The 143724-nt window shown below is 48.5% G+C and overlaps 1 protein-coding gene, 1 long non-coding RNA gene and 1 pseudogene across 2 annotated transcripts; 1 reads left to right on the top strand and 2 right to left on the bottom strand.

The window, feature by feature from the left end:
- Positions 1-23721: 23721 nt before the first annotated feature.
- On the bottom strand, positions 23722-141783 carry STK10 (serine/threonine kinase 10). Its single transcript, XM_077757325.1, has 19 exons — positions 141504-141783; positions 115871-116035; positions 88932-88980; positions 83105-83254; positions 67983-68055; positions 66539-66733; positions 65862-65943; positions 58920-59054; positions 56298-56843; positions 53871-54001; positions 48703-48826; positions 48104-48283; positions 43723-43815; positions 40930-41059; positions 39212-39336; positions 38026-38214; positions 37426-37551; positions 34580-34693; positions 23722-25204 (listed from the first exon to the last, which is right to left on the bottom strand). The coding sequence occupies exons 1-19, from the start codon at positions 141657-141659 to the stop codon at positions 25064-25066; spliced, it is 2904 nt and encodes a 967-aa protein (XP_077613451.1). The 5' UTR covers positions 141660-141783; the 3' UTR covers positions 23722-25063.
- LOC144225995 (uncharacterized) lies at positions 34632-40936 on the top strand. Its single transcript, XR_013333495.1, has 3 exons — positions 34632-34718; positions 36004-36074; positions 39748-40936. It is a non-coding gene; the product is annotated as an uncharacterized LOC144225995 (long non-coding RNA).
- On the bottom strand, positions 68412-68535 carry LOC144226034 (U4 spliceosomal RNA; annotated as a pseudogene).
- Positions 141784-143724: the final 1941 nt, after the last annotated feature.

Raw genomic sequence — 143724 nt, 5'->3', positions numbered from 1 at the left:
CATGACCTGAGTCAAAATCAAGAGTCAGATGCTCAAATGACTGAGCCACCCAGGCAGCCCTAACTTTTGATACTTTACTCATAATGGGTCTTGGTATGGGTCCCTTTGGATTCATCCTCTTTGGTACTCTTTGGGTTTTCTTGATCTTAATGTCTATTTCATTATCCAGATTAGGGAAGTTTTCTGCCATTATTTCTTTAAGTAAATCTTCTGCCTCTTTTTCTCTTTTCCTTCTGAGAAGGAAAGTGTGGGTGTGTTGAGCTATCTTTACTTTTTTTCTTTTTTCATTTTTGCTACTCTGGTTGAGTGAGTTCTAAGACCCTATCTTCCAGTTCCTTGATCCTTTCTTCTGCTTCAGCTAGTCTGAGGGTGAACTTTTCTATCATATTTTTCATTTAAGTTATTGTATTTGTCAGCTCTGTGACTTCTTTTTTGGTACCTTCTTATATTTTCTCTTATTGAAATTCTTACTTTTTTCATTCATTCCTCTTCTGAGATTGATGAACATCTTTATGACCATTATTTTGAACTCTTTGTCAAGTAAAACACTTACCTCTGTTTCATGAACATCTTTTTATGAAGTTTTATCTTTTTTTGGAACACATTCATCTCTGTGTCTTTATTTTTCTTGGTTCTCTGTGTCGGTTTGTATATATTACATAAAACAGCCACATCTCCCAGTCTTAAGGAGGGGCCTCGTGTAGATGAAGCTTATTGTCTAACCTTGCCCTAGCTCTTGCTTATTTCTCAAACATTTATGATTGTCCAAACAGCCTACTTTATTTTTAGTGGCTCTTGGTAGCAGAGGGTGTCCTAACAATTGTCAGCATCCCAAAAGGGAGGATGTCAGTTAGCACCTAGATTCAGATTGATTGAAAGTAAGACCCATGGGTAGCACCTTTGAAAGTATACAAATAACTATAGTCCTATGGGACTGTAAGCATAAGCTTCACTGGCCACAGAGCCAATATGATCCAGAGGTGCCCCTTGGGCAGCAGCTGCAAAATTCAGGCTGCTAGATGAATGTACAAGCTCTTTTCTGGGAGATACTGGCAACCTATAACAAAGAAGAGGCAGAGCGCCAAGATAGCATCCACTGGCCTCTGTCCCTGGAGAACACCTCAGTAGGTCCCTAGATGTGTGCCAAACCTGAAGCCTGCCTCTCAGTCTGAAACTCCAGGACAAGCAAGTAGGCCTTGTTCACAGAGACCATGGGTGTGTTTCACTCTGCTCTCTGTGCTGTACCCTAGGGATAGTGGACCTCCAAGAACTGTCTCTGATTGTTGCAGACACATGGACCCAAGGAACACAAGCCCTTCTGCCCACCAGATGCAAGGGATCAAGGGGCACTGGGCAGTAGCCTCAAAAACCAGGTGCTCGGCATAATTAACCAGGGCACCAGAGGCATGTACAAGCTCCCCTTTGGGAGATAGTGACCTCTAGAGAGTGGTAGAGGAAAGCACGAAGACAGCACCTGCCCTCCAAGGTCTCTGGAGAGGATGACATTCAGCTCTTAGATGTGTGTGTAATTAGAAGCCTGCCCCTCAGGCATAGCTCTGAACATAAGCTAATAGGCCTGAAAGATTGGGTGTCTTAGCCTGTTGCCTCTTTACCATGCCCTTGGGTAACTGGTTATGAACTTCTTTTTTTTTTTAGTAGGCTTTACACCCAATGTGGGGTTTGAACTCACAACCCTGAGATCAGGAGTCATACACCTCTACCACCTGAGCCAGACAAGCATCCCTAGGAACTCTCTTTTCATTTGTTACAGACCTATGGGACCCACAAGTATAAGTCCCATTGGCCACCAGGGCCAAGCAAACTAGGGGTGTCCCCTGGGCAATAGGTGCAAAAATCAGGGGGCCAAATGAGGGTCCAGACCCCTTTCCAGGAGATACCAGTGCACTCGAGCAAGGCAGAGAACACAAGGATGGTGCCTACTGGCCTCCGTCTTGGGACAGTATTTTAGTAGACTCCTAGATGTGTGTCACACTAAGCTAATGCTTCAAGATAAGCAAATAAGCCTCTTTCAGTCCTGGGGCTTTTCAGTTGATTATCTCTGCACTGGTCTTTCAGGGCAGGTGAGCCTGTGTACACATCCCTTTTAGAGTTGTTTCTCAGTTATCTATAGCCTTGTGGTTCTCATGGACTGAAGCCCTGTTAGCTTTTTTTTTTTTTTTAGTTTATTTTTGTATTTATTTTGAGAGAGACAGAGACTGTGCAAGTGGGGCAGGGGCAGAGAGAGAGAGGGAGAATCCCAAGCAGGCCCTGCACTGTCAGTGCTAGGCTCAAACTCACAAAACTGCAAGATCACGATAAAAGCCAAAACCAAGAGTCACTCAGCCGACTGAGCCATCCAGGTGCCACCCCCATTAGCTTCCCCCCTCCCGCATTAGCTTTTTAAGATAGATGTTTGGGGGCTCATTTCTCAAGTGCATGTCTTAAAAGTTGGGGTGCAAGAGGTGGAGTTCAAACCATTCACCCCTCAGTGAAACGCTTGGGGTTTTGTGTTCCCTTGTGATTATGGGCCACCACACTAAGGGTAGGCTTCTTGGGAAGATTGTGTCTCACTTTCTTCTGTCTTTCACGTGAGTTTTCTCTTTTGCACCCAATGCATAGGCATCATTCAAGCTGGTTTAGGTGTTTTTTGTTTTGTTTTTTTGTTTTTCAGAGGAAATTGTTCCATCTGTAGCTATAGATTCAGTGAGTCCATGGAAGGAGGTGAGTTCAGGATCCTCCTACATCGTCAACTTGCACTGGAACAGATCTATCTTTTGGAGGTCTACAATTCAGTCCTCTCCATCTATCTTCTAGCCTCCATTCTCTGAAAGAAAGTAGTCATTCAAGTTGTTCTCCAATATGTAACTTGTCATTTTTCTTTGGTGCTTTCAAGATTTTCTTTTTGGTTTCAGTGGTTTTATTACGATGTGCCTGAGTATGATTTTCTTCACATTTTTCCTACTTAAGATCTGCCCACCATGAATTTGTAAATTTTTATATCTTTCACCAGATTTTATATCTTTCAACCAGGCAATACCAGTCATTTCTACAAATATTTTTCTGCCCTGTCTCTATCTCCTCCTTCTTGATATTATCCCATGAGTCTCTGTTCATTTTTTTAACCGATTTTTTTCTCTCTTCTGTAGATCAAGTAATTTCTTCTACTAACTCTTTATCACCTCCACTGTGCTGGTAGTCCTATCTAGTGAATTTTCTATTTTGGATATTATTTTTTCAATTCTATAATTTCTCTTTTTTTATGTTTATTTTGAGAGAGAGAGAGCATGAGTAGAAGAGAGACAGAAAGAGAGAGAGAGGAAGAGAGAGAACCCTGAGCAGGTTCCAGCCTTTGAGCTGTCAGCACTGAGCCTGACGTAGGGCTCGAACCCACGAACCATGAGATCATGATCTGAGCCAAAGTCGGACGCTTAGCCAACTGAGCCAGTCAGGCTCCCATCAATTTTTTAAAATATATATAGCTTCTGTTTTTCTGCTATGATCTCCTTTTCATTATTGGAAATCAATTTTCCTTGATACCACTGAGTAGAGTTACAGTAAACTATAAAATCCTTGTCTATAAATTTCAACATCTGAGTCTTCTCAAAATTGGTTCCATGGACTATCTTCTCTCTGGAGAGCAGGTTTCATTTTTCAGTTTCTTTGTAAAGTAATTTTGTATAGTATCATGAGCGTTCTGAAGGTCATGCTGTAGAGACTGGATTCTGTTGTATTTCTCTGAAGAGTGGTTTTGTTTTCACTGTTCTTTTTTTTTTTGTATGTTTGTTTATTTTTGAGAGAGAGTGCAAGTAGGGGGAGGGACAGAGAGAGGGAGACACAGAATCTGAAGCAGGCCCCAGGCTCTTAGCTGTCAGCACAGAATCCGATGTGAGGCTCGAACTCACAAACTGAAATCATGACCTGAGCCAAAGTCAGAGGCTTTACCAACTTAGCCACCCAGGCGCCCCTTGTTGTTTCTAAGCACACAGTTAATTTGGTGGTTTTCAAACTGTAAAGTCTGTCTCCTGGGCATCAGCTCAAATCTAGGTTCTGTTCTTTTATATTTAGCTGGGCTGCTTTCAGTTAGCCCTGTGTGTGCATAGTTCAGGAGTGAACTAGAGTTTAGGCATTGTTTACACACAATCTGGAGTTTCTCCTCTCTGTCTCCTTTCTGGGATCTCCCTCTTCACTTTGTAGCAGCACAGTTGTCCTGAAGTTTGTTCTCTCATTTTTAAGGCCAGAGAGACTGAGAATTTTCTTTGCAAGCTTTAGCTGCCTTGCACAACACCAGCTGCCCTGTACCCTTAGGCTAAAAACCACAAAAATTGGAAACACCTCATGCTCTTCTCTTCTTTCAAGTTTTAACTCCCCTCCGGTATATACTTGCCTTTATTTACTCTCTAGTATCTTCAGGTTATTGTAGTCATTGCTGGTGTTGTATTTTTGTTTTTGTTTTGCATTTGGTCTAGAGTTTGTAGTTGTTACCTGTGGGAACATCAGATTTACTCATGACTCAGCCATACCATAGTATACCCAAGTTTTTTCCTTCTCCATCAGTTTATTGTAGACAACCTCTTCCACCGAAGCCATAAGTATCTGCCAAAGTTGAGGCATCAGTGGAGCTCAGACCTGGAAGACTAGTAAGTCACCCAATAAATCGTTCGGAATCATATTTTCTTTTCTTTTTTTATTTAATGTTTGTTTATTTTTGAGAGAGAGAGAAAGCACATGAACGAGGGAGGGGCAGAAAGTGAGAGGCAGACATCAGAATCTGAAGCAGGCTCCAGGCTCTGAGCTGTCAGCACAGAGCCCAATGCGGGGCTCGAACTCAAGAACCATGAGATCATGGCCTGAGAGAGCTAAGTCAGATGCTTAACCAACTGAGCCACCCAGGCATCCCCGGAATCATATTTTCAAATGCAGAATGTGCTGTCTCTAAAGCCAAAAGAGGTCTGCAAAATATGATGCTGCTTTCTTAGTATTCGGAGTGCCAAGGTGCAATAATAATTTCTGTACTCTAACAGGGATGTCCTGGCATGACATGGCCCAAGTCCTTGAGCACTTCAGAACTATCCTAGCATAACAAGATATTTACCTTCCAGGCTCTGGAGCACATGGTCTTACCAGGCACCTAGAGTAGGTGCCACTTATTGCTCATCAAGTGCAATTAATATTTTACATTAGCCATTTAATAGGCCAATGTAATGGTCCATGGAAGATCCAGAAAATCAGGGTCCATTGGGCTGTGCTTTGACAGAGAACAGGAGAGTTAACAGAAGAGCCCTGAGGCAAGACTGTGAATGTACGCTGTTGACCACACGACGAAGGGGAAATTGTTTCTCATTTTCTTTTCTGATGGATATTGAAAGAAATACCTTCATTAGATCAGTAACTACGTGCTATATAAGAGAGGCTAAGTTGCTTCATTCTCGTGTAGATACCACATCATAGGGAGCAGTTGCAGTGGGACTACCACTCAGTTAAGTTTGCAGTACTCCACTGTCCTCTGCTTTTCATATGGACCAGACTGGTAAATACAGGGTCATACTACCCTTGAATCCTTTACATTTTTAGTGTTAGCACAGCATTCTACCCAAGAGGCAGTATTGTTTGTTGTTTGTGAATTACTATCTCAACCAGGCTTGGAGTGGATTGTAGTTCAGGAGCTCTCATTTGGCCTTACCTACTATAATAGTCCTTGTTACATAGATCAAGGAAGTAATGTAAGGGCTCTCCCAGACACTAAGTGTATGCAACCTGATTATGCATTTGGGTCCCAAGGAAATGAACACTAGGTACATCTGTGAAGATTTGGACCCAATGTAAGAAAGAACTGGGTCAGGACTGCATATATTGTCTGGCCTCCAGAACCCTTCCTCTAATGATGGGTCTCTGATGTGCTTTAGTTTTGGAACTTTTTTTTCTTTTTTTTGAAAGAGAGAGAGAGTAAGCAAGCGCATGAGTGCGGAGGGAGGGCAGAGAGAGAGAAAGGGAGAGAGAAAATCTCAAGCAGGCTCCACTCTTGTCAGCACAGAGTCTGACATTGGGCTCAATCTCGCAAACTGTGACACCATGACCTGAGCTGAAATTAAGAGTCAGATGCTTAACTGATTGAGCTGCACTGGCACCTCTAGTTTTGGAACTTTTAATCCCTTCCTCAGCACTCTTGAGCCTGTCATTTTCTCTCTTCCATGCATCAATAGCATCCAGCAACAATAAACTAATTCCATAGCCCTTTAAATGATTGTTCCCTCTGTATTGCACAAACCCATGTAACTCCTGTCAGCTGTATCTGGTTCTAGTTGAACAAAGACACATGTGTTAGTAATGGCAGCGCCACAGCATCGCAGGTGCATTTCCATCAGTAAGAATGTCCTTAGTGCCGCCTGGGCAGCAAGTAATCAGATTACAAAATCCCATCCTTAGAGTCTGTTTTTTCCTAGGACCAGTACCAGTTTCAAATATCTTTGGTCTATTTCCTCAGAAGCAGACTATGAAGTGGGAATTTGGGAGCAAGGACTCTATTAAGAAAATGCTCCCAGGAAAAACTGGAAAATGACTAGAAGTGGGATAGGAAAGGGGAAAAGAGCAGAGCAAGACTGAGATTTCAAAGTCCCATGGAGAAGGCCTTCAGCCTGATCCCACAAGAGAGCTTTGGAATATAAGTTATGCCTCAGATTTGCCCTGACTTGTTACAAAGGAACCTGGGCTTCCATACTCCTACTTTCATACTCCAGGCAATCACTGGCTATGATCCACCTTATGGTGGGTGGATGTGAATGCCCGGGCTCTTCTGACTCTGTGTCTGTAGACACAGTGGCTCCAGCAGCCTGGGAGCAGGCCTTTGAAGAGAGTCTCAGGTGTGGATGGTGAGAAGCAAAAGACACACAAGCTGGAGGATGGGATGGGGGGTTGAGAGGTTGGGAAACAGAGATTATAAAGGAGACTTGGGTGGAGCACCAAATGTACCCATTACAAACCTGTTACCTTTCCTTCCCTCCATAACTCCATAATCACTTCAACCCTGGAGGAGCCAGATGCACTCTACTAAGTGAGGAAGAAGAGGAAGAGAGCAAAGTGACAGAAAAGATGAAGTAGACTATATTGGTATAGTTAACAAGTAGCCCTAAAAATCTCAACAGCTGATACAGTAAAGTTTATGTTTTGCATATGCCTCGTGTCCTACAGGAATTGGCAGAGAGAGGACTGTGCTGCACATGGTCACTAGGGACTTAAGTTGTTAGAGGAGTCACCATCTCATTCTGCCCCATCTTGAACACATAGCTCCCCCCGTTTTCTTCTTGGCAGGATAATGCACGGGCTTTTCAGTGTGCTTTAGCCCAGGTGTGACAGTCACATGTCTCTGGGCAGCACAAGCCCTGTCTGACTGCACAGGAACAAGATACGTGAGGGTCAAACGGTGCAGTTGGTGATTGTCATCCCAGCCATGCCTGTCTTTTTTACTACAAGCTTCTAAGTCTAGTTCAGACTTCAGCCAAATGAGAAAAAGTTATAAATCAAATGAGAAAGTAAAACTTGATAACTAGAAGTAATCAAATAATTTTGGAAAACATACGAGATTTGCCAGAGATTTTATCACTGAGGCGGGGGAAAAGATTTTACCTAGCAGAGAGGATAGGTTCATTATAAATGGGTAAGGTTCCTAATAAACAACTGAAAATAGCCAAAATGCCTAATTGTGTTGCGGTGGTTAAATAGATTAGATTATGTACGTTTACAGGTGGGTCGGTTATTTAGTCATTTAAAACTATGTTTCCAGAGAGCTTTTAGTGACATTGTTAAATGCTCGTGTTTTTGTTTTAAAGTATTTTTTTAAAATGTGTATTTATTTTGAGAGAAAGAGCCCGAGCTGGAGAGGGGCAACAAGAGAGGGAGGGAGTTCCAAGCAGGCTCTGCGCTGACAATGCAAGAGCCCAACGCAGGGCTCCATCTCGTGAACCGTGATCGCACCATTTGAGCCGAAACCAAGAGTAGTATACTCAACCAACTGAGCCACCCAGGTGCACCATTGGTTGTTTTTTTTTAATGTTTATTTATTTTTGAGAGAGAGCAATCACACATGCTCGCAAGCAGGGGAGACAGAACCCCAAGTAGGCTCCACACCATCAGTGCAGAGCTCCACTCTGGGCCCAAAAGACAAACCATGAGATCACGACCTGAGCCGAAATCAAATGTCAGACACTTAACCGACAGAGCCACGCAGGCATCCCTAAATGCTCATGTTACAAGTCAAAAAAGTCAGGATATAAAACTATATGAGGGGCACCTGGCTGGCTCAGTCAGCCAAGTGTCTGACTTTGGCTCAGGTCATGGTCTTTTGGTTCCTGAGGTCTCAGCACAAAGCCTGCTCCAGATTCTGTCTCCCTCTCTCTGCCCCTCCTCTGCACTGGCACGCGTGCGCGCGCGCACGCACACACACACACTCTCTCTCTCTTTTTTTTTTTTTCCAAAAATAAATAAGTAGGGGCACCTGGGTGGCTCAGTTATCAAGCATCTGAGTTCGGCTCAGGCCATCATCTTGCAGTTCGTGAGTTCAAGCCCTGCATCAGGCTCTGTGCTGACAGCTTGAACCCTGGAGCCTGTTTTGGATTCTGTGTCTCCCTCTCTCTCTGTCCCTCCCCCTCACGCTCTGTGTATGTCTCTCTCTCAAAAATAAATATTAAAAAAAAACTGTATATGAGAATTCCTATCTCTTACCTGGATTACTGTAAAGGCCCTAATTATTTACACCCCCTCTCCCCCTCAACACAGTATATTCCTTACACTGCAGCTAGTTACCTGTCTGCAGTATAAAGCTGATGTTGCATGTGGCCTTCAGGATAAAATCCAAATTTCTTTCTGTGATGTATGTATATCTCTTTGGTCATGCTTATATCTTCTGCTTTGTTTTTCTCAAATACCCACTTCATACCTTCTCAAATTTATATTTCCATCCCAGGTATTTCCTGGGTTCCAGATGTGTATACACAAGTGACATACCTCTTTGAATGTCCCATACTCATCTCAAATTTGATATATGCACAACTAAGCCTTTTTTTTTTTTTTTAAGAGCTCTTTAAAATTGAACTTCTGGGGCGCCTGGGTGGCTTAGTCGGTTAAGCGTCCGACTTACGCTTGGGTCATGATCTCGCGGTTCGTGGGTTCGAGCCCCGCGTCGGGCTCTGTGCTGACTGCCAGCTCAGAGCCTGGAGCCTGTTTCAGTCTGTGACTCCCTCTCTCTCTGACACTCCCCTGCTCACGCTGTCTCTCTCTCTCTCTCCTAGAAATAAATAAAACATTAAAAAATATTTTTTAAAAAATTAACATTTTTTTAAAAGTGTCAAAAGATTTAAGACACTTGATATTCAGATAGGATAACAGTTTCACTGTTAAACTGTACTTAATTATCCATTCAAAGTAACAAAAAATTTCAAAGCCAAATACAGAAAGTTGTATATTTGTAAAAAAACAAAAAACAAAAATACCTTAGCTCTTTTAATGCAGAAGACTCAGGTTTTTGACCAAGTAATCAAAAGCATGATAAAGACAGCATGAGCCACAGGAAATTAGTTTGATAAAATATAGAATCTTTGTTTTCTAAGCAAATTACTTAAAAGTCAGAGGAAACCCTTCCATAATCTTTTTAAGAGCAGACCAATAGTCTACAAAAACTGTCCTTTTGGCAAATGAAAGAAAATTAAGTTACAGTTTTATATAAATACACTATATGTTAAAACTTACTTTTAAAAAACCCTTATGGTAAATCTTCACTTTTACTCAGCTTTGACCTTAAAACATAAAATTGCTTTTCCACAAACCTTCTGCAGCTTTCTATATCCATTTAGACTCTTTCCCATTCTTTTTACTTTCTTATTCTGGAACAACCATTTTAGTTCAGGCAACAATACCCTCTTTTTCCATAATGAAAAACCATCCTATCTTCTTTGCTATCTTCTTTGCATACTCTGCACATAAACACACCTGATTTTCTTCCCGCATTTTGTATACAAAATTAGATCCTTTTAACTTTTACTGTCTCTAATAGATTTATTTTTACATATTGATTACAAATTTTAATATTAGTAATCCTTACCTTCCCTTGAAAACTAAGGCACAGATAATTGTGAACTATCTTTCATATATTAGCATCCCATAGATTAGCAAACTTATAAATACATAGATATAAAATTTACAATTTTTAGAGACATGTTTTTCATAGTATAATTTTTCTTTTTTTTAAGTTTATTTATTTATTTTGAGAGAGACAGAGACAGCATGAGTAGGGAAAGGGCAGAGAGAGGGAAAGAGAGAGGGAATCCCAAGCAGACTCCACGCTGCCAGCACAGAACCTAATGTAAGGCTCAAACCCATGAAGCTTGAGAACATGACCTGAGCCAAAACCAAGAGTCGGATGCTTAGCTGACTGAGCCGCCCAAGAGTCCCTTGTGGTACAATTTTTCAATCTGGCAAAATCATTTACTAATATACCCAAATATCTTTTGTCTCTGTCCAAATATCTTTTGTCTCTGTAAAAATTAAAATGCCGGGGCACATGGGTGGCTCAGTCGGTTGAGCATCTGACTTCAGCTCAGGTCATTATCTTACAGTTCATGGGTTCAAGACCCACATCAGGCTCTCTGCTGTCAGCCCAGAGCCCGCTTTGGATCCTCTGTTCCCCCTCTTTCTCTGCCTCCCCTGGTCTCACTCTCTCTCTCAAAAATAAATAAACATTAAAAAAATTAAAATGCCAAAACTAGATAAGCATATTAAGCAATCCATTTCTCAGTATGTTATCTTATTTGAGAATGACATATATTCAGTGAATATTCATTGTATAATTTAATGTAAACTTTTATTTAAATTTATTTGTTACTTCTTTTAACAATTATGCTTAGACACGAAACAGTTAACCATCATTTTAAGTTATTTTTCTTGTTGATAAATTTTGCAACATAAATATAGCATGAGCTTATTTGCCTAGTAAACCCAGGTAGAAAAAGTTGTATGTTTGCATTACATTTAGTTGACAATTCTGAATACATGCCTGTATTTACTAAACCAACAAATTTAAACCACTTTCTGTTTATCAGAGATTATCCCAGAGCCCCTGGCTGGCTCAGTTAGTGGAGCGTACGACTCTTGATCTTGGGGTTGTGAGTTTGAGCCCCACATTGATTGTAGAAATTACTTTAAAAAAAAAGAAAAAACGGATTATCCCATATCATGTGAACTTGGAAAACATTCAGGTTAGAGTATGTATTTCTGAGAGTTTTAGGAATAATTCATTTATACAAAGTGTTTCTTTTGCTTTCAGCCAATTAAATAGAACTCTTTTTTGAGACTTTTTAAGTGTTTGTTTATTTATGGGGGCAGTAGGAGCAGAGAGACAGGGAGATGGAGAATCCCAAGCAGCCTCCACACTTTTGGCACAGAGCATGACGTGGGGCTTGATCCCATGAAACGTGAAGTCATGACCTGAGCCAAAATCAAGAGTCAGATGCTTAACCGACTGAGCCACCCAGGTGCCCCTAAATAGAACTCTTTTAAAAATATCACATATACATAATATCCATAAATAGACAGACATAAACATACACACACACACACAGAGACCTTCTATTTTTATCTTAAAATTTTTACTATGTTTCAGGTACAATAATGTAAAACTCAAAAGAATAGTTGGATCCAAATTGTATTTGGCAGAGGGACTAAGTTAATGTTGCCTGGTTAGATGCCTATAGTTTTTACAAAACATTTTTTATTTGCATGCTATAAAGATTCTTCTGCAGAAGCTATTTTTGGAGTCAGCTTGTCATTTAGAAACTTCTGCATACCAGTCAAGGGATGCATTCCATTATCTGTGAGAGTTTTGCTCCTCTCTTTTGAAGGGTGCTGTTTAAGCTGGATTTATCTAAGTTAAATGGCCTCCAAATGGGTCGCTGCAATTCCAAATTATCTGAAAGTTCACACAGTTTCCAAAAATACGTAAGATCCTCATCCATAATAGCTATGCATACAAGAAGGAGGAGTCTTTATAGGACATACAGAAAGAATTTTAGACCAGGTAGAACCCACCTTTGCCTTTAGATTCCCTAACACAAATAATCTATGGGAGCCTTGGTAATTCTCCCATGGCCTAAAATCCAGAGAATCATGTGTTTTTCCCCTTAGATACAGAAGGTGACTTACCAAGAAGCTTCAACAGAAAGCATATGTACCAGTGAAATTGGAGAGCCCAGAACATACATACTGGAGCTCAGATCAAAAGAGATATACCCTGAAATACCAGGGCCAGTGAGAAATCAGTGAGTGCAGTGTACTGTGTGAGTATAGCACCTGGTTGCTCACCAGTGTTGAAGTCATTGGGTAATTACTTTGGATCTCACTTCTGACACCACAGTGTCAAAAGTTCAGGAAGAAACAAAAAACAGATGTAAAACCAATGAATCCCCAAAGTACTATTAGTAAGAATTATTGTGCTTACACCAAAAAGACAGTTTTCAAGCCAGGGGCCCTCAAACCAAAACATAAAACGAGCCTCAGAGGTGTATTGTTATAAACCAATTTATGTGGTATAAAGGCAGTGACTGGTTACAGTATTAGAATTTCTTAAATGAAAGGGATTGGTTAGTGGTTACCTCCTATCAGTTTTGGGATCCGTTTAAGTTTCATTTATGATTTTCAGAGGCATAAGCAAGAAGTGTCCCAGGTCAAGTTAACCTCACTTGCCTTACAAAATAAGCTAAGTTAAGCTTTGTATGATTCAACTGGTTTTGTCTACCCAAAGAATTTTCAAGTCTGGTCTTTATTTTTTGTTTGATTTTAACAAGAACTAGAAAAAAATTATCTCTTGTGATAAGGACTTTTAAGAGCTACTCCCTTTGCAGTTTTTGTTTGTTTGTTTTTATTTTTTAGTTTATTTATTTTGAGAGAGTGAAAGCAAGCAAGGGAGGGGCGGGGGGGTGGGGATAGAATCCCAAGCAGCCTCTTCACTATCAGAGCAGAGCCCAATGCAGGGCTCAAACTCGAGAAATGTGAGATCATGACCTGAGCCAAAATCAAGAGTTGGATGCTTAACCAACTGAGCCACCCAGGTGCCCTACCCCCTACTTTGCAACTTTAATATACACCATACAGTATTATTAACTATAGTTCTCATGCTGTACATTATATCTCCATGACTTATTTATTTTATGGTGGGAAGTTTGTATCTTTTGACCACCTTCACCCATTTCACCTGCCCCTGATCCCTGTCATTGGCAACTACCAATCTGTTCTCTGTATCTATGCAGAGACCTCAAGGTCCATCTCTCCTGTTGCAAATAGTAAGATTTTATTCCTTTCTATGAATGAATAGTATTTCATTGTGTGTGTACACACACCACATATTCTTTATTCATTGATAGATGCAGATTGTTTTCCTGTATTGATTATTATAAATAATGCTGCAATGAACATGGTAGTGCATATCTTTTTAAGTTAATATTTTCATCTCCTTTGGATAAGTACCCAAAAATGGAATTGCTGGATCATATGATAGTTATATTTTTAATTTTTAGAAGAACCTTCATACTGTTCTCCACTGTGGGGCTGCATCAATTTACATTTCCACAAAGAGTGTGTGAGGGTTCCTTTTTCTCCTTATCCTCACCAACACATGCTGTTTCTTGTCTTTTAATAATAGCCATTCTAACAGGTGTGAGTGATAGCTCATCATGGTTTTGATTTGCATTTCCCTGATGATCAGTGATGTTGGTCATATTTTCATATACTTTTTGGCCATCTGTCTTTGAGAAATGTCTGGGGCACCAGTGTGGCTCAGTCAGTTAAGCATCTGACTCTTGATTTGGGCTCAGGTCGTGATCTCATGATTCATGGGATCAAGCCCCACATCGGGCTCTGCACTGACAGTGTGGAGCCTGCTTGGGATTCTGTCTCTCCCTCTCTCTCTGCCTGTGTCCTGCTTGCTCACTCTCTCTCAAAAGTAAATAAATAAACTTAAGAAAGAAAAAAAGAAAAAAAATGTCTGGTGAGGTCTTCTGCTCATTTTTTAATCAGATTGATTTTTGCTATTGAGTTGTAGGAGGTTTTTTTTAAAATAATTTAACCCCTTATTATATATAATTTGCAAATAATATTCTCCCTATTCAATAGGTTGCCTTTTTTTTTTTTTTTGAGAATTTCCTTTGCTGTACCAAAGGTTTTCAGTTTCATATAGTCCTGCTTGTTTGTTCATTTATTTATTTTTACTTTTCTTGCCTTTGCTTTTGGTGTCAGATCCCAAAAGATCTTCACCAAGACCAATGTCTTATAGCTGACTGCCTATGTTTTCCTCTAGAAATTTAATGGTTTCAGGTCTTACCTTCAAGCCTTTTTATCCATTTTGAATTAATTTTGTATATAATGTAAGATAGTTACCTAGTTTTCTTTTTTTTAAATGTTTATTTTTGAGAGAGAGAGACAGAGCATGAACGGGGAGGGGCAGAGAGAGAGGGAGACATAGAATCTACAGCAGGCTCCAGGATTCGAGCTGTCAGCACAGACCTTGATTTGGGGCTCAAATTCACAAGATGTGAGATCATGACCTGAGGCAAAGTGAGATACTTAACTGAATGAGCCACCCAGGTGCCCTGATAGTTTATCTAGTTTTCATTCTTTTCCTTGTGGCTATTCAGTTTTCCCAGCAGCATTTACTGAAGAGATTTGTCCTTCCCATTTTAAAACCTTTGGGTCCCTTATTATGATTTAATTGGCCATATACGTGTGGGCTCTCTGTTCTCTTCCATTGGCTTTTGTGGCTGTTTTTATGCCAACACCATACCGTTTTGATTATTTTAGCGCTGTAATATAATTAGAAGTCCAGGATTGTGATGTCTCCAGCTTTGTTCTTTTTTCTGAAGATTGCTGTTGCTATTTGAGGTCTTTTGTGGTCCCGTACAAATCTTAGGGTTGTTGGTTCTATATCTGTAAGAAACTATATTAGAATTTTGATAGGGATTATATTAAATGTGTAGATTGCTTTGGGTAGTACGGACATTTTAACAATATTCTAAGCCATGAGCATGGAATATCTTTCCATTTAATTGTGTCATCTTCATTTTCTTTCATCAGTGTCTTGTAGATTTTAGTGTATGGATGTTTCAGCTCCTTGGTTAAATTTATTCCTAGGTATTTTATTCTTTTTCATACAATTGTAAATGGAATTGTGTTCTTAATTTCTCTTTCTGATAGTTTGTTAATAGTGTGTAGAAACTTTTTTGCATATTTTGTATCTTGCAACTTTCCTTAATTTGTTCATTAGTTCTAACAGGCTTTTTGTGTTTGTGTGTGGCATCTTCAGGGTTTTCTACATTTAGTTAGTGTCATGTCATCTCCAAATAGTGGTCATTTTCTCCTTGCTTTCCAATTTAGATGCCTTTTTTTTCTTGCCTAATTGCTCTGGCCAGGACTTCCAGGACTGTGTGGGGGAAAACCCGGCAAGAATGGGCATCCTTGTTTTACTTCTTATCTTAAAGGCACTGTTAAGTGTGATATTAATGGGCTTGTCATATTATGACCTTTGTATGTTGAGGGATGTCCCCTCTATGCCCATTTTGTTGAGAGCTGTTTTTTTTTTTTTATCATGAGTGGATGTTGAATTTTGCCAAATGCTTCTTCTGCATCTGTTCAATCATATGACTTTTATCCCTCGCTCTGTTGATGTTGTGGGTCATGATTTGTGGGTGTTGCACCATCTTTCCACCCGTTGATCATCGGCATATGGTCCTTTTCGTATATCATTGAATTTGGTTTGCTAATGTTTTGCTGAGGATTTTTACATCTCTGTTCATCAGTGATACTGACCTGGAATTTTCTTTTATTGTGGAATCTTCATCCAGTTCTGCCATTAGGGTAATACTGGCCTTATAACATGAGTTTGGAAGTATTCTCTCCTCTTGAGTTTTTCAGAAGGGTTTGAGAAGGTTGGTATTATTTCTTACGATGGTGGAATTCACCTGTGAAGCCATCTGGTCCTGGACTTTTATTTCTTGGGTGGTTTTTTGTTTTGTTGTTGTTGTTGTTGTTGTTGTTCAGAGGTTTTTGATTACTGATCAGTCACCTTACTAGCAATTGGTACATTCGTATTTTCTTCATGATTCAGTCTTCTAAGGTTGTGTGTTTCTAGGAACTTTTTCTTTTCTACCAGGTGGTCCAATTTGTTTGTGTTCCTATTTCTGTGGTATCAGTAATGTCTCCTCTTTCATATTTTATTTGAACCTTTTCTTTTTTCTTGGTGAGGCTGAGTCTAGTTAATGGTTTGCCATTTTAATCTTTCTTAGTTTCATTGATTCTTTCTATTGTCTTTTTAGTTGTTGTTTTTTAAAGTTTTATTTATTTATTTTGAGAGAGACAGAAACAGTGTGAGGAAGGGAGAGGCAGAGAGAGTAGGAGAGAGTGAATCCCAAGCAGGCTTCTCACAGCTCGCACAGAGCCAAACACAAGGCTCAAACCCACAAAACTGCAAGATTATGACGTGGACAGAAACCAAGAGTCATACATTCAAATGACTGAGCTATCTAGGCGCCCCGTCTTTTTAGTTTCTATTTCATTTATTTGTACTCTGATCTTTGTTATATCCTACCTTCTACTAACTTTCGATTTTGTTCTTTTTCTAGTTCCCTGAACTTTCAAGTTCGGTCATTTATTTGAAATATTTATTGTTTCTTTCTTTATAGGCCTTTATCAGTATGAGCTTCCCTCTTAGAACTACTTTTATTGTATCCCATAAATTTGGGGATATTGTATTTCCATTTTAATTAGTTTCCGCAAATTTTTTAATTTCTCTTGATTTTTTTATTTGACTCATTGGTTGTTCCGTAGCATGTGGTTTAATCTCCACATAGTTGTGAATTTTCCAGTTATCTTGTTTTTTTACAATGTTTACTTATTATTTTGAAAGAGAGAAAGATCACGAGCAGGGGAAGGGCAGAGAGAGAGGGAGATATAGAATACAACATAGGCTCAGGCCCTGAGCTTTTGGCCTAGAGCCTAATGTGGGGCTTGAAGTCATGGACTGCGGATCATGACCTGAGCCGAAGTCGGATGCTCAGCTGACTGAGCCACCCAGGCACCCCTCCAGTTTTCTTCTTGTATTTGACTTCTAGTTCCATACCATTGTGGTTGGAAAAGATGCTTAAGATGATCTCAGTTTCCTTAATTTATTGACTTATTTTGTGGACTAAACTATGATCTGTTCTGGAGAGCATTCCATGTGTGTTATGCTGCTGCTTTTGGATGGAATGTTCCATATGTATCTGTTAAATATACATGGTCTAAGGTATTATTTAAGCTGATGTTTCCTTTATTGAGTTTTTCTCCAGATGATCTATCCATTTATATAAGTGGTATATTAACACTCCCTACTGTTATTGTGTTGCTGTTTCTCCCTTGAGGTAAGTTAATATTTCTTTTACATGCTTAGGTGCTTCTGCATTGGGTCTGTAAATATGTATAAAAGTTACACCTTTTTATTGAACTGAGTCCTTTACCATTACGCAATGTGCCCTTGTTTCTTATGTTTTTGTTTTAAAGGGGGGTTTTTAAAATATAATTATAGCTACCCCAATTTTATTTTGGTTTCCATTTGTGTGGAACAGCCTTTTCATTCCTTTACTTTCAGTCTGTGTGTATCCTTACATATGAAGTGAATCTCTTGTAGGCATCCTGTAGATGGGTTTTATTTATTTATTTTATCCATTCAGCCACTCTCTGTCTTTTGATTGGAGAATTTAGTCCTTTTACATTTAAAGTAGTTATTGATAGGCTTGTACCTATTGTTATCTTGTTCATTGTTTTCAGTTGTTTTGTAGTTTCTGTCTCTTCCTTTCTTCTCTTGCTCTCTTCCTTTGTGGCTTAATGACGTTCTTTAGTGATGCTCAGGTTCCTCACTCATGATCTTTTGTGTATCTCCTATAGGTATTTGCTTTGTGGTTACCATGAGGCTTACGTATAACAACCTATATTCATAGCACTCTATTTTAAGTTGATAACACCTTACATTTGAATGCATTTTAAAGCTGTATGTTTTTAGTCTCCCCTGGCCTGTTTTATGTTTTTGTTGTCACAATTTTACACTTATCTTATGTATCACTTGACTAATTATTTTAGTTACTTGACTAATTATTGTAGTATTTTACTGCTTATTCTTTAACGTTCCTACTAGCTTTATAAATGATTGATCCACTACCTTTACTGTTTATTTACCTTTCTGGTAAGATTTACTCTTTCATATGGTTTCTTGTTACTAACTGGAACCCTTTCTTTTCAGCCTATAATGTATATTTAGCATTTCTTCTAAGGTCAGGTTAATGATAATGAATTCCTTTAGCCTTGCTCACCTGGAAAACTCTCTCTCTCCTTCAATTCTGAATGATGACTCTACCAGATAGAGTATTCTTGGTTGGAAGGGTTTTTTTCTTTCTGCACTTTGAATGTATCCTGCCACTCCCTGTGGCCTGCAATGTTTCTGCTGAAAAAATCTGCTGATAGTCTACTGGAGGTTCCTTTGTATATAACAAGTTGGTTTTCTTCTTGTTGCTTTTAAGATTTCTCTCCTTGCTTAAACTTCTGACATTTTAGTTAAAATATGTCTTGGTGTGGGGCCTTTTGAGTTTATCTCTTTGGAATTCTCCGGGCTTCCTGGATCTGGGTGTTTATTTCTTTCCCCAGCTTAGGGAAGTTTTCAGCCTTAATTTCTTCAAGTAAAATTTCTGCCCCTTTCTTCTCTTTCTGCAACCTCTATAATGCAAATGTTAGTCTACTTGATGTTGCCCTATAAATCCCTTATGCTGTCTTCACTGTTTAAAATTGTTTGTTTTCTTTTTGCTGCTCTGACTGGGGAGTTCCACTGTCCTGTGTTTGAGTTCGCTGATCTTCTGCTTCATCGAGTCTGCTGTTGAACACCTCTACTGTATTTTTCAGTTCAGTTATTGTATTCTTCAGCTCTGTGTGTCTTATTTGGTACTTTCTTATGCTTTCTATCCATTTGTTAAAGTTCTTATTGTGCTCATCCATTCTTCTCCCAAGTTGGGTGAGCACCATCCTTTTCCCAAATTGGGTGAGCATCTTGCTGACCATTACTTTGAACTCTTTATGAGGTAAATTACTTACACATTTCATTAAGGTTTTCTCTAAGGTTTTATCTTGTTCTTTGGTTGAGAACATATCCCTATATCCTGATTTTGCTTGACTCTGTTTGTTTCTCTGTATTAAGTGAAACAACCGCCTCTTCTAGTCTTGAAAGAGTGGCCTTGTGTAAGAGATGAATGTTATTGTTCAACCTTGTCTAACTCTTGGTAGTCTCTTGAACCTCTATGATTTTCCATGCAGCCTTTATTTTTAATATAAAGCTCTCATTGTTGAGGCTGTGCCAAGCTCTGTCCATCCTAAGTTGGGGATCTCAGCCTCTAGATTCAGGCTGATTGGAAGCCAGACCTTCAGGTAGCAGCTCTTGAGTATACAGATATATACAATGCTGTGAGACCACAAGCATGAACCCTGCTGGCCACCAGACAAGGTAATCTGGAGGTGTTCCGTGGATGACATTGGCAAAAATCAGGGCTCCAGACAAGTGTGTATGCTCGTTTCTGAGAGATACGGGAGAGCTGGAGCAAGGCAGAAGCAGAGCACAAAGATGGTGTTCCCCCCAGCCTACATAGGCACCTCCATAGGCCTCTAGATGTGTGCTCAACCTGAAGCCCCACAGGCCAGAGCTCCAGCACAAGCATTTAGACCTCTTTCACAGAAAGACTAGGCTGTGTTTTAGTTTACTGTTTGTGCAGCGGTGTTCTGGGGGTGATAGTCTAGTCTGCCGTCAACTGTCTCCAGTTGTTACAGTCCTGTGGGACCCTGAAACACAACACCCGCCCCTCGCCACTTCAGTCCCCACATCAGGCAATCAAGAGATATCCTGGAGTAGCAGCTCCCCAAAACTGGGACACCAGAAGTGACTAGTGCACTGACTACATGTACAAGCTGTCCTTGCAGAGATCCTGGCACTCTGGTCGGGTCTGCATTTCTGTCCTCTCTAGGATCAGCAAATGTTCTCAGGGTAAAATACCAGAATCCTCTCTGGCCTTCTATCCTTGTTTCAACCCTGGCTTTAAGTTCACTGCCTTGTGCCTTCAAGGAGACATGTTGAATATTTCTGCCCTGCTTTTCTAATTGTCCTGAGCTTTAGAGGGACTGGTTTGAACCACCTAGTCTGCCATCACTGGAAGTGGAAGTTCTCTTGGTTTTGTTTTTAACTGGCAACACATGGGTTGGTCAGACCTAGTGAACCTCTCTGGTACCACGGTAGGTTAATACACACCCAGTCTCCAGCCCCCAGACCTCCGCTGCTCCCTTTTCAGATCCTTTATGGCACAAGCCGCTCAGATGGGGTATTTTGCTGTGGCAGCAGGCTGGGTCTAAGTGTTGAGGGGTAAGCTAGAGTCTTACTCCCTGCCCTTGCGTAGCCTACAGCCTGCCCTTTCCTTCCTAAAGCCTCCAGCCTTTGTGGGCCATCATCCCCATTCAGCGCCAGTGTTATCTCTTTTTTTTTAAATTTTGTTTTATGTTTTTTTATTTATTTTTGAGAGTCAGAGAGAGACAACGAGCAGGGGAGGGTCAGAGAGGGAGATACAGAATCTGAAGACAGGCTCCAGACGCTGAACTAGCTGTCAGCACAAAGCCCAACGCGGGGCTCGAACCCACGAACCGTGAGATCATGACCTGAGCCGAAGTCAGACGCTTAACCTACTGAGCCACCCAGACGCCCCACATCAGTGTTAATCTCTGTCCTCAGCTGGTCTCCTTAGTTGCTGTGGTCATGATTTCAACTGTCCTTCCCCTAAGTAAACTCTTTCCCAGACTTCTTACTGCCCTTGGGATAGTAAGGGTTAGCCTGGGCCCAGGCACATGGGTCTGGCCTTGTTCTCTCCAGCCTCATGGCTTGTAAACCATTGAGAGCCCAATCCCCAAAGGCATTCTGCCCAGAGGAGTTAGTCGGCCCAGATTCTGCATCACCGCCTCTGGGAGCTCTTCCCTCATTCTCCGAGGCTCTGTCAGCCTGAACTGACACTGCTTCTCCAGGTCTGTTTCCTCAGCAGGACAAGGATTTTGAAGACCATGCCCATGTCTTACTCATTTCAGCACCTCAAGCACTTAGTGAATAAGAGGGCTTCGTTAATGCAGAACGATCTCATTTCTCAAGTTCCATGTGTGCCTTGATGCATTATCTCTTCATCGGTCTCATGAATCCTTTCTCCGGGAACCTCAGTCATTTTTCTGTCCCTTCATGGCGGCATGCCAGCTGCTGTTTGCTTGCACTGCACCCCTTGCCCCAACACACCAAGTCACAGACATATGAGACACCCTGAGAGTGGACCACCGCCTGCTGCTTGGTAGGTTTCTAGGACAGTGACAGCTCAGGGTGGCAGACAGCATAGAATTTCTTAATTTTAAGGCATTCCACCAAGAATGCAAACCCCTTCTCAGAATACTTTCAGATGCCCAATGTAAAGGACATAGATTACAAGTGAAACCTAACATATGAAATATGTTATAGGTATCAAAGTATTAGAAAACCTACATATATATTGGCTTATAGATGTGATCTATATATGTAATGTGATATGCACATCTCATTTTTTTTTTTTAATGTTTATTTATTTTGAGAGAGAGAGAGTGCATGAGCAGGGGAGAAACAGAGAGGGAGAGAGAGGATCCCAAGCAGGCCTACGTGGTCAGTGCAGGGCTCCACACGGAACTCCATCTCACAAATTGTGAGATCATGATCTGAGCCGAAATCAAGAGTTGGACACTTAACTGAGTCACGCAGGCGCCCCTGGATGTCTCAATCTTAAATAACAGAAGCTGGCAATTAGTCCAATAACTACTGTTACTTCACAATGATGAACAAAATTTTGAGGTGTTTGCACAGCAGTAACAGGAGATGAAATCTCTGAATTCTATTGCTGATACAGTCTCAGGTACTAACTTATATAATACAGCTGGTTACCTGCATCCACACAGAAAGGAAATACTGAATGTCAGTTAAGACTCAAACTAAAAACCAAATCTTTTCCCATCCAGGAACAAAGACACCCTGAATTCTACCCTCAGACCCCTTGCTGGTGATAGGGAAGGTCTTTGGATCCCAGGCTAAGAACCCCTGAATGGGGTTTTAGAAGCTTGGCAGGAAAATGCTTTTAAATACAACAGCTAGTGGTTAAGTGTCTGTGTGCCTCTTACTGAGCATAATGGGGCAGCTGCGAGTGGGAGAGGAGGTGTGTTGGAGACAGCACCTCTAGAAGGTCTAATCTGAATTTCATAGGCATCATTTACCAGTGTGGTGCAGTTTGGCCTGACCTTACCCCTGCCTCGTCTATTTGCTCATCTATAAAATGGGAATGACAATGTCTTCCTCACAGGTTATTAAAAGGATTCAGTAAGTTAATATGTGAAAACTCCTGGGGGTCAAATGTTTATTGTTAAACGAGAATGTTGTTAAATGTCTGTAGAGAAACACACACACACACACACACACACACACAACTCCTCTCAAAACAGACACCCACCCCAGGGTCTGACTGGCTGTGTGACCTGGAAAGCACCAGTGCACTGAGAAGATAATAAACCCTTTCTTGCCTGGCAAATGTGGCTCAGTCTGCCCTGCTGTTTCCACCCCGCCCAAGAGAACCACCACAAATGCAAATAGAGTTTCTTCCCTTTTGCTATTTTATTAGAAGCATATTTACATTCTTGCAGTTAAACTTTGCAGAGAACATTTTACAAAAGTTTTGTATAAAGTTTTGAAACTACATAAAAATAACTTCTATCCTTTATAAAGGGAAAATATAAGTTAGTTTTATATTTACTCTGCCAAAAATGGACTGAAAACAAGAAACAGTTCCATCTGTGCCTTACAGAGGAAACATTAGCACGGGGCATGAGGAATACTGCGTGGGCCTTCTTCTCACTGCTGGGCATGCATGTTGGCTCAGTCATGAGGCTGGAGGACCCAACCGGCCCCCATCCAGAAAGGAGAGCTATCAAGACCTGGGCAGCACTGAACAGGAAAGCAGCACCTCTTGAACAAGATTCAAATGTGAATAAAAAGCCAAATAAGGGGAATGATCCAAGACTTTCGTGTGAACCACGAAACTGTCATTTTTACCTAACTGCTCCTCCTCACACCCCAGGCAGTAGTGTAAACGAAACCCAATCAGCCCTGCCTGACCATGTGCCGGTGCTGGCCTTGTCTGGGGGAACTCGGTCAGGGTTCTGTAATTACACTGCCGCTTGGTCACATTTTCCCAGCACCTGCACACCAAAAAGAATAAAAGGGGACAGTCATTTCACCAGTCTCATTTGTGTGAGGCCAGAAGACTGATGCATCTGAGTCAAATGCTGAACCTGGCAAGCTGCATGTTCACCAGCTTAAGAGGACCGCTGCCTTCCCACAGCCCGCAGAGCATCTCAAGGCATGTGTAAGCCTTGAGACCCTAAGTCCCTTCTTACTGAATGGCTGCCCTCGCTCCCCAAGATCCACTTCCAAACAGTGCCAAGAAAACGTGCAGAGAAATGCTTTAGGACAAAGTGTCAAACCTTAGCATGTAGGAGTGAAGGAGGAAGAAGTCCTCTGGGGAGGTCAGCCACTCCACCACGACAAAGCAGTACCCAGACAATACGTCATCCATAGGATTCCTCAAAAATCACCTTCAGTTTTGTTTTGTTTTATTTAAAGCAGGTTATCTTCCTATAGAAGCCATTTGTTCCAAGTTAGAAATCAAGGTGAAAAAAGCTTTCTTTGTAGGTATACTGGATGCCTGTTGGAGCATTACTCTTACTGGGTTATCTACATCCTGCAGCCTGTGGGACCAGAATCTGCGGGAGGCCAGCTGAATAACCCAAAGGCCCCAGATTCCATCTGAGAAAAAGCAGCTTTGCATCTGCTCTGTTGCTGGGGGCAGGAAGCATTACATTTCTCCCTGATGCTGTTTCTTCCTGAACACAAATCCCAGCGACTGCCAGCCTCTGCCTCAAGTGTGGGGCCAGACTCCTGCCAGGAAGGGCAGAGGGAAACAGCCTTCCCGTATCACCTGCAGACAGGAAGGGCAGGGGTGAGACGGGGACAGCCTGGGTTGTGAAAGTCTTGCGTGCTGAGGAATTTATCCCTGAACATAGGGCCCAGCATCGGGGCCAAAGGGAACCCCAGGCCAGCAGTTCAGCCTATCCCATCCTGCGCCTGTACCTAGCACACTTCAAACCAGTGGCTTCACCTAAACATGCTCAGTGGCACAGGCTCAGGCAGTGAATATGTTTCAACCCACCTGGCACAAGAGGCCCAGGGCAGAGGCAAGCCTGGGTAAATGCCAGAGGGCCAAGCCCTGTGTGCGTGTGCGCTTGCACACAAAGGGCCACGAGATGGCAGGAAACCCCCAAGGCCAGCGGAATGAATGATTCAGGCTCTCCTCCATCCCACTACTGTAGACACAGCCTTGTCTCAAGAGGAAAGCAAACTGGGGGCTACTGGAAGAATGAGCCCCCCCCGCCCCCCCAGCAGCTGGCTGCAGGATGGGCTTTGCTAAGAACTGAAATGGCGTTAGGAGTCATTCTTATCTGACACTACACCAAGAATCATGATATGGACAGACTCCTGGTGACTAGCAGGAGAGCTTCGTGCCCACAGATAGCAAAAATGGCATTTTGGCAGGCGGAAGGGTCTCAAGGCTGCAGAACGCCGCTCCTCCTGGACCGTGGCCCCACTAGCAGCCCAAATCACTGACACCTTGAAGGGATGTGGGGCTCGCAGGGAACATACATGAGGCTCAGGCAACACATAATAAAACCTCGCCCTCCACGAGTGAGCGAGAATTAAGGAACACTGGGGTGGGTCTGTTGGGCACAGCTAGGGCAGCACAAGGCAAGGGGCTAGATTCAAGTTGGCCTGGAAGCAAGAGGGCAGGGGGGTCCTGAGTTACTTGTTCACAGAGAATGGGAGGGCCTCGGAGGCCAGCCTGCCAGCCACAGCCCCAGGTGGCTGTTAAGAAGCATCCCCAGAGCTATAGGGGAAGAACTTGGTGGCCTTGTTTGGGGTGGTAGGGTTCAGGCATTCTGTCTCCTCGTTCATTTTGAAGAACATCTCCTGCTCTCGCTTCTTCTGGTTCAGATCTTCTTCCAGAGCCTAGAACAAAGAGAGAGCTCAGTCAGATCCCATTGGCACAGGTCTCCAAAACACAGGACCCCCACCAAAGTGGCCTTCTCTGGAAATGTCCCTCCCAGGCCTTTGCTACATGGGTAACTCAGTCTTCTATCTTTCCTTTCCCAGAGTGCATCACCCAGAAGACAGGAACCACCTCTAGCTTCCTTCTGCCACAACCACGCAGGTGTTTGCTGTGGATCAAGGGCCACCGTTTGGTGAAATGCCATCTTGATGAGAGCAAGTGGGGGACGGCGGGAGGCAGATGCCAGTTTCCTGGCAGGAAAACAATCAAGGTAGAAAATGGACAGATTTTAACAGTGGGTGATTTTGGGGAGGAGGAGGGGAGGACCAGAAATGTCCAAGTACATAGTGTTCATAATGAGGGCACTGCCCCACAGAAAACACCCAGGGAGTTGTCTTCAAAAATCATTTGCCTTCCCACCATCCCGAGACTGTGATTCTGAAAATCTGCATTACGAGGGGTTCTTTGTGGTGTAAACGCCCATTCAGTAACTCAGAGCAGAGTGTCTAGTGTCTTGGCTCAAGTTCTCCTTTGCTAGATGTGTTAGCATTGTTTTAATATTTTTTTTTAAGTTTTTATTTTTTTTTTTAATTTTCAGAGACAGACAGAACCAGCAGGGGGCGACAGAGGTGGGGGCAGAGGATCTGAAGGGGGCTCTGTGCTGACAGCAGAGAGCCCGATACGGGGCTCAAACTCATGAGCCATGAGATTATGACCTGAAATGAAGTCAGACACTTAACGGAGCCACTCAGGCATCCCTGGATATATTAGTATTAAAGTGTTTGTGGTAAGCAAACATTATATATATACAAGATAAAGTGGTAGTATTTAAGCTTTTGTAACGAGTTACAAACTCGAGTGAGTGTGGGAGCCAGCCGGGTGAAGGGAATGAGTAAAGCGAGCTGGGTGTGAGGCGCTGGGGAGTGGGGGGCTACGGTGAGGTGAAGAGGTGAGGTGAAGAGCACAGGCTGGATCTGAAGAGGGCGGCTTCTTCTCAGCTGCAGCTGATGCCTGTCATGTGACAGGATGAGCCCAGGGTGGCCCGAGCTCCTGGATTCTCAAAAAGAAACGAGAAACCCAGATTCTTAGGAAGAATTTCCCTACACAGGCATTCCCTTGGAGATGCTGTGGGCTTGGTACCGAACTACTGCAATAAAGTAAGTATCATAATAAAGTCAAACGGATCTTCTGATTTCCTAGTACATATGACAGTTATGTTTATAGTATGCTGGGGTCTAAGTGTGCAGCAGCCGTGTCTAAAAAAAACAAATGTATGCACATAATTAACAAATAGTTTCTTGCTGGAAAATGCTAAACGTCCTCTGCGATTCATGTTTTTGCTTGTGGAGTGTCTTGCCTCAGTGTTGATGGCTGCTGACTGAACATGGTGACTGGTGACAGTTGGTGTGGCTGTGGCAATTTTTTATTATGAATGGCATATAATTGACATACAACGTTATGTTAGATTTGGGTATGCAACGTAGTGACTCGGCACTTCTGTACATTATGCTGTGCTCACCAGGGAAATTGTAGTTATTAATTTTTATTACTGAGGTATAGTTCACATACAAGTCAAGTCCTTAAACTAAGACAGCAATGAAGTTTGCCACACTGACGGACTCTTCCTTTCACGATTCATCTGTAGCATGTGATGCTCTTTGACAGCATTTTAGCCACAGTAGAACTTCTTCCAAAACTTGAGTCAGCCCTCTCAAACCCTGCCTCTGCCTATCCACTAACTTCAGGAGATATTCTGAATCCATTCTTGTCATTTCAACAGTCTTCACCAGGAGTAGATGCCATGTCAAGAAACCATTTTCTTTGCTCATCCATAATAAGCAGTTCCTCATCTCGTCCAGGTTAATCCTGAACTTGCAGCAATTCAATCACATCTTCAGGTCCCGCTTCTCATTCCAGTTTTCTTCCTATTTCCACCCCATCGCTGTTACTTCCTTCATGAAGTCCTAAACCCCTCAAAGTCATCCACTTCTTCCAAAGTCGTGTCCACATTGATATTCCTTCTGACTTCTTCCATGAATCACGAATGTACTTAATGACATCTAGAATGGTACATCTCTTCCAGAAGGTTTTTAGCTAACTTTGCCCAGATCCATGAGAGGAATCACAATCTATGACACCTATAGCCTCACGGAATTGTATTTCTTAAATAATGACACTTGAAAGTCAAAATTACTCCTTGACCCAGGAGCTGCAGAATGGATATTGTGTTATCAAGCATGAAAACAACATTGGTCTCATTGTACATCTCCATCAGAGCTGTTGGTTGACCAGGCACATTGCCAATGAGCAGTCGATCTCAACAGTGGGCTTGAAATACTCAGTAAACCACGCCATAAACAGATGTGCTGTCATCAAGGCTTTGCTGTTCCATTTATACAACACAGGCAGGATAGATATAGCATAATTCTACAAGGTCCTGTGATTTTCAGAATGGTAAAGGAGCATTGGCTTCAACTTAAAATCACCAGGTATACTAGCCCCTGACAAGAGAGTCGCCTGTCCTTTGAAGCTCTGAAGCCAGGCGCTAACCACTCTCCAGCTCTACAGTCTTGTAATACAAGGCTGTTTCATCTACATTGAAAATCTGTTTCGTGTAGCCACCCGCATGAATTCCCCTAGCTGTATCTTCTGGATAACTTGCTGCAGCTTCTACATCAGCACTAGACGCTCACCTTGCACTTTTACATTCTGGAGATGGCCTCTTTCATTAAACCTCGTGAACCAACCTCAGCTAGCGTCAAGCTTTTATTCTGCATCTCCCTCACCTCTCAGCCTTTATAGCCCTGAAGCCAGGTTAGGGCCTCGCTCTGGATTAGGCCTAGGCTTAAGGGAATGTGTGGCTGGTTTGATCTTCTACCTAGGTCATAAAAATGTTCTCCCTTTCAGCAATAAGGCTGCTTAGTTTTCTTACCCATGTATTCATTGAAGTAGCACTTTTAATTCAAAAATTCTCCTTTGCATTCACAACTTGACTATAACTGTTTGGTATAAAAGGACAGTATCTCAAGTCTCAACATGCCTTCTTCACAAAGCTTAATCATGTCTGGCTTTTGATTTAAAGTGAGAGACATGCAACTCTTCATTTGATCACTTTGAGGCCACTGTAGGGTTACTAATTGGCCTAATTAATGTCATGATTACTGTGTCTCATGGAATGAGGCCTGAGGAGAAAGGAAGAGAGCTGGGGGAATAGTCGGAATGTACAACAGTTCACTATCTTTTTCCCCCCCTAAAATGCATTTTTATCATTTTTATTGAAACAGTTTACACACAATATTACATCAGTGTGAGGTGTACAACACAGTGATTTGACAAGTCTATACATGATGCTCTGCTCACAAGTGTAGCTGCCATCTGTCACCAAATAATGCTGTTACTGTTGACTATACTCCCAATGCTGTAATTTTTGTCCCTGGGACTTATTCATTCTACACCTATGAGTGTGTATCTCCCACTGCCCTTCACCCATTTTTGCCCATCCCGTCACCCCTCTTTGGCAACCATCAGTTCTCTGTATTTATGGGTTTGTTCCTGCTTTTTGTTTACTCTGTTTTGTTTAGATTCCACATATAAATGAAACATGGCATTTGTCTTTCTGTGTCTGGCTTATTTCACTAAGCCTCTAGATCCATCCATGTTGTCCAAAATGAGAAAATCTTGTTTTTTTAATACTAATATTCCATTGTGTGTATGCGTTATATATCCCTCCATCTTGTGATGGACACTTGGGTTACTTCCCTATCTTGATCATTATATATAATGCAGTAAACAGGAGTGCATATAGCTTTTCAAATTAATGTTTTTGTTTTGTTTTCTAAATAATCCAGTAGTGGAATTACTGGATCACATGGTACTTCTGTTTTTAATTTTTTGAGGAAAGTCCATACTGTTTCCCATAGTGCGTGCACCAATTTACATTCCCACAGCAGTGCACAAAAGTTCCTTTTCCTCTGCATCCTTGTCAACACTTGTTATTTCTAGCCATTCTGACAGGTATAAGGTGATATCTGTTTGTGGTTTTGATTTGCATTTCCCTGAGGATTAGTGATGTTAAGCATCTCTTTGTGTATCAGTTGGTCAAATGTAGGTCTTTGGAAAAATGTCTATTCAGGTCCTCTGTCCATTTTTAATCAGATTATTTGGGGGAGGGGTGTTAGGTTCTTTATGTATTTTGGATATCAACCCCCTATTGGAGATATTATTTGCAAACATTTTTTTTTCCCATTCAGAAGGTTGCTTTTTCATCTCGTTGATGGTTTCCTTCGCTATGCAAAAAACTTTTTTGAGTTTGGTGTAGCCTCAGTAGTTTATTTTTGCTTTCATTTCCCTTGCCTTAGAAGATATAGCTAGAAAAATGTTGCTATGCTTGATATCAAAGAAATTATTGCCTGTGTTCTCTTCTATGATTTTTATGGTTTCAGGTCTCATAATTAGGTCTTTAGTCCATTTTGAGTTTATTTTTATGTATAGCATAAGAAAGTGGTTCAGTTTTTTTTTTTTTTTTAATGTTTATTTTTGAGAGAGAGACAGAGTGTGAGCAGGGGAGCGTCAGAGAGAGAGGGAGACACAGAATCTGAAGCAGGCTCCAGGCTGTGAGCTAGCTGTCAGCACAGAGCCTGATACAGGGCTTGAACCCATGAACCGTGAGATCACAACCTGAGCTGAAGTCACCCAGGCACCTCGAAAGTGGTTCAGTTTTATTCTTTTGCATGTAGCTGTCCATTTTTCTCTGCACCATTTACTGAAGAGACTGTCTTTTCCCCATTGTATATTCTTGCTTCCTTTGTCATAGATCAATTGACCATATAAGTGTGGGTTCTATTATGTTCCACTGATCTATGTGTCTATTTTTGTGCCAGTACCAAACTGTTTTCTTTATTCCAGCTTCGTAGTATATCTTGAAATCTGAGATTCTGATACCTCCAGCTCTGTTCTTTGTCAAAACAGCTTTGGCTATTTAGGGCCTTTGTGGTTCCATATAAATTTTATTATTATTATAGTTCTGTGAAAAATGCTGTTGGTATTTTTAGGGATTCCACTGAATCTGTAGTTTGCTTTGAGCAATATGGACATTTCAACCGTTTTAATTCTTCCACTCCATGCGCATGAAATATCTTTCCATTTGTTTTCATCATCTTCAATTTCTTTCATCAGTGTCTTATAGTTTGGTTAAGTTGATTCCTAAGTATTTTATTCTTTTTGGTGCAACTGTAAACAAGATTGCTTTCTTAATTTACCTTTATGCTACTTTGTTATTAGTATATAGAAATATAACCAATTTCTGTATTAATTTTGCATCCTGCAACGTTACTGAATTCATTTAGTACTTCTAATAGTTTTGTGGTGGGAGTATTTAGGGTTTTCTTTTTTTTTTTATGTTTATTTAAAATACTCTTAACCAACTGAGTCAACCAGGTGCCCCCATAGAGTTTTCTATGTATAGACATCTGCAGATAGTGACAGTTTACTGCTTTCTTACCAATTCAGATGCCTTTTCTTTCTTTTTCTTACCCAGTTGCCATGGCTAAGATCCTCACTACGATGTCCAGTAAAAGTGCTGAGAGTGGGCATCCTGGTCTTACTCCTGATTTAGAGGCAAAGTTCTGTTTTTTACCACTGAGTTATGTTAGGTGTGGATTTTTCACATATGGCCTTTATTATGGTGAGGTGTGTTCCCTCTAAACCTACTTTGTTGAGAGTTTTTGTCATGAACAGATGTTGAATTTTGCCAAATGCTTTTTCTGCATCTGTTGAGATGATCATATGATTTTTATCCTTCATTTGGTTGATGTGTATCGTGTTGATTGATTTGCAAATAGTGAACCATCCTTGAATCTCCAGGAAAAAAAATCCTACTTGATGGTGGTGAATGATCCTTTTAATGTATTGTTGAATGTGGTCTGCTAATATTCTGTTCAGAATTTTGTTATCTATGTTCATCAGGATATGGGCCTGTAGTGTTGTTTTCTTTAATTTTTTTTAATGTTTTATTTATTTCTGAGAGAGAGAGACAGACAGTGTGAGCAGGGGAGGGTCAGAGAGAGAGGGAGTCACAGACTCTGAAACAGGCTCCAGGCCCTGAGCTGGCAGTCAGCACAGAGCCCGATGCGGGGCTCGAACCCACGAACCGTGAGATCATGACCTGAGCCGAAGTCGGACGCCAAACCGACTGAGCCACCCAGGCGCCCCAAGAGCCTGTAGTTTTCTTTTTTTGTATTGTCTTTGGTTTTAGTATCAGGGTTAATTCTGGCTTCTGAGAATGTACTTGGAGCTTTCCTTCCCCCTCCTATTTTTTTGGAACAGACTAAGGAAAATAGATATTAACTCATCTTTAAATGTTTGGTAGAATTCACCTGTGAATCCATCTAGTCCTGGGCTTTTTTTTGTTGGCAATTTTTTGATTACCAGTTTTGTTGCTACTAATTGATCTATTCAGATTTTCTATTTCTTCCTGATTCAGTTTTAGAAGACTGTTTCTAGGAATTTATCCATTTTTTTTCTAGGTTGTCCAATTTGTTGGCATATAGTGTCTTAGACTTTTATCCTTTATATTTCTGTAGTGCTGGATTGTTCTTTTTCATTTCTGATTTTTTAAGTTTATTTTTGAGAGAGAAAGAAAACGAGTAGGGGGGAGAGAGAGGGAGAGAGAGAATCCCAAGCAGGCTCCATATGGATGTCGACTCACAAACCATGAGATCATGACCTGAGCTGAAATCAAGAGTCAGATACTTAACTGGCTGAGCCACCCAGGCACTCCTTTCATTTCTGACTTTATTTGGGCCCTCTCTCTTTTTTCTTGACTTTGGCTAAAGGTTTAACTATTTTGTTTATCTTTTCAAAGAAGTGGCTCTTTTATTTAAATTTTTTTCTACGGGCTTTTTTTGTTATTCTCCATTTCATTTAAAGCTCTAATCCTTATTATTTCCTACCTTCTACTAACCTTAAGCTTTGTTCTTTTTCTAATTCTTTTTGGTGTAAGGTTAAATTGTTTACATGAGATTTTTTTTTGTTTCTTGAGATAAGCCTGTATTGCTATAAATTTCCCTCTTAGAACTGATTTCACTATGTCCCAAAGATTTGGCACCATTGTGTATTCATTTTCATTTGTCCCCATGTATTTTTTTTATTTCCTCTTTGATTTCTTCATTGACCTACTACTTATTTAGTAGCATATTGTCTAGCCTTCAGATGTTTGTGTTTTTTCAGGGTTTTTTTCTTATGATTAATTTCTAGTTTCATACATTTATTGAGAGTTGTTTTTAACATCAAAGGTCACTGTTCACAGATTACCACAACAAAAAATAATGAAAAAGTTTAAAATGTTGCAAGAATTACCAAAATGTGACACAGAGACATGAAGTGAACAAACACTGTTGGAGAAATGACCCCGGTAGATTTATTCACCATGGGCCGCCACAGACCTTCATTTTGGAGGGGGAAAATGCAATTATCTGTGAAGCACAGTAAAAGCATGCCTGTACTTAACTTAAAGGTTGGTAACTTTCAAAAAAATTTGAAATTCCTGTATGTTGGCCAAACCTAATGCCCGTAAGCCAATTTCAGCCCATGGATAATCAGTTTGTGACCTCTGCTATAGGAATAACAATTTAATTATAATGGCTACCACTTTATGAACAGAGGTTTAGTAACTTGCCCAGCATTTCATAGCTAGTAATAGGGGCACCAGAACTTCATCCAAAGCCTGTGCTCTTAAGCACTACTCTCTTCTACCTACCATATATATTCATCTATATAACCGAAGGCAGGAGTCTGTCATCTTTTTTCTGTAAAGGGCCAGATTATAAATATTTTCAGCTTTGTAGGCTGTGAGGTCTCTCTCACAGCTACTCAACTGCCATTATAGTTCAAAATCAGCCATTGAGGCAATGTGTAAATGAATGAGCATGGCTGTGTTCCAATAAAACTTTATTTACAAATACAGATAGTAGGCTAGATTTGTCCCATGGACCATAGTTTACTAACACATGCTTTAAGGGAAGAAATGTTATCTCCATTTTACAGTCCTAAAAAGCAAGGTTGAGAAGGAAGGTCTTGTCTGAGGCCACATTCTGTGTTAACTGTGACCCAAGCAACACTTTCTTGATGCTACCAGATAGTCTATACTTACTTGAAAGAATGAAGTCTGAATTTTTCTAAAAATATTCCACAGTGTACAGTCATCTCCCTTCCCCTGTGTAGCTCAAGACTGCTGACTGAACACAAGAGTGCAAAAGAGCATTTCTATCACCTCTGGTTAACTGCTCCAACACTAAGTAATCCGGGTGGTTAATGATAGACAGTTCTACAAAGAATTGCCCACAGGCAAAATCCAATGCCATCTCCCCAGACATATACCATGGCACCTCCCCTAAATCCAGGCACTCCTGAAATATGAGGCACTTGCTAGAGGCAGTGTGATCATTCATCTTCAGACTCTCTCTCAGGACATGCCAAGGGTATAGAACACCCAGGTAAGAGAACCAGGTGAACATTTATTTCCCAATACCAGAGTCAGGCTGTGTCAGCAGGAGCATTATTGATTTGAGTGTCAAGTATCAAAAGTCCCAACAGGCCATGATAACAGAAAATGATGAATGTGGGCCTGCTGACAGAAAGGTCTAGGACCCTGGCCAGCTGCCAGCCATAAAGCCCCATTAGCACAGCTTAGGGAAGCTTCAGTTCAAGGACTTCCAAGGCCACTATTTAGCTGAGGTGGGCCACTGCCTCTTGTCCAGACCACAGTTAAAGCGAGCAGAGCTGATGTATGATGGCAGAACAAACCTCAGGGCTTCAAGACATGTGATCATGGGCAATTAAGGCAGCTTCCTTCTCAGAGAGTGGGCGGAAATGAGTATGTCCTTGGTCTGTACTATGGGCTGATGACTTTTCTGCATCATACTCTACATACTGTACAACATTCACATCTCCACTTTGCAAATGACCATACTGAGGCCCTGTGATGGTTAATTTTCTGTGTCAACCTGGCAAGGCATGGGCACCAAGTAATGGGTCAAACACCCATTGAGATGGCACTGTGAAAGAACTTTTAGATGTGATTAATATTTCATCAGTAGACTTTGAGTAAAGCAGATTGCCCTCCCTAGCGTAGGTGGGCCTTGAAACTGCAACATCAACTCTTCCCTGGAACTCCAGCCTACAACCTGCCCTGTGGACTTCAGACTTACTAGCCCACCACAGTCATATGAACCAATTTCCTAAAGTAAAAGTAAATCTGTATCTTATCTATATTTACATTCTAGGCAGACACCTGTGGCTCAGCATGGAGAAAAGCCCATGAGCCCTGACGTGGTTACCTTTTTGCGTGGCCGCAGCTTGTCCCGCCATTCCTTCAGGTTCTGATTATGGCTCTCATCTAGGGCCTTCAGCTTCTGGGTTTCATGTTCTACCAGGAGGTGACACTTTTCATTCTGGAACAAATCCCAGGCAGAACAGGTAAGAAAACTTAGAAGGCAGAGGTGCAGAAGGCTGAAACATACTTCATGCTACAGCCAGGATGGCACCAGTAGTAGTATTTCTTCTCCTTGATTATAATTTATGTGAAACTCTATGAATATAAATACATACCTACCAAGAGCTGCCTGGAGGAATATTTCAGAATATTCATGTTAATAGTTCTTATTGTGTAGTGGGATCTGCAGTAATTTGAAGCTTTCTTCTTTGTGCTGTATTTTGCATTGTTTGAATTTTTCAACATGAACATATATGTCATTTTAACAAAACAATAAAACTATTAATAATAAAAATGTGTCCTAATCCCACCACTAGAGATAACCACTGCAAAAATTTGATCTATATCCTGTCAAGCTCTGTCCTAAATGTTTAGCTCACCCAACTGAAACCTGCTTTCCCACCACCCTTAACATTATAATGTAATTTACATTAACTAATTACATTATAATGTAAACATTAGTTAACTTCTAAAGAATTAACATTTTTTCATTGTTTTTAATGAAAATTTTAATGGCTACAGAATATCCCACAGTATAGATTCATCAAATCCACTTAAATACTCTATTTTTGGTCACTGAGGTTGGTTTTAATTTTCACTATTTTAAATAGCATTGTGTTAACCATCTGTGCTATGGACTGAATTGTGTCCCCACCAAGAGTCATATGATGAGGCCCTAACCCCCAATATAATGGTATTTGGAGGTGGGACCTTTAGGAGATAATTACGTTTGTGGGTTTTTTTTTTTAATGTTTATTCATTTTTGAGAGAGAGCATGAATGGGGCAGAGAGAGAAGGGGATAGAGGATCTGAAGAGGGCTCTGAGCTGATAGCCATGAGGCTGATGTGGGGCTCGAACTCACGAACTGTGAGATCATGACCTGAGGTGGAGATGTTCAACCAACTAAGCCACCCAGGTGCTCCAGGGATAATTAAATTTAAATAAGGTCCTGGAGTGGGGTCCTCATCATGGGGATTAGTGTCCTCAGAAGAGGCACTAGGAAGGTGGTTTTCTCTTTCTCTCTGCCATGTAAGGACCCAGCAAGAAGGCAGCCATCCACTAGCCAGGAAGAGAGGCTTTGCCAGGACCCAGCCACACCGACAAGCTGATTTTAGATTTCCATGCTCCAAAATTATGAGAAACTAAACTGCTGTTTAAGCCACCAGACTGGTATTTTGTTATGGCAGCCAGAGCTAAGATAATCTATGTGTGTAAATATTCATATAAATTATGTATGTAATTTTCTGTATTATATATCACTTCCTCAGGAGAGATTTGTGTAAAGATGAGGACACGGACCTGACAGAGACATTCCCAACTTTATTATTCTCTCTCTGAGGTAAGCTATCTGCCTCACAAAATTCACCTGGAATTTCTCCTAGGCAGAAGTGATAAGTCCCTGTTGATTCCTCAAGAGAGTCAATCTTGTGGTTTATAAGGTGTTTATAAAGCAAGAAGAAAGGGTCTCCATCCAGATACCTCAATCCTTTTGGGTTGGAAGAGTGGAACACCTTGGGGGATTTTCATTTGGGGTTTCAAGCTCAAAGCTCCTGAGAGTTTAGAAATCAGTTTAGTCAGAAATACTACTGCAGCATGGACAGCGCTTGACCTGCCAGAAGCTGGGCCCCTGGCACTTTACATGGGTTCTCAGGTAATCCTGCCCGTGAGGCAGAGAAGGGAAAACAGATGTGGACGGTGAGGGACTTGGCTAAGATGTACACAGTGACAAATGACAGAGACCCTACCTAGGCTTCAAGGCCTGTCAGGTTTCCTCCATGCCTCCTTGCCTCTCCAGAAGTTGCCAAATGGGTACAGCAGCAGTTTCCGGAAGTCACAGAGTCTGCCCTTCCCTCAGGTATGACAGTGCCTTGCTCCACCACAAGGAGGCTCCCAAGTACCAACTCCTGGGTGGTGCCCTTCAGGCAGGGGCAAGCGTGGGAGGCAGGTAACTCGAAGAGGGCAGGCTCTCCCTAGGGAAAGGGGCCCCTAAGAGGTTGGCAACGCCAAGCTGCCCATCCCTGATCTCAGTGGGAAAGCTATGAGCTCCTCACTGTGAAGGATAATACTAGCTGTAGGTTTTTCTCAAGTTAAGGAAGTTCCCCTCTATTCCTACTTTTACTGAGAGGATCGTCATGAATGAGTGCTGGGCTTTTGCAAAATGCTTTTTCTGCATCTGTTGCTGTGATCATGTGATTTTTCTTTAGCCTGTTGATGTTATGGATTATACCGATGTTTGAATGTTGAGCCAGCCTGGGATAAAGCCTGCTTGGTCATGGTGTATGATTCTCTTTAGACATTGTTGGAGTCAATTTGCTAATATATTATTAAGGATTTGCACGTCTGTGTTCATAAGAACAAACACAAACCACGGTTTGCCGCTTCCCTTACTTGTGATGTCTGCTTTGGGTATTAGGGTCATTGGGATGCCTCGTCCCAACACACAGTGATGAATAAGAAAGCCAGTAGGCAGGCCACTGTCAGGCCCTTTCAGCTCAGTCATCTCCTTTACAAAGCCTCCCAAACAGGGATTCTCACCCCCATCCCCACGTTATGGATACAGGAACTACAGCTTGAGGACGATGGCATCTGGCCAACAGTACACAGTAGGATTGGAACCGTTTTAGCCTGGGCTTGTGGGACCAGAGTCCCTCTACTTGTAGAGGCGAGCCGAGAAGGGGGGAGGGCGGTACCTGCAGCTGCTGCAGCTCGCTCATGTTGCTCTCACACTGTGCCGCCATGTCCCGCATCTGGTTCTCGTGTTTTTGCTGCTGCTGTAGCCGCTCCGACTTCTGCCTCTTCTCCTCTTGCTGGGAGAACTGGAACAGAGAGAGGGTGGGGGCCTCAGAGGGCCACGGGCCTGGCTGGTGGCTGCGGGGTCTACCCCCCACGCCGTTCCAGAAAGCCCGGTTGGAGGGGCTGGTCTGTGCCCACTTCCTAAGCACTGTGCTGGACCATGTGCTTAAGGCAGTGCGCGTCACCGCACAGGAGCCCAGGGCCACCAACGCCACATCCCCAAGACAGAGGGGTGACATGCAAGGGGGGTCCTGGTGGGTGAGAGGAAGGGGTTTGCCAGCAGAGGAAGCGGCAGGACAGAGTGTGAAAGGGAAGCGGTGTGAGAAGGCAACACCAAGCTTCCTCCTCTGACCGCCAGGAAGGCGTTCGCCGGGCGGCCTCTAGGCTGTGACCGGCACCCTCATTCCCCGACCCCGTGCTGCAGCTTCTATCTTCTCCTCCCCAAGCACATACAGTCCAGGCCCCCCCGCTCCGCAGCACACACACAGAGCCCGCACCTGCTTGATCTTCTCGCGCTGCTCGGAGGCGCTACCCGCACCGTTGATGTGGAGGCTCTTCTTGTACATGGCCATGCGCGTCTTGCCCTCGCTCCTCTGGATCTTGGGCAGCCGCGCCTTCTCCTGTTGCTGCCGCACCTTCAGCTGCTCCAGCATGCGCTGGTTGTAGCGCTGCATCTGCTCCCGCTCCTGTGGGGGGGGGATGGCTGCGGGTGTGACCAGACGCCAAAGGCTGCCACACTCCACCAGGGAGCCCGGGACCTGCAGGGCCCTGAATGCTCAGCAGAGCAAGGCTGCTATCGTTTTATTTCCACCGCTAATTTTTAAAGTGACAACAGAAAGTGTTACTTTTTGTTAATACCATTTTGGACTCTTACCTTCTAAATGCCTTCTTATCTCATCATTGGTTGGCGTGCCATGAAAGCTAACACCTCAGAGCTAAGTGTACACTACTTATGGCAGATGTCAATTCATACTTTAAAAAAGTCGTGATAAATTTGACTTTTTCCTTCACCAGACACCTACTTGTACTTCAAAACCTCGCATGGGTATCACCTCCTCCAAGCAGCCTTCTCCTGACTTCCTAGCCAAGCTGAGCACCCTTATTTGGAGCCACCACAGCCCAAAGCTGGCGTCCATCATCACATTTTTAGATTAGGAATTGTAATTACCCATTAATTGTGCATCCAGATCTCAGTTTGTCTGTTCCTACTAAGGGGACCAAATCAAGGCAGACAATTACACAATTAGACAATTAGAAATAAAGAGTGCTCTGGCCACACACAGCTGGGGCCCTTGCCTGGTCTGAGGGAGGTAAGGAAGGCTTCCTGGCAGAGGTGGTGTTTAAGTTGAGACTTACAAGTATTCTGAGGGAAATGTACGCAAAAGAGAGAGAGGAGGGGAAAATGGAAAGGTCATGGAGAAGAGGAAACAAGTGAAAGACGCACACTAAGGTGTCTAAGTCAGCAAGGGAGCTGCCATCTGCCTCCCTGCATGGCTTCCCCGATTCCCGGCCCCTTGATCTGAGGAAGGACACCCCCAGAACCTCCCAGGGCCTTACCGTGACCGACACCTGCCTCCTCTTGGGAGCACGGATGGTACCCAAGCGGTGCCCCATCACGGAACAGCCTCAGCCCTCCGAGGGCTGTGGCAGCAGCCCCCATGCGTCGCCCAGTCGGGACCTCACCTTCTCGTGCTTGCGCACCAGCTCGTGCCGCTGGAGGAAGTACTGGTCTTTGAGCTGCTGCTTCACCAGCTGGTGCCTCTCCTGCAGGTGATGCTCCTCCATTTCCCACAGGGCGGCCTCCCGGTCTGTGGGCGACAGGAGGCCTGTGAGATGGCAGCCCTGCCCTCTCCAGCATCAGATGTTCGCTCCCGGGAGCATGGTACACCAGGAAGTGAATGGAGTCAGGAGGCAGAGGAACAGAGACCCAGGCTGGCACCCAGCCCCTTCACTGTGGTTTGGGATGGGTAACAAATCCTCTCCAGGCCTCCGCTTCCGCCTCTACCAAATGTGTGCAATGTTCTTGGGAGACACGTTTATGTTCAGCTCACAGTGCACTTCTGCCTTCCTAATGGCCAGGGGGGAGGGGTCACAAAACCCCATGAAAAATGGCTGACACCCTCCTTGGCCACTCTGTACCCCTTACATATACATTATTATTAAGACAGCAGTATCTGGCATCGTATCACTGCAAGTCTATTAATTGACCTTCTGCTCAGCCACAGGCACAGAGCTGGTGTCAGATGAAGACTTCATGACCTGCGAGGCACAGAGCGGACTGCGCTCAACCCACATGAGTGTTCACTTCACTGCATTCCTGATCTATGGAAACTGGTAACTCCCCACCCAGTATATCAGCACAGTGATCTGCCTTCCTCGTCAAAATCAGAGCCACTGTCCCACAAGTAAGGTGGTTCTTACCAACATCATGGGACCAAAAAAGAAAACAAAGGCTTTCCTGAAACCTCAGTGGCTCGTCAGAACCTCAAGGACCCCATTTTGCTGCCCCACATCAGTGCTGAGGGGTGTACGATACTTGCCTGTACTGGCCGTCACAGCCCTGCCCGTAGCACCTGCTGTGTAAATACACCAGAGGCGGCACTTGTACACGGCCATGTGGTTTTACTTTACCGCAGGCTGGACTGTTGGCTCTCAAAACTTCTCCCACCCAACTGTCTTAGAAGTAGCTCAAACAACAGACTTTTGGCCATTTAGAGCCCACTTGCTTTGCATGCCCCACAAAACTGTACCCGGCATCTGCTAGGCACAGAGAAGGTAAGCCTGGGGCCACAGAAAGACCCTAAGCCCTTCACAGCTCGGCCCCAGAGACTCCCCTGCTAGTGACCCCATCCAGATACAGGAGCCCTCTGTCCCCGGGAGCTCCCCTGCTCCTCCTCCCTCTGGGAGTGGCCCGTGCCGTGAAGCTGTCGGCGCACCAGCACACCAGGGCACTTAGGAGCTCGGCTGAGAGGAGACCCACGTTCACAGCCCAGTCTGCCACTCATTAGCCAAGCAGCCCCCGCCAAAGCACAGTGGCTCTGCCAGCCTTTGTTCCTCATCTACAGAAACTACTTATCGGGTGAAAGTGAAGACTCGGGGAGAGCAAGCCATGCAGTGTGGCCCACGGCCTGGCAGAGCCGTCACTCCATGTGCAATGAATGTTAGAAGGGGCTCGATACTGGTCCCCACCCCCTGCCACCTGTTACAAGCTCTACGGCTCCATATGGCTGGCCTGCTTGCTCTCCTCAACATCAGGGAAAATGTCAAATAATGTCGGCTCCGTGCCTCCGTCCTGACTTCACTGGGGTCTCTCCCTATGTGTCTCCCTGAAGGGAGCTGCTCGGTTTCAGGATGGAAGAGAACCTAGCAGCTCCTGGCACAGCCCACTCTCTGACACCCACCTCGAAGGAGCTCCTGCTTCCGAGTAAGACACTCCCGCTCCTTGTCGCAGATCTCCCGCCTGTTGTCCGTGGTGATCTTCCTCATGGCCAACTCCAGGTCCTCCTTCTGCTTGGCCAGGAAGTCCCGGTCCTGGGCGGGAGAGAGGAGGACAGACCTTTAGCACCGGGTCCAGCGTCTCAACATCCACTTATATTACAGAAGAAAAGTCCTCATGATCAGCGAAGAAAACATACGCAGGGGAAATCTAAGACTTAGAGACCCGGCAACCATTTGTGGCGATCATGCTTTATTACATGGACCCTGACTTAAAAAACAGATTAAAAAAAAAAAACACACTCATGAGACAAGTGGAAATGTGACTGATGACCCAACTGCAAATATGATGTCATTAAGCAGTTCTGATATTTAAATTCCTAGGTGACTTCACAGGACTGTGGATCCCTAGAGACACTCACAGGTGTGGGCAGGATATGTGGGAAGTGAGGAGACATGAGCTCCCAATTACACCAAGTGACGGGTATGCGGGGGTTCCTACTGTGCCTATTTCTGTCTATGTTTTTAACTTTCCATAGTAAGATTTAAAAAACTTAAATTTAAAAACCTTAGGAACACATAAGCAGAAGCTAGAGATCCTCACTCATCCTGTCGCCCAGGAGGAGCAACGGGCTTCGGTGTATCTATGCACATATTTACATCTCTTATTCCACAAAGAGAACTTAAAAGGACTTAGAGATTTGTACACCCACATTCACAACAGCCACGGGATGGAAACCACTCAGGTGCGTGCAGACGGAAGAGTGGAAAAACAAATGTGGTATATGTGCACGATGGAATCTTCCGGTCCTGAAAATTCTGGCATTCGCCGCAACATGGATGAATCTCAAGGACGTGTTAAGTACAGCAGACACAAAAGGACGAATACCGTATGATCCCACCGTCAGGAGGTCAGATTTGTGGGGACACAAAGTAGAATAGTGATTGCCAGGGACTGGGGAAGGGCATGGGGTGTTACTGAACGGGGAGAGTTTCAGTTTTGCAAGACGGAGTGTTCCGGACAGGGACGGTGGTGGTGGTTTGTGCAGCGGTGTGAATGCACTTAATGCTACTGAACTGGATGCTTAAAAATGTGTATGGTGCTAAATTTGTTCTGTCTTATCTTACTATCATTTTTAAAAATGAATAATGCCTTTCCATGTAATCTTCTAATCAAATGAGTCTTGATGGCCAAATGTATTTTATGACACAGATCTACCCTAACCTTATTCATCCAATACCTAAAAATTTGTTTCCAAGTTGTCTCTATTTATTTATTTTGAGAGAGTAAGAGAGTGGGGAAGGGCCAGAGAGAGAGGGAGAGAGGAATCCCAATTAGGCTCTGCACTGTCCACACAGAGCCTGATGCGGGGCTCAAACTCATGAACTGGGAGATTGTGCCCTGGGCCAAAATCAAGAACTGGACGCTTAACAGACTAAGCCCCCCCGGGCTCCATCTATTTTAGATGGTGCTGCTCTTCACACTCTGGTAGCTAATTATTTGTGAACCTCTGTGATGATTAATCCTCAGGATTAGTCTCTAGAAGCAGAAAAATCCAGGCCAAGAATGTGTACATTTTTGAGGCTCTTGATGCCACTGTGAGAATGCCCCCCCTTAAAGGGTCAATCTGCTCTCTCTCTCTGAGGATAGGGGCCTGTCTCCCCCACCCTCCCCAGCCCTGCATTTTTTTTCTGATCATAGCATCAAAGGACAGGTTGTAGGCAAGTATGATGGCATCCTGGGGAGAACATCAAGTCTGGAGTCAGACTGAGTTTGAGGCCTTGGCCCCTAACATTAACTGTACAAAGTCACCTCTATAAGCCTTGTTTTCCTTCTCTGCAAAGGGAAAAACAAACGGCACCTACCCTGGTAAGCCATGAATGCTAAGCCAGGTGATATACAAAAGCATTTTAAGAGTCGACTCTAATTTTCTGTACGTTTGGGGGCAGAGGCAGCAAAATGCACAGACTCCATAGTGGGAGAAAAACAAGCACACGGTCCGACAAGGGCCAAGGAGACGGCCGGTGAGGCTGGGGCGGAGGGGACTCAGTTGAGTGGGGAGAGGCTGGCAGGCGCCAGACCCACAGAGCCTTGTAAGCACATGCGGAGGCTGGTCTGGTCTTATGGACACAGTGGAAGCCCCTGAAGGTTTTCAGGACACAAGGCTGTAGGGGAGGGTGACATGATCAGATCTGGAGTTCATACTGATTACACCGGCTGGTGGGAGAGCAAGAGAGGAAGCAGGGAGGCCAGCTGGGAGGCTACTGCAGCAGTCCAGGCAAAAGATGCCAATGGCTAGGGAGTCACAGACATACGGACAGAGTTGGCAGATCCAGAGACAGTCTGGAGCTTAAAAACAAACAAAATCCATGTTCAGGAGGCGATAAAGGGTTGGAGGGAAAGGAAGTGTCAGAAATGACAAGGTTTCTGGCCTGAGAGCAGGATGGAGGACAGTGCCCCCTCAGAATACAAGAACAGGACCAGGTCTGGGAGGTCATGGTTTGGATGTCAAAGATTCCAAAAGGTGCCAAGTGGGCAGGTGGATGTACTGGGTTATTCAAAGAGACACGACCTACAAACAGCCCTCAGACCCAGATATGAAGGGCTGGAGTGTCCACAGGGAGCTCCCTTCTAGCTGGAGTGAGAGCAATCAAGGAAGGCTGGATTTAAGACAGAGGAGGAACCTGATCATCACTCAGATTCTCACACCTGGGACTACCCAACCCCTCTATTCCCCAGCTCAGGGTCAAGGACTCACGAGAAGCTGCTTTTTTTGTGCATACTCCTCCATCTTCTGCTTCATGCTCTCCTTCCGCTGCTGCCTGGGGAGCTTCTCCACCTCGTTCTTCACCTGTACCAGAAATAGCAGAGGGTGCGTCAGGCCAGGGTCCGCGTCCCACCTCACACTTCCTGGAAGTAAGTCCGTGACACCAGGACTCCTGAGCCAGGGAGGCCAAAGACAAGGCTCAGCTTTCTAGACACTGGCCCCCCACCCTGCTCTCCATCAAGCCCCTCTGACAGGGGGTCCCCACTGCCTACTCCTGTCTGCTGCCGCCTCGGGTTTCAGACTCCCCCAGAGCGAAGAGGTCACCACTTTCTGCTGGCAGCACCTTCCTTTCCTTTAGGGCGGCCCTTCCTAGCCTTTTTTCACTATTGTGCCCCCAGAAACCTCTATAGACAGTTTCTTCCTAATCACCCACCACCATGAAATATTAGCCCCACAAACCGTCAATCTGTTAAACCCTTACAATAACCGAAGCTTTTTCTCAGCCCTCAAAGGTGGTATCTCCCTGCGTAGGAATACACGTGTTAGGAACCCCCCTCTGTTCCTGAGGGTTCAGGTGGCGCTGACACCCTCCACCTCCATCTGGCTCTGGGCCAGGCATACATACGACGCAGGCTGTTGGGCCACATGTTCCAGGCCCAGGCCTCAGGGACTGGGTCAGAGATGAGCCTGTGACCCTTGCTGGGCCAGTGAGAGCTTTAGGATGTGCACTGGAACTATCAAAGAAGGCAGCTCTCTGCCCTCCGGGGTTGCTAAACTAGGAGCATGTAGGCCGCGGTGGGCCACCCTGGAGGGGCCCACCAGCAACAAAAAAATCAGTGCAAGGAAGCAATGCCAAGACATGAAAAAAGAAGCGTTCCCAATGACACTTGTGGCCTCCTGGTCAGAGGCCTGTAAGTGTTCTCAAGCCAGCTGGAAGTGGATTTCTGCTTTTATATTATTACTCATTTTTTATTTTTAAGTAATCTCTACACCCAATGTGGGGCTCTAACTCATAACCCCGAGATCAAGAGTTGCACACACTACCGAATGAGCCAGCTGGGTGCCCCCAGCTTCTGTCTTTTAGAAAAAGAAGAGAGGGGCGTCTGGGTGGCTCAGTCGGTTAAGCATCCCACTTCGGCTCAGGTCATGATCTCACAGTCCGTGGGTTCAAGCCCCGCGTCGGGCTCTGTGCTGACAGCTCAAAGCCTGGAGCCTGCTTCAGAATCTGGGTCTCCCTCTCTCTCTGTGCCTCCCCCGCTCACTCTCTGTCTCTCTCAAAATAAAATAAAGACATTAAAAATTTTTAAAAAAAGAAGAGGGAGAAGAGATTCATGACATTTCTCTCTGAGGCACCCGGAGTTCCTCAGACAGTTCTAAGGAACCCACACCTCTATAGGAGCCTGACACCCTAAATTCACTGACAGAGGGCTCTTAGGAGCACAGCTGGTGGAAAAATACTGGCCATGATCAAAAGAATATTCCAAGGGAGTTCTTCTGGCATGGTCAGTGTAAGCCTCTCTCTCTCCTGCCAATCACAATGCAAAGCCCTGGAGAAAATACCACTACCTGAAAACAACTACCTGAGGACTCAAAAGTAAACAGAAGTGGGTGACTATCAGAGGAGTCAAAGCCTGTAGGAGGGGCCGATACAGGAGCGAGTTTCCTCGTTTGTTTTCCCTTTTGCAGTCCTGCCTTTGCGCCACTCCCAGACCTGCACGGCGGTGCAGTGCGAACGGCAGGTAAGACTCTGTAAGAAACCTCGTGCTTCTGGCCAGAGAACCGGGAAAGGGGCCTGCGAATCAGGGTGTAGGAAGAACCCCAGAAAGAAGACAGCCGGAGGGAAACCCTGATTCTGTGCATGAGCCCATGCACGTCTCCGCTCCCTCGAGCCGAGCAGGAGCAAGACAGACCCGAAGCGGGCCGGCAGGGGCTTTGAAAACTACACTGCCGTCAGAGCCACCGCCCACAGAAGGCAGAACAGAACCTGTGGTCTGAACCTAACTGATCAACTGCCTGCTAAACCAAAAAAGTCAGCGTTTTCCAGACTATAACAGGACCCAGAGTCTACAGACTAGAACATTCACAAAATATCAGTGATAGAATCCAAAATTACTCTACGTACAATCAGGAAATGTGACCTGTTTGCAAAAAAAAAAAAATCATCACATGTCAATTCCAAGGTGGCACAGATGTTGGAATGATCAGACAAAAACTGGAAAGCAGCTCTTATAACCACACTCCGTCACGTAAAGGCAAACATATTTGAACTTAATGGAGAGAGAGAATGTTGCCACAGAGAAATACAAACTCTACAACAGAGACAATTAGAAAGCTTAGGACCAAACAATAAAGCATCTAACATTAAAAACACAGAAAGCGCTGGATGGACCCAGGGTGGAGTGGAGGCGACAGAAAAGCCCGTGAATTCGAAGACTAATAAAAATTATACCACATGAACAACAGAGAGAAAGAAAATAATGAAAACTAAAGGTTTAGGGACTCACAGGAAAATACCAAAAAATACCAAGGGTCTGATATTTGTGTTTTGCTGAGAGTCAGAAGGAAAGGAGAAAGAGACTGGTATGGAAAACGCACATCAGGGGTGCCCGGCTGGCTCAGCTGGTTGAGCATCCGACTCTTGGCTTTGGCTCAGCTCATGATCCCAGGGTCATGGGATCAAGCCCCATGTTGGACTCTGTGCTGAGCATGGACCTGCTTAGGATTCCGTCTCTCTTCTGCCTCTCCTTCCTCCCTCGTGCTCTCTCGCTCTCAAAAATAATTTTTTTTAAATGAACACTGGAAATGGCCAAAAACTTCTGGATTCCATGGCAATTAACAGCTTCTTGAGGATAGAGACCCTATCTATTTTGGTGAGTGCCCCGAGTGCCTAGCACAGGGCCATACGTGTAGACAGTCAAGAAAAGAGGTGCTAAATAGCTCTCGTTTTGATAGGAGGTAACTATAACTCAGGAAGGTCGCTTGTCCAAAGCTCAATACAGTTAGTGACCCAGAGCCAAGACTCCGAACCGGACCTGACTCCCAAGCCTGTGCTCCCGCACTTGCACGAGAGCTGGGGGTATGTTTAGGTCAGTGCCGTACCCCAGCACGAGATCTGGGGCCAGGGTAAGGCCAGTGAGGCACCAAGCACCAATGCCAAAACTCTCAGTAATCAAGATAAATTACATTTTCTATAAAAATAAAAATTCGGGGGCCCCTGGGTGGCTCAGTCGGTTAAGCGTCCGACTCTGGCTTAGGTCATGATCTCACGGTTCGTGGGTTTAAGCCCCACATCAGGCTCTCTACTGTCAGCTCAGAGTTGGCCTCAGATCCTCGCCCTCCTGCCCCTCCCCTGCATGCACATGCGCTTTTTCTCTCAAAAATACTTTAAAAATAAAAATTTTTAAATCAACATCCATGCCAAAACAAAGAATCGTGAACATAATATCCAAGTTGTAAATACAGACAGGATCCAGCCCAGTACTTGTCGAACCCATCCTCACCGGCTTACCCTAAACGTGGCCCTGTTGATTCCTGACTTTAAATAGCGGACAGTGCATTCATCATGAGTACTTTATAATAACTTTGATTTTAAAACACTACACTACTATATTATTTGTCTTGATTACCAAGGTTTTTGGCACCCCCGCTTAGGTTTTGTGCTCCCGCTCCAGCGCAGCCGCTGCAGCTGCCCGGGGCCCCTGGGATACAACAAATGTCACCCCCATACAATGCAGCCTGGGAGCTGGGCTCTGAAGCCTGCAGCACCACGGACCACCCTTAGAAGCTGTTCGTCTGGAGACTGGGAATGAGCCAGCAAGTATGTCTCAGCCTGCCGGCAGCAGGCTCCACACAGGGCAGTGTGCGCTCTTCTTTGAGACCCAGGTGCCCTTCCTCAGGGCAGGCTGGGAGATTCGCCTCCCTCCCCTGGCCTCAGGACCATCTACCTCTTTGTCACTTCCCCCCGGAGAGGAAAGAGAAGAGCCATGTAGGTCCCAACTAGGGGACTGTTGTTTTGGGAGGAGAGAAGGCAGGGCACAAAAGATGTACTGTGTTTGCCACCCAGCACCAGCTCCCCCATTCTGGTGGGAGCATCTCAGACTCCCCCGCCGTGGGCTGCCAGCCCTTTCTCCTCCCCTACTCTCTTGGAGCTGGGGTGGCTGAGCTGGGATTTCAACACAGGAAAGGAGGGCCCAAATGACAGAGAAGTAGCTCCTCATACTGCAGCTGGAGCACAGAACTCCGGACCCATGGCCATGAGCCTTTCGGGTTATATGAGCTCCCCAAAGTCTCCTCTGTTGCTGAAGTGTGACGGAGCTGGGGTTTCGATCACCTGCAACCTAGACGCCCTGGCCTCCGCCCAGCACATGTTCACCTCCTTCTTCATCACTTTGAGCTGCTCCTGGAACTTGGCGTAGTCCCGATCCTGCTCCAGGCGGATCCGCCGGGCCTCCTCCCGGCGGCGTACGGCATGGTCTTGCTCCATCTTCTCCACCTGCTGCTTCTGCTGGCGTTCCAGGTTCTCCAGCTCTGTGTCAAAGAACTTCTTCTTGGCCTGGAAGGAGTGGAAGGAGAAACTGAGCAAAGTCACTTTCTACCTGGGAGGAAGATGGGAAGCAAGATGGGGAGAGCCCAGAGCTTCTCTTCAGACTTGGGCTTGAATCCCAGCTCTACCACCTCTTTGCTGTGTGACCCGGGACAAGTCACTTAACCTGAGTCTCTGTCGTCTCATGTATGAAAGGGAGACCAGAAGATCTACCTTGCAGAGTTCTTGCAAGGGGCCCAGCAAAGGTCAGTCTCCCTCTGGAGACCCTCCTACACGACTCAGAGGAGCATGTGACCTTCATGAGATTCTGTGTTTACAAGTCAATAGCCAATGAGACCAAGCAACCAAAGGAACTGGGCTCTCTATTGCCCCCAAGGAAAGCATGGAGGGAAGAAGCCCTACAGGGTCCCGTGTGTTCTCACACTCACGTTGATTTCTTGCTCAAAACGCTTATGCATCTGCTCCAGCTGCAGCTCATGCTTGCTGCTCAGCTGGGTCTGATTCCGATGTTCTTCTTTCTGGAGCAGCCGAAGCTCTCGGAGCTCCTGGCGCCTGCAGGGTTAAAGGATGCAGACATGCCAGTGAGAAAGTGGCCCGCCTCAGAGACCACATAATTCATAGCCAGAGACACTGAATGCTGGAGCATAGAACGGCATCACAAAAGTCTGGGGGCAGAGGCAGAACTAGAACTCAGGCTTAATTTGACATTTATTGACAGACAAAACATTAATAATCTTAATGTATAAAGAGTACTTACAAATCAATAAGAAAAACAGGAGTAGCCTACTTTTAAAAAAAGGACACAAGGAGCACCTGAATGGCTCAGTCGGTTGAGCATCCAACTTTGGCTCAGGTCATGATCTCAGGGTTTGTGGGTTCAAGCCCTGTGCCAGGCTCTGTGCTAACTAAGAGCTCAGAGCTTAGAGCCTGCTTAGGATTCTGTGTCTCCCTCTTTCTCTCTCTCTCCCCGCCCTCTCTCAATCTGTCTCTCCCCACTCTCAAAAATGGATAGATGTTAAAACAATTTTTTTTTAATTTAAAAAGGGACAGAAAACAAAGACATGAACCAAAAATTTTTTTTTAATTTACCTAATATGGATATGAAATGCAAATTAAAAATTCCATTTTCATTAAAAAGGCAAGACTATAGGGGAAAGTTAATACTTTCATAACCTGCTCATAAGTTTAAATTCGCACATTTCTGGAGGACAATTTGGTAATAAGTTCATGCCTTTTAACATGCATTTCCATTTCTGGATATTGATTCTAAAGAAATATTCAGGGGCGCCTGGGTGGCTCAGTCGGTTAAGCATCTAACTTCAGCTCAGATCATGATCTCACGGTTCATGAGTTTGAGCCCTGTGTTGGGCTCTGTGCTGACAGCTAGCTCAGAGCCACGTTCAGATTCTGTGTCTCCCTCTCTCTCTCTGCCCCTCCCCTGCTCACGCTGCCTCTGTCTCTCTCTCAGAAATAAATAAAACATTAAAAAATAAAGAAATATTCATAGATGCACAGCACCACTGAATAAGGATATCCATAACAAAATTATTTATAATACCACAAAATTGGAAATGACGTAAATGTCTATTTTCTAGGTCTAATTAAATAAATTAAAATGTATCCACCTGGTATCCATATGTTAGTTTTGTATACACAACCATGAAAAGAATCAAGTTTTATAAAATATTTAATTACATGGAAAAACATCTATTAAAAATGTGACTTTTTTTTTTTTGAGAGAGAGAGAATCTCAAATGTTTTTATTCACACTCTGCATGTTGTCAGACGCAGGGCTCATTCTCACAACCTTGGGATCACGACGTTGGCCAAAATCAAGAGTCAGACGCTCAACTGACTGAGCCACCAGGCGCCCCAGAATTGTGACAATTCTTTATGAACAGATATGGAATAATCTCTAAGTGAAAAAAGCAAGGTGTCGACGAGTGGGTATATTATGTTACCCTACCCTCTGGGTGAAAAATTAAAGACAAGATAGTGTGTGTGTTCACTTTCTTTCTTAAACATTACTACAAGAAGGACTATACCATGAAATACTAACACAGAGAGGAGAACTGGATGCCTGATGGAAAAGGGAGGGAGAGAGTTTTTGCACATTTACCCTTTCCTTTTATTTTTGTTTATTTTGAACCATGATATTACATTACTTATTCAAAATATAATACAATAAAAACCTGACCTAAACCACATAATAGATCTTAATTTTATAACACATATATTGTGGATGTGTATAGGTGTTTACTCACAGAAAAAAATAATTGCAGGATAAACTCCGAACTGTTCATGGTGTTTCTGGACAAATCCATTAAAGATTGATATAAATCATTTATATCATCAAAAAAAAATGATGGGGTGCCTGGGTGGCCTAGTCGGTTAAGCATCTGACTTCAGCTCAGGTCATGATCTCACAGTCTATGGGTTCGAGCCCGTTGGGCTCTATGCTGACAGCTCAGAGCCTAAAGCCTGTTTCAGATTCTGTGTCTCCCTCCCTCTCTGACCCTCCCCTGGCACTCTGTCTCTCCTCTTTGCAAAAATAAACAAACATTTTAAAAAATTACAAAGAACAAGAAAGAAAAGAAAATGACGCAGAAAGAACTTGGGCCTCCTGACTATGAATCAGGTGGCCCCTCAGGAGCGACCTTGTTTGAATCGTAGCTCTGCTAACTTTCAGCTGGGCACCCCAGGCAGTCGCTCAAACTCTAGGCCTCTGTTCCTTCATCTGTAAAATGCACAGATCATGTCTACTTCTCAGGTTCTTTTAAGGGTAAAATGCGGTGATGCCCATTGTGCCTGCCTGGTGTGAGGCTGACATGGTAACTAAGTGGTAAAGCTTGCTAAGTCTGTTACTAACAGGAAGTGGTGGCTGCTGGAGTGCGCATGAGAAAGAAGAGGCAGAGGCTGCCCAGGCTCGGGAAAACTAGAGACACTCTCCGCGGCCACATAAGAAAGCTTCCATCTGAGCCTCTGCTCTTGGGGCAGTGAAAGGGTCGAGAATGTTAACAAAGAAATAGAAATCCTAACTCCAGAAAAACTACGGCTCAAAGAACACCTGACCAAAAAGCAAAAGCATACCAAAGAAGGTAGGCAGCCAGGTTCTAACATTACCTCCCTGCCCTACCTGGGTTCTTACCAGGGAAGGCAGGACAAGAGCCAGGCTGATTCTTAAGATTCTTAAGAAGGCGGGCACTGGCACCAGCAATCTTAGGGAAAAACAGGAAGAACTCTGACCTAGGAGCCTCAATCTGGGAGAGCGAATATCCGATCTCATGGTTCAAAAGCCTGTGTGTGACCCAATCCTCTGGAAATCCTAGCATCCAGGTATGACAGGGACAAGGGGGGAGGGGAAGGAGGCGGGGACGGCCAGCCAGGAAACAATGGGAGCCTGGCGCACCCCTGCAGAGCATGGCAGCGGGTATATAGGACACTCAGCCCTCTGGACCATGACAGGCAAATAAGAAAAGCTTCTCCACCTCTGTGAAGTCTCACCTTTCAAACCTGAGCAGCACACAGCTGGCCAGGGCCAGAGAGCATCCATTCTAGATGGGGTATGGTGGATCTAGGATTTCAACCCAGAAGCCTGAACCACCCGGAGAGATGACGGAAAGGAAACTCAGCCCATGAGGCCTGCACTTAGGAGACAGGTTGCCTCCCAGGTGACCATGAAAATGGAAGGTGGTGTCATCCTCCAAAAGCAACCATCCCCCCACCCCCCCGCCTGAGCTTCCCCAGCCCACATGATGAGGACAGGTGTGTGTGTGTGTGTGTGTGTGTGTGTACACATGTGTATGTGTATTCATGAAGAAAACCACTAATGAAAAGGCAGTGTCTCATCTCTGGGGTCCCTAGAGGGGGGAAATACCCCAGCATCCAAAACCACTTCCACTTGGCTTTGGAATGCCTGTGCTAAAAGTATCGATGTGTTTGATGTTCTAGAAATGTTCTCCAAAATAATCATGAATTTACCCTGCAAAGGCCTGGCCCCAAAGGGAGCTCCAGGGGGAGCTCGGCCTACCCCTGGCAGCCCCAGGAAGCTTCCAGACTGGTGGAATCTTCACACGGGTCTAGTTAGAATCTTAGCTCTACCTTTGCACCTGGGTGACCCGGGGCAAGTACTTACCTGCCAAGAAAAACAGTCTCGTCATTTACAAAATAGTGGAAATAGGGTCTCCCCGTGGAGGGCTGTTAGGGGCCTGAGCACCTCCAAAGTGCAAAGATGGTTCACAGAAGACAGCTCTGCCTCACACTCTCCCCGCCTCACCAGTCTCCATGCTGTTGCCTCCAAAACGCAAGTGGAACTGACCACTTCTTCCCTCTTCCCAGTCACTGCCCCAGCCCGAGCCTGCAGCCCAGCTGTCCTGGACGGGGTCTCCCTGTCATCCTGCGTCCACCTTGCCCTTCTACAGCCCACACTCATACAGCAGCCAGAGCCATCTTCCAAGAGGGACATGAGAGCTGGTCACTCTCCAGCTGTTTCACTCTGGCTATACCTGGGATAGAATCCACACTCCTCCACCCTGGCCCACAGGCCCACGTGACCTCTGCCCCACGCTCTGCACTCCAGCCCTACCCTCTCAGCTCCCTAAACAAGCCCAGTAGTCACTGCTTTGGCCTTAGCCTCGCAGCACATCTGGGCTCCCCCAGCCACTCCACTCAGGGAGTTTCCCACACACAGAGGAGCCTCCCCCAGCCCTGGGGCTTGCTATCCTATCACCCACTACTTCCTTCACGGCGTGTACCACTACTGAGGATTATCTTGTGTATCCTGTGTTGTTGGCCCATTAGGTTCAAGTTCTACAACGGCAACACCCTCAGCTATCTGGATCACCACCATACACCCCACCCTGGTGGATGGGCAACTACATGGGTAGGTGGATTGATGGATGGGTAGGTAGATAAGTGGAGGGATGGGTGAGTGGGTGAATAGGTGGACAGATAGATGCGTGGGTGGATGACTGGATGGATGGGTAAATGAGTGGATGGACAGGTAGGTGAGTAGATGGATGGGTAGGCGAGTGGGGAGATGGATGAGTTGGNTGGGTGGGTGGGTGGATGGATGGATGAGTGGGTGAATGGGTGGACAGATAGGTGGGTGGGTGGATGAGTGGATGGATGGGTAAATGAGTAGATGGACAGGTAGGTGAGTAGATGGATGGGTAGGTGAGTGGGGAGATGGATGAGTTGGTGGGTGGGTGAGTAGATGGATGGATGGGTAGGTAGATGAGTGGATGGGTGGGTGGGTGAATGGATGGATGGTTGGTAGATGAGTAGGTGGATAGACGGATGGATGGGTGAGTGGATGGTGGGTAGATAAATGGTGGATGGGTGGATGTGTGGTGGGCAGATGAGTAGGTGGACAGACAGGTAAATATACAGGGAGGTGGGTGAATGAATGGATAGGTAGGTGGGTAGATGGATGGTTGGGTGGACCGGGAAGTGCAGGAACAAAACCAATTTCTTTTTATGTCCTTGATCCCTCACTCCACAGCTGTAGACAGCTCCCTGACCAATGGAACCTACACCCTTCCCTCTCACCACACCCCCACACTGTTACAGCGTCAGTGGCCCTTCCCAGGCTTGCCTGAGAAATCGCATCTCCTCATCCTTCTTCTCATCCTCGCTGATGATCTTGGAGGTGGTGATGCTCACCTCTACGCCATCCACCACAAACTTGCGTGTCCTCTTGAGGGTTTTATTGTGCAGCCTTGAGTCCTGGGCAGGGTAGAATCATTAGGTAAAGTTCAGGATTTCAGTTAGGCATCTGTGGATGACACAGGAGTGTGGCGCAGAGCCTTCCTGGCCCCACAGCCTCGACTTCCAGATACGACATAGCTGTCCATCGTCCCCCTCTTGCCTCAAGCTTCTCAACTTGGGGTCCTGAGTGTCTGGGCTTACCCCACCCCTCTCATCCCCCTGATCTTGGCCTTCGACACTATTCACTGGCCCCACACCTGGCTGCCAGCACACTCACACATAGGACATGGCACCAGAACAGCCTGGGTTCTAACACTCCTTCTACCCACTACTGACTCTGTGATCCTGAGCATGTCCCTTGTCCCGTCCAAGCCTCAGCTTCCTCAACTTGTCAGAGGAAGAGAACAGCAGTACTTGCCTTGCCCAAGATGGTTACAAAGGTAACAGGGAGAGAATGCGTGGGGGACACAGCACAGAGCCCAGCTCATGGCACCTGTGCAGTGTCTGGTATTTATAGCTCAGCTATTACTGCAGACCACACTCTCTTACCCACTGGGCCAAAATCCAAAGAAAGAGCCCAGCAAACTGAAGTTCAGAACTGATTTGGAAGCACAGGAGGCCATGCCCATCTGAGCCACCATGAAATTATTCATGATCTTTCCCTGCGAATAACCATGCATTTCAGATGCAAGCGCTCACAGAACGCTTCTGGGACTCCCAGGGTGTCCTGATTCACCTAAGAACCCGTGGGCCTACACTGGAGTCATCATAGCATCTCCCCGTCTCACCTCCACTGGCTTCCAAAGCCCTTCCTGCTGGAGCCCAGCCCTACTTTCCCATCACTGCTCCCAGGGGCCCTCCAGCCAGAAAAGGGCGGGCAGGCCAGGGTGGCATCCTTAAAGTGTGCATTGAACCCCCATTCCTGCTCAGCCAGGACCAGCAGACAGTCTGTGCTCCCTGAGGGCTCGGCTTCTCCCACCCCCCACCCCAAGGCCTCCACCACTTCCCAGCAACCACACCTGACTCCCATCTTCCTGATGTGACCTGACACCCAGTCACATGTCCTAGGGCCAACTCAAGACTAGTGGTTAGAAACAGGGAGTGGCTGGGGAGAAAGGCGGCCTGGGGCTGCCACCCTCACCCTAGAACCCTGATCCCAGGGCCTCCTGCCCCCGAGGTAACAAGCCCTTCATCTCACCAAGGTGTGCTGACCCAGCCCGTGGACAGAGCGTTCCCTGCCTATCAGACAGCAAAGGAATGTTCTCAACACCCTTGACAACAGGCAGGGGGAGACCCTGCTCTGGCCTTTTTTTTTTTTTTTTCTTCCCAGTAGAGAAGAGACAGGACATCCGTCTGAAGGAAGATGATGGGCCCCGATGCTACATGTACAGAAGAGCTGTGTGTGTCTGTGCCTGTCCTGGTGACGTGTTAGAACCGGGCTGTCTTTCTGTTCCTGAGGCTAATTGTTGGATTGGCTGGCTGCTTTTCATTCTTTCACTTCCTTTCATTTAGCAAATATGTTTGAGTCTCTACTGTGTGGTTTCCACCAAGTAAACAACAGGAGAAAAAACAAAATGATACAGTATCTTCCCTACGATCAGCCTTGGTTGGGGAAGACCCTCAGTGTGACCTAGTCAAGTGGCCAACAGTGACAAGAACACCCTGAGATGTATCAGAGTGGGCAGGGGAGGGGTCAGTCCACCCTGGGAAGACGGCCACCCCTGCACTGGAAAAGCAGAATGGCATGTGGGGTTCAGAGCACAGAGTCCATGGGTCTGAGCAGCCCTCCACTCCCCACCTAAGCATCCGTTTGCTCATCATTGAGAAACGGCCCCTCCCTTTTCTTTAAAGTGCTTCACAGTGTTGGCCTCCATGCTGAGGCCCAAGCACAGTGGCTGCTGTCATTCACAATGTTACCCACCTCCAGAAAGGCCACTGACCCCACTCCCTATAACCGAATCTACCCGTCAGCAGCCGGACCACATGGCGGACCCCAGAATAAGAAAACTTCATTCCTAGCCTTGTCTTCCAAATTTCACCCGGGCCTTTAACCAAACCCAATTTAAATGGCTACACAAACTGAAACTTAAACCTGACTCAACTGCTTGGCACAACTAAATCCCACACTGAACCCAGATATTCCGGAGATTAAACTATGAACTGAGCCCAAAGCTCTCTCAAGAAGAGCCATCGTCACGAACCGCTCACGATGGAAGGCACCCACTAACTAGATGCTTTCAAAACCCAAACCCGGGCAGCAGTAACCTCCCGCAACACTCCGGTTCCAAACCCGAGGTACAAGAAGTGGCATTACCTTGACGGACAGAGAGCCTGTTTCTCGGTTCAGGGACAGGTCGGCTGAGAGGGAGGTGCTGTAGTCCATGCTCTCGGAAGTGGACAGGCTGCCACAGTCTGAGTCCCGCTTGGAAGGGCCCGGAGCTGCCTGGGCGGGGAGCTCCAGGCTGCCGTTGGCCAGCTTCTCGGCAACCAAGGTCTCCAGGGCGCTGCTGTTGGGACGGCTCTGGCTGGCCTTTTGGGACCTGTTGGCTGCTGGACTGAGGTCCCCACCCTGGTCAGCACCTTGCTTCTCCTCGGCTACCTGAATTCTGGCATCCATGGACACTGGCCGGGACTTCCGGAGGGGGGCTGGCACGGTCAGGCCATTCTCATCTCCGGGAGCTACATCCGGGGGGCTGGCAGTTTGGAGGCATCTGTCCCCAGAGGGCTGGCTGGGCCCATTCACACCGTCCTGAGGCTGGCTGGGTGGCAGTGGGGTGAAAGAGGATTCTTTGGGAAGCTTGTCAGTACTGAGACTCAGCTGACTCACCTCAGAAGAGTCTCGAGTATGGTCTCCCAGAGGCTAGGGGGAAAAAAAACCAAGAGTCAAGGCCATGCTATTTCATGTCTAAGGCAAGAGTCCAAGATGCAGTAGGGCTGGAGAGTCAGGCAGCCACAGGGTCGAGTAGGCCAGAACCAAGGACAAGAGCGGCAATCCCTCTCCAGCGAGCCACAGTCCTCAACCTTCCCTACTGCCCAGCCCACAATAAAATCACCACTTGTTGTGAGTTAAGGCCTGCTATTCCTTCTAGGACTGTGGCCAGCCGGACAGCTGCTGCCCAGTCTGAAAGTGGCGGTGGCTACTCTGCTCCACTAACTGTGACAATATAAGAAAATGGGTCCCCTGTAGACAGACCTTCCAATTTGTTTTAAGACAAGCTAGAGTCTGAATTTTTATCTGACACCTTCTGATTTTTTAGAGGGCAACTAATTCCAGCTCTTTGGTTTGGTTTGTTTAGCTGCATGAAAACCCAACCCAAACTATCCAGGGGGCTAGTTTCAGCCTATAAGCCACTGAGTTTTTAAAGTTTTGTTTTGTTTTGTNGGTTTTGGGGGGGGGGGGATGTGGAAAGTACTAGAAATGTTGCTGTTGTGAAATACAACACCCATGTCTGTGAATAAACTATAAATGTCCAATGAATGGATAAAAGTGAGCACCCACGTAGCCACCCTCGTCAGGAATGAAACCCTGCTCACCAGAGAGGCCCCCACCTATGTCTGTCCCTCCCCTGAACCTAATAGTTGTCCTGACATTGATCTCAAAGCGTTATAAGTGAGTTTGCCGGTTTTTAAATTTGATATTAATGGAATAGCACCACAGCACCCCCTTGGGTCCTAATGGCCATGGGTTTTTAACCTTGGATATGGAAGCTTCCAGAAACAACTCTCATCCACCTCCTACTCAACACCCCTTAGGTGATGGTTCAGAAATTCAGATCTGATCCTATCAGCCCCACACCAATGCCCAGCCCTTGCCTGAAACCCTCATTAGCCACCACTGCCCTCATGACAAGGATCAGCCTCCCACCTGCAGAGAACCAGGCCGGTGTGACTGCTGGCTGCGTCCCTCCCTAGCCTCGATGCCTGCTGTCACCTCCTGGAGCCAGGCCCCAGGCCCACCACCTCCCTCTCCCACCATGGCTCTCCTACACCTGCCTCCTATCAGCTCAACGAGCCACTTCCTTGCTCGGACCTCAGTTTTCCTATCTATTAGATGGAGCCGTGGTTCTCCTATCAGAGTAGCAGAGTACCCAGCACCCAGCGAGGGCTCAGGAAGAGGCTGTGGCTACTGTGCTGCTCTGTCCATCCTCCTTGGCACTTCCCTCCTTCAGCCTGGTAAGGGTGCACACCAGCCTTCGGCTCCGCTAGCATTCCATGAACATGGAGACAGCGTCGTCTTGTCCATTCCCTACGGGCAAGGCCGGCCCCTGCCTCATGTGGTCCATAGCACCCTCTGCACAGCAGGGTTCCCTCTTGGAAGAGACCCTTCCCAAACGGCTTAGAGTAGGGATCCAAAAGCGGCAGCTCAGGGCAGAATCCAGCCCACGGACATGTTTTGCTTGGCTCAAATGTTTTCAAAAATTTAAATTAGCTTTAATTTAAACTTAAATTCAGCCAAGTGCTGAAGATGCAGATGGGCTGCAAATGTGCCAAGACCTGAGTCCCCTGGGCACTTGGCAAAGCAAAACAGGGTCTGGGGTGCCCGGAGGCCCTTGGCTTGTAGCCTCTGGTCACAAGCAGCTTTTATCTGCATTTGCCCCATGGTGTGCTAAACCATTTTCATTTTGTATATGAGCCACAAGAGGAAAAAAGCTGGGAAGCAATGACTCAGCGGCCAACTTTTAAAACCTGGAAGATCCTGCATGAAAATCTAGATTACTGCTCTTTCCCGAAAAGTACAGAATCTGGCCAGCACACCCTCACGCTGGCCCACAAGCTGACTTACAGTGCCTGTGACTCGGGAGCCTATAGCCCCTCAGCCGTGGGAGGAATAGGAGTCCTTCCTGCACACACACACACACACCCAGGTTCCCTCTCCTACCAGCCAAGGCCTGCTGGGATCCCATGCTTCCCTGGCGCCCGTTTTTCCAGGCCTTACCGATGCAGCATCCGGGGTGTCCTCCTCTTCCCCCTCCTCTCGGCCATCTTCGATCTCCTCCATCACTTCAGCCTTGGCCTCAGCCACCAGCTCCCGCAGAGCCTTGTTGCTGGTGACACTGCTGACGAACGGGTGCTGGGGGACCAAGACACACCCGGATTAGGACCACTTTGGGCTGGAGGGTCCAGGAGAGGGAGGCAAAGGCTGGGGGGAGAGACGATCTCCCAGGCAGAGAAGGCCAGAAGCATCCCTGAGCGAAATGTGAACACGCACTCGGTCAAGGGAGGGCCAGAGGCAGCTCAGAAAGTCCCGTGGGTATGGGAGAGGGTGACTCCTGGCTCTGTCACTCACCAGCTTTGTGACACTGAGCATGTCACTGTCCCTCCATGAGCCACAGATCCATCTCCAAAGTGGAGACAGTAATGCCAAACCCACAGGGAGGCCGTAAGGATTAAACAAAATAACGAGCAAGGAAGCATTTAGCCCAAACAGGTGCCCCGTGTGTTTGCAAACTCTTAAAGCAAAGACGTATATGTCCTGTTCCTAGGCATTTGCAGAAACGTCACCTCTTTAAAAAACAAAGGCTCTGGGTGCCTGGGTGGATCAGTCAGTTAAGCATTTGCCTCTTGGTTTCGGCTCTGGTCATGATCTCGTGGCTCTTGAGTTCAAGCCCTGCATCAGCGCAGAGCCTGCTTGGGATTCTCTCTCTTTCCCCTCCTCTTTCTGCCCCCCCTCCCGGCTCACTGGAAGGAAAGGAAGGGGAGGGAAGGGGAGAAAGGAGAGGGGAAGGGGAGGGGAGGAGAAGGGAGGGAGGGAGGAAGGAAGGAAGACAGAGGAAGAGAGAGAAGAAGGAAGGACAGAAAGAAGGAAAGAGAGAAAAAAAGGTTCTTTCACACATCTTGCAAAACATCAAAGTTTTCAAGGCCTCAGCAGGCGTTAAATCAGCACAAGCAGCTCCGTGGTAGAAGTCTGTCCTCGAGCCCCCAGCCCCAGGAGTGGGCAGTCATTCAAGTGGCATTTGCTCATTTGAAATGTAGATGAGGCTCTGATGACATCCACAACCTTGATCATCAGAAAACTTATCAGCGGGAGGAACAGTGTCAACAGGATTGCAGGAAAGCATGTAAATGACGAAGAAGAACTTTTCTAGCGCCCTGTACCCACGGTCACAACCGACAGGTCCGTTATGAATCACTTTTATCTACTTGTTCGTTTACAAGGTCACGAGGCAATACCCCCTTCCACTTGGTCACCTAACTCTGCACACGTGAAAGGAGCAAACCTCACTCCTTTTAAAGAGCCCTGAACCAGCCAGGCTTTCTTTGGTTAGTCCAAACTAGCGAAGATGTTAAGTATTTCGACTCTTTCCTTTCTCTCCCATGCCCCCGTTCACTATCTGGTTTGTGCCACTCACGCGCTGCTGAGATAAGGCTCAACAACAGGACAGACAAGGTCCTTGCCCCTGGGGGCTTGCAGCTGACTGGGAGAGACAACAGGCGTGTGGCCAACCCACAAACAAGATCATGTCAGATCAGGTAATGGGCAGGAGGCCGGAACCCCACGGGCCTGGCCTGAGCACTGGAGGCTATTTAGTCACAGGGGCCCCCCGTGAGGAGGTGATGGTCGAGCTGAGACCCGAGGGAGGGGTCCCTGGCCAGGGAAAGCTCAGGGCACTGAGAATTCCAGGCAGGGGGAGTGCAAGGGCCCTGGGGCAGGACTGAGCCTGTGTGCTGGAGGCATGGCTGGAAGGCCAAGGAGATAGGGCTTACAGAAGAGGAGAGAGAAGGGACCAGAGGAGGAAGGACCCGGTAGTGAGTGCAGGGTCCCCACATCGTAGCTGAGACTTTCTTCCTGGAAGCTGCTGGAGGGTGTAGCAGAGCAGTGGTATTAACTGTTACCCTTGAAAGGTAGCAGTCTGGCCGCTGTGTGGTTTCAGAAGGTCTTGAGCGGAGCACTCATAAGGGCTTACTAAGCATGGGAGGCCTAGAGTACTGGCTTTACGTTCTACAGCCAGGCTGCCCAGCATGAAATCCTGCTTCCACCCCCACCTTGGGCAAGTCACTCAAGCCCTCTAGGCCTCAGTTTGCTCATCTGTATACTGGGAATAACAGCATGGTTGTTTGAAGCATTACAGTAAGTGCTCCAAGTGTGGCAGCTATCATCCACATGGTTATTAACATCACTTCCAACACCATGCACCGCCACGGTCACTGACACCATCACCGCCGCCGCCACCAGCACCAGCACAGTTAGAGAAGCCTTGATGGCTCTTTGCGCCCCAGCCACCCCAATTCCCTCCTGCATCCCCACAGGGCACGACTTCTGGGACAGAGGGTGAGAATCAGATCCCAAAGGTCCCTAAGCCTCACACCGCACAACCTCACACAGGAATTGGAGCAAGAAGACACAGGACCCTTCCTTGCAGTTGCTGAAGCAGATGTGGCAGAAGTAAGGAATGCACAGGAAATACCAGGTTTTCGTCAGGGCACGCTACATGTTGACCAAATTAGTGGCTTTTCAGCATGGCTGGCGTCGTTCTTGAGGCTGGACAATCCACCCCACTGCCTCCCATGAGTGTCCCGGGTCCTCAGGACATAGAGGGGAAGCAAGCCCTTTGACAGAGGAGCGGGTGAGCTGGGCAGTTCCCCTGAATGGAACCCCGGGACCCCCAGGCATGCAGGGCTGACAGGCCAGGCCCTCCAGGGGCTGATGAGGCCCAGATCACTGTTCAGTAAACAGCCCTGGCGGGGAAGGCACAGACCACCTCCCTCACTGCCTCAGCTCCGCTACCTGCAAGGATGGCTCTAAAAAGGACAACAGCCACCCCCAAAGTGCCAAGGCTCAGCAGAGAGACAAAGCTCTCCCTGCAAGGAGGGCTGGGGCCTTCCCAGGGGACAGGCCCATCTGGGCATACGGGTCCCCGAAAAGATGCTCGCGCACCCCTGCGGGAGGAGGCCCACATCAGAGGGACACGCAGCTGTCTGCTGCTTCAGGAAGAGGCCCAGCTGCTCAGTCCCATCTCTGCAGGGAGTCCGCGATGCCACAGCTCACCAACTGGCCCCTGCCGTCTGGCCAGGACCCCTCTGCCATCTGCGCAGGCATCCTTTCCAGGACCGGGAGCCTCGCCTTCCTCTGTGTGCTGAGACACCACTGGCCCGGGGTCCTACACTCCAAGGCTGGCTTCAGTCAGTGCCGGACGCCACTTTCCAGGTTTTGGTTGTCGGCATCTACCCCTCAATTCACCCCCAGCTAACCTTTTCTCTTGTTCTCTTTCGTTCCCTCTTTCTCTCCTTCATTCATTCAGAGAGGAGGCTTACCAGAGCGGTCAAGAGAGCAGGCTTTGGAAGGAGACACCCAGGATCAGAATCCTAGCTCCGTCTTTTACAAGCTGTGTGACCTCGTGCAGGCTACCTAACCTCTCTGTGTCTCGGTTTTATCATCTATCTGTTTGATGGAAATCTGAAGAGTACTTCATAGGATTGTCAAAAGAATTAAATCAGTTAACATTTGCTAAGCATTCAGAATACTACCTGGCGTGGAGAAAGGGTTACACAATAGTCTGTTAAGTAAAAATAAGTAACTGTGTTTAATGAATACTTGCTGAGGGCCCTCTACATACCAGACACTCCCCTGGATACTTGGGACACACCAGTGAACAAAACAGACTGCTGTCCTCAGAGAGCTGACATGCTAGTCAGGGAGATTAACAATATACTTAATAAACAAGGAAGCCATGGAAACAATCAAAAGGTGGGCAGGGCAAGGTGAATTAGGAATATGTTGGGGGTGGGGTGGCAGGTTTGCAGTATGAAATAGGATGGTGGGTGGAAGCCTCACTGAGAAGCTAATATTTGAGGCAATGACTTAAAAAGAGAGTCAACCATGGAAGTGTCAGAAAAACACATTACAGGCAATGTGAAGAGCGTGCAAAGGCCCTGAGGTAGTTGTATGCCTGGAGTGTCTGAAATACAGCAAGGAGGCCAGAGGGGCTGGCATCGAGTGAGGGGACAAGAAGAAGACAGAAGATCTGAGGGGTCAAGACGGGGTGGGTAGATCACGCAGGACCCTGCAGGGCACTGAGGCTGGCGACTACAGCCTGAGTGAGAGGGGAGCAGAGGAGGAGGGGCAGGAGGTTTCCCTCTGGCTGCTGTGCTGAGAAGAGACTGAGAAGAGATGGTGAGGAAGCAATAATCCAAGTGAGACACTGATGGCAGCTCAGACCCGTGGTGGCAATGGAAGTGGTGAGAAGTGATGGGATCACTTCTGGACATCACAGAACTGGGGACACAGGCAGGGACCACAGGACTTCCTGACTGAATGGTCACAGAGCATGCAAGAGAGAGAGGCATCAAGGGCGCTTCCAAGGTTTGGGGCCCGATGGCTGAGAGGAGGGGCTGCCACTGACTGAGGCAGGACAGCCATCGGTGGAAACCAAGGGCACTCGGGTGTGGATGTCGGCGTGGGGGTGCAGCATAAACAGCTGGACGCAGATGTGGGGCAGGTGGGGCTGCAGGGGAAACATGGCCGCTGCTGTAATCGGGGTGGGACCCCGGAGGTGATTGGGGACGGGGGACGAGGCTCTGGTGTGCTCCCACGGTGATCGGTCACAGGAAAGAGGCACAGGTGAAGGGCATGGAGGAGTGACCCGTGAGAAGGAAAGACACCAAGCAGAGTGCGGGGACCCGGAAGCCCAGCGCTCACAGCGATGAGGGGCAGGGTCGGCTGTGGCCACCGAGGCTGGGTCCCCGGGGGCCGAACGCTGAGGCCGGAGCCCGCCACCGAGTCCAGCAACGTGAGAGTCACTGACGGCCCCGACAAGAATGCCCGCAGATTCAACAAGTGTACACTGAGCACCTGACGTGACAACCATAATGCTAAAAATGGTGCGTACAGAATCCCGTTCACTCACACAATTCCATGAATCCAGCACTGTCCACACTGCACAGATGAGGAAACCGAGGCACGGAGTGGACACTATTCATACTCTGGATGGTCAGACCCAATCTCAAAGCCTGGGTTACTAACTGCCGCGTGATGGGACCCCAGGAATCTCTGTGCAAGTGAGCGAGTGGATCAGAAACCAGTGGGGGCTGGGGCAGAACAGGGGGTTGGGTGTGGAAGGGGAGGGACCAGGAGGAACCTCCCAGCAGCAGGCAGATACTAGGGGCGCTGGGAAGCCAAAGACCTGGCGGGCTACCTGTCACTCAAAGCCGGGTGACCCCGGGAAGTCCTGCGGCCCCTCCCACACCCAGAGACAAGGAGGCACACGGAGAAGGCGGACAGCGGCCCCCCAGGCAGCTCTCCTTCCTCCCGCAGCCCTCTCTGTCCTGAACTGCAAGTCCTCTGGCGGGACACTGTTTCCAACTGTGGAGTAAGAATTCCTGGCTCAGCCTGAGGCTCCAGGCCGCCATGTGGGAACGGGGGACAGCTGTCTCTTCCCTGCGGAATGTCCTGAATGTCCAAGGGGCCGGATGTATCAGGCCAGGAGGTGCCTGCTTACAGGAAAAAATCGGCCCCAAGAGACTCGGAGCTTTTGCATCTGACCGTAAGGCCCCCCACACCCCCATTCCCCACCCACCAGCACAACACCCAGAAAAGGAGGCCCCGACACTCGTTTGGAATCCGACGCATCATTCACTGGGCACAGCCCATAGCTAAGCACTTCACGGTATGGGCACACTGAACCCTCACAGCTACCCTGCCAGGGGGACACTGCGATCACCCCATTCCAGAGCAAGAACAGAGCCACAGATAAGCTAGACCGACCTCCTAGGGTCTCACAGCCAGGAAGCGGCAGCGGTGGGATGGGAACCCAGGACTTTACAACTACAGTCCACACACTTAACCACTGTGCTGCACACCCCAGAGAGATGCACTGTCGCCCCCCACGCCAGCCAGGGGCCCAGCGTTTGGCACACAGTGGGTACTCGGGGAAAGCGGCTGACCGGGAACAAAGCCTCGGGGCTTGGCGTGGCCTCTACGTCCCTTGCCCCCAGCACACGTCGGAGGCGGAGTCACATACGTGGGAGAAGCAGGGTGGGCGAGGTGAGGGGAGCGGCCCCTCCTCAGAACCCAGGCCCACTTTCTCTCCATCTCCCATCAGCACTGATGGCCCGGGGACAGCGACCCGCCGACCAGAGGACGGCTGGGCAGGCGATGTGAGCACCAGCCCAGGCGGAGGGCAGCTCCTAGGTTCCCCCCAGTATTTCTAAAAGCTTCTAGGAAACCACCACCACCTCCTCCATGCTAAGGCCAGGCATTAGCAGGCCGCTGGAAGCCTGGGTCTGGGGAGGGGCCCACCACGGACCGACAGGCGTGGCTCGCTCTGCCAGACAGACGCTTCACGCCAGCACCCGCTCTCCTTCTGCAGTCTGCGTCCCACTGCAAAGCATCGGCGCGGTGAGCGTACCACGGGGCGACGCGCCCACTCTCAGCAAACCATCCAAATCAGGAGTGAATAGGCCGCACACCTCTCTGTTCTCTGCCCTCACCCCAGGCTCGGCGCCTTGGCCTTCCAGCCCTCCCCTGACAGGCTCACAGCCCGGCCTTTGCCTCCACTCCCCACGGCCACTCACCTAGTCCCCTCGCCCCTTCTGGTGTCTGCTCAGAGCCCCTCTGCGCCCTCCTTTTCTGGGAGAGCGACCCCCCCCCCAGGCCCCCATCCTCCTGAGCAGTTTTATTTTTCTCCCCACCCCGCCCTGTGTGCCTGCGCGCTGTCCGCGGCAGGTCTTCCCCACCTGAACATCAGCTGTATGAGGACAGGCTCTGGGGTGCGTCCCCCCCACCCTGCCCCGGCAGAAGCAGCTGATGAATAAACGGTGTTCCTGTGGCCGCCTGAGCTGAGGAGAAGCACCCCCAGCTTCCAGGCCGTGTCCTGCCTCCAAAGCGGGGACAGGGCCAAGGCAGCGGGGGGCCACGCCCCCAGAGCGGGGAACCGCTTACCTCCAGGAGCTGCGCAGCACTGGGCCGGGTCTCTGGGTTCTTATCTAGGGCCACCTTCAGGAAGTCTCGGAACTCCACAGACCTGAGGAGTGAGGGTGGGGACAGGTAGCAGCAGTCAGCTCCAAGCATGGCAAGAACTGAGAAAATGCTCCCCGTCACACACTTGACTCCCCTGTGATGTGTGCGCTTCCCAGACACAGCCCTCAAACGACAAAGGCTCCTTCGTGAGCTAAAAGCGGTGAAGGCAAGGGGGCTTTCAAGATGACCTTCTCATGGTGAACATCACCATACAGATGGGGACATGGCGATCAGAGAGCAGGGACTTGCCCAGGGCCCAGCGGTAACACAGAGACGTGCAGGGATTTGTGCCCACGCCTGGGTTTCCAGCCCAGGGTTGCGCCACCGGGCTGCAGGGGCTCATTTAGGCACCTGCTCCCATAGTGGGATCCAGCTTCTGGGATCGCCCAGTCCGCTTTGATAGACAACCCATGTCCAGAGCACAGAGGACAGAAAAAAACACGGAGGGCCTAGGGAGCTCAGAAAGGCCCTGAGACCCCCTCAGGCCCTGACTGCTCCCCGACTCCGGGCACTCCACCTGCCCAGTCCCACCTGCCCTGTGTCCCAGGCCCACTGGCCATGCACCAAACACCCTCAGGCACACAGGCCTCGCTGCTTACCACTTAGAAGGCGTGAGCAGGGTGGGGGGGTCCGACTTGGCAATCTTGAGCAGGACCCGCATGGGGTTGAGCTCATGGTGTGGGGGCTCAATCTGGGCCATCTCAATCAGAGTGATGCCCAGGGACCAGATGTCGGCTTTGTAGTCATACGGGGTGTCCTTCATGGTCTCACACATCACCACCTCAGGGGCCATCCTGAACCAACCAAGGGACAACAGAGGGCTAAGAAGCTGGCCTCCACAGGCCCTTCTCAGAGACTCGGGGTCCAGGACCACCAGAAGCCAATGTCAGAGGGTTGGCAGCACTCCTGAGTCACGATTTGCATCATTGTCTTCCTTATGATGGTCTTCACTCAGTAAGATGCCTTCAATGGGCTCCACTGCCATGTCCTGCTGCAGTTCCTGACGCCTACCACAAGATGGCAGCAACAATCCAGAACACAGAGTCCTGGGGAAGGGGTGGGTAGAGGCGGAGGGGGGAGGTGCCCAGAAAAAACTGGGGGCACAAGAGGGTGGGTAGGTGGCGAGAATACAACAGCACAGAGAGAAGGGATGGGAGAGAATAGGAGAAAGAGGAATGAAAGGGCAGAGAGAGAGAAAGAAAGAGTGAGTAATAAGCAAGCAAGAAGGGAGCCTAACTCCACAATGAGAAGTAATGCATGTGAAAAAACAGAAAGCAGTTAGGTGTGAAACTGAGAGAGGTTTTTTGTCTTCTTTTTTTTTTTTTTTTTAAGTAATAGTTTGGGGAAAGAAGGAAACACAGTGGCCTAGAGAAGTCCAGAGAAACTTCACGGGAGGGTAGGAATTGAACTTGTTCTTCCTCACAGTCCCAGCCCAGGGCCTCACATTCGATCTGTACTTGTTGAATTAAGAATTAAAGCATTTTCAGGGCACCTGGGTGGCTCCGTCGGTTAAGCACCCAACTCTTGATTTCAGCTCAGGGCATAAGCTCACAGTTCATGGCTTCAAGCCCTGCATCGAGCTTTGTGCTGACAGCACAGAGCCTTCTTGGAAGTCTCTCTCTCCTCCCTCTCTCTCTCTCTCTCTGCCCCTCCTCCACTCACACATGTGCTTCTCTCTCTCTCAAAATAAATAAACTTAAAAAAAAAAAAGGATTGAACTATTTATTTTCTAGGGGTTCCCGTTGAGGCATCCCTAATGAAGTATTTTCTATTGCATTATCCCATTTCATTGTCTCAACAACCTGTGAAACAGGTGCTGTTCTATCCCTGATTTCGTGGAGAAGGAAACCAAGGTACAGGGAAGCTAAGCAACTTGGCCAAGGTCACAGCGCTTGTTGGTGGTGATCAGGCTCAGACCCAGCAGGCTGACTCAGGAGCCCTTGACACTGTTCTCTCTCCTCTATGGCGGCCAGGGGTCACCTTGGGGAGTCTGAGGTTGAACCTTCAGTCTGTCATTCCCTTTCCAGAAACTGCACAACTCACCAGTAAGGCGTTCCTATGAAGGAATCTCGTTTCTGCAGAGTTTTCAGATTCTTGGCAGACACACCAAAGTCAGCTGCAAGACAAAAATCAGATACAGTATTCAATGGACATTCCTCCACCCACACCACTGGGGTGTGAACTCAAGAGACAGACTTTCCAAATCCATTAACAGACACCATTTCCTACCTAGCAAATTTCTGAATATTAAAAATATACGTACTTCTGGAAGGATGCACTGAGACATGCACTTTCCTTCTTGCTAATGACGCTATAAATTGAAGAGCCGTTCAGAAAAGTAAATGGGCAATAAATCACAAGAACCTTTAAAATACCTATACTCTTCTGATGCACTAATTCCAAATCTAGATATTTACCCTAATAACCTTAAACATGAAAAAAAAATTAGGCAGAACAATGTTCATCAAAGTGCTATTGTAATAGTGACAAATTAAAAAGAACCATAATTGTTTAGCTTTCGGAGAGTGATTTTAATCAGCAATAATTGTGCCTTGGATAAAGCTCACTGGCTAGGATACTGTCTCTGCACGAAGCTGAGCGAGTGATTTTAAAACTTCTTATGTAAGAAATAAAATAAAACTTCTTACATACAATATATATGGTCTTTTCCAAAAAGGATTTAAGATGGCATATCAAACACACACATATCAAACACACACACACACACACACACACACAGAAACAGAGAGAGGTGAGAAAGATAAGATAAAGGGTAAACAACTAGAACAGATTAAGGAGAGTGTGATGGGGTGGGTGGGTGGCTCAGGTGGTTAATCATCGACTCCTGATTTCAGCTCAGGTCGTGATCTCACGTTCAGGAGATGGAGCCTCGCATCAGGCTCTGTGCTGACAGTGCCCTCTCTCCCTCTGCCTCTGGCCCTCCTCTGCTCTCGCTCTCTCTCTCTCTCTCTCTCAAAAAAGAAAAAAAGTGTGATATACTGACATATGGCGGAGTATTTTATAGGCATTAAAGTTAGTTTTGAAGTATTTTTGTTCAATATATTAACACTGAATTATACATAGTAATACATATCAATATTAAATGTTTGGTATGTATTTAACATTTGATTTTAATATTTAACATGTATTTAAATATGTTAATATTTAACACAATATTAAGATACTGTATTTATAGACTTAGAAGGTTGAGTAGGAAAGGGGAGGATGCACTGCTGAATACAGTGTATGGTCAGCATGATGCTCCCTCCCCCACAAAAAGGGCAAAATACACATGAACGGACTTGGGCCAACTTGCTAAAACGGTTGTGTAAGGATCATGAGACCAGGCTAGGTTTCTTCTAGTTTTCTGAATTCTTAAAGTCTGCCACGATGAACATACCCGACTTTCAGGACTAACAAACACAGACAAAGTGTATCTTTAAGCCGTGTAACACTACCAGCCAGTCTGCCTTCACAAGCCCACTACTAAGTGAAGAATCCAGTGCCACAAAGAGACATCTTCTCCAGTTTTCCTGTCTCCAAGGGTAAAGTTTCATCTTTTGTTTTCATTTTTTAAATAGAAGTAAGCATGTTTATTGTTCCATTTTTAAAAAGCATTCCAATGAGGAGTGCCTGGCTGGCTCAGTCAGAGCATGTGACTCTTGATCTTGGGGTTGTGAGTTCAAGCCCCATGTTGGGTATAGACAGTATGTAAAAATAAAATCTATTTTGGGGTGCCTGGGTGCCTCAGTCTGTTAAGCGTCCAACCTCGGCTCAGGTCACGATCTCATGGTTGATGGGTTCGAGCCCCAAGTCGGGCTCTGTGCTGACAGCCAGCTCAGAGCCTGGAGCCTGCTTCTGATTCTGTGTGTCTCTCTCTCTGCCCCTCCCCCACTTGCACTCTGCTCTTTCTCTCTCAAAAATAAATAAACATTAAAAATTTTTTAAATAAAGTAAATTCTTAAAAACATGTTTTTTAAAAAGTACTGCAACTGGTAAGTTAACATAAACTTCTGTACGTAGAAAAAACAGAGAAGTTTCATCTTGATTAAAAAATAAAGTCAAGAGGAAGCAACACCTTGAGCAGACAGCTGATGCTTCATTCAAAGCAAGAGAAGTTGCAAAGCTGTTACAACTGCCAGTCGCCCCAGAAGCCTCTGTCTAGGTCTTGAAATGCGCTGGCCCGCACCACAGTCACATAACCGCTGTCCTGGAGAGCCTGAACCAGACCCACAATTTCAAACCAGGAAGGCACACAATGCTAAGAGCACCGGCCTGAATGCCAGAAAGCTGGTCCCTGCCTCGGCTCTTCTGTTTCCCTGGTTCGTTCACCTATTCATCAGGGTGCCTTCCGGAGGCGGACATCAGCCAGGAGCAGACTGAGTCCTTGCCCTTGGCAGCTCAGAGTTCAGTGGTGGAAGGAGAGAGCAATCAGACAAACACCAGGAAGTACACATTCCTAACTGGGTGAAGGGTGGGAAGACGGGACCCCGGGGATAGCAGAGTCTACAGTCAGGGGAGAGAGAGAGAGAGAGAGAGAGAGAGAGAGAGAGAGCGCACTACCAGGAAAGGAGGAAGCACAGCTGAGTGCCTCCAGGCTATTCATTCAATGCATATTAATTAAACATCATTATGTGCCAGGCATTCATTCATTCACTCAACACATATTAATTGAACATCTATTATGTTCTAGGTGCAGAGGTGAACCAAAATCTTCACCCTAGTGTGGCTTATTACTCTAGCAATAAAAACAGGCCCTCCACAAGCCCCATGACAGGTGCAAGGTGGATGGGCGGTTCTTTTAGACAGGAAGTCAAGATCTGGGGGAAGACGGAGAACCTGGGTGGCTCAGTTGGTTGAGCACCCGACTTCAGCTCAGGTCATGATCTCATGGTTTGTGAGTTCAAGCCCCACATCAGGCTCACTGCTGTCAGCCTGTCAGTGTAGAGCCTGCTTCAGATCCTCTGTACCCCTCTCTCTGCCCCGCCCCGACTTGCACTCTTCCCGACAAAAAAATAAAAATTAAAAAAAAAAAGATCTGGGGGAAGAGATTTCCAAACAGGGGTAATAAACTGGCTAAAGGGCCTGGGAGGGGCAGGGCAGAGTGGCTGGAGGGAGAGGAGGTGGAAGCCGATAAGGCAGGAGACAGGCACGGGTCAGGACAGTTACCAAACCTCTGACCCTCAGTGTCCCCATCTGTGATACAGGGGTGGGGATACTGTAGAACTACCCAGTAGGGTTGCCATGAGGATTAAAGGACACACATAAAGCACTCAGCTGCCAGCCGGGCTCTTTGTAAATGCTCTGTCCATGGGGCATGGGAGCCAGCAGACTTGAGAATCTTAGACTAGAGCCTGGCTGGGGCTCCTGGGAATGGTCCGGAAAGCTGGCCTCCTACTCCAATCAAGGCCAACTAGATGACAGTTGCTCCGTCACCAGATGACAGCCCTGGAGGGACCAACAGCTGCGGCAGAGTGAGGTTTAAACCCAGGAAACTCACAGGAGAACCTGGCCGTGAGGCTGACTGCCTGGGAGGCCAGGACGAGCTCACCTCCCCCTCCAGGGCCCCTGGAAACACCAACAATGGCCGGCACAGATTTCCTAGGAAATCTTTTGGGAACAAGAGGAACTGTCTCTCAGACCCAGTGTGAGTCTCCCAGGAGGGAGCCAGGGGCCACTCCCCATGGTGGGTCCCCATTCCCTGCCGAACAAAGAACAAGAGCAGAAACCACGAGCCGAGCCGTTTCACAAGGACGCAAGGCTGGTCCCCGCAGCCCTCCCTTAGGCAAGAGCCAGCCCGCCTTCTAGATGGCAGCTACTTCCCCTTCTGCCCCACTTCTGCCCCCCAGGACAGGGCCCAGCCAGGAGGGTGGGGCAGCCCCTCCCTGAGCCCAGGACTTTGGGCTGCCTGCAAGGTGTTTGCGAGGGTGGGTAGGTGGGTGGGGCGCTCCCCCCCACACAACTCGAAGGGGGTCCCCCCCCCAGGAAGGCAGGGCCTCTGTTTCATAAGTTATCATTTCCATAAGGAAAGAGACCATTTCTGCCGCGCCCAAAGCTGCACCGTGGGGACCACATCTGGCACATTTGGGAAGCGCTGTTCCCAAATGAACTGAATTGATGAATGGACAGATTTTGCTAGACTGCCTCTTATGTTTGGGAAAAAAAAATAACACTGGGTTTGGGGGCGCCTGGGTGGCTCAGTCGGTTGAGTGTCCGACTCTTGATTTCGGCTCAGGTCATGAGCTCAGGGTCGTGGGATTGAGCCCTGCGTCAGGCTCCATGCTGAGTGTGGAGCCTGCTTAAGATTCTCTCTGGCAAACCATTAAAGAAAGACTCTTGAATACTAAGAACAAACTGAGGACTGATGGGTGTGGAGGGGAGGGGGGCGNGACACTTACAAAAGCATTATTGGAAAGAGTAAAAAATTGGAAACCAGCCAGTTGTTGGTAAAGCTTAGCTGGCAAATGGGTTAGAAAAATTATGGTGCAGCCCAGTCGTGAACTAGTATACAGCCTTTAAAAAGAATGAGTTTGCAGGGGCGCTAGGTGGCTTGGTCAGTTAAGCGTCAGATTCTTGATTTCAGCTCAGGTCACGAACCCAGGGTCATGAGACTGAGCCCCACATGGGGCTCCATGCTGAGTGTAGAGCCTGCTTAATAGTCTCTCTCTCTCCCAGCCCCTCCCCCCAACCTAAAAAAAAAATATATATATATATATATATATTTTTATATACACATATATATAAAAGAAGGTCAGGGCACCTGGGTGGCTCAGTCGGTTAAGTGGTCGACTTTGGCTCAGGTCATGATCTCAGTTTGTGAGTTGGAGCTCCACATCGGGCTCTGTGCTGACAGCTCCGAGCCTGATGCCTGCTACGGATTCTGCATCTCCCTTTCCCTCTGACCCTCTCCCACTTGCACTGTCTCTCTGTCTCTCTCTCAAAAATAAACATTAAAAAAAACACACACACATTTAAAAAAAAGGAGATTGCGTTTGCATGTACTACCTTGGGATTTCATCCGTAGCATGCTGCCCTGAACATGACGGTGATTGATGCATATAATAGAAGGCACAGCAGGATTCCAGCTGTATTTGAAAACAATGACATACACATACTGTGTGCACATATACACCCACAAACACAGAACAGGGTCTGCGAGGTTCTACATCAAACCTAATAGTAACCACCTCCTCAGAAGCAGGATTTTGGTGAGCACACCAAGGGGGTCTTACATTTTTCTTTTAAACATTTTTTAAAATGTTTATTTATTTTGAGAGAGAGAGAGAACGCACATGTGCTCCCAAGCTGAGGAGGGGCAGACATAGAGAGGGAGAGAAAGAATCCCAAGCAGGATCCACGCTGTCACAGTTCGTGAGATCAGGACCTGAGCTGAAATCAAGAGTTGGACTCCTTAACCAAGTGAGCCACCCAGGGGCCCCAGGTCTTACAGTTTTTAACTTTATATGCTTTCATTCTTTAAAATGTTTCTGATAAAGAGTATGCACCACTTTTCTGGTTTAAAAAGCTGAAATGCATGTAGCAAAGGTTTTTTAGGTTTGTGGGTTTTTTGTTTTTGCTTTCTGAGTAAGACCCAGCGGAAGCCAGGATGTGGTGACAGCTCGTCACACTTGCCGGGGGTGAGCTGCACACCCTGGACGAAGGGCACACAGGCTGCAGGGATTAGCAAAAACCTGACACGCTGCACGCACCCAGCAGCTCTAACAAACCCTAATATCTACGGAGAACTTACCGCGCATACTTCTGCACATCACGTACATCCTCCTCTGCAAATCATTTGCATATCATCTACATATATGTCCCCGTGCATGTAATTTATAGCCAGGACCCTCCAGGCAGGGCAAATTATCATCTCCCTTCTCTACAGATGAGAAGATTGAGGTTTAGGGACACTGAGGAACTTGCAGATGGTTACCCAGCTCTGAGGACAGACATATGCTAAGTCTGTGCTTTTTTTTTTTTTTTAAATATTTATTCTTCAGAGAGAGAGACAGAGCACAAGTGGGGAGGGGCAGAGAGAGAGGGAGACACAGAATCCAAAGCAGGCTCCAGGCTGTGAGCTGTCAGCACAGAGCCTGATGTGGGGCTCTGACCCACCAACCGGGTGACCATGACCTGAGCTGAAGTCGGATGCTTAACCAACTGAGCCCCCAGGCGCCCCCAAGTCTGTGCTCTTTACCACTACCTGGTCCTACCTTTCTGTGCACAGAAAAAATACTAAAAGACTAGGGCGGTGCATTCTGGCAATATCAGGAGTGACTTTCATGTCCTTTTTTGTGGGTCTTATTCCAGACTGTCTATAGGACTATATCCATCTACATACTCACTTATAAATGTGTTTTTCTTATTACCAAAGCAATGCTGCTTATCAAAAATTCAAACATTTACCGACTAGAAAGTCTCCATCATCCTTGCAGAGAGAAACACTTAAGTGTTTGCTGCATACAACTCCACATTTATTTATTTTAAATAAAGAAGTATATGTGTAAATAAAAATACTTCTGAAACATAAAATCAGATGAAGCCTACTATTCTGCAGCTTGTGTTTGCCCTTCGCGGTATATATATACATTTTTACAAGAGATTACACATCTATAATTTTCAATAGCTAAAGACGACTCCACAGTAGGATGGTACCATAACTCTACTGGAATAAATTGGATCATTTCTCTCATTTCTTGCTGTTATAAATATTGTTGCAATGAATACTGTTGTACATATCTTCCTATATAGGCATAAATACCATATATTACTTTTATAAACAAAAAAAATCACACAGTCTAAGAACAATTATGTATTATATACACACATACACAGCTGTGAACTCAGAGTGTATGAAGATATGTAACAGAATCTCTCATCTGTCCCCTTAGCTGATGACCAGAAGAATCCAAGGTAAGAGGAGACTTTTCCCAGATGATGTCAGGCCAGTTAAAGGCAAACCACTGTCCAGTAAGGGTCCTATGCCCCACCTTCCCTTCTGGACCCTCTACCCCAGGCCAGTGAGTCTACAGCCCAGCGTGGTCAGGGCTTACCCAGGGATTTACATATGAGAACCTTCTAGGTGGTCCTCAACCAGGGGTGCCATGTGTTGCAGGCTGTTTGACAGTGCACGGGGGTGGTCTGGCCATCACAGGAAGGGGTGCTCCTGCCATCCCGTGAGGGGGAACCTCCTAACGTAAAGATGGTCTCGTCTACATTCTACAATGCCAGCAGTGGTTCCGGAGGCAAACCCCAGCCAAGGTCCTCATGGTACAGACAGAGAAGTGAAGCCTAGAGAGGGTACGGAACCAGCCAGAAGTGAGCCCGGAACAGAAGCAAAGACTTTGCTCCACAGCCCTGGAGTCCTGCGGACCTCCCTCCCCTGGATTACAGCGCCAGCTCATTAACATGGAGGCCCCGTCACGGCACCCAGGTGACTTCTCTGAATTAGCGGCATAGCCTGCCTCCCCAGGAATGTCATGGAAACAGCACCGGGCAGGAGGGCAAGAAGATGCTGTGATCAGAGACAAGCTGCTTCACGTTTCCGAGCCTCGGTTTCCCCACCTATGAAACAAGCATCATACTATCTAGCCAAATGTGAGGCTGACCAAACTACTCTATTTTTCTGTTTCCATGTTTATTTTCTTTGGCTTTTTAGATACACGTGACCATTACAGGCCTTTGCTTTCCCATTCATTCCAGTCCACCTTCAGCCTCCCAGCCCCATTGCCTTCATTCACGCTCTCTCTCCTCTCCCAACATAACCCTGTCTTTCTCTGGTATTTTCTCCCTCAACCTCAATTACACATTCAGAACCTTGTTCTTGCTTCCAACAGCCTCTGCCAGTTTATGGTGGACAACAATTTGGTTTTCTGGTCAGTGCAAATCTACGCTCCTTCTGGAAAACCATCCAACCTACCCCAACCACACTCTTCCATGGAGAGGAGGAGGGAAAGGAGTGGGTTAATACCTCCCTATTGCTACCTGGACCCACCTTCCTTCTCAGAAAAGCCCTCCTTACTGGACCTCGTTGACTGGTCTGGCGTGGGGGGGGGATCTACACCCACACCAAGGTAGGCCAATCGGAGTCCGCCACTGGGATAGTGGTTTTTTGTTTGTTTTTTGTTTTTTACTATTTATTTTTGAGAGAGAAAGAGACAGAAGGGAGGGGCAGAGAGAGAGAGGTAGACAGAATCCAAAGCAGGCTTCAGGCAATGAGCTGTCAGCACAGAGCCCAAAGTGGGGCTCGATCTCATGACCCGCGAGATCTGAGTGAGCCACAGTCAGACACTTAATGGACTGGGCCACCCAGACGCCCATCACTGGGATTATTAACCCTGAGGCCTGAAATGGTGAGGCTCTGATGATAATCCTGTAGAAGGAGATGCTGGGAAAATTTAAACTAGCCCCAGCCAGATGCTCTGTGGAGGGGGCTGGTCTGAGAGCCTAACCAACATGCACAGAAAGGCGGACCAGAGGGAGTCTCATGAGCATTTGTGTCCCAGGGTCCAAGTGCCCTGAGGTCCAGCTGTATCTCTTCCCCAACACAGTTCCATGTCCCACAGATGCACATTCTCCTGCTGCCTTCGATCACAGCAGACTGGTTCTCATCGTTTGTCACCAAGAGTCTAAAATAAGGTGACAGTTAAGCACGGTGGGCTCTAAAGCCAGATGCGCTGGTCTGAGCCCCAGTTGTGCCTCTTACTGGCTGTACGATTTGGGGTGAAGTTAACCTCTTTAGATGCCCAGACATCTCTATCTCCCCTGTAAAATGTTAGCAGTGGTCTGGAGGGACTAAATGAATTACTACATATCAAACACTGGCTCATAGTGAAAGAACCAGGTCACCAGCCACCTGGCCGCAGCAAATAGGAATTCTGGGTTGGGGATCAAGGTGGGCGTGAGGGGCAGGGAATGGGTTCCCACCAGGCCCACTTGCCTGGCCTCCTGTGCATCAAGGGGGCTTTGGGAATTAGGAATGCTGCAGTAATCACAATGTGACAAAGTGATAACAATGCTATAGAAGCTACTGCTGACGGAGTACCTACTGGTACCCGGGCTCTGTGCTGGGCATTTTGACTTTTAGGCCAGTCTGGACATCTGCTTAGAATGTGAAAGACTCCAAAAGTAAAATTTGCCTCCAGTCTTCAGAGAAGCACCACTGGGGAGAGGAACACAGGTTCTTCAGAGAAGAGGGAACATTCTCTCTCATGGCAGTGTCTCGGAGATGTTCCCAGGCCCAAGAAAGAAGCCTAACATTTGCTGGCCCCTCTCTGTGTAGATGCTTTTTAAAATTGTTTATTGGGGCACCTGAGTGGCTCAGTGAGTTAAGCATCTGACATTGGCTCAGGTCATGATCTCACAGTTCGTGAGTTCGAGCCCTGCATCGGGCTCTGTGCTGACAGCTCAGAGCCTGGAGCCTGCTTCGGATTTCGTGTCTCTTTCTCTCTCTGCCCCTCCCCGACTTGTGTTCTGTCTCTGTCTCTTAAAAAAATTTTTTACGTTTATTTATTTTTGAAAGAGAGGAGGAGGAGGGGCAGAGAGAGATGGAGAGAGAGAGAACCCCAAGCAGACTCCACACTCACTGCAGAGCCCGACGTGGGGCTTGTACCCACAAACAATGAGATCATGACCTGAGCTAAAATCACAAGCGTCAGACACTCAACCGACTGAGCCACACAGGCGCCCCACCTGTAGATCCACGCTTTGCATGCACGGTCTTGCTACACTGCCACAGGAATTCTGTGAGATAGGAACTATTCCCACACTCTGAGTTTGAGAAACCGACATCCGAAAGGGTGAGGTGACTTGCCCAAGGTCATCCAATGTGAAGTGGCAGATCAGGGGCTAATAGTTCCTCAGACCTCAATGTCCATACCCGCTGAATATCCCAATGGTCTCTGGGCAGGAGACACGCTTCCTCTCTCTGCACCTTGCGTTCCCACCGGTCATCAGATTGCTGATTGCTCCCCCCCGCACTCAGAGTGGGAGCTCATGCTTTTCTTGGCAACAACCAAATGAACCTTAGGGAAGTCTGATATCCTTGACAGAGTCAATATTGAACAAGGAAGAGGGCAAAATGTCTAGCAGCAGAGAAGAACATACCCCTGAGCCTCCTTGTGACAGTACTTTGCATACTTCACCCTACTGGTCACAATTAATGCCGAGAGGTGATCTACTGTTACACCCATTGCACGGATCAAAGAGCTGAGGTTTGGATAGTTCCATATGCTTCCCCAGCTCGTGGTGGCAGAGCCAGGATTTGAACCATGCTTGTCTGTCTAGAGCCCACGTTTTGCTCAGCTCATCCTGCTGCCTTCTTACTCTATTTCCACTTCACTGAGAAAGACAGACACGGTCTCCAACAAGGTGACGCCCTTGCTTGGGAGAGATCCGCTAAGCAATTGTCTTATGCATCCCTGAGTTACATAAGGACATGGGGGTGGGGGGACCCTCAGGGGCCCAAGGCGGTCTCAAGAAGCCAGGAGGAGGCAGACGGAGGAGCTGCTACCCGGTCTCCTGGGCCTCCTCCGCTGCTCCACCAGCCTGAGAATTCCAGGCCCAATGGGGAAGGAGGCTTTTCCAAAACAGAACAAGAGGCCCCAGCAGGCGTGCACACCCCAGTTCCCAGGGCTCAGTGCAATCGTGTAAATACTCACACTCAACTCTCCCTGAACATTTTTTCCTTTTTAATTGGCTTCCCAGTGTTCTCAAGTGCAAGTGCCAAGTGACTTGGAACCCTGATGCACCCATCTGCTTCCATCGCACCCTCTGCTAGGCTCTGAGTGAGATTCCGGAGTCTGCCCAGTGTGTTCGCGCCCTCCAGATTTAGGGGGTGTGCTGGGGGAGGTGGCGACAGGAAACAAGAACCCCACGGGGACATCTCAGCCCCGGGCTGCTGGGACCCTTCCCCCACCCCCGTCCCCACCAGGCCTTCTCTGCTCTGATTGGCTGGTCCTGACCCAGCTTTGCTGTGTTCTGCCTCCTCCAAGTGAGAAGTTCGTGAAGGATGGAGCTGAAGGTTTCCCTTGAATCCCTGGACCACAAGGGACTCTCTTCTGTGCCCTGCCCCCCCACCCATACTCCCTGAGCCTGAAGGCAAAGGCACACCCCAACCTGTCCTCTCCCTGACCAGCCGACCACGTAACCACTGGCAGCTGTGGAGTCAGGAAGACCTGAGTCCCAACACTACTACTTCTCCTTCCTCACGGTCTGAACTCAGGGTCCTCATCTATGCTGGGTATAGTCCCTCCCCTCCCCACACTCCTGCCCAGTAGCGCCTGGAGTGCAGACTAAAAACACATCTAGAAAGTGCCTCCTCTGTTGGCTGGCATCTGGCAGGGGCTTCATAAACCCAGTAAGTGTGCATTATTTTTTTTTATGTTTATTTTTTATTTTTGAGAGATCATGGGGAGAGGGGCAGAGAGATGGAGCAGGGGGGACAGAGGATCTGAAGTGGGCTCTGTGCTGACAGCAGAGAGCCCAACACGGGGCTCAAACTCACGAACCATGAGATCGTGACCTGAGCTGAAGTCAGATGCTTGCTTAGCTGACTGAGCCACCCGGGCGCTCCAACGTGTATTATTTTTATTATCGGCCCCCCCAGAATACCCTGCTGCTCTTCACCTCCATGCCCCTGCCCACCAGGCTCCCTCTTCCTGACTTGCCCTGACCAAGCTGGGTTACCTGGCAAATACCTATCCGCCTTTCACAACTCAGCTCAAAATACCCTCCTACCAAAGCCTCTTTTAAATCCACACCTCCAGGCCCAGGTGGAAGAGCAGAACGCCCCCTCCCCATAGATCCCCATCCCAGCCCTGATGCTCTCAGGGTCTCCCACTGCCTGGGAACTCCATAGGGGTAGGAAGGACACCAGAGTCCCACTCCCTTCCCCAGAGCCCAGCACAGGGCCTGGCACACAGCAGACACTGGAGGAAACAGCAGGGGTGACCGTGGCCTTTACACACAGCGTGCTGCACATACGCCTGCTTGTAACTGGCATCACAACCTTCTCACAGGTGTTTTACCGTCGTTCCATTTTATAGATGAGGAAATGGAAAAGCAAGAAGGTTAAGTGGCTTGGCCAAGGTCACAGACCTAGAGGCAGACCTGGGATTGGAACTCAGGACTCTCTGGCTAAAGTGCATGCTCTTAACCATTCCGGGTAAAAGAAGGAACAAGGAGGAAGAAGAGCCACAGGGGTGTGAGCTGACCCCCCGATGGAGCGTGACCCTCCCTGCTCACTCCTGCTATGTCACACTTCTTCATACTGCTGGTTTCAAGACAGAGCCAACCCTGCCCCCTGGACACCAGAGCATTTCTGACAAGCTCCCAGGGAAGGGTGCTGCTGAGACCATACTTTGGACAGTGAGGGTGCAAAGCAGTGGTTATCGAAGTGGTCCCAGCAGCACTGCTGCAAGTGGGGACCTGTTAGAAATGCAAGTTCCGGGGTCCCTGGGAAGCTTAGTCAGTTGAGACTCCGGACTCTTGATTTTGGCTCAGGTCATGATCTCACGGTTTGAGGGTTCAAGACCCACGTCGGGCTCTGGGCTGAGGGTGTGGAGCCTACCTGGGATTCTCTCTCTCCTCCTCCTCCTCCATTCGTGCTCTCTCTGTCTGTCTCTCTTAAGCTCTCTCTGCTTAAATACATAAACTTAAAAAACAAAAAGAAAAAAAGAAAAATTCTTGGGCTCCACCGAGACAGAATCTAAGTGTTAGGAGGCCTCCAGGGGACAAAAAAGCACTAAACCTGAGAACCCACTACAACTGCATCTGTTTTGTAAGGCCCAGCCCTACCCTAAGGCTCTACGTCCTCATGAAGGAGCATGGGGTGATGTGGGCCAGCCCTGGGAAGCAAGCCAGAGGGCCCTGGGGCCAGCCTGGGCTCTGTCCTTGCAAGCTCTGTAACCCAGGGCAGGTCCCCACCCTCTCTGAGCTTCAAGGCTCTCAAAGCAAGGATGCTGGGAGCAGCTCTCCTGCCGCGGAAGATGTACTAGGTGACTGTACTGCACCATTTCTGTTCCAGCCCTCATGCTGATCCCTGCAGTTCTCCATCACACGGACTCCACACCAGTGCGGTGTCTTGCAGCCATAATTCAAATGTTCCTTACAGCTACGCAGGTCACCACCAGAGAAAGCACAGTAGTGACACTGCAATGCCAGAAGGATATGATTGAGGGAGGGGGAGGGGTGCGGATGAATGGATGACCGCGCCACCCGGAAGATGTTACTGGAAAATAGAGTGGAATGCAGTCAAACTGGTAAGCAGGAGAGTACCATCTCTCCATCCTCAATACCACTCCCAACGCCTCTATGTCTGCACATCCTTCTACTGACAGAGACGCGTGCACGTGATCTGCGATGACAACCTGTGCCCACAGCAGCATAATGAGACCCCGGAAGTACCCCCTCCAAACGTTCCTGCACTGTGTAAACTTTTTATAATAAGCATGTATTATTTTCCACCAAACAAAAAAACCATTAGCTAAGAAACAGCGTTATAAGGGTGCCTGGGTGGCTCAGTCAGTTAAGTGCAGCCAACCTGATTTTAGCTCAGGTGACGATCTCAGGCTGAGAGACGGGGCCCGGCATCAGGCTCTGTGCTGACAGCGTGGAGCCTGCCTGGGATTCTCTCTCTCTGTCCTGCTCTGCCCCTTCCCTCTCGTTTTCACACATTCTCTCTCAAAATCAATAAGTAAACATTTTTTAAGAAAGGAAATAGCACAGGGCGCCTGGGTGGCTCAGTCAGTTAAGTGCAGCCAACCTGATTTTAGCTCAGGTGACGATCTCAGGCTGAGAGACGGGGCCCGGCATCAGGCTCTGTGCTGACAGCGTGGAGCCTGCCTGGGATTCTCTCTCTCTGTCCTGCTCTGCCCCTTCCCTCTCGTTTTCACACATTCTCTCTCAAAATCAATAAGTAAACATTTTTTAAGAAAGGAAATAGCACAGGGCGCCTGGGTGGCTCAGTCGGTTAAGCGTCTGACTTCGGCTCGGGTCATGATCTCACACTTCATGGGTTCAAGCCCCCCATCAGGCTCTGTGCTGACAGCTCAGAGCCTGAAGCCTGTTTCAGATTCTGGGTCTCCCTCTCTCTGACCCTCCCCTGCTCACACTGCCTCTATCTCTCTCTCAAAAATAAATAAAACATTAAAAAAAGGAAATAGCATGATAAGCATATTATTTATCAGCGCACAAGTAAGTATGAGAAGAGTTAAGTGTCGTTACTGGAAATGGACGGGGAAAGAAGGCAGTGGTTGCAGAGGAGGTGTGCATGTGCTATTTTGGGGAAAAAATAAAAGGTATTAAAAACACAAAGAAACTCTGACACCGGCTATGACACGGATGGACCTTGAGGACATTATGCTGAGTGAAATAAACCAGATATGAAAGCACAAATGACTATACTTATAGGAGGTCCCCGGAGCAGTCACAATCATAAACAAAAAGCAGAATGGAGGTTACCAGGGGCTGGGGGTGGGGGCTAGTGTTTACTGGGCACTGTGTTTCAGTCTGGGATGACAGAAAGTTTCTGGAGACAGACAGTCATAATGGCTGCACAGCAATGTGAATGTACTTCATGCTGCTGATCTGGACGCTTAAAAACTGTACACTTCAGAGTTTAGATGATCAATTTTATGTTACATGCATTGTACCACAATTTGGGGGAGGGGAACCCAAGGAGAAAAAAGACAAAAAAAAAAAAAACAAAAAATATTTGTTTCGACGCATACACCTGACATACTATTTTCTATCTGGAATGGAGGCGGGCTCATCTCTCTGTCCGTCACTCTCACTCAAATCCTCTTGATTACAAGCAGGAGCGAAAGGGCTGCATCCGCACCTCCCACAGCCAGCCTCGTGGGCAGATCGCTGGCGAGGGCCTGTCCTGAGCACTGGAGGATGGTGAGCACCAGATGCCAGGGGTCTCCTGTGCCCCTACTTGTGACAACCCAATATCCCTGGGGGACAAAAATCACCCTCAGTTGAGAACCAGTGGGAACTATCCTGTGGCCCAGGGCAGGTGGGGAGACCACTGACATCCGGGGCCGCCACGGAGGTGAGGATCCCACACACACTCCCCACTGCCCACGAGGCCAGACACACAACCCCCAGGCGGGTACTGCGGGGCTCCGCCTTCCTGTCCTCACCCACAGACACCCCCTTACCCAGCCTGATGTCTCCCTCGAGGGTCATCAGCACGTTGCCGGCTTTCAGATCCCGGTGGATGATCCTCTTGCCGTGCAGAAAGTTGAGGGCTTCCAGCATCTGGCGGCAAACCACCTGAATCTGGGGCTCAGTGAGGCCTCTGTCCAGCTCTGGAAGCAGACGGGAGAACCACGGTCAGTGTAGCCCACGCTTACAACCGGCAGCTGAATGTCAAGTTCGTGCCAGATACAGGAAATACAAAAGCCCCCTACGTGATGGAGCACTTAACCACCTACCAAGCTCATTTCTAAGCACCCCACATGTTACCTGTTTTGTCCTCAGAGGGACACTGTGGAGCAGGCACAACTATTACCTCATTCTACAGATGAGGAAGCCAAGGCTCAGAAAGGTCAACATACTTGCTCAAGGTCCCACAGGCAGAAATTCACTGATCTTAGATTCAAGCCAGCCAGTCTGACCTCAGAACTCAGGTTCACATCAAGAGGGTAAGCTCCATTCTGCAAGCAGGCAGTGACACTGACACCGTGTCAGCCTCCATGCCTGGTGCAAGGATGCGGACGGGTGCGTGGAAACTGTAAGCAATGCTTGGAACAGAGTGGGATCTGGATGAGGGTTGGGGGCGGACAGGATGGGCAGCAGCCCCTTCTGCCTGGGAGTGAGGAGGCTCCCCGGGAGAAAGGGCATTCAAGCCGTGTCTTGTAGGAAGAACAGGTGTTCGAGAGGCGGAAAGGTGAGTCCAGGGCACTCCAGGTCAAGGAAGCAGCAGAAGCCGAAGCCTGGAGGCTGTATGAGCTGGCGCTGAAGAAGTGTCTGCCGGCTGGCGGTGGTGCTGGAGACATGAAGGTGCTGGAGGGCAAAGGCCGTCACCAAAAGCTTCTTGTGTGCTAGTCAGTGAGACGCACACACACTACGTACAACCCCGTGTCTGCTTACTAGAGATGGCGGGTCTCTTCCCTGAGCAGGTGGGGAGCACAAAGAAAGGTATTCGACACGGGAGGCAGAGCATGTGCAAAGTACCCTTGTTGACTAAAGGGGAAGGTGGAGGGGAAAGTGAATCAAAGTCAGAGGTCGGAGGGGCCTGATTTTGCAGGACCTTGCAGGCCATCTATGAAGGCTGCACTTTCTCTGAAAGGCAGTGGGCAGTCCAGGAGAGGCTCTAAGCAAGGCAGAGACTGTCTGATTTTTGCATTTAAAAAATTCTCCCTAGTGGGGTGAGTGAAGAGCATGCAGGGGGCTCGGCGGCGGGCCATCGTGGCGGCGCAGAGGACAAGAAGGCAGCCAAGGCTTCAAAGAGGAAGCATTCTCGACTCAGTGGGTTAGGGAGGTGGGAGCGACAGGCAGTGGGACTGAGTAGGTGTAGGGGGGAAGGGCGTGAGAAGCTTCAAGGTCAACATCCTGTGTTCACTGACCCACTGGCCATTGTGAGTCTTTAGTTCTTGTTGCCACCAAGCCACCTGTGCTAAAGTGAGCCCCCACTGCCCTGCCTGCTGGGTCCTCCGGCTGCAGCTTCCAGGGCTGGCCGGCCAGGACACTGCTCCCAGGCCCCCCTCCGATCGGGGCAGTACTCTCCCATCTGTCTCGCCTGGCCGCGCCTGGCCACATCCTCAAGGACAGATCCCACGGGCTTGGTTAAAAATAAAACACGCCAGAGCCAGCTGCACTGCCCTGGGAAGCCCGGCCCCAGACCAGGGGCCCTTCTCCAGGATCTACAACCGCTATCCCTCCCTGTGGCCTCATCCTTAACTCCCGTGTCCCGCCAACCACGGACAGGCTCAGAGCCTGGGGGAACATCAGGACCACTCAGACCAAGCCCAAACCAAGGCGCTGCCCCTTACTAGCTACGTGGTTTCTCAAAGGTGCTCCATCTGTCTGTGCCTTCATCTCCTAATCCGTAAAATGGGATGATGAGAATCCATCACTCCGGCGATAAAGTACATTCACTTCTCAGCATGAAGGACAGTCAAGAAAAGGTGATTACTGTTAGGCGGGTCCTGAGATGAACTGGATTTTCTGTAGCAATTTTTTTTAAACTGTGACTTCTTGTGCCCGATTTATTTATATAAATGAAATCAGAATGAGCAAAACTGATGATGATGATGGTGGTGGTGATGATGATGATGATGGAGCTCTCACAGTCACCATTTTCTGAGCTTTTACCAACATACAGGGCCTGGAGTTAGGGACCTGGATGCATATGTTCAGTTATCTTCACAATGACCCAACCAGGTAGGTTTGTGCCTTATTTCAATATAATTTATCAACAGTAAAATTAATTTTTGTTTAGGGGTACAATTCTATGGATTCTGGCAAACATATAAGTCACGTGACCACCACCACGAATTAGATGCAGAACGTTTCCTTAGCTCCCCCAAGCCCCTGTGTGATCACCATTTCACCCCCACCTCCAGCCCACGAGCTACCATGACTTTGATTTCTGTCCCCACAGTCTTGCCTTTTTTAGAATGTCATATAATTGGAATCATAACAGCATGATAAATTCTTAAGATTAATTTTTGATTACACAGCAGTACATGAGCATTTTCTCCATATGAAGAAGATCTGCAACACTGCAGATGAGTCCTACGTCTGTGTGAAACCTCAGCCAGTCCCACCCCACCCCCGCTCCTCAGCAGGAGGGCTGACAGCCAAATGTTTAAGAGCGAGAGGCAAGGCCAACCGCATCAGAGCAAACACTGGGTGTTAAGTAACTAGCCTGGCCATACGGTGACACACCCTGCACATCCCCCCATCTCGCAAAGGGGCCAGGCCAGCGCCCCATGGCTACCCCGCAGGGAACCTGCACACAGCCCTCAGGTCTCTCGGACCCCAAGCCCAGGGATGTCCCTCTACACAACTCAGCAGGCCGATGGGGAGATGCCAAGGACAGAAAGTCCCTCTAAGCAAGGCCAGCATCTGCAGGACAGTCCACCCCTCATCACGCAGCTGCAGCCAGGGCCCAGCTCTCCCCNGGGCAGCTGACTCAGTCCGTTAAGGGTCTGACTTCGGCTTAGGTCAATCTCACAGTTTGTGGGTTTGCGCCCCGCACTGGGAGCTCTGCTAGTAACGCAGAGCCTGCTTGGGATTCTCTCTCTCCCTCTCTCTCTGCTCCTCCCACACACATGCTCTAATTCTCTCTCTCAAAAAAAACAAACATTAGGGGCACCTGGGTGGCTCAGTCGTTGAGCATCCAGCTCCGACTCAGGTCATGATCTCGTGATTCGTGAGTTCAAGCCCCACGTCGGGCTCTGTGCTGACAGCTCAGAGCCTGGAGTCTGTTTCAGTCTGTGACTCCCTCTCTGACCCTCCCCTGCTCACGCTGTCTCTCTCTCTCTCCCCTAGAAATAAATTAAAAAAACATTAAAAAAAATTTAAAAAAAAAAAAGATTCTCTCTTTCCCTCTCCTTCTGTTCTCTCTCTCAAAATAAACAAACAAACCAACCAAAAAAACACCTTAACGCTCAGAATGCTGAGGCCACTGGCAATGTTCCGTTCACTGCTGCCACCAATAGAGAGAAAACCACGTGGGACCGGAGCAGGAGAACCAAGGCAGCAGCCAGAGAGTGAGTCGGCCTGCAGGCTGAGCCACAGCCTGGGGCCCTGCCCCAGCTGCGAATGAGGCCAAGGACCTGGCATGTGTGAATGCCTCCTCCATCTCTGACATTCTCCCCCACGCCTCGATGAGCTAAGCTGCATACCTAGAAGGCCAGAAGCTGGTAGGTGGCACCCATCCTCCCCTTCCCTTTTAGGATCTGAACACATGGCCACCCAGTTAGAAGACGGCATTTCCCAGCCTCCCTTCTAGCCGTGTGCTCTTATGTTCTGGCCAGTGAGATGCAAATGGAAGGGTCATGTGGGGCTTCTGTAACACCTCCTTCAAAAAGTGGAAAGTGTGTTTGTGGAGTTCTCCTACCCTCCCTTCTTCCATCTTGCTGTCTGGAATACAGATATGATTGCTGGAGCTCCTACAGCCACCTTGTCACCGTGAACAGAAAGCCAGTATGAGAATGGGACCAACATAGAACAAAGTGGGGCCAAGAGTTGGAGTAGAAAACCATGTTCTTACGGTTTCTCAACTTATGAGAACTTGAAAAAACAAAACAAAACAAAAACTCCTAGATCAAGTTGCACCTGAAGCTGGAAACCCTTGAACTTTTTAGTTATTTGTGCAAATAAATTCCCCCTCCCGCATCTCCCACCTTCCCCCCACCAAACCAATTTAAAGAGTCTTTGATAGGGGCGCCTGGGTGGCTTAGTCGGTTAAGCGTCTGACTTTCGCTTAGGTCATGATCTCGCAGTTCATGGGTTCTAGCCCCACGTCGGGCTCTGTGCTGACTGCCAGCTCAGAGCCTGGAGCCTGTTTCAGTCTGCGACTCCCTCTCTCTCTGACCCTCACCTGCTCACGCTGTCTCTCTCTCTCTCTCTCCTAGAAATAAATAAAAATATTTTAAAAAAAAAAGAGTCTGATAGCCTTATGGCCTACAGAGTCTCAACTCCTACAAGACCACCATTTTTTTTGTTGTTGTTGTTGTTAAATTCTACCCAGAATGATGCAAAAAGGCAGTCTCTGCTACGAGAAGGAATACCCAAAGGCCGGATCATACATACTCGCATCCATCATTTACCCATCTGGGAACTCTCAGAGTGGTAAGGGGCTCTGCAAGGAAGGCCAGCATTTCTGTATTTCCGGAAAGGGCCGCCACAAATTCAACATTCCTGAGGTAAACTAGGGTGGAGGGGTGGGGAGAATACCCTCCTCACGGTAAGAGAGTGGCTGAATCATGCTACATAATATTGAAACCTTCCCCTCTCTGGAGCCCCCGCAAAATCCTGGGCCTGCCTCTCAGTGTTCTGGGGCACCAGACCCTTAGCCTCTCCCCGCTCACCGCCCACCAGGCCAGCAGATCCCAGGCTCCCCGTCTCAGCCCTGCTGTGGGACTCTGGGCCAGCTCCTTAACCCCTCTAAGTATAAAGCTGGTCAGGAAGTCGGATGTGCAACCGACTGAGCCACCCAGGTGACCCTTTTTAAAAAAATTGTTTTATGTTTATTTATCTTTGAGAGAGACACACAGAGCACAAGAGGGGGAGGGGCAGAGAGAGGGGGAGACACAGAATCTGAAGCAGGTTCCAGGCTCTGAGCTGTCAGGATAGAGCCCGATGCTGGGGCTCGAAGCCACAAACTGTGAGATCATGACCTGAGCTGAGGCCTGATACTTAACGGACTGAGCCACCCAGGCGCCCTGGAAATTCCCCACTCTTCAAAGAACTTCCCTTAGGTGTCTCATTTTCACCCCCAAGGGTTCTAGGGGGGGAGGCAAAGAGGGATCACACTCATCTTATGGCCAACAAGGCTTGGGGCGTCTGGGTGGCTTAGTCGGTTGAGCGTCCGACTTTCACTTAGGTCATGATCTTGTGGTTCGTGGGTTCGAGCTCCGCGTCGGGCTCTGTGCTGACTGCCAGCTCGGAGCCTGGAGCCTATTTCAGAGTCTGTGTCTCCCTCTCTCTCTGACCCTCCCCCGCTCATGCTGTCTCTGTCTCTCTCTCTCTCTCTCTCTCTCTCTCCTAGAAAAAAAAAAAAAAAAAGAAGAGCCTTGAGGGGGTGAGTGCCCCACTCAAGGACATGTGGCTTTTTGAACAGGAAGTGTTAATTTTCCAATGAGTGCCCTGCATTCCCTCTAGGAACCAACCCCATCCCCCAAAGGGGACAGAGCCTAAAGGTACTCAAAAGGCCGTGTGAACTGCTGGGGCAGGGGCGTGAAGGACACCAGTCCTGGACTAGCGCCTCAAGCCCCTCCCCAGCACCACTGCACTGGGTCAAGGACCACTCACCCAGCATGATGGCATCCACGGCTCCCCCAGGACAGAACTCGATCATGATCTGCAGAAAACACAAGGCAAAATAACAGTGAGCAGGGGTGCACAGCCCACGGGGATGGGGATAACCCCAGGACCGGGCCCCAGCAGGATCCGCCGGCACCCAATGCCCTTGCTCGCTGGCCTCTCTCCATCCTGCCCCAGGGCCTGGCCAGTCTGCACCACAGCCTTTGATCAGACACCAACCTTCACAGGAGGATCTAAAACCATGGGGGTCCCTGCCCAATTCATTTTTCGGGGGGGGGGGAGTTACCACGGAAACCCACAGCGGTAGCAAACAGCCCTTTGCACGCCACCAGCTCCCTCCCTTCTCCACCCTTGCCCCACCTGTCAGCTGCCCCACTTCCCGGGCTCCACAGGCCAGGAATCTCGGAGGACACCTCCCGCCCACACACAAGCCAGCCGAGCCCTCCGGAACCCTGGCACCGATCTCACGCCTCTCTCTGTCTCTCAGAGGACAGGGCCCCTGCTGGCTCGGAACCTCAGCCCCTCAGGGCCTTGAAGGGCAGCCCAGGTGGAGAAACCCAGGCCCAGAGAGGGGATGGGACTGACCAAGGCCACAGATTCTTAAGTGTCAGGTCCTGCCCCAGAAAGCTTTCCTAACTCCCCGGGTCACTGGTGCACACGTGCATTTACCACATGCCCAGGAGGGACAGGGCCCAGGAGAACACCCAGCCCCGGGCCCTCAGCGGGCTCCCCGCTCAGCAAGGGGGCTGGAGAAGGACAATGAGCGTGCAAAGTGCCACAGGAACCCACCCAGTCCCTCCCTCCCTGGCTCTCTCCCATCTCTGTTCTTTCTCACCCTCACGGGGCTCCCATCACCTGTGCAAAGACGCTGCCTATCTCTGAAATGACGGACGTTACAGGTAGGTCGGGGAGGGGGAAAGCACCACAAACTTGAGCGGCCATTCCCGGAATCGCCTCACCGTTTCCGGCTCCCGTCCAGGCCTGCGGCAAAGTCCCGGAAGCCTCGCTGGGCAGAGGCCGGCACCGAGCCGTGGGGCCAGTCGGTCCCTCAAGGGGAAAGAAAACCTCAGCCGTAATTCTCTGGGCCACAGCAGCTCTCCAGTCAGAGGAGGCAGGAGCGGCCGCAGGGTCTCCAGGAGTCTCCAGCTTGTGGCAGACCTTCCAGAGGCTTCCCGGCCACGTAAATATAGGGGTGCAGTGATCCTCGGTGGACCCGCTGTTCACCAGATGCAGCCTTGGGCAGGTCACTTCAACTGAGCGCACTTTCTCAGCTGAAGATGGGGAGGCTGAGGCCACTGCACTTGACTGGGCCCCATCACTGGGCTGTATCTGCGGGGGACAAGCCACACCGGGGTGCAAGAAACCACGGCAGTCCGGGTGCCAAAGGTACTAGCTGCTGGGGGTAGCAAGGCAGTGCGGGCCCTCCCAGCTCGGGCCTGAGCAGCAGACAGGGCAGCAGACAGAGGCTGCGTGCTGGGGGGGTTGGGGGGAGCCGTGTAAGGGGACACGGCCAGCTTGCACACCACCTCCTGCCAGGGAGGAAGGACAGGGCCTGAGGCTCCTAGGCTCACTCCAGTGGTGCTTGGCCCGCGCTGCCCCAGGACTTCCAACCACCACATCAACCCGGAAAAATGGCCATCAGAGATGAATTAATCTTTCAACCCAGAGCAGTGAGAAAGAGGTACTTCTTTCCTCCATTCACTCATTCACCCACTGCTCCATTCCACCACCCACCAGCCAACCAGACCTGTTCCCAGGGGTCACGGAACAAAGGTGACCGGGACACAGGCACCATGACCTCTTGCACAACAGCAGATCCTTCTGCCTTTTAATAATTCTCAGCTCCATGGAAGGACAGACAACCCTACTAACAGCTAGGAAAAGCCCAGCCATAAGAAGCAAAACCACTTACTAGCTGAGTGGCTCAGAAGATGGGGGGGGATACACACCCAAACTCCAGAGCAACGACAGGTCACCCAGGCCTTGCCAGGTGGCAGGCACCCTGCTGGGGCTCAGTCAGTATGAACTGTTACTATGACTCCATCCTTGAGCTCAAAGGTCTGGGATTTTTTTTTTTGTTAATGTCTTTTGAGACTCAGTGAAAGGTACCCTCTCTCCTCTCATTCCAAAGAATGCAAATAGGAACAAGTGTTTGCAAGCAATTCTACTGAATTTTTGCACCCCTTGAGGTCCCCCCACCAAACTCAGGTTAGGAGCCCCTGCTCTGCATCTGTACCCCTTACTACCTGTGTGGTTTGGGTAAGAGCTACTGTAAGGACTGGATGAGGTGGTGTTTACAAAACAACAGGCCTGGCCTCTTCTCTAAGGGGGCAGCTGAAAGGCGGACTTGAGCTCAAGGTCTGATGGTGCCACTAACTGGCTATGTGACCTTGAGTAAGTCACTTGGTCTCCCCCCGAGCCTCAATGTCCTCTGTAAAATGGCACTCATCACCTCCACCTCCAAAGTCAAGGCAGTTACGTGAGATTCACAACACGAAAGCACAGTAGCACAGTAGCGGAGGCACGCCAATTAATATGCTCTTGTTGAATCTCTAGCAAACAAAACCACCAGCAAATGTCACGCTTACACCGCATCATTCAGGCTTCCTACAGATCTATGCCTTCCTAGAGCTACAGTTTATCAGCACGCCCTCTGTTAATGATCAAGAGTCAGTATGAGAAGTGGCCAAACCCAGGAAGTTCCTGCCTCTGTCAGTGAACTTGTCCCTTACACCATCCCCTTACACAAGGTCCCCATGACCATCCTCTCCAGAGTTCAGCACTAGGAAAACTTGACCATTCCCCCAAACTGGTTGGCTTCCTCTACTGCAGTTCAAGAGCTCCATGACCCCATGCACTTCCCTTTTGTAATTTTTTAAAATTTACTGATTGATTGATTGCTTGCTTGCTTTGGCTGCTGGAAAGCTCTGAGCTGAGCTTTGGTTTTATTCCCAGGAAGAAATGTACCAACTTTTTTGGTTCTATGCCAAGATTAAACCCACAATATTTCACAATTTGTCTATGGACCCCAATGAAGTGTTTTTAAAAGATAACCAGCCTGCAGAAGTCTGAAGAAACAACACTAAACACACGTGTTAGAGTGATATTCTATTAACCTTTGTGTAAATATTGCTCGACTATACCCTCCCCCATGTGGCAAAACAGGGTTTGATTTTACTTCCTTTTTTTTTTTGAAAGTGTTTTCCCCCCATCCTTTTGATTTTAAAATTGTCACATCTTGGGGCACCTGGGTGGCTCAGTCGGTTAAGCGTCCGACTTCAGCACAGGTCATGATCTCACAGTTCATGGGTTCGAGCCCCGTGTCGGGCTGTGTGCTGACAGTTCAGAGCCGGGAGCCTGTTTCGGATTCTGTCTCCTTCTCTCTCCACCCCTCCCGTGCTCACTCTCTCTCTCTCAAAAATAAACATTTAAAAAAATAAAAATTTCACATCTTAGTGCCTTGATGTGATAGGAAAAAAAGTCCCTTTCATGACATAGTGACAAAGTTCTTGCTAGGTTCCATTACATGGGTCTTAACGTTCTATCTTTCAGCTTGTCACTGGTAGGACTGTAGGAGGCTTCTACAGAAATGTGTGGGGTTTAATTAGCACAATAATCTCAATTAATAAAAATAACAAAACATAAAAATAAAATAATCATCTTAATACCTTAGGAATTTACCAAATATGCATGCTTAGAAAACAGAATGGAGTCTCATACATCAATACTCAGGGAAGGACTATAGGCGGTCTATTACTTGATTATTCTCCATATCTTCTTCAACAAATATGAATTATAAAAATATTAGAAAAGCTTTGTTTTTTAATGGGAAGAGCAGGCCTCCAATAGCCCAGGGCTGTAGAGGCATCTGTTCATCTGAAGGAGGAGGGGGTATCCGTGTCTGTCCTAATGCTCTGCCTCTTGCCCTGAGGGCTGACTCAGCAGGTCTAATCACAGCCCAGTCCTGGCCTCTGCTTGAAGGTGTCGGATGCCTGACATCTCCTCAGGAGCCATTAGGAAGCACAAAGCCCTGATCATTGCAGCAGCCATCTTGCAACCATGAGGGAAGCCAACGTGAAGACAAAGCTCATACAAAGAGAAGGACAAAGAGAATCTGAGCCCTGCTCAATACCCCCCCACACACACACCTGACCTTTCTCTGGACTTTTCAAATAAAATATGCAGGCCAATTAATTTCTTTTGTTGTTTAGGCTAGTTTGAGATTCTCCGTTGCTTGTTACCAAAAGCACCTGATCTCACATTTGGCAAGAGATGGTGAGGATGAATTAGAACAATAGAGAGGAGGACAAGGATGCTATCTCATGGGGCAAATAAGACTTCCCTAGTAATCTCTAGGTGGTACCAGCTAAAAACACTATGCTGGTGGTCTTCAAACTTTAGCATGCATCAGAATCACCTGGAAAAGTTGTTAAAACAAGGTCCCTGGGCCCTGACGCAGAGTTTCTGATTCAGCAGGTCTGGGGTAGAGTCCAAGAATCTGCATTTCCAACAAATGCCCAAAGGTTGCTGCCACTGGTCCCCTGAGCTGGTCCCCTGACCGGACTTTGAGAACCACTGCTCTCCAGGAATTTGCAGAAGAGCAAGGCCTTGGGGCCACACCTTGAAGAGCCTGAAATTAAGTCCTCCATTAAGAGCAACCTCAGGCTGCACGTAGCCCTAATTCCAGGAAAAGCTTCAGCTGAAGCCACCCTCAGGACCACCCTCAGATCAGCCAATCAAAAGAAATGTGTAACATTCCTGTGGTCTGAGTCAGGGCTGGGAACTGCAGGTAGTTACTCTGTACAAACTAGCCAATCACTCACCGCTTGCCTAAACCCCAGGTAGGCCCTTTGAGCTCACCTTATAATTGGTCATTTTCAAAGGATTCTCAAAGGTCATGATCGGGTCCCACCAAAAGTAACGGACGCCTTACGGATACTGAATGGTCAAAACTATAACCATGGGTATTGTACAATTATGATTGGTGCTTATGTGATGATACAAAACGTACAACGTGTGCACTGTAACATCCCCGTCCCTTACCCCATAAAAACCCTGTTTGCCATTGTTTGAGGCTTCTCCTTGCTGCCGCTGCACCGATAGATGGGTGAGCCCCTGCTCGAGCTTGTAATAAAGACCCTTATGTAATTGCATCAGTGACGGCTCCTTAGGGGTCTCAGGGGTTCGGGCACAACAACCTCTAGCAAAAACATAATGCAATACAGTAGTAGAGAAATCTTAGGGGCAAAGTGGCAGAATTACCATCTCTTTTATCCCCCTTACAGGGACATGCTTTGAGGACCTTTGAGCACATGTCAAAGAGATGGGGATTAGTAAAGATCTGGTGGGTAGCAAGGACACCAAAATCACAAGCAGCAAAAGAAAAAACAAATACAATGGACTTCATCAACAATAAAAGCTTTTGCAAATCAAAGGGGATGATCAGGTATGTGAAAAGACAACCCCACAGAATGCAGAAAATACCTGAAAATCATGTATTTTGATAAAAGACCAGTATTCAGACTATATAAAGAACTCTTACAACTCCACAATAAAAGGACAAATCCAGGGCACCTGGGTGGCTCCGTCAGTGAAGCGTCCAACTTCAGCTCAGGTCATGATCTCACAAGTTGGGGTTTGAGCCCTGCTCGGGCTCTGCTCTGGCACTGCAGTGCGGGGCCTCTCTTTCCACCCCTCCCCCCCTCAACTCTCTCTCTTTCTCAAAATAAATAAACTTAAAAAAAATTTAAAGGACAAATAACCCAGTTTAAAAATGGTTTACAAAGGGGGCACTTGGGTGGCTCAGTGGCTTGAGCATCTGCCTCCTTGATTTCGGCTCAGGTCATGATCCCAGGGATAGTGGGATCCAGCCTCGTGTCCAGGGCTCCGTGTGACAGTGCAGAGCCTGCTTGGGATTCTCAAGGGAAACAAACGGCCAAAGAAGCATATGAAGAGGTGTTCGCCATCACTGCTCTTTAGGGAAATGTCAATCAAAGCTACAATGAAATACCACTTCACAGCTGCTAGGATGCCTAGAATCAAAAAGATGCACAATAAGAAGTGTTGGCAAGGATATGGACAAACTGAAGCCCTCATACAATGATGGTGGGAGTGTAAAATGCTGCAGGCACTTTAGAAAACAGTCTGGCAATTCCTCAAAATGTAAACATAGCATTATCATCCGATCCAGCAATTCTACTCCTAGGTATATATGTATATACATACATACATGTCCATAAGTTCATTGACTAAAAACATATGTCCATTAGCCAGACTAAGAAAAAAGAGAGAGGACTCAAATTATGAGAAAATCAGAGTAGGGACATTACTACTGATTTTACAGAAATAAAAACGATTATAAGAGAGTTGAACATGAACAAAAGTGTACACCAACAAATCAGATAACCTAGACAAATTCCTGGAAATAGACACCCTACCAAGACTGAATCATGAAACAATGGAAAATCTTAATGGACACTACCTAACTCATCCCATGAGGTCAGCATGGAACATCAAGGCCAGACAAACACACTGCAAGAAAATAAAACCACAGAGCAATATCCCTGATGAATATGGATGCAAAAATCCTCAGCAAAATACTAGCCAATCAAATTCAGCAGCATGTTAAAAGGATTATACACCATTGCACAGTGAGATTTAAACCATCTAGAAACAAGGATGGTTTCACATAGATAGATTAGTCAATGTAACACATATTAATGGAATGAGGAAGGAAAAAACATGATCACTTCATTTGATGCAGAGAAAAAAAAAAACACTTGACAAAATTCAACACTCTTTCATGGGAAAACACCAAGAAACTAGGACTAGAATAAAACCGCCTCAACATATCAAAGGCCATATATGAAAACCCATAGTGAACTTTATACTCAAATGGTGAAAGACTGAAAAGCTTCTATGATTAGGAACAAGAATGCCCATCTTCACTTCTTTTTAACACAATACTGCAAGTCCTAGCCAGCATAGTTCAATAAGAAAAGGAAATAAAAGGCAAGCAAATTGCAAAGGAAGGGTGAAATCATCTCTGCAGATGACATGTCCCGATATGTAGAAAACCCTAAAGATTATAAACACCCAGAAAACTGTTACGACCAGTGAACAATTTGAGCAAATTTGCAGGATATAAGACAACACACAAAAATCAGCTGAGATTCTATACACTGACCATGAATACTCCAAAAAGGGAATTAAGGAAACAATTCCATTTGCAATAGCCTCAAAAAGAGGAAAATAACTCGGGAATACCTAGGAAGAAACAAACAAAACAAAACAAAACTTAACCAAGAAGGCAAAATATCTGTACACTGAAAAATACTGCTGAGGGAAGTTAAGGAAGGCACAAGTAAATAGATAGACATCCCATGTTCGTGCACTGAAAGGCTCAATATTGTTAAGATGCCAATACTACCCCATCTACATATTCCCTATCAAATCTTGATAGCATCTTTTACAAAAATTGAAAAATCCAAACTAAAATCCATATGGAATATCAAGGGACCCCAAAGAGTCAAGACAATTGTTCTTAAAAAAGAAGAAAAGTTAGAAATCTCACACCTCCTGATTTCAAAACTTACTACAAAGCTAGAGTAATGAAACACTTTGGTACTGCAGAAAGGCTGACATATTCATCAAAGGAAAGGCAGATGCGAAATGAATAAACTCTTACGCATATGGTATGTAAATGGTATATTCATCGTTTGTGAATTCAAGCTGACAGCACAGAGCCTGCTTGGGATTCTCTCCCTCCACCCCTCCCTTGCTTGTGCTCTGCGGGCCTCTCTCGAAGCAAATAACTAAACTTTAAAAACAATTCACTCAGGGAGCCTGGGTGACTCAGTCAGTTAAGCGTCCAACTTCGGCTCAGGTCATCATCTCACAGTTCACAAGTTCAAACCCGGCATCAGGCTGTCTATTGATCCTGTTTCCCCCTCTCCCTACCCCTCCCCTGCTCCTGCGATCTCTCTCAAAAAATAAACGTTAAAAATTAAATTAAAAACTAAAAAAGAGGAAATTCTAACACAAGTTACGGCACGGGTGAACGAACCTCAGAGACAATATACTAAGTGAAATAAGCCAGCCACAGAAGCACAAGTTAGGAGGCACGTCTGGTAGTCACATTCATAGAAACAGAAAGTAGAAAGAAGACTGTCAGGGGAGGGTGGGGAGAGGAGAACGGGAAGTCAGTGTTTCAGTTCTGGAAGATGAAAAATTTCTGGACATGATGGTGGTGATAGTTGCACAACACTGAGAATGTACTGGATGCCAATGACCTGTGCACTTAGAAATGATTAAAATGCTGATGTTGTATTATGTGTATTTTACCACAATCAAAAAACACACACACACACACACACACACACACAAATCCACACCAAAGCTCATATACAAATGTTCACAGCAGCATGATTCACAATAGCCAAAAAGTGGAAAAACTCAAATGTCTATCAAGTAATGAATGCAGAAACAAAGTGGGGCATTACTTTTATATGGCAGAATATTACTTGGTCATCAAAAAGGAATGAAGCCCTAATACATCCTAGAGTATGGATGAACCTCAAAAACTTTACACCAACTGAAAGAAGTCAGATTGCAAAAGGCCACACATTATACGATGCCATTTATGTGAAACATCCAGATTAGGCAAATCCATAGAAACAGAGATTAGTGTTTACAAGGGATAGGGGGAGGGAGCACTGGTAGGGAGGGAGAGGGGAGAGTGCAGGGTGGGGGAGAGCGGGCTCCCGGAGCAGTACACCGCATGGCTCTTAAAAGGCGACCCAGGTGCTCTTCAGATCAGAAAGCTACGGACACCATGCGCCAAGCCCTGTCCCAGGCCCTCTCTCGCCCTTTATTCATAGTCTCTCATCTAATACTCACACAGTTCTGTAAGGTAAAACTGTTTTTATTCCCATTCTATAGATCGAGGGTTACCAAACTTTTTTTTTTAAAAGGCCAGATAGTAAATGCTTTCGGGTCTGCAGCCCTATGGGGTCTGTTGCATGCAAACTCCTTCTGTAGCTGGAAAGCAGCCAGAGACAGTACTGAACAAATGGGCACAGCTGTGTGCCCACAAACATCAACTACAAACACAAGGCGCAGGCCAGACATGTTGCTCAGGCGGCTGTCCATCATCCCCTATTCCAGATGAGAAAACTGAAGCACAGAGAGATTCAGCAACTTATCACGTCCCCAAGGCCAGGACGTGAACCAGGGGCTTTGACTAAAGGGCTCACATTCCATTCCCTGGGCTCAACTTCTACCCAACCAGGGGGGAGAGCTTACAATACATCGGGCATCTTCCCTACTGATAACCTGAGTATCTTTCTTTTTTAAAAAAATGTTTATTTATTTTTGAAAGAGAGCACACAAAACAGGAGAGGGGCTGAGTGGGGGAGACAGAGGATCCAAAGCAGGCTCTGAACCGACAGCAGCAAGCCCAACGCCGGGCTTGAACTCACAAACCGCTAGATCATGACCTGAGCCGAAATGAGACGCTCAAGGCAATTAGCCACCCAGGCAGCTAGCCCCCTGGTACCTGAGTATCTTTATTGTAAGGTTTCAAGTCAACCTGTAAGGTAGGAACTCCCCTCCCACCCTACCCTGGAACCCACACCTGGTACAGGCAGAGGTGGGATCCAAACCCTGGGCATGGGAGCCCTGCTGCTCACAACAGCTGCCCTACATTAAGGCGGGGCTGCCTGAATTTGGATGCAGGTCATGCACTCTGCTAAGGGAGGCGCTTGCCTTTTCCAGGCCCTCTTGTCAGAGGAGTGCCCTCACCTCGTCTGGTCTGCCTCCCCAGCATTCGCGAGCTTTGTTTCCCTGGAGAGGCCAGCGCATACATACAGCTCCGGGGGGCCTGATGGGGGACAGCCCCTGGCTGCTGGCTTCCTCTGGAGGGACGCCAAAGGAAACTGGAAACCTGTGTTTACCTCCCCATCAGTTTAGATTAAGCAGCTGTCACAGCACAGCACAGCAGTCATGGCCTATGCTACACGATCTTGGCAGGCCAGGTCACCTCCCCAGTCATTCCTTCATTCACTGATTCATTCATTCATGGATTTCTCAGGCACCTACCCTGGACCTATACTATGTTAGCCACTGGGATTACAGCCGTGAAGAAAAGGCCTTGTGCACCAGGAGTTTCATTCAGAAAACCAACCTACATGTCTGGGTGCCAAGCGACCTGACGGGGCGACCGGGCGGTCGTGCACCCAGCACCGCACCTGCGCAGCTCAATTAAAGAAATAACATCTCCCTTTGTCTGGCCTGGCAATAGTTACTGGATAACCTTCCTTGGAGCAGTGCAAAGGATTGACTCAATACTGCATAAGACTGATGGGGCCAGAATTAAAAATCTCTCCTTTCTACCAGATCCACCTTTCAGGACTAAACATCAATACCAAGGTGATTTCCGCTCTTCTAAGTAAAACACACAGAGAAAACCCCACGTATGCAGCTGTTTTACCTGTATGTCTCACTCCATGCCTTCAACTCCTCAAGATGTAAGTGGTTGCCAGGTCTGTGATCTGGGGTCGGCCTCAGTTTCCCCATCCAGGACATTTAACTGGAATCAAGAGCTTACTCTGTGCTAGGCCCTATGCCAATTACTTTGCATGGATTATCTTCCACTCCTTAATTGAGGCTGGCATCCTAAAAAATGCCTATGCCTCATGGGGCTTATTGTGAGGAGTAAGTAGGATAACGTATGCCAGGCACTTAAGACATTACCTAGCATATAGTAAGTAAATGCTAAGTAAATGTTACCAGCTGTTATTAGCATTTAGTGATATTTTATTCCCATTTTACATATGGGGAAACTGAGGCTCAGAAAGATTAAAGTCTCAAAAAAAAAAGAAAGAAAGATTAAAGTCTCTCAGGTTAAGTTTTTTTTTAATTTTTTTACTTATTTTTACTTATTTTTTAATGTCTTTTAATGTTTTTATTTATTTTTGAGAGAGAGACAGACAGCGTGAGCAGGGGAGGGTCAGAGAGAGAGGGAGACACAGAAGCAGGCTCCGAGCTGTTAGCACAGAGCCCGATGTGGGGCCCAAACCCACGAACCATGAGATCATGACCTGACCCAAAGTTAGGCGTTTAACCGACTGAGCCACCCAGGCACCCGTTTTTAAAATTTTTTAAATGTTTATTTGAGAGAGAGACTGAGAGACAGAGAACGAGCAGGGGAGGGGCAGAGAAAGAGGGAGACACAGAATCCGAAGCAGGCTCCAAGCTCTGAGCTAGCTGTCAGCAAAGAGCCCAACACGGGGCTCGAACCCACGAACCATGAGATCATGACCTGAGCTGAAGTCGGACGCTTAAATGACTGAACCACCCAGGCGCCCCAAGGGTTTTTTCTTTTCTTTTTTGATAAAAGCAAACAAACTAAAACCAGAATAAGAAAATAAAACCATTAGAAGATTTTTGATTGGATTGAATTTCGTGCAAAGAGAAAGAGAGGGAGGCTGCAAGAAGCCATGACAATCCATGCAGGAAAGGGGCTGTTGCGTCCGGAGGCATCTACGCGCAGGTCCCTCCCCAGCCAAGGACACACAGCACACCGCGCAAGACCGTGAATGTATGAAGTAAGTAGAGGCACAGCCAGAACCTGAACTGGGACCCCATCTGGGTGACAGTTGGCTCTGTCCATCTCCCCGGTGGAAGAGACCTGGTGACCCACGCCCCCTTCCTCATGCCTCAAGCAGGAAGCCACGAAAATCATGAGTCATAGCCCCCGGGTGGGTAAGAGAAAGGGCCCCTCTCTCCTTGCGCCAGCTCTCCCTGGGCCCCGCTGGTCAGCTTGCACATACCAGTGAGCTTGCTCACGCGCAGATAAGGGAGCTAGGATGTCCGGGCCCCGATAAGAGCACATGTGGACCACTCACACTTTAGGGCTTAGACACTAGCATTTACGGCCCATGGGCACTGCCCCAGCCTGGCAGTCCCAGAGGGACGACTGAGGCACGCTCGAGCCAGAAAGGAGACATCAACACTCTGCTCTGGGCCCGGATCCCCTCAGCAATCTGGCCTCCCCTGAAGCCACCAGGAGCCCCGAGTATACAAAAGGCACTCAATAAATAAATGTTGGCAACATTCCTGGGACAAAAATTAAAGAAGCCAAGGCCGGGAGGTCTGGACATCGTCCCCGATCTACCACTGTCCTACTGTGGAGCTAACATAACCCATTTTCTGCTCTGAATCTCAGCTTCCACACCCGGGAATGAAGCTTCTACCAGCTCTAAGGTTATTTGCAACACTGACATTTTAAAGTCCGAGATGAGTGACTAAAATCACTTTGTCATTAAATACATAGCAGTTTATACCTACAAAAGTCCATTCGTATTAGCAGAGCGTCAATCTAGCACGTGACCGATCAATGGATGGATCACGTGCTGGGTTGTATACCCATATCACATGTCATCGGATCCATGAATGAATGAACGAGTATCAGTGAAACACTTCAGTGGCCTTAAGAGGCCCAAAGATCAAGGCAGGACAGCCAAAGGGTGACTAACATTGCCGACAGCCAGATTCTGCAAAGAAAGCCAGCAGAAGCCAGTCCCTGCCTCTTCTGCCACCCAAGAGAGTAGAGATGATGGCTGCCATTAGTGAGCACCTAATGCATACAGGTACTGTGCTAAACGTTCCTTTACTGGGAGCAGTAATACTTATCCTAATACATAGATGGGGAAATGGAGGTTTGGTAGGAAAAAGGCTTCCCCAAAACCACTCAGCACGTAAGAACCAGGACACAATCCCAGGTCTGTCTGACTCCCAGACAAAGCCGAGCATGTAGCCTTTGCAAGCCCTTTGCCCCTCTGGGCTTGTTTCTTCCCAGGGAAGTGGAGATACATGGATGCTACAGTCATCCCCGCCTCCCGGCTCTGAGAGGCAGTCCCCTGGGCAGGGGGACCCCCCAACCGCACAGATGCTCACTCCACAGAGGCCTGTGGACAGAGGTCCGCGGGGCAGCCACCGGAAAACTAAACAGTCAGCACAAAAACGTCTCCAGCTTCTCAGGAGCCAGTCCCTGGAGGTGGAGTCCCAGAACCTCAGCACCTCTGAGCTCCAGGCCAAACAATGTGGCCATTGAGTGGGGAGGCCCACACCCACATGGCCTCCCTGGAACTTGGTACCTCCTTCCTCCACCCCCAGCCCCACCCGCCACATTCACAGGAAGCCTGGGGAAGGAATTCGGGCTCCCCCTGTGCCCATGTGAACTAGAGCACGGGGCATGACCTTGGGGTTCCTGGGGGTGGAGGCGCAATTCTGCCCAGGCAAAGGGGAGGAGTGACGAGCTTCCAAGCCTGTCTAGTACATTCTATGGCCCCTCTGCCACACTCCCTAGGGTGGGAACACCAGAGGAGGAGATGGAGGTCGTTCTACATCCTCATGTGCCAGTCCAAGTGCAGGCGGCTGTGGGGTGCTGCTGAGGGGTTCGAACCCAGGAATTCCTAACTCCTGGCACTGTCTTGCCCATAGGTCAGGAGCATTGGCTCCAGGATCAGAGTCCCCTAAGCCCGAGTCTAAAGGCTGCTACCGGATGACTGCAGGCCTTCATTCTCAGAGCCTCCATTTCCTCATCTGTAAAATGGGGCAACACATCCCTACCCTGAAGCAGTCTTGGGAGGTTAAGTGAGATCAAACGTGTGAACACAACAAACAGAGCCTGGCACACAGCTGGAACGTGACAAACAAGGGCCACGGTCATCATTCTGATGGCCACCAACATCACCACACTCCTTGTCATACCACCACCCAGCAAAGGCCAAGTTCATGGGTGGAGCCAGACTCTGGGGCAGACACACACTGGACTTCGAGCCCCTGGGGAGAGACACAGGCAGTGGTGTGTCTGCAAAGACATTTTTGATCCCTCTGACCATCTATTGGCCCAGCCACCATTCCCTAAAGCCAGCTGCTCCCTGCTCCCACAGATACAGAGAGGAACGAGCCAGGGCCATAGCCCTGCCCTGGGGGAAGTGACTAGAAGGGAGGGGTGAGGAGCTGGCCTCCCACATCCATGAGGCAGGGAGTGAGCAGGGTCAGAGGAAATGCCTGCTTGGTAGGCGTCCCCATTTTCAACTAATGTGTTACACACTGTGGCATTAGAGGCGGTCCTTAAGGGACAAGCAGGATTGAACACAAAGGGGTGGGGGTGGCAATGAGGCACAGCAGGCAGAGCCCAGAAAGCGTGCAGAGCAGGCATTCGGGTCTTGCTACCTAAGAGAACCCCTGGCCTTCCCTGACGCAGTGCCTGAGGGACGCAAGCCTGCAAGGAAACAATACTCCCGTGTAAACCAAGGCGAACCCGGGTTTCAGCACCGGAGCCACACACAGCTGGGTTCTAGCTCGGGCTCTGACACTAACAGAACAATCCTGGGGTGAGACCAGAGTGCTGAGCCTGGTGTGCTCATCTGTAAAGTGGGCGTAACTGTCGCACCTGCCTGCCAGGTAGTGATGGAACGGGGTGACGTAATGTGTTCGGCAAGTGCACGAACCATCCGTGAAGCCGGGCGCTCATGGGAAGCGTGAGTCCCATGAGGGCGTGAAGGAGCAGCTCCAGAGCAGCAGGGAGCTCAGGGAAAACACTGGGTGTCCCGGGCAAGTCCAAGCTCCCGTCTGTTCACAGCACGCACCACCACCTGACACTCTATGCGCTATACGTGCTCATTTTGTCTACTGCCTGCCTCCCCAAGCCACCCCTGCAGTGGCCCTTCCCTGAAGGCAGGGCCATGTGTCTGTGCCCTCACCATCAGAAACGGTGCCTGTGAACGTTTGCTGGTGAAGGAAGGGAGGGAGGGAGCCACAGCCAGTGAGTGAATGAATGAATGAATGCATGCGTGCATGAATGAAGAGTGGCCACCCCGTCTGCTCCAGGGAGGTTTTGGTCCCGACACATGAGGCTGTGGATGTGCAACAGCAGCCACAGGCAGGAATGACCAGGATGGGGACTTGCAGACTGTACAACAGCTATAGGAGTTAAAGGTCTCCGCAGTGACAACACAAGCCGGAAGCCTTCTGAGAGAGCCCAGTAGAGGCACCGCTGGGAAGGCAGCAATCCAGACAGAAGAGAGCCCCACAGCCCCCCGTGCACCCCCGTTTCCCCACTTCCCACCCAGGACTGGAATGATCTGTTCCCATCGGGAAGGTTTTGAAGCCCAGATGGTCCGGGTTGGAAACTGGCTGTGAGTCCAGACAAGTCACACTCTCTCTCTGATCCTCAGTCTTCACATCTGTAAAATGGAGGTAACGGCATCTCTATCCCAAAGATTTGGAACAATTCAGTGAGATAATCCTGAAAGAGCCCAGCAGGGCTGGTTATTTTTGCTGCTTCTTTCTTCTCATCCCCCCTGCCCCGATTCATCCTCTAGTCCAAGGAGCTGTAAGCCTCCTCCCCCGCTTTCCCTCCCTCAAGCCTCAGGGGGTGTATAAGGGGAATGGCAAGAAAGTAATTACACATCTGCCTCAAAGGACTGAGAAGCTGTGCAGACTTTCAGGTACTAGAGAGAGTGCGTGTGTGTGCGCGCACACCCCACAGACCCAATCCAGAGGGAAAGAAGAGGTTAGTGAATGCCCGGCTGCTCCCGGGGGGCAGGAGCCTAGAGCCCATGGAAAGGGGTCCTGGACCACAATACTGCTGCCCGCGAATCCAGAGTTCCAGATTTCAGAGAAACTGGGTCAGGACAAAATGAGAAAACTTAGGTGAAAAGCCCTCCTTGAACTCAACCCTTCCAAGCATTGTGGGCCAGGGAGCAGAGGCACAGATAGGGACAGTGCTTGGCTACAGTCACACAGCAAGTTGGGTTTCAGATCTGGGAAGATCTCAGGTCTCCTGCCACCAGCAGCTGAGTCTCCTGCCATACCCAACCACTTTCTAGGTGTAGACAGAGCTGCTAACTACTTTCTATCGTGACCTTCTCTTTATAGCTCTGGCTTGTTTAAGGCCAGATACGCAATCTCTGTCAGCGACCAACAGCTGGCCTCCTAGCCCCAGGCGACAAGCCACGGAAACCCCGGCCATGAAATGTGGTCACACGGACCTGTGTGGACAGCGGGCCCCTCCCACCCACACCCTGCTCTGCGGCCCTNTCTTAGCCAGAGTCCTTACTTAGAGCCCACCAGGCCTGGTGACTTATGGGGCACAAGAGGCTGTATGTATGTAAAAATACGCTCTCAGCGCTTTCCCAGGAACACGATCTTCTTGTTTATCCTTACTTTCCTCAGTCTGGATAGATGTGAGACGAGGAATGTTTCCTCTCAATTCTACTTGAAGGTAAACAGTTGTACACCCCAATGACAAACAGACCTCGGTATCGGGAAAGCATCAGGGAGCGGTGAGGTCTGAGGCTAATCAGAGAGCATGCCCCTGTCTGTGGGCCCCAGACAATGGCCGCCGCGCAGAAAGGTAGCCTACACAACCACATCTCCAGAGTGTTCGAGACCAGAATCTGACAAAATTCCAGCAACAAGTTTCTAAAAGCATCTCACATGCCGAACAAAATGCCGTCGGCAGGCCCGGTCTGGTCTGAGACCTTCAGGCTGTAATTTGCTCCTTGGCTTTGCACGCAGGTGAGGGGCCACGGCGTACAGCCTGTCTGGTATAGGAGATACCCTTCCACGCCAACAGCAAAAGGCTGAACGGTAAAGACATGTAGTTCTCAACGGGGGTGATTTCGCCCCCCCTACCCCCCGCATCAGGGGACATGTGGCAACATCTAGAGACATTTGTGATCATCAAACTGGGCTGGGAGGTGGGAGGTTCTACTAGAATCTAGCGGGTAGAGGCAGGGACGCTGCTAATGGGGGCCACCTTGGGAGTGGGGCGTCAGTACTAACGTGTTAAAGAGGCCCATCATGACAACGTCATTTAACAGGGAGCCTAGTGCCCGGGCTGAAGGCTTTGGCAAGCAAAGGGATTGGGTTAGAATTCAACAGAATTGGTTTATTTTCTGTTATTTCTGTTTATGACAAATGGGTCCTAGTTTTCCATGCAGGGTAGTGAGATGAAAGTTTCTTTTTAAAGAAACGTATTTAAATTCTAAAAAGTGAGTCACTTTAAGTTCAAGCCCCACGTTGGGCTCCGCACTGCCAGCACAGAGCCTGCTTGGGATTCTCTCTCTCCCTCTCTGCCCCTCCCCCACTCTCTCCTTGAAACTAAATAAATAAGCTTAAAAAAAAAAAAACAGTGGGGGGGGGGCGCCTGGGTGGCTCAGTCAATCAGTCATCTGACTCTTGATTTCAGCGCAGGTCGTGATCTCACGGTTCACAAGTTTGAGCCCCACGTCAGGCTCTGTGCTGACAGCTCAGACTGGAGCCTGCTTTAGATTCTCTGTCTCCCTCTCTCTCTGCCCATCACCCACTGACACTGTTTCTCTCTCTCAAGAAAAATTTTTAAATAATAAACTTTAAAAAATGTTTTTAAGTGAGTCACTTAAAAAAGGTTAACTATTATAGCAGTAGCCAAACAAATGAGCTGTGGAAGCAGCAGCCCTTTCAAGAGTATCCTATAAATAGTGTAGACAGTCAGCACTGAGAAGCATCAGTTCACACCCAAGGAAAACCCAGGAAGGTTCCATAACTGTACAGACCTCCCATGCCAAGCAAGAGTCACTGCTCTGTTTGATACTCAGCAATCTCCTTGCAAATAAACTCCCTGCAAAACTTTCTGACCAGATGAAACATGGGGACACAGGGACTTCCGAACTTGACCTGTGCCAGGTCTCCAGGGCAGGCCAGGGTGGCCAGGCCTGCTGTGTGTGCACCCGAAAGGCTTTCCCACCCCCCGTCAGCGTCGTCATCTAACCCGAACATTATCTTCCTTATTATTCCGGGAGGACAAAATCGCAGCGACGCCTCAGGAAGGTTCACCAGGCAAAAGGCAGAGAAGCCAGAAGAGAGGAGGCTGCAGGAAACCAGGGGTAGGAGCTGGGAGGCATCCAGGGAGTGGGGACCAAAGGGCTGGGATAAGAGGGGAGAGGGGGACGATGGCATTCACTCAGCACCCACTCTGTGCCACACACTGCTGCCCACACGTGACCCACAGGCCTCACTTCATCCTTACAACGGGATAAGCGTTCCCGTCCTCTCCGTGTGCACTGAAGGGACAGAGACTCAAAGGTCAGCCCAGACCCATGCCGGCCCCGAGAGACAGGGCAGGACCTAGCTCCTTCCCTGCAGGGCAGGGAAGGGAGGAAACGCAGGAGACAGGCATGCAGGAAGAGCAAAGGGACCCAGATGCTAATCCTAATCTGATTGTCGGCTGAAGAAGAGGGCAGGCACTACCCTGCCTGGAACCCTCCAGGGGTTTCCCAGCACCTACATAAGATCGCAACTCCTACCCTGACTCCTCCCACCCAACCCCTGCACGCTGCTCCGCGCTGTCTTTAAGCACAGAGAACGCACTCCCACTTCAGGGCCTCACGCTTGATGTAACCTCGGTCCTCCCTCCACTGGCTCCTTCTCAAAGGTCACCTCCTCAGAGGGGCTTCCCAGACCACACACGGGAGGTGGTCTGCCCCGTCCCTAGGCCTCACCTCCTGCTGGCTTGAGTTTGATTTCCATCCTGCATGAAGCCAAGGACCCTCGTGACTGGTCCTGGGGAACCCCCTCTGGGTCCTCGGACCCAGCTTGCCTGCATCAATTTCTGTATCAAAGGGCCCAGGACAAGGCTTAGCACAAGGAAGGAACCCGAGAGAGACTGGGTTATCTGACTGAACGGAGAACGCCACAGTCTGCTGGGGCGGCAGGCTTACCTGCCCCAACATGACCCACACTTGGAGAGGCCAAGGCCAGATGTCCTGGGATGAACAGGTAACAAACACATCAAGACTCGGGGTTTCTGTCCATCAAAAAGGCCAAGCAAGATCAGAAGCCCTGATCAGAGGGGCTTCGAAATGCTCACCATGTGCAAAAGCAGGACCCCAGCCACCTTCACGTCTCTTCCACTCAGCACAGGGAGAAGCCTTAGAGGAATGCAGAGTCCTTCCCTCCTGCCCATTAGCCATCACTAGCTGGAGGACAGTGCCAAAGTCAACATCGGGGCAGCTCTGTGGGACTTCACTCACCCAAGGCAGGGCTGGCCCCAAGCACCTCAGCTGTCTTTTCTTTTTTTAATGTTTATTTATTTATTTTTGAGAGAGAGAGAAAGAGTGGGGGGGAAGGCGGGGGGGAGAGAGAGGGGGAGAGAGAGAGAGAGAGAGAGAGAGAGAGAGAGAGAGAGAGAGAGAATCCTAAGCAGGCTCCACTCTGACAGCACAGGGCTCAATCTCATGAACCATGAGATCATGACCTGAACTGAAATAAAGAATCGGATGCTTAACCGACCGAGCCAGCCAGCGGCCCGCCTCAGCTGTTTTGAGGGGACCGGCCTGGACCTCCACTCCCTCCCTTGTGCTGGACCAGCCTTGGGCAAGAACGAAGGCAGGACCCAGTCTCCCAGATGGCACACCAAGACGGGTAACTGTGCTAAAACATGCCTGGTCAAAGGAGAGCAAACAAATGGAGCAGAGAGAGAGAGGAAGCAGAGGTGCCTCCCACCTAAAGGCACGGGGAAGGAGTGAGAATATCTCGCAGAGGCAGTGATGCTCTTGTCGACGGCAGATGGCAATGCGAAGGGCATGCCCGGAAAAGGGTGCCAGGCGAGCAAAGGTCTGGAGGTGTCGCCTACAAGGAGCTTAGAAGAGGTCTGGGACAGGGTCCAATGATGGTGGACGGGAGCCCGTACTGGGTAATGTGTTTGGAATACAATCTGGGGAGCCGTGGAAGGGCTTTCTACAGAGCAGTATAACACAAAAAGTTTCTCTCATCCTCGGTTTTTCGAAGACTTCTGTATGTCTGGCCTTGTGACTAACTCACTGTGTGACCTCGGGTAAATCCCACACCCTCTCTGGCCTGCAGCTGTCTCATCTTTCAAATGAGTGGATGGCTGTGTGCCGCCCAGCTGTAGTGTTCTGTGGCTTAGTCAACACTCCTCCGGGCGGGCGCCAGCGGAATGCCAGAGCTAGCATCCCCTGGCTTGGGAAACTGATTGTGAAACTGTCAGGAATTTTGTAAGCCAGCTGTTAAACACAACCGTGATTAAAAATTAAGTTATATAACATTACAATTTTTGGACTTACATTGAAAACAAAGATTACAGACACTCAAAGTCCATCCTTTCCCTAGTGACTGAATCACATTCTACTGTCATCTATACTCCTGGAATTATTTACATGTGTCATATCTGTACGCAGAAACACTTTATCATGGAGCACTACGGCAAACCTCTTTCCAACTCTGTTAGTGACATGGCGTTTGTAGCCTGAAATGAACCAAAGAGGGAATGTTCACACCACAGAAATTAGCAGATGGTACACACCACGGCTGCTCTCCGTGGCACGTGATTGTTAAATATTTCCCATCATCCCATTTTCCCACTCCCAAACACCTGCAGGAAAGGACCCGACCGTCGGAAGACCTTCCCAGAGACCAAGATGTGGCTCAGGGCTAGGGTTGGGGGCGGGAGGGATGATGGTGAGGAGGGGCTGTTGTAAACCAAAGGAAAGTCCTCGGGGCGGCCCCGGGTTTCCCGCACTCCCTCATTCTGGGGCCCCAGGTCTACCTCCAAAGCTGCATTGTCAAACTGTCCAATCCAGTAGCCGCTAACCACACAAAGCTATCAAGCACTTGACACATGGCTAGTATAGAACGAAAGGTGAAACTTTATTCACTTTTAATTAATTCCAATTTAAAATGTGACACTCAATTCTGTTACTAGGAAACATTTAAGAATGTGGAGACAGGGGCGCCTGGGTGGCTCAGTCAGTTAAGCATCTGACTTCGGCTCAGGTCATGATCTCACAGTTCGTGGGTTCAAGCCCCACGTCAGGTTCTGTGCTGACAACTCAGAGCCTGGAGCCTGCTTCCAACTTTATGTCTCCCTCTCTGTCTGCCCCTCCCTGCCTCAAGCTCTGTCTCTGTCTCAAAAATAAATACAAAATAAATAAACATTAAAAAAAAAAAAAAAAGAATGTGGAGACAACATTGCATCCACTTTGTCAATGTTAAATTTTATGACATATAAATATACAATTCTGGGAGCACCTGGGTGGCTCAGTTGCTTAGGCGTCTGACTTCAGCTCAGGTCATGATCTCGTGGTTTGTGAGTTCGAGCCCCGCATCAGGCTCTGTGCTGACAGCTCAGAGCCTGGAGTCTGCTTTGGATTCTGTGCCTCCCCTTCTCTCTGTCCCTCCCCTGCTCGTGGTCTGTCTCAGTTTCCCAAAAATAAATAAACATTTTAAAAAATTTAAAAATAAATAAATAAATATACAATTCTGATGAAAATGTAGCTCCTGAATTGAGACGTGCTCTAAGTGTAAAACACACACTGGATTTGAAGGCTTAGAATGAAAAATAGAGTAAAATGTCTCATGAATAATTTTTATATTGATTCCATGTCAAAATAATGTCTTTGATATACTAGGTTGAATAAATTGTATTATTTAAATTAATTTCATCTGTCTCTTTTTTTCAATATAGCTATTAAGAAACTTAAAATTATAGGGGTGCCTGGGTGGTTCAGTTGGTTAAATTTCTGACTTTGACTCAGGTCATGATCTCCTGGTTTGTGGGTTCAAGCCCCGCATCAGGCTCTGTACTGACAGCCTGGAGCCCGGAGCTTGCTTCGGATTCTGTGTCTCCCTCTCTCTCTGCCCTTCCCCTGCTCGTACTCAGTCTCTCTCTCACTCAAAAATAATAAACATTAAAAAATTTTTTTCAAGAAAATTGAAAATCATATATGTGGCTCACATTACCTTTCTGTTGGATGGTGTTGGTCTAGAATATTCTGAGTTGTTTTTCCGCCACTTGCACCACTTGATATTCAAAAGCAGAAGTGAGCATGAGAAACCACTAAAGGGCTTTGCTAAGATTACAAATTCTGGAAGAAAATGAGCTAATCTTGTCTGACTGTAGGCGGGGTGCTTTGGTGAATGACCCCCGCCCCATCCGGAGGGGAGGGCTGCCCCTGGATGTCATGGCTGGGGCAAGGGTCCAGGACACTTGGGCAATAGCCAAAGCCCAAGCCCCAGATCCAGGGCTGGTTTTGTCGAAGACACCACCATGGCACAGCCGGGGGCTGGACCCAAGAACCATCATACAGAAGGAAACACCAACAGGTAGGTGTATCTTTCAACCCTCTATCTTAGAACAAGCCTTCTCCATTGCAAACTTTTGCAGATGCTGTCTATTTTTTTTTTTTTTAATTTTTTTTTAATGTTTATTTATTTCTAGGAGAGAGAGAGAGACAGCGTGAGCAGGGGAGGGTCAGAGAGAGAGGGAATCACAGACTCCGAAACAGGCTCCAGGCTCTGAGCTGACAGTCAACACCGAGCCCGACGCGGGGCTCGAACCCACGAACCGCGAGATCACGACCTAAGTGAAAGTCGGATGCCCAACCGACTAAGCCACCCAGGCGCCCCAGATGCTGTCTATTTAGACTGCCCTTCCTTCTCCTCCTCCCATCCCTCTGGAGCACTCCTATGCATCCTTCAAGATCCAGCTCAAACTTTCCTTTTGAAGTCTTTCCTGTCCAAATGATGTCCGCATCGCACATCCTTTTCTTACTGCTTTCTGGTTGACCTCAAAGCTTTTACTCTTGTCCCCTCAAACCTGATCTCTTTCTAGTAGAACACAAAACGTGTGTCCCTCCCCTGTGGGAAAAACTGCCACTGAGCCCCCATTACCTAAAACAGTTCTCGAACTAAACAAGCATTAGAGTCACCTAGCGGGCTCCTTAAAACACAGACTCCTGGGCCCCACCCAGAGTTTGATTCAGCAGGGTTGTCTGAGCTGGGACCTAATATTTTACATTTCTAACAAGGTCCCAAGGCCTGCTGCTGCTGGTCTGGGAGCTGTAGCTTGAGAACCACTGATCTAAAAAGTCAAGTGCAAACTCTTCACCTTGGCATTCGAGGCCCTGCACGTCACGGCCTCCAATTACTTACTGCCCTCATCTTTCACCACATGCTGCCCTGATCCTAGGCTACGGATCCTCGATTATCCAAATGCCACAACTTTCATGTCTCCGCACCACCACCCATGCTGCCCCTTCTGCTGGAGACTCTTTCTCCGTTATCCACCTCGTTCCAGCACCTTCCAGGATTTCACAGGTCTAAAACTCACGTCCTCAAAAATGAGAACATGGTACCTTTAAGGGTCTACAAAATGACAAGTGCAAGCTATAGGGGAAGCCACCAAAGAGGAGGGTGAGAACTGGTTTTGGCCACAGCAGCAGCCCTGGGGAAGAAAGTACCAGGCCAAAGTCAACTCTGGGGCAGAAAATCCTCATGTATCCATTTAAACCACCTCGTGACAGTCCCAGCCCAGTTATGAATTGTTCTTTTTCTCTATCTGGTGTTCCAACCCTGTCACTTTTTAGCTGTGTGGCCTTCGAGGGCAGGAGGGAGGAGGGCTTACTTAATCTCTTTGTTTCTCACTTTCATCTGTAAGATGGGGATAAAGGAACAACCTCAGAATGAAACTTCAGTGACCTAATAGAAGTAAAACTCACAGCAAAAGGCCTAACACACAGTGACCTCTCAAAAACGTTGGCTATGGTTGGTATTATCTTTGGACCTGGGAAAGTAATGAACTTGGTACCCAGCCACAATCAATAATGTGAACAGACACACAAAAGATGTTTTTCTTGGGGATCCTGGTGGCTCAGTGGGTTAAACCTCCAACTCTTGATTTCGGCTCAGGTCATGATCTCACGGTTCGTGGGTTCGAGCCCCACCTCAGGCTCTGCGCTGACAGTGTGGAGCCTGCTTGGGATTCTGTCTTTTTCCCTGGCTCTCTGCTCCTCCCGCACTCATGGTCGAGCGCACACGTGCTCACTCTCGCTCTTTCTCTCTCTCTCAAAAATAAACTTTAAAAAAAAAAGAGCTTAGGGGAGCCTGGGTGGCTCAGTCGGTTAAGTGTCTGACTTCCGCTCAGGTCATGATCTCGCGGTTTATGAGTTCAAGCCCTGCATCAGGCTCTGTGCTGACAACTCAGAGCCTGGAGCCTACTTTGGATTCTGTGTCTCCCTGTTTCTCTGTCCCTCTCCACTCGTGCTCTGTCTCTTTCTCTCAAAAATAAATAAATAAACAGGGGCACCTGGGTGGCTCAGTTAGGTAAGCATCCGGCTTCAGCTCAGGTCATGATCTCACAGCTTGTGAATTCAAGCCCCATGCCAGGCTCTGTGCTGACAGCTCAGAGCCTGGAGACTGCTTTGGATTCTGTGTCTCCCTCTCTCTCTCTGCCCATCCCCGCCTGCACTCTGTTTCTCTCTCTCAAAAACAAACATTAAAAACAATTTTTTAATTAAAAAAAAAGCTTAAAAATGTTCCTAAAGAGGTTCACAGACAAGCATGCAAAAAAACCCAAAGAGGTCCATCACAAAGTCGTTTATAATAGGAAAAAAAAAAAAAAAAAGCAGCAGCCTAAATGCCCCAGCACAGAGAATGGCACAGCCAGAAGATAGAAATCTACAGAAAAGTCAAATATGAAGACACAGTGTTCTCCCACCGACATGAAAAGTTGTTCTTAATAGACCTTAAATAAAAAGAGTAAAAGGTAAGGGATAGGATACCAATTTTTCTTTTCTTTTAAAAACCTGTGGGTATGGGTACATATGTGTATATATTTAAAACCTTAAAAAATATATTCTATTATCAGGGGTTATCTGTGGTACAAAAATTTGCGTGGTTTTAATCCTTTTTTTTCTTTTGTTCTTCTGTATCCTCTTATTTTTCTCCAGGGATCATATATACAGTATTTAATTCTTAAAAGAAAGACTTTTTTGAAAAGCAGCTCTGTGAACAAGATAGAGGAAACAGGCAGGTTCAGGTATGAGGCCATGAGCAAGAGGCTCCGCCCCTTCCCGGGGGCCTGGAGAGCCTGGAGACCTTGGAAGAGGAAGGGCTTTGGAATCTGCAGCTGGCAGTCAGGGGGCAGTGGTTGTATCCTCCCAGTGACATCTAGGGGGTTCCACAGAGCCGCTCAGAGAGGCAAAGGAAAGTTGGTTTCCATCCAGGACTGGAAGGGGAGGTGGTTTCAGCGGACAGAGCTCTGGGTGGGGCCTGGAGGGCCACATTCTCACTCCCCTCGGACACTGGCTTCCTTCACTTCTGTGAAATGACAGAGATAAACCACGACAGTGGTTTCCCTAAACTGTTCTTTGGTTTTTCTTCAACAGCAGGATTCTTTTCTCAAATGAAACGCAGATTTCCCCACCAAGCATCAGTAGTCTGATGGGTCCAAAAAACCCAACCTGGGGTCTATTTCCCCTTAGTTTGTTTGTTTGTTTGTTTGTTTGTTTATTTTGAGAGAGAGAGAAAGAGAGCGAGACAGAGCGGGAGTGGGGAGGGGCAGAGAGAGAAGGAGATGCAGAATCCGAAGCAGGCTCCAGGCTCTGGGCTGTCAGCAGGGAGCCTGATGCGGGGCTCGAACTCGGGAATGGCGAGATCATGATTAAAGTTGGACGCCCAACCGACTGAGCCACCCACGCACCCCATTTCCCCTTATTTTAAATGGGAAAAAATAAAAAGCACTACATCAACTCCAAACTCCCCATTAATTTCCTAAAATATAACTAAAACACAGTAACACGCTCTCTACACATAATAAACTATCACGATAGGAGGCTGAATGCTGAGAACAGCCCCTCGTAACCACCAGATCACCGTGAGCCTTGCCATGTGCAGCAACAGGGACCTGGGCCGGGCTCTCAGCTCAGCACCAGCCGGCCCTTGGCTGTCTTTGCAAAACATCTATCTACCTGTGATTCTGACAGTCTTCCACTTGCATCTAGAATTCGCGGGCGACTTTTCCCGCACATGAGGTTGTGAACAAATGTTGAGCTGAGTTTCGGGAGCATAAACACATTGCTCTACATACAAAACACTTGCCAAAAAATAGTTTGAAGAGACACGTATGTTCTAGGGAGTCTGGGTTTTATTAACTGAGAGGCATTCATCCCAGTAGGGTGTCCATGAGACAAGCGCTCTGCAGCACAGATACGCCCTACGAAAACCAGGGACACTGCAGAATTTCTCTAGAGAGGCTGGGAGTGAGGCTGCGCTTGGAAGGCGGGGCTTGAAGCTGCGTAGGCACCGTGCACATCCAGTTACGAGGCTGCTGACGGAGAACAAGGGGTGTTAAGGGACCCCCTTCTCTGGTGCCGCCACTGAAAAGAATCCCCACACAGCAGCCACAGGGGGTAGTAATAACGCCACTACCACAAATAATATAACTTATACAAACAATAAAACAGTCGACAGTCACCAGGCTCTTGCACCACCTGCCAGTGCGCTTCAAAGCACTGATCATGAGTTATTTCATTTGATGCCTGTAGTAACCAAATGAGCTAGGTAGTATTATTACTCCCATCGCACGATTGGGAAAAACTGAGGTCCAGAGAAGTTAAGAACTTGCCTGGGGTTCTCTAACTTGTAAGTGGCAGAGCTAGGATTTGAGGCCCGACAGAATAGCTTTAGAATTCCATGGGGCACCTGGGTGGCTTAGTCAGTGAAGTGTCCAAATCTTGACTTTGGCTCAGGTCCGCGACCTCACGGTCACAGGATTGAGCCCTGTGTCAGGCTCTGGGCATGAAGCCTACTTGGGATTCTCTCTCCCTCTCTCTCTGTCCCTCCCTCATCCAAAAAGAATTCCTTTCTGCTCCGAGCCACTGCCCCCACCCCCAAAAGTGGGGAGGCTATTGTAGAAAGGGAAGGAGAGGGGATCTGGAGCACCCCCGACGTCACCTGCTTCTCACCCCGGCCCGGCCCCCAGAGCAGACACTAGGGAAGAACGGGCAGCTGCAAACCAGGCTGCCCCGCCCCCGCCCGGCCACAAGGACCAAGAGGGGCGGGCGGGTGGCCCTTACCCATAGCTTCCCGTCATAGAAGTAGGCTCCCAGGAGCTTCACAATGTAGGGGTGGTCGCAGGTGGCCAGGATGTCGATCTCCACCGTGTAGTCCTCCAGCTCCTCCTCGCTCTTGGTCTCTATTACCTTGGCGGCCGCCAAGGCACCCGTCTCCTTGTTCTTGGCCTGCAGGGTGGAGACAAAGAGGGTGAGTGAGGCAGCCCGGCAGGAAACCGCGCCCCGGAAGCCAGCTCGGAGAGGCCCACGGCCGAGGCACGAGACCCTCTGCTGTTGACAGTGGCCGGCGCTGCTCATCGCATCAGTGCGGGGAGCGCGCATGACAGACGGCAACGGCGACCCATGCCGGTATTGTTTAAAGTACAGCGCGTCCACACGATGCGATAAGTAAAAATCCACAACAGCGTCCCTACAAACACCAACACGGGAAGATGGCTACACTGTTGGGTAAGAGGGCCGAGTCACTGAACAATGAAGTGGTAGGACACTTCTGTAATAGTGGAAAATTGGGGCGCCTGGGTGGCTCTGTCGCTTAAGCGCCCAGCTCTTGGTTTTTGCTCAGGTCATGATCTCACGGTTCCTGGGTTCAAGCCCTACACTGGTCTCAGCAATGATGGTATGGAGCCTGCTTGGGATTCTCTCCCTCTTTCTCTGCCCCTCCCCTGCTTGTGTGCACTGGTGCTCTCCCTCTCGCTCTCAAAATAAATAAACTTAAAAAAATGTTGAGTGGAAAACTGCTCATAAATGCTCACAACTGCACACAAATGCATGGAAAACTCTGCAAACATGCTGTCCGGCAGCAGGCTAGGAAGGTGCCTGTAATGGGGAGATTTAAAGGGCACCTTCACTCTCTGCATGTTGTTTAAAAACCTTAAATGGAACATTTCATACGTTCATTTGCATATCTCCCACATGTTAAAAGTAAAATGAAGAGGTTTTAAGTTCCCACCAAGTGCAGTGCAAGTGCTTCCTAGACACATCTCAGTGGCATAACAACTGCTTATTTGATTAAAAAAAAAAAGAGGGGGGGGAATTTCACACCTACAAGAATAGCTAAAAAAAATTTCTTTTGAGACAGAGACAGAGACAGAGAGCATGAGCAGGGGAGAGAGGCAGAGAGAGCGAGAGAGAGTCCCAAGCAGGCTCCTCACTCAGTATGGAGCCCGACGCAGATCATGACCTGAGCTGCAATCAGGAGTCAGACACTCAACCAACTGAGCCAGTTTTCTGAAAAATGAAAAACGGGGGCACCTGGCTGGCTCAGTCAGTAAAGCATGCAACTCTTGATCTCAGGGTCATGAGTTCGAGCCCCGCATTAGGTGTAGAGATTACTTAAAAATAAAATCTAAAAGAAAAAGAAAGGAAGAAAAGTAAATGTTGGTGAGAATGTGGGAAAACTGGAGCCTTTGCGCATTGCTCGTGGGAAGGTAAAATGGGCACTCACCATGGATAACAGTTTGGGGATTTCTCAAAAGGTTAAACGTAGAACCACCATGGCCCTGGGGACAGATACAAAAGCACTGACAGCAGGGACCTGAGCAGAGGTCTGTCCACCAATGTTCACAGCAGCACTATCCACTAGCGTCAAAAGGTGCAAACGGGCCAAATGTCCATCCGCAGATGAATAAACAAACAAAAAGTGGAATATACCTTCAATGGAATGTTATTTGGTCTTGAAAGGGAAGGGAATTCTTTTTTCTCTTTTCTTTTTGTCTGGGAAACTCTGTATTTCTCCTTCTATCCTGAACGACAGCCTCGCTGGATAGAAAAAGGAAGGAAATTCTGACGCATGCTAGAACATAATGAACTCATGCTCGATGAAAAAAAGCCAAGTCACAAAAGAACAAATATCGTGTGAACCCACTTACGTGAGATGCCTACAGGAGCGAAATTCAGAGACAGGTCATATAATCGAGGCCACCAGGGTGAATGGAGAGTTAGTGTTTCACGGCACAGAGTTTCTGTTTGGGATGATGGAAAAGTTCTGGAAATGGACAGTGGGGAAGGTTGCACAACATTGTGAATGTACTTAGTGCCACTGAACTGTACTCTTAGGGCTAAAAATGGTCAGTGTTCTGCCATGCATACTTTACCACAATTTTAAGAACTGAGAGAGAGACAGAAAGAACACGTGAGCGGTGCAAGCAAAGTACCCATGAGGAGCTGGTGTCAGGGAAAGGGAACAGAGCCCACAGGCCCTCAGGCGGCCCCATGAGCCTCAAGGGCCGCTGGGAACATTCACCCACGGCACCGCGTGGGGCTCGGGTGTTTTAAGAGAGCCGCCAACATGGGCCCAGAGGGCAGGCCGGTCGTCTGGAGCCCTTGACTAGCCATCTGTGGGAAAGCACACAGAAAACGGGCTGCCCTGTGGTCCCCTCCTGAGGACAGTATCACGCGCCACTCACTTCACAGGACAGCTCTGCGAACCGCTCCTCTCCATGGTGATGGCCCAGCGGCCCCTGCAGGCCTAGCACCCCAAGAACAACAGTGAGCATTCGCATCCCCTCCCAGGACGCCAGAGTACCCAGCACCTCAGTGTCCCCATTCTACAGGCTTACAGAGGGGACGTGGCTGGAACTAGAATTTGAACCGAGCTCCAATAACTTCCAAGACCCTGAACACTTTCCCCTGCTGTACACGGTCTCCCTTATCAGCTCCGGAACTCAGAAGCCCTAAGACCAGATGCCCACAGGAACCTACGAGACAGCTCCCAGGCCAGCCCCGCACAGGGCACCCTCTCCGCAGAGACAGAGCGACCCTCCCCCTGGCCTCAAGGTCCAGCCGGAGGCCCACCCTCTACTGCCAGTGACCAGAGAGCATGCTTGCGGGGAGAGGGGTAACTGCGAGGGGGCGGCAAACCCCGCCAGGGAACCTTGTGGAAGGGGATGATGCCAACAGGCAATGTTTACGCTCATCTGTGAACTGATTCTCAGGCTAGGTAACTGTTTCCTTTAACAGCGCTGCCAAGCCCCCAGGGGCCCCTGCGGTGATAACAATGGTCTCCCATTGATCAAGGTCACTGGTCTCCACGTGGATTAGCTCCTTCATCTCTTCAACCTCTCTACATCCTGTGCTATGACTATCTCATGCACAGGTAGTCAGAGGAGACTGAAGCAGAGTCCCCAGCACAGGTGACAGGGCCAGTCTGCATGGACGCAGCCCTGCTCCCAGGTCTGCACTCTGGCCGGCACACCCTTCCTCCACCAGGTCCCTTCCACATGAGGCCCAGAGGCCCAGTGCAGGGGAGGGAATTTCCTGTGGGGCCATAACCCGGGGTGAGTCCGTGTGCTAGAACTCACCTGCTCACTCGCCACGGGGGCCGCGCCCCTAAACTCTGTTTTGAAAGCTTGTCGAGAACACCCAAGAAACTCATGAATTCAGCCGTTGGGCACTTGCGCTCTGGTGCTCACTCGCACGTGCACACACTCTTTCTCTCTCACACCTGATTGTGTACCTGCCCTTTCACTTCCGGGAAGGCTGATTTTTGAGTGCCCGCAAGAGGACCATCAAAGCACCCTTTCACACTGCACACCCCTCTCGCTCCTCCGCCTCTCCAAACCCAGAAGAGGAGGTAGGGCCCACTCTGCTCCTTTACCAGGAAGAAGGTGGAGAGCCTGGCAGGCAGCCAGGGCTAGGGCCTGGTGAGCACGCGACCACCTTGACCGTGCTCTCGCAGCACCCAGCCAGGGCAGCATGGGGGAGAGCTGAGCTGGGCAAACGCCACCCCCTCGATCATTCACCTTTCATTCCTGAGACACGGTCAAGGAGGCTTCGAGTCACCTCTTCCAGGGTTTCCTTACTAGTATTTCCTCCCAGAAGTCGGGGAGGCCCAGGCAGGGACCGTTTTCCATCAGCGCACAAAACCTGCCTTGCCCGTCGCCCTGAAAGGCAGCATTGACCACAGGGCTGGGCCTCCAGCTGGGCGCCAGTATCAACACCGAGGAGCGCCCGCTGCCCAGCACCTCGCTCGGATTACCGAGACCAGAGCCTGCCAGAAAGGGGTTAGCTGGCAGCATCGAGGTGCAGAAAGTGACTTCGCCAAAATCACATTCTTTAGAAGTCTGGTTGAGGCAGCAATCTATCACCTCCATGCCAGAAGACGTAATAAAGGCTGATGATAAAAACAGCTAACACTGCCTGTGCACGCACTCTGTGCCAGGACGGGCCTTAAATGGAATTTCTCACCTCATTTCTCACCTCATCCTCCACCCAGCCCTTGGAGACAAGTATCAGTAACCCCAACTTCCAGATGAGAAAACAGAGGTTGCGAGATGCATGGTGATTTGCCTCGGGTCACACAGCAAGCAGGGAGTGAAATCAGATCTGGATCAGAATGTGGCCGGCCTTGCTCAAAGAGCCTGAACTCTAAATCTCTTCCCAACCAGCCCTCTCTGGGGAGTACCCAGAGCTCCCTGCTGCACCTCCCATTGCTGAAGATAAATGAATATAGACCACAACCGATAACATGCTTAGCAGTTACTAAGTACTTAAAATACCAAACTTTAATCCGCCCACATGCCTCTAAGGCAGGTATTCGCCATCAAGCCCATTTCCCAGATTAGCAAACTAAGGCTCAAAGGCTATCAGGACCCACCCAGGATTGTGAGCTGTGGTGGCCTCCATACCCCCCATCTCCACCCCCACAACCCTGCCCTTCAGTATTCTCTTGACTACACAAGGCTGCCGGGAATCAGCTTACTCCGGGTTCATTCATTCAACCATATTCACTGAGCTCAGGTTCTAGGGGAGGCCCTTTTCTAGTGAACAGTTTCTGTTGGAAGGAGCACTGGTGGTAGGAGTTACTGCCCTCCCGTGACATAATTCACCCTTCCTGATTTTCCTTCGGGGCGAACCTAACCCACCCTCATTCCCAGTCCCTAAAATGCCCAGGAGCAGAATCCACCTCCATCTCTGGGAGTGGGTGGGTGACTCATGTAGGTCAATCAGAAGATGATTGGCCTAGGGAGGGGGATGTGATCACATCAGCCAATGAGCTGCAGCCTCAGAACAATAGCAGCGCTGGAAGAGATAACCCCTAACCCCACTTTATGCTAGCCTCTAGCATAAACATTTCATGAAAGTGAAACTCGCTGAAGCAACAGAGCCTAAAGAGGGCACAACAGGACACTGTTTGACCCCCTCAGTTAAGTTTTATACCAGTGAGGTACTATTGAAAAGCCTCATTTTATGTATAAGAAACCTCATGCTCAGAGAGGTAAAGCCACTTGCTCAAGAACACACAGGAGAACACAGGGCTGGGAGCTGAATTCAGGTCTCTGTGGGTTCAGTGTCCATGCTCCCTCTTTACCAGTGGTCAAATTCTGCAAAGGGCCTGTCTGGGCCTCAGTTTCTCCCCTGTGCAGTAGCAGGTAGGGAAATGATGCCCACGCTCTCTCAGTGGTCTGATGTGAGGGCATCTTGGAGAGTGGGTCGGTCCTGGAAAGCTGAGGGTGGTCCAAGGGGATGGGGCACCTGTGGGAGTTGACAGGCAAGGAGTTGCATCAAGAACAGTGGCTGTCTGTGGCCTCTGACGTCCATCTCTCCCACTGGCGGAGGCAAGGCTGGGGTCCAGCAAAGGACGGGGGAGCCCCCGCCCAGCCCGCCGCTGCTGGCTGGCAGTGACTAACGCCTCAGCCCACACCCTCGAGAGCAGACACACAGTGGCCACTTGTGTTTACTGGCCCAGGCACCTCAGTGGGAACAATCTTCCCCCTTGTGCGGCTCAGGCGCCCAGCCTGGAGGAGGTGGGCACAACCCTCACAGCAGGGAGCCCTGCCCCACCCGAGGGGCCATGGCCGGGCCAGTCCAGTCCACTCAGGAGCTGGGGGCTTCCTGGAAGTCTGTTACAAAGCAGCAGCTGGTGGGGACAACCCCCAGCCCACCCCTCCATTCCCAGCTGCAGTCTGATCACGGCGGCCCTCCCTCCTCCACCAGGGAAAGAGCTGAGATCACAGAACTCAGAGACCAGAAAGAATGTTAGCTCCTCTCCTAAATCCCAATGCCCCGGTGCCCTCTGCAGATGAGGGAACAGAGTCCACAAAAGTGACTGCAGCGACCAGGGTCTAGTCTGGGACAGCTGCCATCCCCCTTGCGGATTCACAACTCTCCTTTCCTTTGGCAACTGCTCCTCCCTCTGGGTGCAGGGGATTCACGAGGGGCCGAGCCCACCCAGTCCCAGTGCTCGGCGCAGGCCCAGCCACGCATTCCTGGCCCTCTCAGTCACTGCTGGCAGTTCACTTGCACAAGTGACCCAAGGCAGGCTGACAGAGTTGTACTGGGGTGGTTTGGGGGATGTTTTGGTTTTTCTTGTTTTTTTTTATTTTTTTATTATTTTTTTTAACATTTATTTATTGTTGAGAGACAGAGAGAGGCAGAGTGCAAGCAGGGGAGGGGCAGAGAGAGAGGGAGACACTGAATCTGAAACAGGCTCCAGGCTCTGGGCTGTCAGCACTGAGCCCGACGCGGGGCTCGAACTCACGAACTGTGAGATGATGACCTGAGCCAAATCTGATGCTTAACCGACTGAGCCACTAAGGTGCCCCAGGGTTGTTTTGGGTTTTTGGTAAAGTTATTAGGAAAGAAGCTTTTTCTTTCTCTGGGGTTGCTAACCTGGTAGAATAGCAGGGTTTGAGAGCCCATGTGGCCATTCCTTCCGAGACCCTGCCTGAGGATGAAGCCAAGACAAAGGAAGCAGGGCCACAAATGGAGGAGGGCAAATGCTGAGGTGTGAGGACACCTGGAGCCAGCTGTTCCTGAACACAGGGTCTGCCCTTAGACTTTTCAGTTACATGGATCCCTTCTGGACTTCTGTCATTTGCCAACAAAAAGTAAGTATGTTTGCCATCTCTGGGCATATTCCAGCACTTTACCACATGCCACAGACGACCTAACTGATAACCCAGGACACAAAGCCCCAAGTGGAAAACATGGTTACTAACAGGCCACAGGAAACAGAAACCAGGGGATTCTTCTACAAAAAAAAAACAAAATGAAACAGAACACCCTTCCTCTCAAAAAGTAGAGATTTATATTTATTAAATTAACAAAAACAAGGAAGAATGACAACTTCCAGCACTGGTGGCAAAGCAGGTGGTAAAATGGGTATACTCTTTACTGACAAAAATACACAGGTTCCATTTGTTTTAATGTTTATTTTTGAGAGAGAGTGTGTGTGAGTAGGGGAGGGGCAGAGAGAGAAAGGGAGACAGGAGATCTGAAGCCGGGTTCGTGCCCACCAGCAGCAAGCCCCATGCAGGGCTAGAACTCTCAAACTACAAGATCATGACCTGAGGTGAAGTTGGATAACCGACTGAGCCACCCAGGAGCCCAGATTCAATCTTCCAAAGACAAAAACCAGCAATAGGTTTTAAAATCCTTAACAATATCTTGTAAGCCTGTCAGCCCCCCAGTTCCTGAGAATTTAAGGCCAGGAAATTATTCAAGTAAAGACAACAAAAGAAATGTACTAGGATCATGGTCGCAGTAATCTAGAACAATGGCAAAAAAAAAAAAAAAAAAACAGAAAGAGCCTAAATGTTCAACAGTAAGTGGTTAAATGAACTCAGTGGGGTATTTAAGAACCCTTTAAAATGATCAATAGGAAAACATATAGTAACAAGAAAAAAATCATTAAGCCATGAGAGTAAGCCAACAAAGCAGGATAATAAAATGGGGCAAAGCTAGAACTTTGGGGAGATCGAGTGCACCCTACAAATCAGGAGAACCTGAAAACACAGCAAAAAGAATACAAGTGGTTTGTAAAAGTTCATTTCCCTCCATGGCATCTGACAATAATCCACAGGGGTCCCAGCAAGGACAGAGCAAGGATGACGACCCAGAAGTAACCACTTTATCTTGACCTTGTCTTGAATACATCCAGAGATGGGCACACTTGTCCTCTCAGGAACCCTCTGGAGCTGTGCCGTCCAATATGGCAGCTACCAGCCACAGCGAAGAGAGGAGACAGCACCTCCCTACCGCCGCACAAAGTTCCAGGAAGCAGCTATGAACAGAAGACTGCACCTGGCAGAAAATACCTTCTCATAAAGGTGAGGGAGCATCTGAAACTCACTCTCGTGTTCCAGACTCAGCCTCAGAAACATGCATTCCTTTGTCTAGGAAGAAACAAAGGTCTCAAGAGCAAAGAGTGGGTACAACCTCAGGTGGTGATCTTTCTGGACTCAGGTCTCCTAGCAACGTAACCGGAAGGCAGGCAGGGAGGAGGCAGGGAGGCGTGAGGGAAGGCTCCCAGCTGACCTGTCAGATGAGCAGCCTGGGCGTGTGGGCCAGAGCCAAAGAATGGAATCCTGTCCTCTGGATGCTGGATGGCTGTGCCAGGCACGTGGCAAATACGGGTCAGGCCGCTGGAACCAAGGAGAGGCTCGGTGTGTGTCCTACAATACACAGCTGTGGCGTCCCTGCCCGAAAACATTTTCCCTGTGTCTGCGGTGAGGCATGTTACCACTCACAGGAGAGGCTCCCACTCTGTTATGGAGGGAGGAAATCTGGCCCCACAAGGTCACGGCAGGACTGGCCACGTGCAGGGGAAGGGGCCCAGGGTAAATCCAGGCAGGGTGGCCTGAGGGCACCAGATGCAGAGCCAGGATGGGCGGCCATTGTGGCCTTGGGTTCAGATTCCACTAATCCTCCCTGGCTGGGGAGGGGGCGGGGGGAGTCCGTGGAGGAGGGAGCCTGTGTACCACCGCCCCGCTTGCCAGAGGCTTGGGTCCCGTGGGCCTCATGAAGAAGGCCGGCCAGGCCCTCCATGGTCTCCTGAGGCCAGAGAAGCCCCCCCCCCCCCGGCCCCCCAGCATCCAGCGGATGTCCACGAGGTACATGGACGGCTACTATTTAAAAAATGAAGGCCCTGTCCCAGGTCATGCGGCTAGGAAGAGCGGTCAGGACTCAACACAGGCCCAGCCTTCTGCCCAGGGCCCTTCCCCTTCAGGAGCCCTCCTCACCCCCACCCAGAGGAAGTATCTCCAGAAGCTCCAAGGTTCTGTGTGTGCCCTTCCTCCTTCCCCTTCTCTTCCTTCACCCATTTGGGGCAACCTTCAGTGGCTCCCTGCTGCTGATGCAAAGCCCAAACTCCCCAGCCTGGGACGCGGAGCCCTGGTGACTTACCCCTTCTGCTTTTCCAGGGTTCCACTGCTCCTCCAAATACACCCCCTGCCGCAGCCAATGCCCTCCTGCTTCCTACTTCCATGCCTTTCTGTCTGCTCTTCCCCCCGCCCCTGGAGTGCCTTCCCCATACCTGTGTTTATCCCACAAAGTCTACCTCCACAGGCTGTTCCGTGAGGTGCTCCCCAACTACTATTTCACACCTTATTCGGGCTTTCTTTACAGACTCCTGGTAGCCCAGTCATCTGTGTTCAGAGATTCCCTCTCTGACTTGGTTGTAAGCCCGTGTCCGATTCATGCTAGTCTACCCCACAGAGCCCGGCACAGCATATCCGGTGGACAGGAGGCTGGGAGGGCGGGTCAATGGGAAGATGGGAGAATGGGTGGGTAGCTGGATGGACGGGTTAGTGGAAGAGAGGGAGGGAGAGAGGGTTATATGGAAGGATGGGTGTGTGGACGGAGGGACGGACAGACGGGAGAGTGAGCAAGCAGGAATATGAATGGGTGCATGGGAGATGAGGTGTATGTGAGAGAGGAATAAAGGAACGAAAAGCATGACTAGACAGTAAATAATCAACAAATCTTTTTTCCCCAAAAGGCACTAGAGCCTGCCTTTTTTTTTTTTTTTTAATTTGAGAGAGAGATCTTGCACGTGTGCATGCGCACACATGAGCAAGCAAGGAGGGGCAGAGAGAGAGGGAGGGAGAATGTCAAGCAGGCTCTGCGCTATCAGTGCAAAGCCTGATGCAGGGTTCAAACTCGCAAACCATGAGATCATGACCTGAGCTGAAATCCAGAGTCAGATGCTTAACTGACTGAGCCCCCCAGGCGCCCTGAGCTTACATTGTTGGCTTCTATGAACACCAGACTCTCTCCTTCCCCTAATATTGTAGCCAAGAAAGTTTTTTCGACAAGCACCTACCCTACTCCATCCCACCCATGTCCCCATCTTGGCCAACTTAGAAATGGGCACATTTCCATCAAGTGACTGTAGAATGGAAAGAGCACAGGACCTAGGCTCAAACTCCAGCTCTACTACTTATCAGCCGAGTGCCCTTCAGGAAGGCAAGAAACCAGACATCAGGTTCCTGACAGAGATGTGGATAGTCCCAGAGACACATGAGAAAGTGGATGCACCCACCATGGGTTAATGGGCCAACAACTGGCTGTTATAGTCCTCCCTTAGCCACGTGTGTGTTTGATTTTCAAAAATCCAAAAACACGTTTAACTTGTTCACCAACATATCTGCCACCATGTTCAGCCACAGTATACACTAAGTATTTTTAAATTACAGATGGATGAATGAATTGGCATTTGTACCTCCATGCAAAAATAGAAATGATGTCCTCCACCTAAGGATAGAAAGGAAAGTGACAAAGGGCGCCTGGGTGGCTCAGTCGGTTGGGCGTCCGACTTCGCCTCAGGTCATGATCTCGCGGTTCGTGGGTTCGAGCCCCACGTCAGGCTCTGTGCTGACTGCTAGTTCAGAGCCTGGAGGCTGCTTCAGATTCTGTGTCTCCCTCTCTCTCCCACCCTCCTCTGCTCACACAGTCTCTCTCAAAAATAAATAAAACATTAAAAAATTTTTGAAAGGAAAGTGATAAGAAACCCACTTCCTCCTCGACATACTTACATTCCTGAATCCCTAGCTGTTCTCTGGTTCTGAGAGCTGTCTCCTCTCTACCTTGGGGAAGCCAAAGCCTTTGACTGCACAGGATATCCACACTTAAGGAGTCCTGCCAAGTGGAGAGAAACCACTTCCCTATCAATAATCGCTGGGCCAAGTTTCAGCTCCGGACAAACGAGACTGCCAAGCTTTGGAACAAGTGACACTTAAGGATGGCGAAGACTGGGAAGCACAAAGCAGAGGAGNCCTGGCAAGCCATCCTCGCTCTGCAGGGAAAGGCTGAGCCTCCAAATCCTTCTGTGCCAGCAAATAAAAAACCAAAACCCAATAGGATTAGCCTCAAAGATACCACACGGTGGCCTTGACAGAAAACCTCAGCAAGGCCAGGGATGTGGGAGCCTTCCCATCTCAGCTCTTCAAAGTGCTGGGGATCCCACCCCACCTAGTGCTGATAAAGGAGTTGGGAAAGATGATGGAGAGCTGCTGCTCCCACTTCTCCCAAGCCCCTGGAGCCAGAGGAGGGCCCGCAGACCAATGGGTGCTGAGTCACAGCAGGAGGGCGGCGCGGGGTCAAGAGCACAGAGAAGGGAGAGAAGGAAGCACCTGTCTCCAGGGCCTCCTCCCGCCAGCACCACCCAGTCAGTGTATAAGGCTTACCTCCCTCCATCTTCACCACAGCCTCCGGGGCCGGGCCGTGTGCTCTTACCAACCTGGCTTTCCAAGCAGTCCCAAACCTCAGAGCTTAAAACTGCTTTAACACTTTCGATCAACAGTAACTTTTGTGTTTTGTGTGTTGTCTTAAAGCAATACACCCTCATTAAAGAGAGACAAGGGGTGCCTGGGTGGCTCAGTCAACTGAGCACTCAACTCTTGATCTCAACCGAGGTCATGATCTCAGTTTGTGAGTTCGAGCCCCTTGCTTGTGATGCCCTCTCTCTCGGCTCTCTCTGCTCCCCCTTCTCAAAAATAAATAAATAAACATTAAAAAACAAAAGAGTCTTCAAAACATATTATTACAAAGAAGACAATCGAACCACCGGTAATCCCTTGAACGGACCTAAAAGGTATCATGCTAAGTGAAACGAAATGAGACAGAAAGACAAGCACCTAATGATTTCACTTATACACAGAATCTAAAACAAACAAATGAACCAACAGACAGACTCTTAAACACAGAGAAGTGGTGGTTGTCAGAGGGGGGTGGTGGGAGGTGGTGAAATAGTTAAAGAGGACTAAGAGGTACAAACGTCCAGTTACAAAATAAGTCATGGAGGGGCGCCTGGGTGGCTTAGTCGGTTAAGCGTCCGACTTTCGCTTAGGTCATGATCTCACGGTTCGTGGGTTCGAGCCCCGCATCGAGCTCTGTGCTGACTGCCAGCGCAGAGCCTGGAGCCTGTTTCAGAGTCTGTGTCTCCCTCTCTCTCTGACCCTCCCCTGTTCACGCTGTCTCTCTCTCTCTCCTAGAAATAAAAAAAAATAAAAATAAATATAAAAAATAAGTCATGGAGATAAAAATTACAATATAGGGGGGCACCTCAGTGGCTCAGTCAGTTAAGCGTCCGACTTCGGCTCAGGTCATGATCTCACGTTCGCGGGTTCGAGCCCCGCGCTGGCCTCTGTGGTGACGAGCTCAGAGCCTGGAGCCTGCTTCAGATTCTGTGTCTTCCTCTCTCTCTGCCCCTCCCCCTCTCATGCTCTGTCTCTCTCTGTCTCAAAAATAAATAAAACATTTTTTAAAAATTACAATATAGGGAATATGGTCAATAACACTGTGATAACGCTGCTTGGGGACAGATGGTAACCTCTCATTGCGGTGAGCTCCGAGTATCACACTGAATTACTGAATCATGCAGGCCGCTAATAGAAACATACAGAACACCGTGCGTTAATTACACCTCAGTTAAAGAAAACACCCATAATCGCGGAGAAAACTGCCTTTAGCACTTTGTAGCACCTCCTGCCAGTGAATATTACAGCTGTACCCACCCTAACCGTTCCCAGCTGTGGGACCCAGGGGACTTACGTGACCTCCCCATCCCTCACTTTCCTCCTCTGTACAATACAGATGCTAGCAGTTTCTGCCTCGCAGGCTGTTGTGCACATTCGCTGCACTAATATGTGAAAGACGCTCGGCACAGAGCTGGCCAGAAGCGAGCACCCCACAAATGTTTGTCCACTATTCCCTCTCTCCACAGATTATCTTCTTCCACACCTTACGGAAGTGAGGTTCAACTGGGCACACTGACGTGTCATTTTCATTTCACTGAACAATATGCGCGTGTATTGTGTGCAGTGACTGTCATGCCATTTAACAATGCATCACGAACAGCCCTTTGGATGACAAAACACTCCTCCACAGTATCGCTGCCAGCAGCTGCAGACTGTTGTTCCCCTGAAGGGCAGGGCCATCAAAGACCGGACAAAGGGTCAGGCCACTCCACACTACCACTTGGTGCTGCATCCGGAGGCCCGAGACCTGATTACGTGATGCCAGAAAGCTCTCCACATGGCTGCGGGCCGCTTCATGCCTCACGGTCACACAGGCAGGCAGCCCTCCCCACGCCCTGGCCGACACTAGGTACTAACATGGAAAGCCAGGGGCGCCCGGGTGGCTCAGTGGGTTGAGCATCTGACTTTGGCTCAGGTCATGATCTCACAGCATGCGAGTTCAAGCCCCACATCGGGCTCTGTGCTGACAGCTCAGAGCCTGGAGCTTCAGATTCTGGGTCTCCGTCTCTCTCTGCCCCTCCCCTGATCACACCCACTCTCTCTCTCTATCTCTCTGTCTCTCTCAAAAATTAACAAACATTAATAAGCACGTCAAGCTGGGCTCAGGCCAGTCCTGCTCTATCCTGGCTGTGTGTCCTTAGGCACCAGCCTCCTAAGACTGCAGGTGCACAGACACGGACTTGGGAACCGTCGTGTGGCACACCTGGAATAACACTGTGCATGAATCACACTTCAGTTACAAACAGAACACCCACAATCCCAGGGAAAGCTGCCGTTAACATCTGGGAGTACCTCCTGCCTGGATTCCACGGTGCAGGACAGGAATTAGGTCCCACTTGTGAGAGGGACGCTATTATCCCCACTTTGCAGAGAAGGAAACTGAGGCTCAGAGGGGTAACATCACTTGCCCAAAGTCACACAACAGAGATGATGGCTGAGCTGGGACCTGTGCACCACCAAGCCAGGAGCCTCAGAGGCGGGGCTCCCATGGGAGGGCTGGGGTGCCCCACAGACCTTCTGAGGCTCACCTCGTCGGCCGCAGTAGATGGTCTGCAGACCAGGCAGAGCCCGGGACAGAGGGGCACTGGTTCCTCGTTACCGTAGGCACCAACCTCCCCATGCCCCACCTTGGTCAACAGGAGCAGCAGTGGGTTTCTTGTCACCTCAAAGTGGGGTGGGGATGGAGGGCACCGGAGGGGGAAGAAGGCTTGGAAAAGAGCCAGGGGAACCAGAGCCCACCAAGCAGCAAAACAAAGGTAGAAGGAACCTCAAGGCCGCACAGGGAAGCAGGCCAGCTCTGATGGGGTCATTGCCTCAGGCCAACAAAGCCAGCTTTGATGGTGGCAACCGCCTCGCCTTGGGGGCCAAGAACTGGGTCTGGGCTCCCAGACAAAACAGGCTGCAGCTTTCCAGGAAGGAGGGCAAAGGCAGGAGTGCCCTGGGGGACACGAGTGAGCCTTTTCCACCCCCCAGACCGCAGGGAGTGAGACTGCCACCTTCTCAAAGGCTGGAAGGAGCCTCTTTATCCCGTTCTTCGATGTGACACAGCAAGAGAGCAAGAAGCCTTGGGCTGCTCCCCGGGAACCCATCGCGCCAACTTGTACGCAAGAAGCAGCCTCCTGGGTGACCAACAACGGGAGGTAGGCCAGGGGCCTCCAGCGACTCTGCCTGCCCGGCCTCAGGAGCCAGCTGTGCCAGTCACCCCGCAGAACTCAGCAGCAGCGCAAGGACATTTACTTCCCCCTCCACTCCACGCACTGTGCTGAGGACTGGCCGGGTCTCAATCTTCTATTAAGTTCTCTAAGGGAACCACGAGTTTGATCCTCGTTTTACAGCTCGAGATACTGAGGGGCACAGAGAGGGGAGGTGCATTCCCCAAGGTCACACAGCAAGTAGGCAGAGAAACGAGGAGCCAGCTCAGCACTGATCCCTGTGCCTATACTCATGATCCCAGTGCTGGGCCTGCCTACAGAGAGAGGAAGCTGGAGCTGGCATTTACTCATTCATAGTTCATTCATACGGGAGAAATTAACTGAGCATCTACTATGTTAGCCACCAAAAAATGGAGAACTCCCTGCCTTTGGGGACCTTACATCTTCCAGAGAGGAAAGAAAATAAACAAGACAACACACAAAAGAAACCCAGTCTGTGACTGGAGCTCCCAAGGAAATCAGCAGAGAACTGTTACCATGGCCAGGGAGGGGTGGTCGGGCAGGCCTCTCTGAGAGGGGACATGTAAATTGAGACTCAGAGGATGAGAAGGAGCCCTGACTGCACAGAGTCAAAGGAAGAGAGTGGGAGGCAGAGAGAACAGCAAGTACAAAGGTCCTGAGACAGAAAAGGGATGTCCTTCCTTCAACTCCTCTGAGTGGCCCCACCCAACTCCCCCAATGGACAGAGGCTGGCTAGAGTTAACTCTTCAGTCACCCGCACAGTGGTTAAACCTCTGGAGTCCCAGGGCCTCAATTCTGGCTCTGGTATTGCCGGTTAGTGAGGAAACAAAATAAGCAAGCTATGCGGAAAGGAAGAAAAACATATGTAGCAAAGGGGAAAGCAGAGAAAGGGGAAGAGAGAAAAGAGTGCGGGAAGAGGAAGATGAGTGCAGGGGAGGAGGGAGAAGGGGGTGGGGAGAAAGGGGAAGGGAGGAGGAAGTCCTTGGGGGTAAGGTGACTCCCTCCCCTGCTGGCAGCCCTCGGGAGCACCCAGAACCTTAGGGCGCTGTGGCACCAGCACACCCACACCCACCAGAGCCCCGGGAGGAGGCCAGGAGCTTTCCCTGCCACTTCCTCTGTCAGCCTGAGCCCTGCCTACACCAGTCACCACTTCCTCTGCGTGAGAGGCCGCCGCCCCCATCTCGGGGCTCAGACCCAGCCAAGGCTGAGGCAGGCCTAGAAGGAGGGTCACGTCCCTGGGCGCAGAAACAGCAAGGCCACAGGGAGACACCACACTGAAGTGGCCCTGAAACCTCTCCTCACACTAAGCCCCCTCGTCTTTCCCTCCACACTGTACAGGACGAAAGGCTCAGGCCCTCAGCCAGAAACATCTAGATTCAAGTCCCGGCCTCACCATGGAAAAGCTGTGTGAGCCTAAGCAAGTCCATCAAGGTACCTCTCTGGGCCTCTGCCTCATCGGGTGCGGAGAGAGGCTGCTGACCCTGGCCTCTCACGAGGTCAGCAGAAGCATCAAGGGTGGACCGATGAGAGTAGCAGCTCCCAGCCTGCTTACCTCCTTAGCCTTGGAACTGCAGGCCTGGCCCCTGGGAAGTGCTCAGTGACTACTTCCAAAGGCTAACATTGACTTGAGCTTTTCCACGGCCCTGGGCCAAGTGCTTTACATGGGTTATCTCACTCTCCAATGCCATTCCTAGTGCAGCTGAGGACACAGAGGCACCGGGAAGGACTTTTCTCTGGATCACAGGACCCACAAGAGGTACGGAGCCAGGCTGTAACTCCAGACACTCATCCAAGTTCCTGTGCCGTCTCTGATGCCAGGCAAACGTTGAGTTTCCCTTCCTACCGCACCCTCTCTAACTTCATGCCGTCCCTTGCTCTCTAGAATCTTCCTGCCTCCCACCCATGGTACGAGATCTCATTCTTGCGCTGGTTGCCTTCCATCAGTTCCTCTCCCTGGGCTCTGACTTGGGCCCCAACCACAGATCTGGCCTTTCCTCCTACCCTACCTGATCCAGCCACCAGGGCATGGACACTCTGTCCCCGTCTTCTCTCATTAAAGGCTACCCTGGCCTTGGGTAGCCAGGAAACCTGTCTCTGACATCCCCCAACTCCCCTACTCTGGTGACCATCCAAAAATAGCTCCTCTCTAACACCGCATGAGGCTGATCTGGTCACAAATCGATTTCAAAGACTTACTATGGAATAAGCATATTAAATATCTCTTTTATTCTATAATGATTATATGCTGGAATGATGCTTTGGATACACTGGGTTAAACAAAATATACTATTAAACTGGTGGTCAACAGCAAAAATAATATAAAAACAGGAAGGGGGACAAAACATAAGAGACTCTTTTTTCTTAATTTTTTTTTTAACATTTATTTATTTTTGAGAGACAGGGCATGAGCGAAAGAGAAACAGAGAGAGGGAGACACAGAATCCAAAGCAGACTCCAGGCTCAGTGCGGTCAGCACAGAGCCGGACACAGGGCTCAAACCCACGAACCGCGAGATCATGACCTGAGCCGAAGTCGGACACTCAACCGACTGAGCCACCCAGCAGCCCCATAAGAGACTCTTAAACACAGAAAGCAAACAGCGTTGCTGGAGGGCTTATGGGTAGGGGGATGGGCTAAATGGGTGATAGGCATTGTGGAGGATACTTGTTGGGATGAGCACTGGGTGTTATATGTAGGGGATGAATCACTGAATTCTACTCCTGAAATCATTGCACTAAATGCTAACTGACTTGGATGTAAACTTAAAAATAAAAACAAACAAAAAAATCCGCGGCCAACAGACACATGAAAAGACGCTCAACATCACTGATCATCAGGAAAACGCATATCAAAACCACAATGATACCACCTCACACTCAGAATGACTAGTATCATTAGTCTCTCTCTCTCTCTCTCTGAAATAAATAAAACATTAAAAATTTTAAAAAAAAGAATGACTAGTATCAAAAACAAGAAACAAGTGCTGGTGAGGATGTGCAGAAAAAGGACCCCTCGTGCACTGTTCATGGGAATGCTAACTGCTGAAGCTACTGTGGAACACAGGATGGAGGTTCCTCAAAAAAGTTAAGAACAGAACTATCGCACAATCCAGTATTTCCACTATCAGGTATTTACCCAAAGAAAGCGAAAGTATGAATTCACAGACATATGCACCTCTATGTTTACTGCAGCATTCTTTACAATAGCCAAGATATGGAAGCAACTCGTGTGTCCAGCGATAGATAAATGCATAAAGAAGACGCGGTGTTGTATATGACTATTAAGCAGCCATGAAACAGAACGAAGTCTTGCCTTCTGGGACAGCACGGATGGACGTGGAGGGTATGATGCTAAGTGAAGTAAGTCAGAGAGAAAGACGAGTGCCATATGATTTCACTTATATGTGGAATCTAGGAAACAAAGCAAACAAAGCAACCAAAAACAGACTCACAAATACAGAGAACAGATTGGTGGTAGCCAGCAGGAAGGGGGGATTTTATGTGACACAGGATTTCAAAATGCTGGCAGTCACTTCAAATTTGGTTCAGCCACCGCGGGGGCCACACAAATCAGTCGGCAGGTGGGCAACCTCAGGTCTCACTATCCGACCTCCCTCCTGGCCCAGGCTTCCTTCTCTCCAGCTTGCTATCCCCAGCCCACCTGCCCTGTCTGGTTGGTGGAAGCCTTCCCCTTTCTCCACTTTCCCCAGCAGAACCCCCCATTTCCTCTCCCCCTCCCCCCACCAAGCAGCAGGCAGGGCTGCCGGCCCCACTGAGCACCTCCTATGAGCCAACTGCAGTGCCCTTTGTGTGGGGCAGTAGTCTCAGCCCCACTCTACACATGGGAAAACTGAGGCTCAGAGACAAGCCACTTGCCCCAGATGGCCAAGCTGGTAAGTGGGTCAGCCAGGATTTGAACCCTGGCCCATCTAGCTGCAAGGCCTGAGTCTCTGATCATACGCTCAGGGACCTGACACAGACATGAATAGATACTGTCTGCCACACGGAATCGAACCAGTTCATTCCAATGAGGCAGTGGTGCCCAACTGGTGCAATTTTGCCTCCCAGAGGGCATGTGGCAACGTCTGGACACATTTCTGGCTGTCACAACTTGGGGGCCGAGGGGGAGGTGGTATGTATTGGCCCTCACTTCTAATGAGTGGAGGCTGAGGATGCTGCTAATATCCAACAATGCACGGACAGCGCCTACAACAAAGAATTCCTGCCCAAAATGTCAACAGTGCCAAGGTGGTGCGCCCTGGCATTAAGAGCCAAGTTACTGTCACCAGCTAGACCCCAAGAGCTGACCTGTACTGCTCACCTGCTTGTACCCACCGATATCTGTCCCACCTTTTTCTTCCTTAGGCTCTTCTTTCCAACTATCTCAACTCAGGCAAAAGGCCCAATGGACATAGTATCCACGAAGGAAACCGAAACTACCCCTCAAGCGCTAAGGACAGCCAGGATAAACTCCACTGGCCCAGACCACCTGCACCAGTTTGTGCGCAATCCCCAACCCACACCTGCACAGATAGACCACGGAGGGACCTGCAGAATGGCTGACAGTTACCTCTCCCTCATTATAATACTAAAATCCCCACCCAGGGAGCACAAGCCTCATTTACGTAACAATACGTGTATCGGTATGTTTCCTCAAGGTGCATGCGTGACTTTATGTCAGAGGCTCCCCTTTCTAACTAGTCACCCTAACCGTAAATAAAAGGAGCCCATTCACTCCTGCTCCAGGAGTCACGGCTTTGGACGTTATTCCCCGTGATGTCCTGATAGGCTGCAAGTTTTTGTGTGACACCTCCACCTGGTGTAGCCTATGGGGAATCCCCAAGGAGCAAACTCATGCTGGTTCTGTAGCACTACAAACACGTACTCCTTCCTTGTCCCCAGTTAAACAGCAGTAACTGGCCAGGACCTTCTTTCTGATACAAGAGCACCAGCAATAATCAAGTATCTTCCTTTCCTGCCCACCTCCCGGGTGGGGACCAAGAGCTCCAAGTATCACACCCCCTCAGCATCTTCGTCTTCCCATCCTCTGACTTATCACCTTCATTTACAGACAAGAGCCTGAGGCTCCAAGTGGGAGGTCACTGGCTCGGGTGGAAACCCAGATCTTCCTGACCCCCCAATTTCTCTCCTTAATCACCTTGTCATACCGCCCTACTCAGCAGCTGAGGCAGGGTTGTTTTCTGGGGATTGTGGGGTGGCAATCCCTGTGTTGTCCCCCGGTCTGGGTAACCTCCAGAGCCCAGGGGACCGGGATGGAAGTGGGGTTGGAGATCTGGTTAGTTGTTAGCTCACAGGGCCAGGGCCTGTGCTAAATCAACTGCTCAAGAGACGCAGCCCCCCCAACCCCAAGGTGGGCAACACCCCAGGAAGCCAGGGCCACTGGAGTGTAGGAACACACTCACAATAGCCTGGACTTCTATTTAAAACCACTCGGCTGAGCGGAAATAAGGTTACTGCCTGGGGGCAGATCTCTTTCCGGAGGAGGAGGAGGAGGAGGAGGAGGAGGAGGAGGAGGGGAGGCGCACAGGCGAAGCCCCAGAGGAAGTGGAAACCCGGAAACCCCGGCCTTAAAACTAAGGGCAGGAGAGGAGGTGAAAGCACGACTCTGGCCGACTCTAGCCGGGAGGGACGGAAGACCTTGACAGCTGGCTCCCACCTCACTGAACGTCCCCTTTGGTCAGCTTTGTCTCAAATCGCAGGCCAGGATATGGCACTTGAAGGGTGAGGGTTAACAATGGCTCTCTGAGCCCAATGGCACTTGAGGTCCCCAAGGAGGGCAGACCTTTCCAGGGCCCCAGAGAACCTGGGGACCGGCCCTCGGTGAGAGCAAGGGGCAAAAGGAAGCCTCTACTAACCTCTCTCATTTTCTTTCAAAAATCACCCTCAAATAGGCATATCCCTCAACCCAGCTGAACCATCTTCTGAGAGTCTAGCCTAAAAAAAAGGATTTAAAACACAAAAAAGAACTTTACCAGCAAACCTGTTTGTCAGCGTACAGCCCAGCGATAACGCTCACTTTGGAAACGCTGACTCAGGCCCCAGACCACTGGTAGATTACCGAACAATTTCATCAAGACGCTTCCGGGCCGTTCTGTTTGCCAGAAACAATAGCTGAACAGAAAACTGCACCCAGTTACACCAAGCTGCAAAGAAATGTCCACAACACACGGGCACGCACCTCAAACGCCTGTCCATGACCTCTGGGCCGCAGCCCTCCGCATCTGGGGTCCCACTTCATGCTGGATTTCAGATAACCCTCCTCCCATGGCTTCACCCGTGCGATCGCACCCACGGCCACAGCACCGGCAGCTCTTGCTCCCCGTACAGCGCTGTATTTATTGTAGTCTGTATTTATCTGCAAAACTGGTGTACCACTGCACCAAGGGGTTCTTAGCTTCCTTTTTGTTTTCTTTAAGGGGCTCCTGTTGCCATTTTTAAGCACTGCCCTTAGCAGCAGGTCTTAGAAGGCGTCCGTTCTTTACTGATTTTGCACAGCTCCAAGATTTTTAGGAACACTTATTTACATTACAGCGGAACTGCCTATATAATGTAAAGTGCACAGCACCGCGCATAATACTTATTAAGCATTTAATCATTTTAAAAAATCATTTAATTTTTTAAAAAGTTATATATCCAGTAAGATTAATATCAACGTGGTACTGAGTCGCCACGGAAAGTATGTAGGAAGCATTTAGAATGATAAAGAAAGAGGTTTTAGGAATGAAACATGGTATAAAACACACCTCTGCATTAAAACTTTTTTTCACCATAAAAACTGATAAAGTCTGGAAGGAAATATATCAAAATGTTAACAGCAATGGATGGGACTTAGGGTGGGGTTTTTCTTTTTAACCTAAGGGGGGAAAAAAGTTCTTTGTATACTCCCAGTGTTGCAAAATCCTAAACCTTTTAACAGCTTAAAGGTAACATAAGATCAGAACCAAAATAGTTTTCAAGAAGCAGAAAAATGGGGCGCCTGGTTGGCTCATTTGGTGGAGCATGTGACTCCTGGTGTCAGGGCTGTGAGTTCGAGCCCCACACTGGAGGCAGAGGGTACTTAAAAATAAAATATTTAAAAAGAAAAAAAAAAGGCAGAAAAATAATCTCAGACTGCTAACTCAACTCTTAAAGTTTATTTTTATTTTGAGAGGCACCTGGGTGGCTCAGTCGGTTTGAGCATCTGACTTCGGCTCAGGTCATGATCTCCCGGTTCATGTGTTTGAGCCCCGTGTCAGGCGCTGTGCTGACAGCTCGGAGTCTGGAACCTGCTTCAGATTCTGTCTCCCTCTCTCTCTGCCCCTCCCCCACTCACACTCTGTCTCTGTCTCTCTCTCAAAAATAAACAAACAATTTAAAAAAAAGAAAAGTTTAGTTTTATTTAGAGAGAAAGAGAGAGAGTGAGCAAGCATGCACAGGGGAGGCGCAGAGAGAGGGAGAGAGAGAGAATCTCAGGCAGGCTCTGTGCTGTCAGCGGGGAGTCAACACAGGGCTTGAACCCACAAACCCATGAACTGTGAGATCATGACCTTAGCCAAAATCAAGAGTCTGTCGCTCAACCGACTGGGCCACCCAGGCACCCCCAACCTAACTCTAGATGTTTGCTCACTCAGTGCTCAGCCCATGGGTACCCACACTGCCGCTGTAATGGCAACCACAACCTGCTTAAAAGCAGCTTCGTTCCACTCAGCAGGATATCAAACACGCCCTCCCCTTTCTATGTTGTCTTCAGAATAAAGATGGTTTTTAAGAATTTTGAAATGGGGGCACCTGGGTCGCTCAGTCAGTTGGGCAGCCGACTTCGGCCCAGGTCATGATCTAGGAGTTCCTGGGTTCGAGCAGCTCAACAGCTCTGTGCTGACAGCTCAGATCCTGGAGCTTGCTTCAGATTCTGTGTCTCCCCTCCCTCTCTCTCCCCCGCTCCCCGTCTCTCTCTCTGTCTCTCAAAACTGAATAAATGTTAAAAAAAAAAAAAGAAAAAAAGAATCTTGAAATGATAGAAGACAAGAATTTTGAAACCACCTATATATTGAACATTTGCTTTGTATCTAGCAATGAGCTAGAAATGACTTTTTAATGTTTATTTATTTTGAGAGAGAGAGTGCAAGTGGCAGAGGGCAGAGAGAGAGAGAACGCGAAGCAGGCTTCACGCGGTCAACACAGAGCCCGACGTGAGGCTCAATCCCACAAACAGTGAGATCATGACCTGAGCAGAGATCAAGAGACGGATGTCTAACAGGCTGAGCCACCCAGGCACCCCGAAATGATTTTCTTTTGAAGTTAATTTGCATCCCACAGGCACTAGGTGAGAAGGACCCTGACTCTGCCAAAATTAATCCAACTCTCCTCTTTCTCTCCTAAGACCACATGTCGGTTTGTCAGGGAGAAGAGGGGAAAAGTGATACCCTACTTTGAGACTGCTAAGGTTTAGGCTTTGAGCTTCTGCAAGACTCATCAGGAAACCTGTAATCAGAGTCGTGTCCTGACAAGCATCTGACAAATTGGGATTTCTAAGGCTTCATACGTCATGGAAGTCCTCAGGAAGGACTTCACCACACTGGGTGCCAGGAGAGCCTGCTCCTTCTAAGACAGAAAGAGGAGCCACTACTTCCCCAGATCCCAGCCAGCTGGTTCCCCTGGCACTGTGTCACAGCATAAGTCCTGGTCCCAGCCATAAACCCTAGATGGGACCTGCAGCCTTGGCTGCCACGGTGGCCACGCCAGGGAAGGATGAAATGGCAAAGAGTTATGGTCCCTGATTAGAGTCTTTAGTAAAGCCAACACCTGCTCAACTTCAACGTCAAGGGACCGAGCAAGCAGCACTTCAGAATAGGAAGCCTGGGTGACAGGGATGGCCCATCCAGGATCAGTCTTCCTTAGCTGGTTACTAAGCAAAGCGTCAAACTGAAGCTCAGAGCTCTGGGTTCTAGTCCCTTCTTCTCCCAGGGCCCCAGTGTCCCCACACATAACAGGAGGTTGGGCTGGATCAGCGGGTCACACCCTAAGTCCAAGCAGGTGATCTAATAAACTGTCTAGGTATATCAGCTATCACACAGCTCCCTCGTCTTAATCACGAGAAAATCATGGCTTCTGAGGTGGTGTGAGGGAGTTTTACCCGGCTAAAGCAGGCGGAAATGACAAGCAAAACTGACAAGGGGAAACCTTACCAGCATAAAAGCAAAGTTCTGCATTTAGGTTTGAAAGAAAATGAACCATATCGAGCCGGGAGACACTGGGCAGGGAGCGGGACAAGACTGCAATTGAAAGCCTAACAGACAAAAAAAAAAAAAAAAAAAAAAAAAACAAAAAAAAAAAATAGCACATCAGAGAGAGCCAACAGCAGTATGCGCTAAAAACACCAACTGAACCTTCTGGGCAAAAAGGATATAGCCAGCTGACCAAGGGTCCAGCTGCCCTCAAGGTAGTCAGGGCACATCTGGAAGAGCGGGCTGACTGGACAAGGCGTCACGTCCAGGAAGAGAGCTGCGAGGCTGAGGGCAGTCCCCTGCGGCCACTAGGAGGAAGATGCAGCCATGAGAAGGGTAAAGAAAAGATGTGCCAAGTAAAGAATGTGCTGGTTGTCCTCAAAGAGGTGCAGAGCCCTCAAGCAGAGAAGGGGCAGCAAATCAAGGCAGCCCGAAAGCCATGGGTATGAGTGAGACAGGGGCCTGCTTCTCCAACCACAGGACCTCGGCTCCGGTGGGGGGATCCTACCCTATAACAGGAAGTGTGGCCGGAGGGGAGGTGGTGAGGTAACAAAACAGGCACCCACACGGGCCTGGCTGGCCTCAAAACTGCCTCCAGGAGCAGTACTTCTCACACTGTGTGCTTAGCAATCACCTGAGCATCTTGAACACGCAGACTCTAATTGACCGGGGCTGGGGCGGGTCCTGCACGGCAGCATTTCTAACAAGCTCCCAAGTGATGCTAATACCGCTCCCCTCCAGGGACTACACTTGGGTAACTAGGCTCTCGACCACTTTCAGGGCAAGGATCAAGTCCTGATCAGGTGATCCAGCCTCTCAAAGAGCAATCCTAGGGTCAGAGTGATGCAAACTACTGGAGCCCCCAGGACAGTGATGGTGCCTAGGGAAGGAAGACCCCCTACTGGGGGATTCTCTCAGTAAAGGTTCAGGAAATGGAGATGAGGGAAAGGGAGGAGTCAAGCCCTATGTGTTTGGGTCCCCAGCACAACTCAGCATCTCAGAGTTGGTTCACAGGAGCAGGAACCAGACAATGACCTGCTGCAAACGTGTCTAGAATTAATCAGCTCAGCCCCACCCAACATCCCTCCACAAAAGCTCTCTGCCCCCTTATTCCTCTAGGGGAAAGGTGACTGCAAACTGGAAGGCTCCCCGGCTGTGACTCACACACACACACAGTCAAATCCGATCCCCGCAGCCTAATATTCACAGAGCCCTGACCTCCCCTTCCTTCTGCCCAGCCCGAGCCCACCTTTCCAAGCCCAACATCTCACTCTAGGGCCACCTCCTTTCCTGGCTCTGGCTCAAGCTCAGGTGTGTCCCCAGCTCCACCGATCCCAACCCTCTCAGACGCGGCCAAAGTTTCTCGGTCTCCACGCCTCGGCATTCTCACAGCATCTGTGTGGCCTTAAAAAGTATGCCTAGAATCCGTCTTACGGCGGATGCCTCGGCTCGGATGCCAAGGTCCTATAAGCGCCCCTTTGTCTCCCCCTGCGGCGCCGAGCGCGGTGCCGGACGCACAGGAAGTACTCAGAAACGAGCTGGGGGCAGCAGCCGTACCCAGAGGGGGCGCCCAGCATGCAGGGACCAGCTGGGATGAGGGAGGGTCTCCCCCAAAGAACAAGAGTCCCCAGAACGGGAGCGCGAGACCCCGAGTTTAGGGCCGGTAGCCCTTCTGAGCCGGGGCCAGGGCTGATCGCGGCTCGCGCCCCTTCCTTCCGGAGACGGTCCACGCGCCCGGGGCCACCCATCCCCAGCGCCCTCACCTTGTAAACCTTTCCGAAGGCGCCGTCGCCTAGCTCGCCCACGATCTCCCACACTTCGTTGGGGTCCACGTCCCGGCGAACGTGCTCATATTCGCGGGACTTTCTCTTCTCGAAGGTAGACAGGCGCAGGATGCGACGAAAATTGGCGAATGCCATGGCTGGGGGCGCGCGAGCCGGGGGGCGAGGTGGCGCTGGCTCCGGCTCGGGCTCAGGCTGTGGCTCCGGCGGCCGCGAGGAGGAGGGGTTGGAAGACGCCGCGGCGCTCGGGGGTTCTCCCCAGANCTGCGCGCCGCCCGCCGGCCAGCTACGCGCTAGGCTTTAACAGAGGTTAGAGCATCCCTCGGCGGGACCGGCCCGGGTCTACGAGGCCAGCCGCGCCCGCGTGGCTCTCAAAATGTGTGTGGGGGCGAGAGGGGCGGCAAACTGGCCTTCGCGAACGCCCGCTGATGTGTTACCCAAAGGCCAAGAAGGTGAAGGGCATCATTAATCACGCAATCTGCCCCGCAACTACCCCGCAAGCCTGCTCTGCTCGCGCCCACTTTTCAAGTGGGGACTCCCGGCGGGCAAAGGCACCAGCCTCAGGCTGCACATCCTGTTGGCGGATCCTGTGCGGTTTCCTCGGCGCGGTGCTGCCTCCTAGTGCACGAAATGCTGCGCCCCTTGCGGCCGCCGGCAGTCCCTGGAGGTCCGGGCTCGTTTCCTGCTTCCCAGGGGCTCCCCCCCACCCCCACGCCTCCCCACCATCATCCACAAACCCGTCCGCATTAGAGGGCTGGGAGAAAGAATGCCTTGGGGACTTAATTATCACATGCTTTATGCTGGATCTCAAGGTATATTTGCATAGTAAGTAAAAACTTTCTTAGTCTTAATTTCCCAATTTTAAAAAATGAGCTCATCACAGATAGAACTGAAGTTTTCTTTGACCACCGTCATCTTTGATCCTGCATGTTTGACTCGCTCCACTGCCACTGTACCAGCTACTGTTCACTGTCTATGGGACAGTTATGCTTTTATCTAAATCTAGAAGGTGGTTCTGTGAAAATTGATGAAAGGAAACCTCACTAAATTGGAGTCCTGAGGCTGGAAAGGGGATCTGGCAGCACTTAATGCCAATGACAGAAAGAATTGTCAACTGCAAAACCCAACATAAGAATATTCAACAGGAGGGGCGCCCAGGTGGCACAGTTGGTTAAGCGGGGACTTCAGCTCAGACCCTGACCTCAAGGTTCATGAGTTCGAGCCCTGAGTGGGCTCTGCGTAGACAGCTCAGAGCCTGGAGCCTGCTTTGGATTCTGTGCCTCCCTCTCTCTCTGTCCCTCCCCTGCTCACTCTCTGTCTCTCAGAAATAAAGGTTAAAAAAAATTTTTTTTTAAAGAATATTCAACAGGAAAACCATCAATTACAGGGACCAACAGGGAAAGATGCACATTGCGTCCTGGGGAAGAAGTTCACAATTCACTACCCTGGTAACTCATCAGTGGAAAACTATTATCACCCTGACTGCTTGCTTTTCTCTAATGAGATTTCCTTCCAAACAATTCCTCCCAACTTTCTCCTTCTCCATAAAATAAAATTCTTTTCCTTTGTTTGTTGGAGTTGCCTATGCTTTTCCTTTAGCTTGCATGACCTGAACTGCAATTTTCTTTTATTCTTGTATAAACCCATGTTGCTGGTTTAAAAAAAAAAAATAGCTGCTTTATTTTTTAGATTGTATTTCCAAATAAAGCATGCTGAGGGGTGGGCAGCCTGCAAAGATGATCATAACTCCCTACCTCATAATCAAATAGAATTTCAGAGAATGTCACTCTCCTGGAATCCCCACCCCTACAGAGAACGCCAATATTGAGAGGTTTTCACCCTTTCTTGAGCCGGGTGCACGTGTGCAGTGTAGTTCTTAGTTTGGAAAGCTAACCACAGAAGCCTGGGATGCTGGTGTGGGTCTGCACAAAGGATTCCGGGAGTAAAGTTTGCCAAGAGGTTTGAAAGATTCCAACACCTCACTGAGCAGTTAGAAATATAGAGGGTTTTCATTCATCCACATTGTTAAGTGAAAGAAGCCCAACACAAAAGAACATATATGATTTCACTGGTACGAAATGTCTGGAAAAGACAAAAGACCACATATTTTAAGGTTCTATTTTCATGAAATATCTAGAAAAGGCAAATTCATGGAGACAGAAAATAGATTAATGTTGCTATGAAATGGGGATTAACTGTAAAC

This window comes from Crocuta crocuta, unplaced genomic scaffold (assembly GCF_008692635.1).
Source record: "Crocuta crocuta isolate KB4526 unplaced genomic scaffold, BGI_CrCroc_1.0 scaffold131, whole genome shotgun sequence".
Classification (NCBI taxonomy): Eukaryota; Metazoa; Chordata; class Mammalia; order Carnivora; family Hyaenidae; genus Crocuta; species Crocuta crocuta.
Note: the sequence above shows the minus strand (reverse complement) of the source record. Positions and strands in the feature narration are given on the sequence as shown.

What these genes read in the sequence shown, in the direction of transcription:
- STK10 (XM_077757325.1), bottom strand. Translation starts at nt 141,659, where the DNA reads ATGGCATTCGCCAATTTTCGTCGCATCCTGCGCCTGTCTACCTTCGAG. An exon ending in CGTGGATGCCATCATGCTGG is followed by an intron (nt 83,255 to 88,931) that starts GTGAGTGGTCCT and finishes GTCTGCTTCCAG; the next exon opens with AGCTGGACAGAGGCCTCACT. An exon ending in CGAGGGAGACATCAGGCTGG is followed by an intron (nt 68,056 to 83,104) that starts GTAAGGGGGTGT and finishes TTTGTCTTGCAG; the next exon opens with CTGACTTTGGTGTGTCTGCC.